General features: G+C 55.7%; 5 protein-coding genes across 13 annotated transcripts; 1 reads left to right on the forward strand and 4 right to left on the reverse strand.

The window, feature by feature from the left end:
* Positions 1-693: 693 nt before the first annotated feature.
* On the reverse strand, positions 694-28215 carry SLC43A2 (solute carrier family 43 member 2). 2 transcript variants are annotated; one of them, XM_028708941.2, is made up of 14 exons: positions 28132-28215; positions 24593-24825; positions 19799-20048; positions 18383-18438; positions 17410-17486; positions 14126-14218; positions 12904-13037; positions 11725-11927; positions 10791-10937; positions 8398-8542; positions 7251-7380; positions 6662-6735; positions 4577-4700; positions 694-1999 (listed from the first exon to the last, which is right to left on the reverse strand). In XM_028708941.2, exons 2-14 carry the CDS (start codon positions 24750-24752, stop codon positions 1838-1840), a joined length of 1755 nt encoding a protein of 584 aa, XP_028564774.2. In that variant the 5' UTR covers positions 24753-24825; positions 28132-28215; the 3' UTR covers positions 694-1837. The 2 variants fall into 2 exon arrangements, with proteins under 2 accessions (XP_028564774.2, XP_028564775.2); XM_028708942.2 differs by lacking the exon at positions 28132-28215 and adding an exon at positions 27655-27677.
* Positions 28216-31751: 3536 nt separating this feature from the next.
* On the reverse strand, positions 31752-60799 carry LOC114585817 (scavenger receptor class F member 1-like). The gene is made up of 19 exons (XM_028708704.2): positions 60256-60799; positions 59473-59596; positions 56672-56793; positions 56253-56450; positions 55864-56015; positions 54228-54350; positions 53107-53196; positions 51756-51924; positions 43450-43583; positions 41369-41430; positions 41174-41275; positions 39132-39657; positions 38151-38372; positions 37675-37803; positions 37469-37572; positions 36150-36267; positions 35201-35325; positions 34065-34205; positions 31752-33013 (listed from the first exon to the last, which is right to left on the reverse strand). Exons 1-19 carry the CDS (start codon positions 60529-60531, stop codon positions 32064-32066), a joined length of 3867 nt encoding a protein of 1288 aa, XP_028564537.2. The 5' UTR covers positions 60532-60799; the 3' UTR covers positions 31752-32063.
* Positions 60800-62435: 1636 nt separating this feature from the next.
* Positions 62436-87027, reverse strand: PRPF8 (pre-mRNA processing factor 8). Its single transcript, XM_028708346.2, has 43 exons — positions 86911-87027; positions 85378-85492; positions 85005-85173; positions 83782-83946; positions 83481-83699; positions 81820-82032; positions 81346-81471; positions 81136-81241; positions 80652-80842; positions 79953-80072; positions 79578-79767; positions 79161-79280; positions 78482-78616; positions 78224-78353; positions 77636-77832; positions 76335-76541; positions 76080-76243; positions 75354-75480; positions 75045-75237; positions 74411-74598; positions 74055-74293; positions 73498-73644; positions 73164-73374; positions 72448-72564; positions 72106-72353; positions 71833-72012; positions 71561-71696; positions 70930-71099; positions 70702-70831; positions 70386-70532; positions 69721-69881; positions 69391-69582; positions 67892-68129; positions 67608-67736; positions 67374-67487; positions 67053-67226; positions 66659-66852; positions 66078-66317; positions 65820-65961; positions 64796-64936; positions 64174-64313; positions 63770-63972; positions 62436-62862 (listed from the first exon to the last, which is right to left on the reverse strand). The coding sequence occupies exons 2-43, from the start codon at positions 85475-85477 to the stop codon at positions 62708-62710; spliced, it is 7008 nt and encodes a 2335-aa protein (XP_028564179.1). The 5' UTR covers positions 85478-85492; positions 86911-87027; the 3' UTR covers positions 62436-62707.
* A 110-nt stretch (positions 87028-87137) lies between these two features.
* Positions 87138-112348, forward strand: LOC114585564 (apoptosis-inducing factor 3-like). 8 transcript variants are annotated; one of them, XM_028708351.2, is made up of 20 exons: positions 87138-87227; positions 89006-89268; positions 101651-101720; positions 103713-103822; positions 103909-104018; positions 105165-105209; positions 105351-105432; positions 105523-105635; positions 106611-106697; positions 107120-107211; positions 107392-107522; positions 107734-107849; positions 108203-108274; positions 108390-108453; positions 109217-109293; positions 109370-109487; positions 109816-109914; positions 110550-110625; positions 111564-111668; positions 111770-112348. In XM_028708351.2, the coding sequence occupies exons 3-20, from the start codon at positions 101656-101658 to the stop codon at positions 111804-111806; spliced, it is 1599 nt and encodes a 532-aa protein (XP_028564184.2). In that variant the 5' UTR covers positions 87138-87227; positions 89006-89268; positions 101651-101655; the 3' UTR covers positions 111807-112348. The 8 variants fall into 8 exon arrangements, with proteins under 8 accessions (XP_028564184.2, XP_028564181.2, XP_028564185.2 ...); XM_028708348.2 differs by lacking the exon at positions 87138-87227 and adding an exon at positions 87236-87343; XM_028708352.2 differs by lacking the exon at positions 87138-87227 and adding an exon at positions 87261-87284.
* Positions 89288-96290, reverse strand: TLCD2 (TLC domain containing 2). Its single transcript, XM_077919496.1, has 3 exons — positions 95789-96290; positions 93833-93915; positions 89288-91308 (listed from the first exon to the last, which is right to left on the reverse strand). Exons 2-3 carry the CDS (start codon positions 93887-93889, stop codon positions 90940-90942), a joined length of 426 nt encoding a protein of 141 aa, XP_077775622.1. The 5' UTR covers positions 93890-93915; positions 95789-96290; the 3' UTR covers positions 89288-90939.
* Positions 112349-117054: the final 4706 nt, after the last annotated feature.

The raw sequence follows: 117054 nt of genomic DNA on the forward strand, positions 1-117054 counted from the left end.
GCATCAGAGCTGGAGGAAGAGGCCAGTTCTGCAGCTGACACCACTTCTAGAAGGCTCCAAGGTGCAGGGGGGGGAGTCTCTTGTAGGAGGGTCTTCTTCCCCCTGCCTCAGCATCCTGGCCTGGGAGGTTAAGCTTCCTGCCCATTTCCTTCCCCCCCTCCCCAGATGGGGAGAGAAGAGCCCCTGGAGTGACCTGGAAGGTTTCTGCAAGAAGAGGTTGGGGCAGAAGCAGCCCAAGAGAAAACTGCAGCCACTGCTTTTAAAATGATACCTCTCACCGCATGTTTGTGCTTGTGGGCTTACACTGGTGGTAGCCCCTTGCTCTTCAGGGTCAGAATCTCCCCTCGGTTAGCTCTGGTTTAACTCCCCCCACACCCCAGTGATGAGCCCCACTCCCCACCTCAATAATGGACCACAGCAGACTCCCTCTGCTGCCACCAGAGTTGCTCTTGGTTAAAGGTTTGCCTCTTCTCCTCCCCTTCCCTTCAGAAACAAAGAGGGAGGGAGCAAGCAGGGTATCACCCCCACCCATCCTTCTAATAAACGGGAGTGGGGGCGTTTCAATCCCAGGGAACGCAAGATGTGGATGACCCACATCCCTGTCCTGCCCCACCTGAGCAGCCCACCCTTCCCTGCCCTGGGAGGAAGGCTGTTTTGATGAGAGATTTGTGAAATCAGCACTCAAGCCATGTCTGGGTTTTTCTTCCTTTTTTTAAGAGACAAGACAGCAGGGGAGGAGGTTGTTCAGAACACACAAAACAGGCTGTGTCATCCTTGCCATTGTCACTACCTGTGAGTAAATGGCCCTCCCTGTGGAGTGACAGTCGGCCACCAGGGGGCGCAGCGGCTCCACCAGGCTGCCAGTAGAAGAGGATCAGGGTGAGCCCAAGTCCCTTCCGGGGCAAAGACATCCGCCACCCTGACCCCCCTTGGCCTGAGAGATCCCCAAATAGCTACGGATGGAGAGGGGTGGGCAAGCTTGTGGCATCCCTTTCAGGAAAGGGATAGGGGAACATTCATCAAGCTTGCCTCCCTGGAGCTCAGTCTAGGCCCCCCCCCCCCCGCCAGCCTATTTATTGCTTTGCAAAGCAGGAGCTGCTCCCTCCCCGGGCAGAGAGGAGAGCAAGCTCCGCACACACGCACACACCCAGCTCCCAGCAACCCTGCAAAATTCAGTGCCAGCTTCACATCAGACCAGCCCTTTAGTGGGCAGCAAGGGGGAGGGCCCCAGCTCCTCCGCCCCTAGATCCAGGCCAGCTGGATGTGCCCCCCCAATCTTCCTTGCCCCTTCAGTGGCCCAGAGGCAGCCCCTTGCCCTGCAGCGAGTAGCCAGGAGGCCTGTCCGGAGCAGAAGGAAGAGGTCCGTGGCTGTTGCCCAGGTCAGTCTGCAGAGTCCCATTGGGCTCCCCTCCTCTCCCCGCCCCGTCAGGCTGGAGGACGGACTGGCGCCTGGAGGCAGGGGGAAGAGGCTCCAGGAATGGCAGAGGGCAGAGGAGGGCGGCAGGAGAGCACCTGTGTCCTGCACTGGCGCAAGCTGCAGTTGGGGGCAGTGAAGGGGCTCTGCTTTTGCAGACCAGTCAGCGCCCCTGCGGCACCAGAGTCCCGTGAACAAGCAGCGAGGGAGCAGAAGAGGCGTGACGCTGTGTGTGGCAGCCGTTGAGGACTCAGGTGAGGCCCATGCTGGCCCAGCCGCTGCCTGTCTCTGGAGGCTGGGCAGAGGAGGACAAGGCAGGAGCTGCCAGGGGGGCACAAGCAGCACCACCAGGGAGTGGGAGGAGAGGCTGCCGCCTTTGCCCATGGAGGCTCCCAGCCCAGTCCGGCAAAGAAAAGCCACCTCCTAGACGAAGGCCTCCTGGCTGGGTGTGCCGTTGATCTTGAGGAAGAGCTTGGCGTCTTCGCTCTTCTGCTGCTTCTCGCGCTCCAGCCGCCGGCGGAAGAAGATCAGGTAGAGCGGGAGGCAGAAGCCCAGCATGCTCGCTCCCAGGAGACCCACGTTGACCTGCAGGAGGACAGAAGAGGCCGGCAGGGTCAGCAGGAGGAGGAGGGCAGAGGAAAGGCTGAAGCTCAGCCCAAGATGAAGAGCCTGGTGGCCAGCACAAGCCCTGCAGCAGGCGTGGGGGGGTGAGGGTAGGGGGTTCCAGCTGTCCAGCACCCCCCTTTGCACCAAGATCCTTGAGGGGCCTTTGTACAGGGAGCAGGAGGGTGTGGCGATGGCAGCAAAGGAGCTGCTGCAGGGCAGCAACAGAGTGTTGGTTCTTGCAGCTCAGCCTGCCTGGAGCCTGATCTGTTTGCACAGGGGCTTCGGAGGGGCGGTGGGAGAGCCCAGGCAGTGCTGGGAACAGGAATGGCCCCAAAGCCCTGCTGCCAGCCAGTGCTGGCAATTCTGAGCCAGAGGGCCAGCTTGGTTAGACTCTATAAGGCAGTAGCCCCCATGGTCGGATTCCCCAACACTCAGTGGTGAGGATGATGAGGGATGTCACCTTGAAGCACCCGCCTCCCCCAGCTTGAACTGGAGGGGAGAGCCTTCTGCAAGCAAAGCGTACTCTCCCTGCCCCCAGGATGGGGGGGAAGCAGCTGAGGGATGTGAGGCCCCCTCCCCGGGTGTTAATAAAATAAATTATTAATTATTATAATAATTTATAATTTATACCCCGCCCATCTGGCTGGATTTCCCCAGCCACTCTAGGCGGCTTCCAACAGAACACTAAAATACAATAACCTATTAAACATTAAAAGCTTCCCTAAACAGGGCTGCCTTCAGATGTCTTCTAAAAGTTTGGTAGTTATTTTTCTCTTTGACATCTGGTGGGAGGGCGTTCCACAGGGCGGGCGCCACTACCAAGAAGGCCCTCTGCCTGGTTCCCTGTAACTTGGCTTCTTGCAGTGAGGGAACCGCCAGAAGGCCCTTGGCGCTGGACCTCAGTGTCCGGGCTGGACGATGGAGGTGGAGATGCTCCTTCAGGTATACTGGACCGAGGCCATTTACCTGTGCAACCTGGGTATGTTTGTACAACAAGGCCAGGTGTTGGTTGGAGGGTAGGATCTGACCTCCTGCTCAGATCTGGGCTGGGGGGAAAAGAGCTGGAGGGAGATCCCATGTGGCCAGGATTTTGCCCCCACCCCACTTGGGATTATCTGCTTGGGTATCATTCGCTGGCCAACAAGCCAAGATCTTCTTGGGGGCAGAGCACTGCCCCTGCAGCAGCCTAGGAGCGTGGGGGCTCTGCTCTCTTGAAAACCCTTTTTTGTGGGGATGGGGTTTTTTAAGGCATTGTGTGGAAGTGGCTCCTCCCCAGGCTGGCTGGTTGCCACAAGAGCTCTGCAAACTCCTGCTGCAGGCCAGCAGCACTCACTGGGGTCTCCCCACAGCAGCTCCAGTTTTAAGGGAAGGAGGGAAGGGGTCTGCGCCAGCCCCAAACCCAGGAAAAAACAGAAGCTGGAAATGCCAAGCAGTTACTGAACTGTTTCTTCCTCCGGGAAGACACAGCGCCCACAGGAAGGAGTCCTCTGCTTCTGCCAGCCTCCCTCCGGTAGCACTGCTCTGCTGCGCTCCGCAACCCATGTGCCCCCATCATGATTTGGAAACAGACCAGTGGCTGCCAGCCAGCCCTCAGCTGCTCCCAGGCAGGTGTCAGGTGCTCTGCTGTCTAAACAGAAAACAACGTGGCCTCTGGGAGCCCAGCCAGAGGATCTCAGCAGCCTCCTCCACTTCCCAAACAGGCCCTGGAACACCTTCCAGAGCGGGAGCTGCAGCAAAGAGCCCAGGAGGCCATGGGGGAGCCTGCGTGGCAGAAGCGGCAGACTTGGTCCCAGAACCTTCTGCCCCAGAGGAGGAGGAGGAGGAGGCAGCCCCTGTCAAAGGCTCTGTCGTTCCTGCACTGTCAGAGGCAGTAAATGCTGGGTGCTGGCTGGGTGAATCCCAAGAGGGGAGAGTTGCTGCTGCCCTCCGAGCCCTGCCTGCTTGGGGGCTTCCTCTCTTGGGGGTACCTGGGTGCTAAGAATTACTGTGGCCACGGGTTTCCTGCTTTTACAAGAGCCCTGCCAACCAGAGGGAGACAGAGGCAGCCAGAATGGGCCGCCACAGAAAAGGCTTCACACACACACAGACCCCCGGCGCGGTTTTCTCCCAAACCAAGGGCAGCTTCTTGCTTCAAGTCTGTGCAGAGGAACGGCCAAGAGAGGGTCTGCTTTGCCTCCCCTCCAACTGCTTGTGCCCACTTAAAGATCAGCCCCACCAGCCCTGGCGTGAGGAGAGGGTGAGGAGTGCCTGTGGCTGAGAAAAGCACCTGGGTGGGGGAATCAGTGCTGAGCAGAGAAACAGCTGGAGGGGGAGCTCAGCCCTTTGCCTGCTCAGGAAAGCCCCCCAAGGCTGCTTTTGGAATTAAAGGGTTGTCTCCAACTCAGCTCTACTCCGACTAAACTCATCAAAAAGGATAGTGCCACAGAGGCCAGGTCTATTGATTTAAATGGGTCTCCTGAGTAAGATGCAGCCGACTGATTGTCCCTTGCCGTTTCCTCTGCACAAAAGCCAAGCGCTGGGAGCTCCCCTGCGCCAGCCGCCCAACCACTTACTTACCCAGAGAGGGTCTCCTTCCAAGGGCCCCATCATGGCCAGGAAGAGGGGCTGCTGCAGGAGGGCAAAGAGGGCGCTGACCAGAGACTGCAGCCCTGTCAAGCTGCCAAACTGCGTGGAGGGGTACCTGCAGGAGAGGGGGGGGGGAGAAAGGGGGCAGTCATGTTTCTGCACTCACAGCCTGGCCACGTGGGGCTCCTCCCTGAGCCCAGCCCCACAGCCCATTACTCTCTGGAAGCAAAGGCCCTTGGAGACTTTTCTAATGGCCCCTCAGAATCTGAGCAGGAGGCCCCGTCCATATCTGCATTCCAGTCCAGCGGCCAGCCAGGTGCTTCCAGCAAGCCCTGAAAGCAGGGTGTGAAGGCAGAAGCCCCCTTCCTGCCTTGTCATCTTCCTCCTCTGCTGGAGGCAGTAAATGGCCCCTGGGCGCCAGTCACCAGGAGTCACATGCTGCCCTCAGGCCCTGCCAGTGGGACCTTCCCTCTGGAGCATCTAGCTGCAAAACAGGGTGCTGGACTGGATGAGCCCCTGTGGCCGGATTCAGTGCCAGGGCTCTGCTTATGTTCTTCACCCCTGGCATTCAGGGGCACGGAGGCTCCAAACAGGAAGGCCCCACGTGGCAGACACAGCAAGCAGCCATAAAGCAGGATTTCCCCAAAGGACTGCCGCTCCCTGGCAATTCTTCATTCCAGCCTCTCCAGCAGCAGCTTGGGCCATTCTGCCCTGTGCAGAGCGCAGCTGGAGCAGCCACAGGGCAGGATGCAGGAGGGGAACTCTGCAGTTTCCCTCCTCTACCTTCAAAGTCTTCAGCAGAACATGGGCAGAGATTATTTTCCCCCTTGCCCAAGCAAAAATGAGGACTAGATGTTTGTGTTTGGAAGCAGGGAAAGCCTACAATCCTCTGGTTTCCACATCATCAAATCCCACAAAAGGCTAAATGCAGAAGCTTAGCTGATCAAATTTAGCTGTCCCGAAGGGATGCTTCTGGGTAACGTGTTCCAAGCTTCCCTAAAGTGGGTGGGAGAGGAAGCTAAAATATATTTGGCATTTGTGCCCTGAGTCCAGACCTTGGGCCAGATCACTTGCACCCCAAACTAGAGTGCCCTTGGCCAGAAACGACTGCTTTGGACCACAGGCCCCTGGATTTCAGCTCTCCACACACCCTGAGCTGGAATGTGGGGCACCTCTGAACAAACAGAGTCCAGGTTGGGCTACAAGCCTTGGCTCCCTTCCCACCGCCTGCCTGGGCACGAAGGAGCCCTAGAGGAGTGGCCCAGCCAAGCCAGGCAGATCAGCATAATTGATTGGAAAGTGTTGAAGGCTGGAGGTTGCCAGGAGAAAACAGGAGCCTGGGAAAGCAGGCCAGAGGGCTTCTCTTCCTCCTCCTCCTCCTCCTCCAGTTGAGCAATGTTGAAAAGCCAAGAACTGGAGCTGGACCAACAACTCCCCCATTGATCATCACGTTCATATACTTCTTTGATTAAAAAACAAACCCAAGGACAAAAACACCCAAGTCAGGTCTAGCTGAGCTGCAGCAGCTGAAACCGGATCTGGTTATGGGTTGAGCATTGCATGCCTGATAGGCAAGAGGCGGTTCAGAGGAGAGGACAGCATCCTTGGGCTCCCCCAGAGACCCTGGCCTAGATGGGGCTCACCAAAGGAAGGGGGTGTTGTGGTGGAGAGAAGCGTCTGGGTGGCCTAAGCAGAGGGCGGGATCCCTGGGCTGGGCCTGCGATTAGGAAACTGTTTTGCTCCCACCAGGAATGCTGCAACCAGAGCAGAGGGTGACATCAAATGGGTATCAGGTGCAGAGGATGAAAGCATGTGGGTCATGTTCAGCACACTCCCCTTGAGCAACACCCAGAGATGCAGGCCCACGGCCAGCAGCCACAGCTGCTCAGAAGCTCATCCAGGAAGGAGGAAAAACATGACCCAGAAACGGGCTGGAAGGCAGGGCAAGGTGGCCAGGGAAAAGGAGCATCCCCAGCCGGGAACTGGGTGCCTGTAAACAAAGTGGGCGGCAGCAAAGCCCAGGCGGGCGATTGGGCAAACAGACATGGTCAGAGGCCGGCTGAGGACTAGACTTACACGGCTGCGTAGAGGCCGCCCACGGCAGAATGGATGAACCCTCTCACGATGGTGTGCAAGATGAAGGAGAGGATCTGGAAAAGGGGGGAAGACACATGACCCTGAATTCTCACCCCAAGTCACCTTCTGAATGCCCAGCACACACATACTGCCCCCTGGGCAAGTGCCAACTACTTGCCCATCCCTCTTCCCTCTGGGGAGCTTGCAGGGCTGCCCCCCTCCCCTCCACGGGACCCCCTCCCATCCACAGAAACACTGAGAGCACACTTGAACCCAGAGACGTCCCACAAAGCTGACTGTCAGAAGAGAAAGGACATTTGCACACAACATGGCCTGATCCAACAGGTCCTTCTGATGGTCTTATGATCAAGCATCTTTCAACTCAGCACATGTTGTCTGCCTACTGGGAGCAGGTGGGGCTGGAGGGGCCCCTGGTTCAAACAGGCTGGGAAGTGGGGATCCTGCTTACAGGAGACGCTAAGCCAGCAAACAGGTGAGGCCTGGGCTGGCCCCCACAGCACCTCCCGGCCCAGTTCCTGCCTCTCCTGTGCTGAGCCTTTGACAACTGCTCTCCCTGCCAGCTACTCACCTGTAAAGGCAGGTTTGGAATGAGGCAGGTGATCCCAAAGCCCACCAGCAGCAGATTGGTGAAAGCGAAAGCACGGGTGGCGTTCTCCACCTTCTGGATCTGCCTGTCTCGGCGCTTCTTCTTGCCGCCCCTGCAGGGAGAGGGAGAGAGGAACGGAGGGGGTCAGAGGGGCTTGCAGGGGCCAGTGGGAGATCCGCAAGGGAGGAGGGAGGCCCAGCTCTCCAGCCTTCGCTGCAAAAGATGGTCTGAGATTCCCAACACCTTGGTACAAAAAGGATCAAATAGATCAGCAAATTAGAGGAAGAGCAGCTGCTTTGCATGCAGAAGGTCCCAGGCATCTGCAAGGGGGGGAATCCCTGGAGAGCCATGGCTGCCAAGTTAGTGTAGGCAGTACTGGGGTAAATGGACTGGGGGTCTGGCTGAGTCCAAGGCAGGTTCCTGTGCTCCTGTGTCATAGTAGCAGCAGTTGGGGTCTGGGCAATGCCCCTCAATCCTGCTGCCTGGTGGGGGTCCCTGCTGTGGAGTCTCAATTGCTTGGCCAAGAAAGAGGGGTCACAGGAGCCTGCCCACCATGCCACAAGTCCTCAGCCTTTTCAGGCCTGTGACCCACCTGAGTGTTTGGGGCAGTCGCATCTAAGTTGTTTTACCAGATACTTGCAGGGTGTTTTGTGCTGCTGTAGACCCACCTCAGACCCTTTGGAGGGGCCCAAAGGCCAGTGTTACACACACACACACACACACACACACACACACACACACACACAAGCCCTGGGGTCATGCCAGCAGTGGGCAGCAGCTGAGCCCCTCCTCCCGGACTGCTGGGAGCCCAGTTTCTGCTGGAGGAGCTCAGACGCTCCCCACTCCTGCCCTTTCCCCCAGGAGGGCAGCTGGTTGGGTGGCAAGCTGGGCAGAGGAGGCCTAGCCACAAGCCAACCGCTGGCTCCTGGCAAAAACGAAGGCGGAGGCATCTCTTTCTAGGTCAGCCGAGGGCTGGGGCAGACTGTGCTTCCAGCCTTGGCCTAGTGACCTCAGACTCCTCCCGTCTGGTTAGACTCCCCTGGGGAGGAAGCAGCTGGGGGTCCCCCTCCCCAGACGGAGGATCCACAGGGCAGTGAGTGCCCTCGCAGCCTGCCTTGGCGCTACTCACTGGCCGGGGGTGCTCCCCTCGTCCGCCTCCTCCGCAGCGCCGTCGTCACACTCCTTGAGCTTCCAGTCCATGATGTATCCGATGACAGGGGCCGTCATCAGGCAGAGGAGCTGCAGGACTCCGAAGATGGTGGTGTAAAGGTCCACTGGGAGGGAGAAAGGAAGGGCAGCGTCAGGGCAGGGCCAGGCGAAGGCCTGCGGGGTTTGGGTGGCTGGACAGGGGAGACTGAGGGGAGGGCAGCTGGCCAACAAGCAAAGGAGGGGCACTGTGTGTGGTGAGATGCAGGGCACACCTGTGGCCGTCCAGGTGCTGTGCTCCTCCAGCAGCCAGCAGAGGCAAGGAGATGATGGGAGTTGGAGTCCAGCAGCCTCTGCAGGGCCACAGACGGGCCCTTCTCTCCTTTGTATAACACTCCCAAGTCCTGAGCCTGGGCGCCTCCTTGGTGGAGGGCTGGTGAACAGCAAGACCCAGCCCCCTGAGGAGATGCAGCCGCAGCCCCCCAGACTGGGGGCAAAGGAGTTTGAGGACACCAGAGCAGAGTCAGGAGGGAAGTGGGGGTCTGGAAGTCCAGAGTGAAGGCCGAAAGGCTGCCCCCCCCTAGCAGAGCTTGCCAAGCAGAGAAGCCCCAAGAAGAGAGGAGGGGTGGGAGGGGGTCGGCCTGGCAGCCGCTCAGCTTCAAGCCCCCCCCCCCCCCAGCCGCCCGCCTGGCCACTTGCTCGCTCGGCTGCGCTTCCCCTCCCCTCAGCCTCCCTGTTGTTTTCATGAAAGCGCCTCTTGATTTATCTGCCTCGCAGATTCCAGATTTAACAAGCCCAAACTGGATCTCGGTGCGCAAGACACAAATGGTTTCGTCCTGTTGTGCAAAAGACAAACAACCAGCTCATGGAAATCGCTCCCCTTCCTGGCTGGCTCCCTTCCAGCCGCTATAAATACGGGCCTTGAGTCAGCGGCGCTGAAGCTCACAAGCACAACCCCCCCCCTCCTCCCCCAGTGACACCATGTCAGCTGCTGGGCTTCTCCCTTCGCTCTGGGGAGGGCGAGGAAGGGAAGCGAGAGCCAGGAAACTCCCCCCCCCCCCCAGCCAGCAGCAGCAGCAACACCACAAGCCGCAGCTGACCGATTTTTTCTCTCCCGCAAACCAGAAAGAGTTGTCGGGGCATTCTGAGGAACTGAACTCGGGTACCCCTGAGCCGCGAGACACCCATGGGTGTCACGGAAACAGGGCCGAAATTAGCCTGGCATTCAGCCTCTGCCAGCCTATGCTTGGAGGCACAGCCAGGCCAGCTGGACCCGGCCGGCAGCAGCAGGTGCCGGCAACACCTGAAGACCCAGCACAAAGAGGGGTCTGCAAGGAGCACCGCACAGTGTGGCTTCCTGAGCCCCCCCCCCCCCCCCGCCACAAAACGCCCTCATTTCACCCTGCGCAGGAACCACCCAGTGGCAAAGCCGTCCTGGGTGGCCAAGATGAGTAGCGCATGTGAGCGCCACACTCCGCAGTGGAATGGGTGGGATTCCTGACACTGAACTGAGAGTGCTGTGCCTTTGAATGATGGGGCTGTCCCCAAAGAACCCTAGGTGGGCAGAGCATGAATAAGAATTATCTTATTATTATACAGAATCTGTATTTTGTTGGCAGTGCTGGGAATCACAGTTGTGTGAGTAGCAAACTACAGTTCCCATGACTCTTTGGGGGAAGCCATGACTGTTAATGGGGCATAAATGTACTTTAAACATATACAGTGGTGCCCTGCAAGACGAATGCCTCGCAAGACGGAAAACCCGCTAGACGAAAGGGTTTTCCGTTTTGGAGGTGCTTCGCAAAACGAATTTCCTATGGGCTTGCTTCGCAAGACGAAAATGTCTTGCGAGTTCCTGCAGGGGTTTTTTTCCTCCCCCCCCCTTTTTCCCAAGCCGCTAAGCTGCTTATCAGCTGATCCGCTAAGCCGCTAAGTCGCTTAACAGCTGATCGCTAAGCCGCTTATCAGCTGATCCGCTAAGCCGCTTAACAGCTGATCGCTAAGCCGCTTATCAGCTGATCTGCTAAGCCCGCTAAGCCGCTAATAGCGCTAAGCCGCTAATGGGCTTGCTTCACAAGACGAAAAAACCGCAAGACGAAGAGACTCGCGGAACGGATTCTTTTCGTCTTGCGAGGCACCACTGTAGAAGGGAGGTGAGCCTAGGAACTGTTGGCTTCCAATGCTTCTAAAGGCCCAAGGACCTCTTGGGAGGCCACCGGCGAGTCAGGCGGCTTTTTATTCGAGAAAGGGGCTCAGAGAATATTTGAAGGCACAGTTCCGTTGGCGTGAGGCTGCCGGGCGGCTGACTCTGTGCAGGCAGGGCAAGCGCTGCTCTTCCCTTGCAAGCCACAGGGGAAGAGAGGGAGCTGCACCCACCTGTCTGCAGATCCCCGTCCACCAGGAACTCCAGGATGTTGTTCATGGCGCCCATGTAGAAGATGAGCCTCAGCTGCGTGACGCACATGGTGACCAGGCTGAGCAGCAGGATGGGGCTGAAGACGCTGTGCATGAAGGACGGAGAGGCTGCGGGGGGAGGGAGGAGGGAGGAAATAAGGAAGGGGCTCCTTGGGAGACGCCAGTTGCCCCCCCGGGCCATTTGGCCAGCACAGGGTCACCGAGGCAGCTCCTGCTGGCCAGGGCCGCCTGCTCATCCCAAAGAACACCCTGCATTCATTCTGCAAATGCACAGCCCCAGATCATTCACTGGGGCTGGGAGGAAACAGTCTGTGCAGACACGGCTGGCCAAAGTGTGTGGCCCACACAAGTGGAGGAAGCAACTTCCCCCTGTGCTGTGCGTTTCGTGATACTGCTTTTCATGTTGCTATAAGCTTTAAATTTGGCGCAGTTTTTACTAAGATTGTGCCTGTTTTATTTCTGGACACTCTGTTGGGGACCAAGTGGGGTTTGCTGAATATCCGCACAGACAAAGGAAGTGCTCCAGCATCAGTAAAGGTGCAGAAAACCCTCCACGTGTTTTTCATGGTTTGGTCAACTCCTGCCAACCCTCTGGAAGAGAGAGAGGGGCATGGCCCTGGGGCTGGGCAGGGGGCCATTTGCTCCCTGGGGGAGGAGGAGGAGGAGGAAGAGTAGACCTTCCCAGGACGCCCCCCACTCCTTCCTCTGAGGGAGAGCTGAGGGGGCAGCTCACACTGGACTCTGAATCACCAGAAACACACAGCAGTAAGACAAAGTTGCATTTCCACATGAGGGGGGTGGCAGCCCTGACAGCTCTCTCTCTCACACACACACACACACACACATGTGGGTCCAGGAAGAGACAACCATAGGACCATCTTGCTGGTTGCCCCACCTGCGCTGTCTGGCTCGCACTTGACTTCCAGGTCGACGGTGGAGAGGCAGAGATTCTTGCTCTCTTGCAGGGCAGCCTGCTCCTTTGGGTTCTTCATGGAGCCGCCCACACTCAGGCGTCGGCCCACCGTCGTCACCTGCTTGTAGAACTGCTTCCCGGTGATCTTGTGGTCGAATCCCAGCCAGCTGAACTTGATCTTCACCCTGTCCAGTGGGAAGAAAGAGGGCAGAGGAGGGTTGGGACGTCTGCCTGACCTGCTGCCCTACTTGCAGCATCTGGGCTGGGCTGCTAACGGGCACCCGGCTCAAGGGAAGAAGAAGAAGAGTTTGGATTTGATCTCCCGCTTTATCACTACCCGAAGGAGTCTCAAAGCGGCTAACATTCTCCTTTCCCTTCCTCCCCCACAACAAACACTCTGTGAGGTGAGTGGGGCTGAGAGACTTCAGAGAAGTGTGACTGGCCCAAGGTCACCCAGCAGCTGCAGGTGGAGGAGCGGGGAAGCAAACCCAGTTCACCAGATTACGAGACTACCGCTCTTAACCACTACACCACACTGGCTCTCAAAGGGAGCATCTGGCCCAGACTGCCTGCAGGGAGGCGAGGCGTCAGCCACTCCATGACCACCAACTTCTCATTTGCTGAATCCCACCCCAAAAGAGTGGCGGTCTGGAAATGCCCTGCCTGCGTCCCCAAACACCCACCCACCCCTGGCTGGCTGGCATGAAGCTCTGGAGAGGCCTTGCTCATGTGTGCAACACAAGACCCTCAGCATATTTGACTTGCCGTGTTTTTAGGGTTGTATCATGGAAGTAATGTGGAAATGGCAAGCTCCTGTTTTGCAGGGGGTGAGCTAGATGGGTCCCTTGCAATGCCACAATTCTATGATTCAATGCACTGTGGTGGACGAGGTGAAAAATTCCCAGGAAGGGCCACCACACATCCCAAGGAAAGCCTGAGGGGGGGGGGGTCTCAGCAGTGGCGTAGCGTGGGTTGTCAGCACCCGGGGCAAGGCAAGTAATTTGTGCCCCCTAACCCGTGGATTTTGCGCCCCCTAACCCGTGGAGCGCCCCCCCCCAGATGTTGCGCCCGGTGCGGCAGGCCCCCCCTGCACCCCCCACGCTACGCCACTGCTCAGAAGGGCAGCCAAGGGTCCCCCCAACACACACCAACAGGACTTACGTGTAGTCCATGTCCTCTGGGCCTGGGAAGGGCTCAAGGGGCCAGTTGAAGAAGCAGTTGAAGAAGACGAGGCCGGCACAGGAGGCCCAGACAAGCAGGATGAGGATGAAGGAGACGCCAAAGTCATAGATCACCTGGAGGGGCAAAGGGAGGAAAGGCGGCCATCACCAGCCAGGCCCTTGGGGGGGGTCACCAGAGGTAGCAGCAGCAGCAGCAGGACCCCCTCCTTCCCCACAGGCTGGGGGAGCATCTCAGGTCGAAGGCATTTGCCATGGAAGAGTCCGGATGTCAGAGCAGAAGCACAGAAGATGCTCCATCTATTTTTCTGCCATGTAACTCTGCACCTTCTTGCAATGAATTCCGCAAGTCATCACAGTCAACCTCAAAGGGGATGAGACAAACGTAGGGGGGGGGGGCTATCAAGAGGTGTTTGCCATGATGGCAAAACAGAGCAGCCCCACCAGCCAAGGGGCCCTTTCCCCATTGCCAGAGGAGCGAAAGGGGAGAGCGCTGGGCCTGTTCCCCTGACCTCCTGCCTGGGGGTTTCCTGCCCCATGTCAGGCCTTAAGGCCAATCGGCCAAGAAAAAGCGTCTTCCACAGCTGGCATTTGGGAGTCTGGGGATTTGGAACTGGATTCTGCACCCGCTGCCCCAAATGTCTTATTTCCGTCCTGCTTTTTCTGCCCATCAGTTTGCAATAAGAGGCCCCTGGTATAATGCCCTCTTTCCTGCAGATTCCTCCGTGGAAAGACAAGCTGGGCATGGCTGCCTATTCTGCCAGCCACAGGTGGGTTAAAAATATGAATTCTGCTTATTCTCCTCCAGTTTATTTGCGTATTTTAAGCAACCCCTTGGTTAAGGGGACCTTCACATTCTCATCGTGGGGCCAGCAGAATTCTAGGAAAGGTCATCTCACTTCATGGTGGCATTGAGGTTTTGGGGGGTCAGTAGCAGGAAGCTGGCAGAATGACTGAAATGCCAAGGCCAGTTACTGAGAATTCCCCCATTGCTCTCTCAACAGACGGCATCCCTTTTTTTTGGAGTGGAGGGGGGGCAGGCAGTCGCTGTAGAGAAGTTGGAGGAGCTTAAATACCTCCCCCAGAGAGTCCATCCCTGCATTTGGCAAGGGACCCCCCCCCCTGCAGCGTCACTCGCCTGCATCACTGGAAAAGGACCCCATCCGCCTCTGGCAGCAACAAGCTGGAGCTCCCAGCCAACATACCTTGACTCCTGGGAAGGTCACGGCCGACGAGGCGTAAGAGCCAATCATGAGGGCGATGAAGGTGGAGCGAAGGTCGCCAAACATGTTGGGCAGCTGAGAAGGAAGGAAGGAAGGAAGGCAGGAAGAAGGGGAGGGTTAGGGCAGGTGGGCTGTGTGGGGAGGAAAGGAGCCTGTTTACTCGGGAGGAGAAACCAGGGGGGCAGGAGGGCAGGGCAGTTGCTGCCAGGCTCATCAAGAGGCTTCCTAGGGTAGCTTTGGGAGGGAGGTCTCCATATCTTGCGGTATCCAATGCTGGAGGCAGATTTGCTTTCCCCCCTTTAAAGAGTTAAAAGCTGTCTGAGAGCCCCGCAACCCCCCTGGCGTCCCCACAGAGTTTGCAGGCTTTCTGGTACCATTTCAAATGCCTGCAAGGCATTGTCCAACCAGCAAGAGGAAGCCTCTCACAAGCCCTTTACAGCCCCCTCAGAGCTGGAAGAGGTTGCTTGCCAGGGAACAGGAAATTCATTCGTTTATTTAATTTGTACCCCGCATTTCACCTGGAGATCACAGGACGCTTCACAATGTGAAAATACGAAACGAGAGCATAGTGCCCCCCAAAAGCAGCCAGCCCTGCAGGGTCTGTCAGAAGCCACACCAGTTGCAGCCAGCAAGCTTGACGGCCATCTCCCACAACTGGGCCAGGAGGTGGCTCAGTGGACAAAGGGACCCTCCCTCTTCCGAGGCAAGAGACAAGGTGGGCTGCCAGACGGGGCTGGGGCTTTGCAAGGCTTGCTCTCTGCACGCACTCTGCTACCCTCCACAACCCACCCTGGGGCATCCTCCGGGGCCAGGGCTGTCCCTTGACACGCAAGCTCAGAATATCCACTCAGCACCCTGGCGACATGTGGGGCAAAGACTCTTCCGGGACATCAGGCTTTCTGTTTCAAAGCCTTTTCCCTCCAGGATCCAAGTGAGAAAATGCCACGGCTTGTTTGCCTGCAGAAGGCTCTGGGTTCAAAAAAGGCAGCTGCCGTCAGTCAGAGGAGAGAGCCCAGAACGAGTGGTGCAAATGCGCTGACTCAGCCCAAGGCAGTTTCCCAAGTGTCACAACAACTCTTGCCCTGGGCTCACCCTCGTGGGAAGAAGATTGCAAAGGCCAGGGCAAGTCTGTGTGGAGGCAGCCGAGGGCAGTGCTGACGAAGTCACCCTTCCAGGCTGCCTTGGCTGCCAACAAAACAAGACCTGGATGCGCACGTACCTCTCAGGTCTTGTCCTTCCCCAGCTGTGGCTAAATGTGCTCTGCTGGGTTAGGCTGTGTGCAAGAGGCCCAGCGAGAAGCCGGGGGGGGGGGTGGATATTGTCCAGCCAGCTGCCCAGACTAAGCCTCTGAGGAAATGGCTGGCCGGCCTGGCACTTGACCTCTGGAAGCACACACCAGCCTTGACTCAGAAACACAGTCCATCAGAATATTACGGTAAATGGGACAATTTCCTCCATGAACTCCGGTGGCCATTTTGTGCCTCTCTCAGCCCCACCCTCGGCCACCCTGCAGCTTCTGCACACCAAAGGCACCGGGCACACTCGCTCCCTCCAGCCCTGAGAGGCTGCAGTGGGACAAGCATCCCTACAAGGGGCCAACAGGAGAAGGAAGCACCACTTTGGAAACAGAAAAACAGCTCCTGCCCTTGCCCTGTCTGGGCAAGCAATGGCCAAGAGAGAAGATATCTTAGCCCTGCATGGAAAAGATAAACCAAGTTGTCAGTGGCGTAGCGTGGGTTGTCAGCACCTGGGGCAAGGCAAGTAATTTGCGCCCCCTAACCCGTGGATTTGCGCCCCCTAACCTGTGGATTTGCCCTAATCCCAGATGTTGTGCCCGGTGTGGCCGGCCCCCCCTGCACCCCCCACGCTACGCCACTGCAAGTTGTGAAAGGAGCTGGCCGGGGGGGGGGGGGGAGAGAAGTGGGAGACTCAGATCTTCCCTGCTCAGCCAGCCTTCCCCGGCTTCCAGACGTGTTGCACCATCATGACTGCCATCTGCCCCCACCAGCTGAAGAGACATTTCACTGGCCGCCCATCTGAAGGGGACACAGGCAGGCACCAGGGAAGGGGGCAGAGACTATGACCGTTCTCCACCCTCCCCCAGCTCAAGAGCCCCCCCCCCCCTCAACATGCCCAGAGAGCTCTGGCTGCTTTTTCCAAAGGCTGCCCGGGCTCCTGTTGCAGCTGCCTGTTTACAGGGCTGAGGATATTCCTGCTGTGAGGATCTCTCTAGCAGGAAGGGGGGGGGGGGTTGGCAGTGATGTGGGGGGGGGAGCTTCCACCTGGCTCCGTCCCTCCCCCCCCCCCCGCCTCTCTAGCTGCAGCGCTTTGGATGCAATGCAGCAGCCGGGTCCTTAAATAACCCCAGAGCAGAGGAGGCGAGCAGCTTACAGATTTGTTCTGCGTTCAGAGAGGGGAGGGGAAGAGGAAGCCGGCTGCAGCCGCATCCTGGACTGCACTGCAGTGCTGTACGCCACCCGTGGGGGGGGGGGGGAGGCTGAGGTCCAGCCCTGCAGGAGGAGAGGTGCTGGGGGGCTCAGGGCTGCCTGGAGGGAAAGCACCCCAGGTCAAATCTGTCAAACCTGCTTGAGCCCCTCCAGCTGCCAGAAGAGGGTCTCGGGGAGACCATCCTGGGAACCGGAAAGCAGGTTGCCTCCTGGGTTTAGGGACCCCCCCCCCAGGTCCCTTCCGCTCAGAGGAAGCCCTGGCTTGGAGGGAGCACACAGCCTGGGTCCAGGCAAAGCCCATTCAGGCTTGGAAAAACTGACAACTCCCCCCTCAAAAAATACCCCAATACCTGCTCTCCAGAATGTTTCACAGCCAGAGTCAATGGGTGCTGTGGGGGACCAGGAGATTTGGGAACACAGAACCACCCCCCCCCCTGGCAGCCCATTCTTGTTCTCAACCCAGTTTGGGGCAGGGGACTGCTTGGGGGTCTGTAACCACATCTTCATTGCCAAGAGACTTTGGTGCAACAAAACCACGGCTGGGAGGGGTGAAGGGAGCCTGAGAATGTGCGAGATTCGGGAGAAGGAAGTGAAGCCTTCAAGACAAGCGGAAAAAACAGCCCTTGGCATCAGAGGCCTCCACTTCCTCAATGAGGCCTCAGTCCCGGCAGATTCATTCACTCTTCCCATTTTGAGGTCCCTGAAAGGGCTGGAGGGGTGAAGGGGAGGGCCAGGCAGGGACTCTGGGGTGGGGGGCATCAGCTGCCAGGTACAGGGAGCCCCTCCCGTCCTCCCCGCGCACTCTCTCTCTGCACTCACCGTGAGCGAAGTAAAGGTCATGCACATCCCCCCAAAGCCGTTCAGTGCCAGGGACATGAAGATCAGCACCGACAGAGCTGAGGAGGGAAGGAGGGAGGGCAGAGGTCGTCAGTGGGGCAGCAGGCCCACCAGCAAAACCCCCAATGGCCTTCTAGCTCAGCTCCAGCTTTGCGAAACAGGGAGGGGGCCAGATCTGCCAGCCCCCCCAGCTCCATCCCACACAGAGTGCTGAGATTCCTTTTGCAACGGGACATTCTTCCAGGGACTGAGCGTGGGACCTTCTGCCCTGCCACTGAGCTGTGGTCCTTCCCCCAAAGGGAAGATTCCAGGAGTCCTTGTGGTTCTGAATGAGAACATGAGTGGTGCTGCTTTTTACTGCAGGTCCATGTAGCTGAGCATCTGCCCAGACCAGCAGCAGTTTCTCTGGGGTCTTCCTGATGCCAGCAGCTGCAGTGACCTGGTCCTTCTGCAACCGCAGAGGTGGCTGCCAGGGCTTGAACCGGGGACATTGTCTGCTGCAAAGCCCCCCACTTTGGGGAGGGCTCTCCCCACGGACCTATAGCTCCCTCACCACAAAGTAGCTTTCAGGCAGGGGCCTCTCGTGCCCCTTTCACTGGAGATGCCCAGGACTGGACTGGGAAGTGCTGTACCCCTGGGTAGATGTGCCCTTTCTCACATAGCTGGAGAATAAAAACCCCTCAACTCTCATGGCTGCTGCCAATGCCCAGGGAAGATGGGAGCTGTCATTTGGAAGTGTCAGGAGAACTGCAGGCTGCTCTCCCTTGATTCAGGCAGTGCTTTTAACCAACTTGGCTTCTCAAGTGCCCGGCCACCCAAAGACAGCCAAAGCCACAGAAGGTGGAGTCCAGGTTGGAGGCAGGACTGGGCACAAACCCCTGGCCCACAACAACCTCCCCTTCCCCTAGAGACACGGGTCCTGTCTTCTGCCCCCCCCAACCACTAGGTGACTTACAGTCCGGGTTGCTGGCTCCATAGGCGATCATGACGCAGGAAACAGAAAAACAGGCACTGGAATGGAGGAAAAGGCAACTGGTCACAGGCTGGCAGAGCTTATGAGAAAGACTGGTGAGGTGGGGGGGCATGTCTGCCTTGCCATGTCTGTCATCTGTCTTAGCACCTGAAGCCAGCAGATATGGTTTCTCTGCCTTCGTCACTTTTTCTGATTTCCTCCCAATTAATGGAGGCTGAAACAGGAAGACAGACTGATAGAGGCTTCCCTCTCTGCCCCTCGTCTCCACCTCCCCTTTTCCTCTCCGGTCTACTTTCCAAGACATCAGTGCTGGATCAGGGCAAATGCCAGACTTGCAGAGCATGGGGAGCCCCACAGGCCAAACACAAGACAAAGGGGGAGGGAGTGGTGGTGGTGCCAGCTGAGTCCAGCAACACCTGGAGGACACAAGGTTGGGGGAGGCTGGCCTGTTTGCAGGTCCACCCCCAGGAGAGAAGGACGCCCTCCCACTTCTGCTGCAGAGAAGGGCCAGCTTTTTACCACTGGTTTGCTCCTGTGCTTTTAAGAGCAGCCTGACCTGCAGACATCAGCAGGTGGAGCTTCCCAAGCTGCAATGGTGGTTCTCCCTCTCCACACCCACCCCAGGCTCTTTGCCTTTAATCCCACCCCCCAAAAATCTGGAGTCCCAGGCACTAGGCCAGGCAGTCCTGTTTCCAAATACCAATTGCTGGAAATCACAGGAGGGGAGAAGACTCTGGTGCACAACAAACGCTGTTTGTGGGACTCTCGCAGGCAGCGAGTTGGCCCCTGAGAGAGCAAGATGCTGGGCTGGGTGGGGCATGGGCCTGATCCTGCAGGTGGTCTTTATGTTCTCTTTATGAGTGACCCTTAGGCACTCATAAGAATGTCAGAAGTAGCTGGAACAGGCCAAAGGGGACCTGCCTGGTCACATCCTGTCCTCACAAGGACCATCCAGGCGCCCCCCAAGGGAAGCCCCAAAACAGGGCTTGAGCGCAACAGAGACTCCTAGCAACTGGTACTCAGAGGCAGACAGCCTCGCCCAGCGAAAGGCAGTGGAGCACAGCCACAGTGGCCACTGGCTAGAAGACATTCCTGCCCATATTTCCCTTATCCTCTTCTAAAGCCATCCCAGCTGCTGGCTGTCACCGCCTCCTGCAGTTGGGGGCAAAGCAAAGGCTCAGGCAAGGGAAAACACACACAAACACACAAACACAAACAAACACACAAATACCAAACACCCACAAATACCCACAAACACCCACCATGCGCTAAGGACCAGTTCTGCTTCAATTCAGGAAACCTCCAGCTTGGACCCAGCAGGCCTGGTCTGATGCCCGGGGGGGGGGGGACGACCCTGGCAAGACCCCTGCCCAGGAACCCAATAGCCCCCAGCCTCACCTTCCCAGCAGCCGCAGCTTGCGGGGGCCATACTTGTCCATGACGATGCCCAGGGGCAGGGTGATGGCGCTGAGCAGGAAGGAGCCCACGGTGAAGGCGAGGTTCAGCATCTCATCCTGCTCCTTGCAGATCAGCCAGCCGTTCATGCGCAGCTGGGGCTCTGGGGCCGCCAAGGCTGCTGCCACCGTCCGGTTGCCCATCGCCAGGGAGGAGTTGGCGGGACTGGTGTGCGCCGAGCTGGTGGAGTTCTCTGGAGGGAGATGAGGGAGGTCAGCCCAGGCAGCCGCAGCCGTCGCAAAAGGAAGCTCAGCCTCTCAGGACCCTTTGGGACTAACAGGGCGGCTGTAGCAGAAAACCTCCAGCGGCCAGAACTGGCTCCGTTAGGAGCAGAAAGCCATCCAGTGATCCACCTGGCTCAATATAATCTGCACGGACTGGCAGCAAAGGCTCTCCAGGCATGTATAGAGGGGCCAGAGCTCAGTGGTAGAACATCTGCTTGGCACAGGAACACGGAGCCAGAGGCCTTATACAAAGTCAGACCCTTGATCAGTCTAGCTCAGTGCTGCCTACACTGACTGGCAGCAGCTCTCCAGGGTTTCAGGCAGGGAATCTTCCCCAGCCCTACCTGGGGACTTCAGCGGGGATTGAACCCAGGACTGTCTGCTGCCCCTGAGCCACAGCCCTTCCCCGAGCAAGAGACCCTTCTCTGCCTGTAGCTGTGGGGAGCTGCTGCCAGCCAGTGTGGGAAATACTGAGCAATATGGACAGACTCTGTTCAATCACCCAATCTGGGAAGTGCTGCTGCTGCAGCTGTGAGCTCAGAGAAGCACAACACACACAGACACCCCCTTGCTCAGAAGCATTTCAAACCCAACAGCTGGCTAATGCCCACCCACCCCTTTCCCCCAACGAGGGAGGCCTCTATTGCCAATGGCTCTGTGCAAATATTAACTAAACTCGCAGACACGCTCCCTCACCTGGGCACCCGCAGAGCAGCTCAAGCACGCAGGGCGGGGGGGGGGGTCCTCCTGACTGAGAGGGAGAAGCAGGAAACAGGTGGAGGGGGGAGGACAGACTCTGCCAAAGGGGGGGGGGGGTGTTTCAGAGAAAACCAGAGCAGCCACTGGCAAGGGAGGGGGGCTGCCAGTTGGAGGCTGCCTGTGACCCGAGTTCCCTCGGCTGCAGCTCAGTCACGCCAGTTACCAGTTGAGCGCAGGACTGGCTTTGCAGGAGCAGCTGCCTCACCACAAACAGGGGACTGTTTGTAGTGGAAACACAGATTCCTGCAGGGGACACTTTGCCATGCCCTTGAGAAGCCCCGGCTCAGGTGACAGGCACTCCTACCTGGCATGGACCTGAGGGCATCGAGGGCACGGAGGATGGTCAGCCCAAGGACCTGCGGGCCAAGCTGGGGTGATGGGGACAGCTCTCTGGAGCCAAGGTGGGGGTCTGAACAGGAACACTCCCTCGCTGCAGGCCCCACTTGTGCAGGAGCTTGGCTGCCATTTTTAATCCCACCCAATCCAGTCTGGGCCCTTTGGTGGTCTTTCAATGGTGGTGCCACCTCCGTGCTCAGCCCTGGCTTGTTATCCCTCATTCGTTAGCCCCAGGCCCAACCAGGAATCTCCTTGGGGGTGTCTACTCCTGTCCTCTTCCCCTGCAACCCACTTATTTCATACTGACTGCATAGAAGCATAAGGAGAGCCCTGAGCAGCAGTTGGATCAGGCCCCAGGAGGCCCACAGCGCCCAGCCAGGTACCCCAAACAGCCACACTCATGGTTCCCAGCAACAGGCATTAGTGGGGTGCATTTACTGCTTCCAAGAGGGGAGGGGGTGCACAGCCATTGTGGCTTAACTGGCTCCCTGTCCACCAGAGAGGGGTTCCCTCTGCCCAAGCTCTCCCGGGAGTCCTGGGTGGGTGTGACTCAGGCTACATGCAAGTACAAACCACCACAGACTTCTTTTACATAATGACAACAACAGGTGGAGCAGTTAGAGCCAAGTTCCAGCGGGTGACTTCAATGAAAAATACACTGGTTGGGGGGAGGACACACCAGAGTGCCCCCCCCCATGAAGACTCTGCATTCTGAAGGCACCAGGATGTTCACTCTCCATCATCCTGCAGCTAAGAGGATCTCAGGTAGCAGGTGATGCCGAGGGCTTAGCGCTGAGACTCTAGAAGCCGGAGAAGGCAATAAACCTGAGCTGGCTGGATCAACAAACAGCCTGCCGAGAGTTCGGAGGCAGCTTCCTCCTTGCAACCAAAGCTTGTGCCGTTTTCCTCCCCACCCCACAAACAGAATGTCCCCCAGCCACAATCCAGGCAGGCCAGGCTTCAGCCTCCAGGCAGCCTCTTTGACATTCATTAACCCAGGAAACTGAAGGAGAACAGGGTGATCTCAGCCGCCTGCCCAGGGAGGGAAGGGCGGAGCGAGAGCAGACACAGGATTTGCACAGAGCAAGACCCTTCTCTCCCCCCCCCCCCCCCCCGCCTTCAGCTCCACTCTGGAAGGAAAACGCAGGCAGAAAAAGCAGCAGCAGCAGCAGCAGCAGCAGCAGCCCTAGACACCCAGATAAAAGCAGATAAGGGGAAGCAGAGTCAGCAGGGAGAAGATGCTGGCTCAACAGGTTACTAGGGCAACGGGTTAGTGGGGCAACCGATTAAGACTGGGGCAGAGTAGAAGGAGCGGGTGGGCCAGGTTGGGGGGGGAAGGGTCTCTCTCTCTAGGTGGAAGCTCCCCTCTGGAGGTGAGGGTGAGAGGCCAGGACCCATTCTGGAGGGTCCAGAGTCCCTCCTGGCGCAGAGGAGGCTGAAGGTCTCACAAGGAGCCAGGTGCCTTGCAGCACAGCCCCACACCAGAGTCCCAGCCGAGGAATGGGGCTCCCTTTGGCTGTGACCCCACACCTTGACCCTTGCCCTCTGGACTCCACCCTCCTGCCCCGTGCCTTGGCTGCGTTGACTCAGCAATCTCAGGTTCTCTTTTCTGGCAAAGGGGGCCTGTTTCCTGCCTCCGGGAGCCGAAGCAGAAGCAGCCACAGAGGGCAGGAAACCAGCCCGGAGAAGAGTCATCCCTTGAGGGACCGCCCTGGGCCTCTTGCTCTCCACCAGACCTCTGCCTGGCCCTGAATGGGGCATCTCTTCAGACCCAGTGAAAGACTGACTTGGCGTCCAAAGGGCAGTCCTGACCACGCCGGACGGAGCAACAAAGAGGACACACACACACACACACAATGCTGGGCACCCGCAAGAGCCCCAGGAGGCTGCCAGCTTGCAACAGACTTCTTCGGATGCTGCTTCTGCCTCCTCTTACAACTGTTGCTCCCAAGGACGGAGACCAAGGACAGCCCTGAGATAGCAAAGGCCAGTCTGTTTGCCTGCCTGCCCACCAACTCAACTCCTGGTCCAAAAGGCAGCAGTATTGCCCCACTAGCCCAGGACTGGCCTGCCAGATTCATCATCAGAGGCCACCTGCAGGAGTCGTGGCACCACCAGGGCCAGGCAGGGCTTGGGGGCAGGAGAGAGGCCAGGGCCTGAGCCCAGAAGGGGTGGGGAGGGGAGCAGGCACAGCAAGGTTGTCTTAGGCCTGCTGTTCCCTAGACAGGGAGGGGCACAAGACCACTAATTCCAGAGTCCAAAACTACTGAACTCCACCACCCTAAACCGGAAATGTCTCCTCGGTCATTACTGAGCAATAAATGGCAGCACCTTTTTCCAATTGCAACACAAGGCATTTTTTCTGCAGATTAGCAGAAGTCTTCTGATAAGCTTTAAGGCCGTCAGCAAATATGTAAGCAGCCAAGGTGGGGAGGGGGGAAGGAGAAGATGCTGTTTTAAATAAATCTCTCCTGGCCAGTAAGGTCTGCTCCAGCCTTAGCAGGAGGGGAGAAGCAACAGAGTCCACCTAGTTGCTCCAGTGTTTGCTTCACCCCCCCCCCTCTGCTCACAGCTGTTAATCTTTGGCAATCATCTAGATCCATTTACAAGCTAATCATTAGATGTTGCAAGGGAAGCGCCCAGAGCAGAGTCTGGGAAGCTAGGAAGGCAGCCAGCGAAAGGAGAGAGAGAGGAGATCCTGCTGTGCAACACTGGGGGCCACTCAGTCCTGGGGGTGGGGGTGTACGGGGGGGGGCAATTTCCTGGCAGTGACTGGCCCAGTGGGCAAGGGGGCATCACAGCCTACGAGAAGCCCAGGCCCAGGGCGCCCTCAAGGGCTTGAGAGGTGGGCTGTGGGAAACGCTGGTGAGTTGCAGCTCTCCTGGCCAGTGGCCACGTTTGCTGGGGCTGATGGGAGTTGTAGTTCAGCAGCCTCTGGAGAGCCACAGGCTTTCCCCGCTTCAGAGACTGTAAATCCCTTCAGGAAGGGGGGAAATATGTGGCATGTGGGGATGCTCAGGGGACACTCCTTCTGCTACTCTGACCCACCCACTCCTGCCTACCTGGGATGAAAGGAAATCCTTCCAAACTCAGTTTAGAGAGAGGGTCTGCTTCTCCCACCGGTCAGCCTGTGGCTCATTCTCCACCCCATCCAGCACAGAGCACGGCACTTGGACATGCACAGACACGACCCTTTCCCAGGCCAGCTTCCAGCCTGGCCTGCAAATGCAGTGTCCAGTTGAGCTGGTTCAGAAGCAGCTCAAGCTGGCCAGGAAGGGAAGTTTGTTCCCAAGGCCTGCCTGGCAAAAGCAGAGGGAGGCAGCAAGGTCAGCTCTGGCCAGAATCCCAACCTGGTGGCATAAGCGCCTCCCACAGCAGCACATGCACAGGAGAGCTGGGAAGCCATTTCTGCCCTTACCTGGCGGGGGGCACAAGTAGGAGTAGAAGCCCTCGGACTTGAGCATGATGAGGAGGGAGCCCCAGCCCAGGAGGACGGCAGAGAAGAAGAGGTTCTCCACCACGGCCGTGCAGGCCATCCACCAGCGCCGCCGGTGGGCCGTGGCCAGAGTGGGAGCCATGATGACGGTGAGGAGGGCGAAGGCGAGGACGGCGGGAGGCGAGCGGGGCCTTCTTCACGTGGGCTCCTCCAAACTGCAAGAAACAGAAAGCGGTAAATGCTTTGGCCCTCGGAGAGCTCCCAAGGGGTCTGGAGCCACAGGAGCAGGTCCCAGTCACACCTCTAAGTGGTGAGAGGAGGAAGACCAAGGAGACACAAGACCCTCAACACACACGCCTGCCCGGACACCATGAATAGTACTAGTAGCCGCTTACATTGAGGGGAGGATGAGAGAGAAGCACCACGTTACAATACATCACAGTGTTAAATGCTAGGTCAGGGAATGCAAACTTCTGTCAAGTTTTAATTGGGCTTTGAAAATTAAGCAGAATCCAGATTCAGCAGAAGGAAGCAACTTTTTGTGGGGTGCGAAATAAATTGAGTTATCCTCCAGCCCCCGTGGCAGAGAAGGGAAGCAAGACCCTGAAAAGTCCTGATCAACCCCCACTTGACTAAGCCATGTCTATGATGATAACTCCTGGGGTGGGGGAGGACTGACTGGGGAAGTGGATGGGGGGGGCTTCCAGGTAACCTCCCCCCCCCTCTCATCTCCCAGGCATATCAGACAGGTGGTTTCCTATCCTTCCTTCCACTCTGTCTCCTCTGGTGCCCTTTTCTGCTTCTTTAATATTTGTTTAACTGGATTTATTTTCAATCTGTGTTTTGTTGTGCTGTTGTGAATTCCCCACCTACACCCTCATAATTTGGAAGCATTTTAAAAGCAGGGTATACATAGCCAAAATAAAGATAAGAATAATTCATCCTCTCTCTTACTGGACTCACCCCCCTTGTAAAACCAGCCAGAAATGCTGCAAGAAGCAGCTCCTTGGAGCTCCCTGGGGGGCCACTGGGAGCAGCCCCCCAGCTCAATTAAGCTCCCAGAAGCCTTTTGGTGGAGGGGGGGCACTTGGTGGCAGACACAGGTGCCCCCCCACCCAGGACTGAGGACCAAGGATCTCCATGGGGCTCCGTGTCAGGCGATCTGTGGGTGGCTCAGTCCAAGGCCATGATCCATGTAAGTGACTCCTCACCCTCTACCTGTTGCCGTTTCCCCTTCTCTTGGCAACAGCCAAGGCAAGGCAGAGAGGACAGAAAATTCCAGTGGCAAGTTATGAATTAAGAAGCCAGACCGTGGGGTCAAAGGGCGTTCGCCCGGGACGGGTGAACTTTTAGCAAAGATATGCAGCGTATTGGAAAAGTGGAAGGGAGCCAAGGAAACTTTAAAAGAACTAGGAAATTGCAGGCCTGGAGAGCATTGCTGAAGCGTAGGAGGAGCAAGCCTCACCTGGCAGCTGCTGCAAAAGAGAGGCCAGGCGCTGGGTGTTCTCAAAGTGTCAACAAGCACATCGATAAGGGTCATCCAGCAAACATGATACCCCTGGACTTCCCAAAACATCTCCACAAAGTAAACTCAGCAGTGATAGGATTAAGAGGAAGGTTCCTCTTCCAAATAAACAACGGGAGGGAATAATAAATGGGGAGTTCTCACAATGGAAGGGGGAAGAAAGCCGGGGAGGGGGGGTCCCCACAAGGATCACTGTTATTTAATTATAATTAAAAAGTCAGTTGACTTTTACATGCATTTCAAGACAGTTTACAAACACATCACAGAAACAGGTAAAAATAAGTTTTGAAAGCGGTGCTAAACCAACTTCTGAATACAGGGGTAAAAACAATGGAAAAGGAGCCCCTGGAGGCAGGCAGAGATTTTCTTCCACCCAATACGGGGAGTTGTGCTTTTTAACATGCGACCAGGAGTTGGGGTGAACAGGGAGGTGGCCAAGTCTGCTGATGGTACCAACTTATCTAGGGTGGTTAAAAGCGAAAGAGGAATTTCCAAGGATTTCCAGAAGGATCTTTCCAAAATGGACTTTCAAAGACAAGTGTGGTTTTCTGTGGTGCACGTTTATTGGGTGGGGGGTGAAATTCTGACGGGCCACTATTTGAATGATAATCTTGGCCATTTTAATGCCTTTTTTATCCATTGTTGTCTTTTTAATTGTATATATTGCTTGTTTTATGTTGCTATGGCCGTTGGCTAATGCGAATAAAGTTTATCTATCTATCTTCTGATGGGGTATGAGCTGGCTGTGGTCATTTAAGAAATATCCAGAGCACCTCTCCACAGCTGATAGAAGCTTGTGGAGCAAAGGAGGTGGGTGGTTTAAAGTGTGGGAAGGGTTAATCAGTGGGGCACTGGGAACCCAAAGCCCAGTCAGCAGAATAGAGCCCCCATCCTAATTCTGAGGTAAGTGGTGCATGTTGCTTCCTAAATTGTGGGGGGGCTCCCATAAGACCATGAAGTTAGGAGTCTAAAATTACCCAATTGCACAGCTAGGGGTTAAACCCCACCACCACCACCACCCACACAGCCAAATGGCCCCAATCCAAACTGCACCCGGAGACAACTATTTAGGAGCAGAGGAAAAGAGCCCTCAGCATGCAGCTGCAGTTAAAAACGGGAAATTATTAGGCAAGGCAGAGAGAACTGGCCTTGACTCATGATGCCTTTGCATAAATCTGTGGTGCAGCCACACAGATTTGGAAGCTAGAAAGAAAGAAAGAAAGAAAGAGAAAGAAAGAAAAGAAATTGCAGAGTTGGAAAAGGTTCATAAGCGTGCCGCCCAACTGATCCAGGGAATGGGCAGACTCCCCTATGAAGCAAGGCTGCTTTTGGGTCTTTTTAGTTTAGAGAAAAGATAAGGAGAGAGATCACAGAGGTGTGCAAGATTATTCCTGGTGTGGAGAGATAAAAGTTTCCCCTCCCTCAGGGGCCACACAATGAAGGCAGAAGAGCAGGAGATTAGGACAACCCAAGAGAAGGGACTTCTTCACACACAGCATACAAAAACTCTGGAACTCACCATCGCAAGATGCGGCAATAGCTGCCAAGATAAGATGAATTCGACAGAAACTAGATGTATCGAGCGCAATCAGCCAGGATAACGAAGCAAAGCCTCCATGTGCGAAGGCAGTGGACCTCTGAAGACCAGGGGAAGCTGCTGCCTTCGCGTCCTGCTTGGGGGGCGCCCGGAAAGGACCCCGATGCCCCCCCTGCCCAAAGAGATGCTGGCTCGGCAAGGCTCCTCTCTCCTCCCCATTAGCAAACAAGGGGGCACCCCCTTTCCACCAGGACACCCCCAAGAGACGCTGCTTAGGGCAGGGCCACCCCCCCCCGGCGCCCCCCCGGGTCCCCAGCCTGGGAGTCGAGTCCGGGACGGGGGTCCCTCCTCATCCCTAAGCGAGATGGGGAGAGCGCGGCGAGGGGGCTCCGGGGTCCCGAGGGGGCGCCCGGCTCGGGGAGGGCCAGCCGGGCAGCGCCCCTCCCGCGGCTCGCTCACCTGCCCGGCGCGGCTCCTGCTGCTGCTGCTCCGCCGCTGCTTTCCTGGGCCGGGCCGGCAGCGGCTCGGCGCCTTTTATGCGGCCGGAGGAGCAAAACAAGGCGGGGCGCTGATTGGCGGCGGCGCAGCTAGAAACAGGCCGGGGACCAATCAGGCCGCGCCCGCCCGGCGACGGGGAGCTGGCTCCGCTACTCGCCGCCGGCGAACCCGCGGGACCAGGGTGCCTCTGGCCGGGCGCAGAGTGGCTCTCCCGGGGGGAGAAGCCGGCCTCCCTCGCCGCCAGGCCCCGGCCCTCCGCCCGCCCGCCCACCCGCCCGGGACTCACCTGGCTGCCGCGCGCGCCCGGCTTCTGCGAGGGGCGGCGAGTCGGGGGCGCGGGGTCCCCTCCCGCCCGCAGCAGGTGCCTGCCGGGGAGGAGGATGCCGCGAGAGCCGCGCACGTCGCGGAGGAGGAGGAAGGAAAGGCGAAGCGGCGCAGCCGCGGAGGGCCAGGACTGGAGGTTCGTCGCGCCGCCCGCGGGCGCCCCGGAGGCGACTCCCTCCGTCCCTCCCTCGGTCCGAAGGAAAGGGCGGCGGGGCTCCCGGGCAGCGTCTCCCCCTTGGCCGCCCTGCCTGGGGAAGCCCTGGCCCTCTCCTGCCCTGAGGAGCAGATGGGGGCAGCTGCCACGGCTCTCCCCCCCCCCCCCAGGCCACCCAGGGCGGGATTGTTTTCCTTATGGCTATTATTATTATTAGCAATCTCATTGCATTTATTACCCGCCCTCATTCAAGAGTGAAATCGTATTCCCACAACAGGAGTCGCAGGGGGCTGGACTGGATGACCCTTGGGGTCCCTTCCAACTCTATGAATGCAGGGGGCTGGAAACGCACCTCAGAGGCCAGGGGAAAGAGGGACGGCTTCAGCTGGATGATGGGGTGGGGTCCAGCACTTGGGGGCTGCCACAGAGAAGACCCCCCTCCCCAACGTCTGAGCCAGCCCTGCCTGACGTCCAGCGTCGTGTGACTGGGTTGCTCTGCTCCCAGGATCAGCCGGCCTTTCTTGCCGGAATGGAAAGCAAAGGATTCCTGCGCCTGGAGGCCAAGAAACAATGCTCTTTGGGTGTCCCCTGGAAAGGCTGCAAAGGTGCGGTCCCTCCTTGCCCCCCAACCATAGTTTGTGCTTATGCAAGGAGTGGGGGTGGGCCTCTGGGTTTGGTGTCCTCCCTGCCCACCTCCATGCCAAGCTCTGGTTGGCATGAGTCTGAAGGGGCTGTCCTCCAAGCTGCTGGGGTGGCCATTGGGGCTCACGAGGCAGAAAGAGCAGCTCAGCCCACAGACAAGGGGTCCTGCCTGCCGAAGAACTCTTGGTAGTTTTAGCAGAGATGGGCAGGCTGTTCAGCAGCCAGGAGGAAAAGTGGGAGGAAGTCTTTCAGAGTGGCTTGGACAACCCAGTCAGATGGGTGGCATATAAATTATTGCTTTACTTTTTCCCTTTGCATAAATGGGAAGAGTTGGGGGTGAAGGCCTTGCCTGACACTCGGAAGCATCCTTTGCAGTGACAGGTGAACCAACCTAATTGGCAAACTGTCCTCCACTCTTAGTCTCAGGGCACTGCGAGGAGTTTCTGGGGTGAAGCATCTCTGCACAGCCAACTTGCAGGCTGGCTCCATGCACAAGGTCTTGCCTTCAAGGCTCATGTATGATGCTCAGCTCCGTCCTGACATGTTAGCACTGCCATCTTTACTGTACACTTGTGAAACATGGACCACTTATAAATGCCATTTCCAACTCCTCAAAAGATTCCATCAACAGTGTCTCCAAAAAAGTTTACACATCACCTGGGAAGACAGATGATCTAATGTCAGTGTACTGGAAGAAGCAAAGATCACCCGTGTCAAAGCAATGATTCTTCAACATCAACTTCGTTGGACTGGTCATGTTGTTCGGATGCCTGATTATTGTCTTCCAAAGCAACTACGCTATTCCCAACTTAAGAATGGAAAGAGAAATACCGGTGGACAACAAAAGAGGTTTAAAGACTCTCTGGAGGCAAATCTTAAAAAATAGTATAAACACCAACAATTGGGAAACACTGGCCTGCAAACGCTCCAATTGGAGAACAGCCTCTACCAAAGGGGTCACGAGATTTGAAGACTCAAACTCAGGATGCCAGGGAGATACGTGCTAAGAGGAAGGCACACTTGGCAAATCCACACTGTGATCAGCTCCCGCCCGGAAACCACTGTCCCCGCTGTGGAAGGATGTGTGGATCCAGAATTGGCCTCCACAGTCACTTGCGGACTCATTGTTAAAACCGTGTTTATGGAAGTCAATCTTATTTGGCTATGAGGGATCGCCAAAGAAGGCACAGAAGTCAAGGCAGTGGTGCTGTGGGCAGGCGGTTCCTCTGGGATGGGAGGCGGTGTCCAGCATGATCTGGGTGGTGTCGCACTTCCCCAGATTAGCAGACTTTGTGGGGGTGGAGGGTGCGATTGGGTGCCTAATCCGGAGCACCCTGTGCCAGGTGAGGCTGGTCTGTTGCCAGTGGCAGCAGCACCCCCTTGTGGCCACAGCTATCCTTGCTCTGTAAATATTTTGGGAGAGTGCTTTGCAATCAGAGTTTTGTAACTGGGACTGGGACTGGGCATGACGGCATCTCTTTTACACAATTGTGCTGACTCTTGGACCAGTCAGGAGTGCAACTCAAAGCGCCGCTTTTGCATTTCAAAGCACCATCGGCATAGGTGGCCAGGATACTTAAATTGATCTTATTGTGCCTGAGACCCCACTCCCCACCCCCCAGGTTTAAGGCAGGCGGTGACTTAAGAAAGGGTCTTCTTATTCTTGCCCCCCCCCCCCCACTCCACTTTGCTTTTGCTCTTGGAACCAGCTGAAAATATGTCTGTCTGTTCACCTCAGTCTTTTAAAACTTGTTAGTTTTACATTTTTATGACTGAAATTCATCACTGCCCAGTTCTACAGTTGGGCTGCGTATTATACTATCCTGTTTTTACATTTGCTTTTGACTTCTTGTATGCTGCTGCCAGGGTTCCAGCTGCAGAGCAGCTAATAAATCTCTTTAAGTGGAAATAATATAATACTAATCAATAATAGTAATAATCTGGTTTTGATTCTAGGTACATCCCCTGCTCATCTTCCTCACAGTGGTCCCATCCAGGCCTGCGGAGCATCCACACCAAAACTGGCGTCATGACGCTCAGAATATTCTCTGTCAGGGAAGCGTAAACATTCCCCACCAGGGAGATCAGGAGAGATCCGGTATTCTCCGTGTATTAAGGACATGAGGAAACTTGGCTCAGCTTCATAGAGGTCAGTTCTGGGAGAATTCAGAGTTCAGGAGGACAAAGGATGTCTGTGCAGGGGCTCTTGGCAAAGGTAAGCATTTCCTGAGTGACTGAAGATACTGCAGGTGAGCCGGAGGGGCTTCCCAGCCACTTTAGGTGTGTGATAGTGGAGAGCAAGGTCCCAGGGGAGTTTCTAGCAGTTGTTAGCCTGTGAGGAACTCAGGATAAAAACCAGGGATTGGCGCAAAGGGAAGGGAAGGGTTTGTGCATGCACGTGCCACTCCTTTTATCTGTGTTGTTTTAAATCGGCCTTTCACCAAATTGACTGCAAGGCTGCTTACCAAGAAAGAAAGTTCAATATGATAAAACCTCACGGCAACCCAATACAACAAAGCCACACAAGGCCTGCAAATTAAAACAGACAAGTAGATATGCAGAAGTTCATTCGAAAGCCGGTACTTGAGAATCGGCTCCTTGGACTCGCCTGGCCCCTTGTTCAAGTTGCCATATGGCAGATTTCTGCCGGATGCAGGAAAGGAGCATCCGGTGGAGCCACGGGCCCCACCAATGGACATGGCCTTTGACATGGCTGGCTCTCCTCCAAGCGGCTTCCGTGAAGGTTCTTGGGGGTGGGGTAGGTTCTAGGTGCCTACGGAGAGCTAGACCACCCGGAGACATTCTCATACTTTGGCTCCTGCTCCTCCTTCTCCAGCAAGGGGCCTCCTCTCCCTCCTCCAGCCGCCACCTCAGCCTGGCTGTGGCTGCTGGGTGACTCACTGCTGCTGCCGCCGCCGCTCTCTCCCCCCGCGGGAGCTCCTGGCCCCCTGGGAAAGCCCTGGGCCTCAGCCTCCTCCTCCGGGGTGCTGGCTTCAGCACAGAGCATGGTGGCAGCCTCCTGGCCGGTCCCACCTTGGGGCAGCAGCCTCCCGGCGTCCCCCTCGGAGTCCAGCAGCCCTCTCCTCCGTGGCGGCTTCTGGAGGAGGCCCTCCAGGCTCCTTCTCCTTGGCCGCTGCTGCACCTCCTCCCTGGGCAGCTGCCTGGCCCTCTGCAGGCTCCCCAGGCGCTGCAGGACAGCTTGCACCGGCCCCTCGCCCCCCGCCTTGCCCACGGTCACGTAGATGGTGGTGACGCTGGGGCCCTTGGTCTGTGCTTTGGAGGCAGCCTCCAGGGCTTCCACTCTTTGGGCCACGTGCCGGGAGCTGTTCCCCCGCTTCCTGTGGCCCCCGGAGCTGCTCCTCTGCGTGGAGGAGGAGCAGGGTCTGTGGCTCCCTTCCTCCCTGCCACCGGCCTCCACGTTCTCGTAGCATCCCCCCGGAGAATCGCCCATGGCAGGGAGGCCCTCCTGCCCAGCAGGGTCCGCTGTGGGCTGCTGCAAGGAGGTGGCTCGGGCTGAGCCCCAGGGGGCCTTGGCCTTCCAGGTGGGGTTCAGGGCCTCCGTGGAGCCTCTGGGGCTCTGAGAGATGAAGCGGGTGCCTTCTGCGAAGGAGACGGAGGGGCGCTTGGCCTTGGCAATGCTGGAGGTGCGGGGGATGGTGAAGGGCTCTGAGTTCAAGGCTGGCTCCTCCGGGGGGAATCCTGGCTGGTGCTCAGCACCGGCCGCTGAAAGAAAGGGGCGTGGGAAGTTTATTTTTCTAGAAAAAGAGGTGCTGGAAATCACCGTGAGTGTCTCCCTTGTTCTCTTAGAATGCCCCCCGCTTGAGAGGAGCTGGGACTGAGTTCCGGTGAGTTCCAGCTGGAGAAAAGCCCTGAGGCAGAGGAGGGGGAGAAGGGCTCAGCTTTTAATAATAATAAATAATAATAAAATTTTGTTTATATCCCGCCCTCCCCAGCCGAAGTTGGGCTCAGAGTGGCTAACAACAGTAAAATAATACAGTGGTGCCTCGCAAGACGAAAATAATCCGTTCCGTGAGTCTCTTTGTCTAGTGGTTTTACGTCTTGCGAAGCAACCCTATTAGCGGCTTAGCGATTAGCGGTTTATCAGCTTAGCGGCTATTAAAGGCTTAGCAGCTTAGAAAAAGGGGGGGGGGGAGCGAAAAAAAATCGCAAGACTCGCAAGCCATTTTCGTCTTGCGAAGCAAGCCCATAGGGAAATTCGTCTTGCGAAGCAGCTCAGAAACAGAAAACCCTTTCGTCTAGCGGGTTTTTCGTCTTGCGAGGCATTCGTCTTATGGGGCAACACTGTACAACATTCTAAAATCATTTCATTATAAAATCAGTTCAAATCAGATTAATGGCAACCATTGGGCTAGAGTTCTGTGAGGATTACCATACCAAAGGAGGGGGTCAGGCTGTGCCTTGGCCAAAGGCCTGGGGGAACAGCTCTGTCTTGCAGGCCAATATCCAGATCCCTTGTAAGATCAATGTTTACGTTTGTGTGTGTGCCTTTGCTTTCTGCATTGGGGGGGGGCTGACCTGGGGGTCAGGGAGGCGATCTAGAAGGGTGGCCCCCTCCCTCAAAAATCCAAATGTCCCCTTCTGGGCCAGCAAAGGTTTCCCACCCACTGCTGGAGACCATTTCACTGTGGCTGAGCGTGTGACTCAGTAGCCGGGGTCTTGGCAACTGAACTGTGCCACCCTGTGCCCGCCCCCCCACCTCACCAGCCTTCTAGGGAGGCCAATGGGAAGAAGGGAGCAAGACCCACAGCCCTACCTTCCTGGGCAGGGGAGGCTGGGTCCTCGTGGTCGTCGTCTGTGTCGAAGGAGGAGGAGAAGGAGCTGTCCGAAGGCCAGGCAGCTGATGGGGGCTCAATGAAGCTGGGGTTGAAGGGGATCTCGGCGTCATGGTGGGAGACTGCCCAGAGCGAGGGGAGGGGGGGGAGAGAGGGAGAGAGAAAGAAACCCCAGGAAGGGGAGTGCAAGAGTTTTCATCTGCAGAACTGGCATCACTAACAGCTGCCACCCAACTTGGTCCTTTAGCATGGCAGCACCCGCACTCTGGAACTCCCTGCCTCTTGATGTACTGCTTCTGGCACCTGCTAAAAGCATTTTTGTTTAGGCAAAGCCTGTCCAGATGCTTAGAGATGCTGGTGCCATTTTTAACCTGTTTTTAGTCTATTGTTATTACAACTTTTTAGAAAGATTTGAATTCAAGTTGTGCATTGATAATTTTATTGTTTTATCCTTTTAGTAAACCGCTTTGAGGGTTTTCCCTTCTTACAATCAAGCGGGGTATAAATTTTATGAAATAAATAATAAATTAACGAGAGTTTAGAGCAAGGCACAAACAGGAAGGTTCCCAGATCCTGGATCTCTAAACCACAGGCCTTTGCTCAGCACCCATCCATTCTCCTTCCCAGGCTTTCTTGCCCCACAGATCTTGGGGGGGGTGCCATTGCTCTGCAGTAGCTCAGCTCAGGCCCACCTGCCCCTGCTCTTAGGACAGCAAGTTGGGGGGAGCTCTCCACTGTCAAGTTGCCTTCTACTAAGTATACACTTGGCTCAGTATTGCCTTCACCAGTGCTGTTCACCTTTGGTCCTCCATTGGGACTACAACTCCCATCATCCACAGGTAGCTTAGCCAAGGATGATGGGTTTTGTAGTCCAGCAGCTTCTTGAGACTCCAGATTGAAGAATGCTGGCTGGCAGCTGCTCTCCAGAGTTTCAGGCAGGGGACGTTCCCATCATCCTCACCTGGCTACACTGACAGGGATTGAACCCAGGACCTTCTGCATGCAAAGCAGCTGTCCTGTCCCGTATGATCCTTTCTTACTTCCAAGGGGCACCAGGAGGCCAAGAAGCTGGACGAAGCCGGTCACAAGGCAGCAGCCGCCCCCGGCTACATCTCACCTGTCACGCGTGGGAGCTTGTAGCCCCCCAAGGAGAAGCAGGGCAAGGCGGGGCTGAGGTTGGCCAACGTCCCCAGAACGTGGTGCTTCACGCGGGAGATGGGATCTCCCTCCGCAGCTGCCGACCTGGGGAGGGAGCAAAGAGGCGCCAGTTTCACACAAGGAGGGTGTTGGGCATTGTGCAAGGGACAATCAGGGGCAAAGGCCTTCCACACACCCACACACCCCATTTCCTGTGCACAGGTGGGGGCCCCTCTCCTGGTGCTGTGGGACAGGGAGCACAGCTGGAGAAAAGACACTCAGCAGCTCCTTTTCCAGCTCCAGGTGTGGTTTCTGACCCAGTTCTCAGTCTCCGAGGTGGTCAGCCTGTCCGTGGGCTCTGGCTCACAGGACCAGATGCTCACAGGACCAGATACCACCGGCACTTCAGAAATCAGTATGGCAGGTCTCCTCTGGATCTCTAATGAGAGCAGCGGCTCTCCAGGGATCATTCAACGGCATCTCTCAGCCCTGCTTGGAGGGGCCATTGGAACTGAACCTTCTGCATGCACAGCAGGCGCTCTGCCCCGCTGAACTGTGGGCCTTGTCTTAAAGCACAGACAGCTGCCTTGCACTCCTAGAAGACGAACATTGCCTGCTCTGACTGGCAGCTCTCCAGAATCCCTGGCAGAGAAGGGTCTTTTCGCCGGCCACCCGGACCTTCTAAGCTGCAGGTGCCACTGGGACCCTTTGCATAAGTGGCCTTCCTTTGAAAACAAAGCATGTTTCTAGTCCACATTATTCTAAGTCCAAGGCTGGCTTAACTGTTTCTCAAGACTGCCCCCCCACTCCACCCACCCCCACCCTGGCAATTTCCATTGCCAAACAGTCTCAGCGCCCCAGGCAGAGGCTGGCACATGGCTGTTGCTAAACAGAGTGTCTGGGTTCTCCCCACGGCCTTGTATCAGTACCTGGCGTCCATCGGGGTGGACTCAGAGCGGCAGCAGCAGCAGCAGCAACACATACAGAGGAGGACGAGGAGAACCAAAGGGGTCAGGATTCCTGCTAAGAGGGCTGCCTGGTTCTGTCCTTTTGGGGGAGATAGAGAGGTCAGAGAGAGCAAGGCAAGAAGCCCCCACCTCCTAGATGATGACAGAAGCAAGGCCTGGCCGTGCTGGAAAGCAGGGGTGGCATCTATAAAGCACTCCCCCTTTCCTGCAGGGAGCTCAAAGTGCCACACCTGGTTCTCCTCCACCCTCCCCCTTTTATTTCCACAACAACCCTGTGAGGTTGGCTGAGAGGGGTGGCAACTAGATCAAGGCCACCTCAGTGAGCATCCTGATGGCCGGGTGGGGATTTGAACCCTGGCCTCTCACAGGTCCAAGTCCAACACTCCAAGCCACCCCCACCCCCCACCTCTGGCTGCCTTGCTCAGTGGGTGCAGCTGCAGTCCTGCTTTTCTCAGAGCAAGGCCATCAGGGGCCATATCCTGCTGCACCATTTGCCAATCCTCTGCATGCAAAATAAATAAGCTAAGCATGGTCCTGTATAGCTCAGTTGTTAAGAGTGTGGGGCTGAAAAGGCCAAGGTTACAGGTTGGATCCCCGGATGGGACAGCTGCATAGTCCTGCACTGCAGGGGGTCGGACAAGGCGATTCTCAGGCTCCCTTCCAACCACAGTCCTCTGATTCTATGTTCTGTCTCCCCTATCAGAGGCCAGTTGCTTGTAACTGCAGGTGGGGAGAGTGCGTCCTGCCTTGGGGGCCTCTGATCGGCCCCTTTTGGCCTGGTTCCTCGAGATCCTGGCTCTCCCCATGTTCAGTGGCAGAGATATGTGACACTTGCATGCAAGGCAAAGCGTCAAATTGCCACTGGAAAAACCCAGAAGTCCCTTTATTATTAAGAGCAACTAAAACATCACCAATTAGTGAGCCCCCACCGGAACTCTTTCTCAAGCTGGATTATCAAGCGGGGTGAATTGGTACTGAGGCCGTAATGCCTGCATTGGTCTAAAGGTTGTTTTGGTTATACAGTCCTAGAAGGGGGGGTGGTTTAGTAAGGAAGAAGGTTCCCGTTTCTGCAAATTTAAACCCTTTCCAGGCTTGAGGCATCAGGCTGGCCATTGTGAGAAGAGGGTGCTCATGTTCTTGGGGGGCCTCCGGGTCCAGAGGTGGTCCACTTTGATTCCTGGGTTCTTTAGGGTATTTGGGGTATTTGATGGGGTCCCCCTTTGGCCTGACTCCGCTGCTGCTGCTGCTTCTGTGCTCCCTTTGTGCCCTTGGTGACTTACTCCACTGGCAGTCCCCGGTGACAGGGTGGCACAGGCGCCCCCCACACTGGCAGGGCTCCGAGCAGTTGGGGCCGTGAGACCCTTCAGGGCAGGTCCAGTTGCAGCTGCAAAGGGAGAGAGAGGAGCAGGAAGTGGCCAAGCTGCAGCAGCCGCTGGGAGGGGGAAGCCCACATCTCTTGTTCCACAAGCCCCCCCCCCCACTTTACCTGGTGCCCCAGAACCCAGCCTGGCACACGCAGGCCCCAGAGGCCGGGTCGCAGCTCCCGTTGAAGCAGTCTGGGCAGGCAAACTGGCATCCAACTCCAAATAAGCCCTCTGGGCAGGAGAGCTCACACCTGCAGGGGAGGAGGCAGCCAAGGGCAGCAGGACAGCTGACGTGGTGTGCAGAAGGTATGGGGTTGAGTTTCCAAGGGCATCTAAGGCACCCACCCACAAACTAGTGGCGGCTGATGCCCGTAGGGCGGGAGGCAGGGAGCCGAGCAGTAGGTGGCGCCAGAGCCTGTGAAGAAGGGGGGTCGCCCCTCTGAGCAGCTTCCACAGCTCTGGCTTGCCCTCCCCCCACGTGGTTGAGCAGGGCCTGCACCAGCCCCATGGAGCCCCTCTCCTTCCCCAGCTGCCCTCCCCACACTCCAGGCAGGTCAGGGCCACTTCCCACACCCAACCGGCCCCCGCATGCTCCCACCTGGCACCTGTGAGGCCTGCTCTGCAGCTCCGGCATTCGCCCGTCTCTGGGTGGCAGCTCTCTCCTTGCCGGCAGCCGGGAGGGCATAGCAGGGCACAGTTCTCCCCATGGTGCCCCGGTGGGCATGGCTGCTTGCAGTGGGTCCCGTTCCAGCCCGGGTCACAGGCTGGGCACGATCCGTCCACGGGAAAGCAGGCCTTGAGGTCCTGGCAGTGGCCGCAGCTGTGGGGAGAGGCAGGATGCGGAAGAGAGGAAGTGGGTGCCCAGGAGAAGGGCTTCCCCAATATAATAATAATAATAATAATAATAATAATAATAATAATAATAATAATAATTCATTATTTATGCCCCACCCATCTGGCTGGGTCTTCCCAGCCACCCTGGGCGGCTTCCAATAAAGTATTCCCAGAGCGATCTCGGCCCTGAATGGAAAGCCTGGACTTTGAAAGTCATCTAATCTTCCTTGCTGTACTATACTGTATTGTTTTAATTAGGGTTTTTATGGAGCAGTCAAGTAATTTCGTTGTCCCCGAGAGGGGGTAATGACAATAAAGATATAATTATTATTATTAAAATACAGTGGGCTGTTAAACATTAAAAGCTTCCCTAAACAGAGCTGCCTTCAGATGTCTTCTAAAAGTCTGTTAGTTGTTGTTCTCTTTGACATCTGGTGGGAGGGTGTTCCACAGGGCAGGCGCCACCACCGAGAAGGCCCTCTGCCTGGTTCCCTGTAACTTGGCTTCTCGCAGTGAGGGAACCGCCAGAAGGTCCTCGGCGCTGGACCTCAGTGTCTGGGCAGAATAATGGGGGTGGAGACACTCCTTCAGGTATACTGGACCCTGCCCCCCCCGCCGCCGTGGCTAGTGTCGTGTGGGGCCAGTCTCAGCCCTAGCCAGAAACCCCAAGTTGCACGTATTCATATAAATATTTATATACCGCCATCTCCCAGAAATATATCATGGCAGCTTTCCGCCAGCTTACCTTTGCATGCACTGAAGCCCGTATTTCCCAGCAGGGCAGGGGTCCTTGCAGCTGTCGCCCTGGTAGCCGGCGTGGCAGGTGCACCGCCCGTCCTGTGGGGCGCAGGTCCCGTGCAGGCACTGGCAGCTGGCCTGGCAGGCCGCCCCCCACTGTCCTGCGCGGCATTCGCACCGGCCGGTCTCCTGGGCACAGGGGGAGCCGTTGCAGCTGCAGCGCGAGGAGCACCTCCTGCCCCACCAGCCCCGGTGGCAGAGGCAGCGGCCCGTCACGGGGTCGCAGCGGGAGCCGGAGAGGTTGCAAGGGCACTGGCGCCTGCAGTCGGGCGCCCACCAGCCTGGCTCGCAATGGCAGACCCCGGTGAGGGGGTCGCAGCGGCCTCTGGGGCCACACGGGCACATGGACTGGCAGAGGGGGCCCCACCAGCCAGGGTGGCAGCGGCACTCTCCGTTGGCCGGGTCGCACTTCCCGTTGGGGTGGCAAGCGCAGCTCTCTTTGCAGTCCGGACCCCAGTACTGGTCTGGGCAGCCTGGAAGGGAAGGGCAGGTGGTGAAGAAGCTGCCTCGCTCAGCATTCCCTGCACTGACTGGCAGCAGCAGCAGCAGCAGGGTTTCAGGCCAGGACTCTTCCCTCTGCCATAGAACTGTGCTTCTCCCCATAAAAATAAAAGAGGGTTCTAGTCCTCATGCTTTGGAATCAAGGGTTGACATGGGAACTTGGAAGCTGCCATTGTTTTGTCTAGCTGTGGCTGGATGGTTTCGTGGGAGCCGATTGAAACTAAATCCTTCGAAGACAGAGGTCCTCTGGCTGGGTCAGGATGGCATGGGGATGAGGGACCAACTCCCTTCTCTTGTGGGGGCCAATTAGTGCCATTGCCTTCCGTTAAGTGTTTGGGTGTAATCCTTGACGCCTCCCTTTCCATGGAGGCACAAGTTACAGCAACAACCAAGGCGACATTTTTCCACCTTCGTCGCATCAAGCAGTTGGTCCCTTACCTTTCCCACCCTGAACTGGCCACAGTGATCCATGCGACGGTCATCTCCAGGCTTGACTACTGTAATTCGCTCTACGCGGGGCTGCCCTTGAAGCTGTCCCAGAAACTCCAGCGGGTACAGAATGCTGCAGCGAGGCTCCTCACGGGGTCTCTGCCATGGGAGCATATTCACCCAGTGCTTTTCCAGCTGCACTGGCTCCCAGTGGAGTACAGGGTCAGATTTAAGATGCTGCTTTTGACCTTTAAAGCCCTTCACAGCCTAGGACCCTCGTACCTACGGGACCGCCTCTCCTGGTATGCCCCCGGAGAGCCTCAAGGTCCATAAATAACAACACCCTAGAGGTCCCGGGCCCTAAGGAAGTTAGATTAGCCTCAACCAGAGCCAGGGCCTTTTCAACCCTGGCTCCGGCTTGGTGGGACGCTCTGCCTCATGAGACCAGGGCCCTGCAGGGTCTGATCTCTTTCTGCAGGGCCTGTAAGACAGAGTTGTTCCGCCTGGCCTTTGGCTTGGAGCCAATTTGATTCCCTCCCCCTCTTTCTTTTCCCTTTTTCCTTTTCTCCTCCTGTAATGAGGCTGCATTTTAATATTTTAATGTTTCAGTATTTTAATGTTGTATTTTAATCTTGTTTTTAAGTTGTATTCATTCAACTTGTTTTTATTATTGCTTGTTAGCCGCCCTGAGTCTGACCTTGGCTGGGGAGGGCTGGGTATAAATAAAAATTATATTATTATTATTATTATTATTATTATTATTATTATTATTATTTAGTACTGTCTGCACTTGTCCACTGTGTGGGAGCCCCAGTGGGCAGAAGGCAGGGAGCCTAGCAGTAGGTGGCGCCAGAGAGCCAATGAGAGGCAGAGCCCACCCCTGGGTTGGTTGCCATTCAGAAGGCCGGCAGGTGGGGGTTGGCTGAGGTGGTTGGGGCAGAGCCCCATTTGCCCTCGCGGACCAGATGGTCCATCTGTCTGTCCCTTAAGAATCTCCCAGCCCCCTCCCACTCTGTCCACCTATGCCCGCCCCCACCTCACCCTGAAGCCAGTACTCACGTGCAATGCAGTTGGCCCCAAAGAATCCAGGCCGGCAGCGGCAAACCCCCGGGCGGACACAGACTTCCCCCTCCCGGCAGGCGTCTGCTCCCGTGCAGAGTGCTGGCCGCGGCAGGAAGGAGACAGAAGGAGACGTTCAGACAAGCCCTCGTTCTCGGGCAATGAGAACCGAAAGGGGAAGGTGGGCATGCTCACCAGCTGGGCACTCCTGGCCCTCCTGTTTCCATCCTGGGCAGCAGGTGAAGACTGGCGGGGGGCTGGTGGGGGGGGACAGAAAGACAGACAAACGGCAAACGAAAAGGCTGGGCTGCAGTTGGGAGAGTCATAGAATTGTAGAGTTGGGAGGTGCCCAAAGGGGCATCTAGTCCAACCCCCTACAATGAAGGGGGCTCCCACTCTCTGGTCACCCCCCCCCCAGCAGCACCACCCTCCGCTGGCAAAAGTACCCAGGAAGAGCCACAGTTTGATGGCGCCATCTATTACGCGAAGGAGCGTCTCCACCCCCATCGTTCAGCCTGGACACTGAGATTCAGCTCCAAGGGCTTCTCGGTGGTGGCTCCCACCCTGTGGGACGCCCTCCCTTCAGATGTCAAGGAGACTTTTGTAACCATTAGAAGGCAGCCCTGCTTAGGTGTGATGTTTTATTATGTTTTCATATGAACGGGAAGCTGCCCAGAGTAGCTGGGGCAATCCAGGCAGATGGGCAGGGTACAAATATTATATTATTATTATTATTATTATTATTATTATTATTATTAACTTCCACAGCCAATAAGAACAGGCCTGCCTCTCCCCCCACACCTTTTTTTTAGAGGGGGTGTCTTTGAAGTTCACTTTTCAGCTTTCTCTGTTTCCAGACTGGTCACTTTGGCCTACTGAGCCCAGTAAGGAAACGGATCCCATATTGCAGCGGGTGGGACTAGATGACCCTTGGGTGTCCCTCCCATCTCTACAGTTCCATTATTCTTTATTACCCAAGGGAGCTCCACTTTGAGTTTAGTTATCGATCGGCAGGGGAAACTTTGCAAGAGGTCCCTTGCTGGCTCTGTGGGTGACCCTAAATGCAGGGGGGGCGGCGGCTGTTGTTGACTTCCAGCTCAGTCCCAGCAGGTCAGCAGGGTTAATGGTCAGGGATGAGGATGGGAGCAGAAGCCTCAGCATCATCTGGGGAAGGCTCACGGCCCCTGAACGAATGTGCCCCTAGAGAAGTGGTTTTGTTTCTTCCTCCTTGCGCTTTGAACAGAGCAGTCCCAAACTTAAATAGACTTCAGTATGAATGGCAGGAAACTGAAAACACAATAGTGGAGGTGGGGGAGATACTCAGAAGTGGAAAATGCGCCTCAAGCAGAGGGCACGGCATGGGGCCCACACACTCTGCCCCCACCCCACAGCTCAGTGACACAGAGCATCTGTTCCGCATGCAGAACGCCCCAGGCTCAGTCCTGGGAAGCCTCTCCAGGAAAGGATGGGAGACCCTGTCCGAAACACCAGAGAGCAGCTGCCAGTCAGGGTAGGCAATAGCAAGCTGGGTCAGCCCAAGGCCACATCCTGTGTTCCTTTTTAAATCCAGTCCCTTTACGAAGAACCACAAGGAACAGAATCTCATATACAAGGGAAGGGTTGTAACTCAGCGGCAGAAGGACGCAGGTCTGAACCCTTAAGGCAGGGGTTGTCAGCCTGGTCCCTACCGCCCACTAGTGGGCGTTTCAGGATTCTAGGTGGGCGGTGGGGGGGTTCTACGGCACCAGCTGAATCCTCCTTCCATCGAGCACTGGTGGGTGGTAAGGAAATTTTACCACCAAGAAAGATGCATTAGTGGAGCAGTAGGTATAAAAAGGTTGACTGCCCCTGCCTTAAGGCACCCTGCTTTTAAAAGGGGACCAGGGGGCCAGTGATGGGGGAAAGCCAGCGAGTAGCCTGAGACCCTGAGGAGCTGCTGCCAGTCAGAGCTGCCAGTACTAGGCTAGATGGAGCAAAGGTCCAACTTGGTAGATGGCAACTCCCTATACTATGGAGGCAAGGAAAGAACCCTTGCTTTGCATGCAGAAGGTCAGTCCCAGGTTCAGGCACCCCCGTGGCACCTCCAGTTCAAAAGGATCCCAGGTGGGCAGTGGTGGAGGGGGGGGAGGCCCTTCTCTGCCTGCATCCTAGAGAGCCTAGAGAGCCACAGCCACTCAGAGAAAGCCATGCTAAGCAAGTTGGACTTGGACTCGCCTGACTTTCCCAGCCTGGAAGCGAGGGACCCTCCTCCACCCTCCACTGGGGGGGTCTCCTACCTGCTGGACCTGCAGACGTTTCTCCCACTGGGGTCCAGGTCAGGGCTGCTTCTCCCGTCCCCCAAGCCCAGCGCCTGGAGGCAGAGGAAGAGCGGCAGGGCCCAGCGCTCCATCACCCTCCTTAGGGAGTCCCACTAGACTGACTGCCCGGTCGGCTGCTGTGGCCACCACTCCTGGGCCGCCTCCTTCCTGCGCTGCTTCTCCCGCCCATTTCCTCCTTGGGTTTTCCTGAGGAAGCAAACTGGGAGGTGGGTGGAGGGGCGCAGAGGGCAAGGCCAAGAGAGGGACAGACACACATGTGCCCCTGGCTATCTTTAGTCGAATGCGAGAGGAAGAGCAGGGGAAGCTGTGGTTGCGGAGGGCGCCTCTTGGGGTCGAGGGAAGGGAGTCGTCTCCTTCCCCCAGTGTGTCTGGTGGTCCAGAAACCTTCTCAGTGATGGCTGCGATTTTCAGTGGTGACTCCAGAACGGTGCCTCTTTGATAAAGGCCTTCAGAAGGTCCCAGCCCTCAGGACAGGCTCCAGGAGGGAGCCCCATGGTGGCAGCTAAGGAACTGGCACAACCAAAAGTCCCACAGTGAAGAGGGGAGTCAAGGGCCTTGTAGGGTCTTTCCTGTTCGCTCCCTCGCCTTTAGCAGAGCTTCGTGTCAGCAGATTAACAGGAAACACCTTTTTCCTGCTCCGATGGATGCTTTGCGCAGAGACAGTCCCCCTGTCGCCGCCACCTTTGCTGCTCGAGGACTCGTGTCCGGCCGGAGGCTGTGTCCCGGGCTTTTCTGCGTTGCAGAGCTAAATCAGCCCCCCCCCCCCCCCCCCATAATCAACACCTCTTTCCAGGAAAATCTGTGAATTGTAGGTGTTTGGGTTTCTTTAATTTCATGCATTTGTTTATTAAAATTGTATACCACTCTTCATCCGAAGATCACAGGGCAGTTTACAATAGAAAAACTCAAAAATGCACCCCAGCACAGAGTTTCATAGGTTGTTTAATTAGTCAAAGGCCTGGGAAGAAGAGGAATGTTTTCACTGGGCACCTGAAGATCTGTAATGAAGGCAGCAGGTGAACCTCCCTGGGGAGAGCATCCCACAAGTGGGGAGCCCCCCCCCCGACCTCTCGCAGAGGTGGCACATATAGGGCCTCAGATGGTGACAGCAGCATCTGGATTGCTTCTTACAGGGAAAGGCGGTCCTTGAGGTACAGTATTGTGGTCCTGAGGGCTTTATAGCTCAAAAGCAGTGCTTTGAATTGGGCCTGGAAACTGGCTGGCAGCCATCCACCAGGCAGGAATGGCAGATGAAGGTGATGGACTATATGGAACTGGCGGAAATGACTGGCAGAATCCGAGACCAGGGAGAAGAGTCGGTGGAAGAAGATTGGAAAAAATTTAAAGCATATTTACAAAAATACAGTAAAATTAGTGAATGTTAGAAGGATGCTGGAATGAAGTTACATGGTTTTAGCAGAAATGTTATAAAGAATTAAGTAAAAATGGATTGCTAATGGGCCAAAGTGTAAAATTTAAGGTCAGATTGAGTTAAGGTAAATTATAGAACAAAAATTGAGAAAGATGGAAAGGATCTGCTGAAATAGCTAAATTGAATTAGAATACAAAAAAGGGAGGTGTGAGGAGGTCGATGAAATAAGTAAATGAAAGACAAAGATATGAAAATACTGGACGTGTTTTTAAATGTTTTTGTTCTTAAATGCTTTTTTAATGGTTGGGCTGTATTGTTTTTTATTGTGCTTTTTATTTTTTGTTGTATTGTAACTCTTTATTGTCTTTTCTTCTCTTTTTTTGTAATTGTTAAACTCTTAATATATATATATATATATATATATATATATATATATATATATATATGCTTTCGTAGATTTTCACGGGTACAGGAATGCAGGTTTTGGTGTCCTCGGGTGTCTTCCCGTGTAAAAGATGGGGTGTCTAGGCGACGTTTCGACGAGGTCTCACTCGTCATCTTCAGGCTGGTGCTTTCGGCTTCTTGTTACTGGAACAGAGCAGGATCTCAGTGTTTGAGTTCCTATAAATACTGTTGAGGAGGTGTGGTGTATAGCCTCCAATGTTCTGGGCAGAGAGGAAGTTCCTAGGCTAGTGTGTCTTTTCTTCTTTTGTTCCTTAATTACTTGAGGGATATCTTGAGTGATTTCTTGAGTGATATCCTGGTTACCACTTAGGTGGGTCATTAGGTGTGGATTAGTTGCTAAGGCTTTTGTGTCTTGACCTCTTGAACTTTGTGAAGAGTTTTTCTGAGAAGATGGCTGTACTGCACTTAGTTGTGCTCTGGCTTGGCTTCGTGTATAGGGGCGAGCTGTGGTTTTGTGGCCTGTGTTTTTTTCCGGTAGATAGTGTGTCACTATCTACCGGAAGAAAAAAAAAACACACACCAACCGCTACTTACATGCACAATCACACCACCACCCTGCACAAATAAACTCCGTAGCCAAGACTCTCATCTCCAGAACCAAACGCCTGGCTGACAAAGACCACCTGACAACTGAGTTACAGAATCTCTCAAATGTGTTAATTGCCAATGGATACCAGCAAAACAGGGTTATGAAGCTAATCCAAAAAGAAACACCCCCCAAAAAGCAAGACACAGAAGAAAACAATGGCATGGCCCTCCTTCCTTATATCAAGGGCACTACAGATAAAATTAGCAAAATCCTCCATAAACACAATATCAAAACAGCCTTTTGCACCAACCAAAAAATAGCCAATATCCTCAGAAACCCCAAGGATAAAATCCAGTTGGAAAACCAAGGGGTCTATGAAATACCCTGCAAAGTCTGCCCAGCCACGTACATTGGACAAACAAACAGACGAATAAATGCACGTATTGCAGAACACAAGAATGCCGTCAAAAAAGAAGAAAAAACTTCCTCTCTTTTCCAACACATGAAAGAAACAGGACACGAAATTAATTTTGCAGATTCCAAATTGCTCTTTAACATGGAACATCACCACAAGAGAATAATCATGGAAGCCATCGAGATAGAGAAACACCCTCACAACATGAACAAGCGTGACAACACATCCCGCTTGCCAGACATCTGGAAATTAGCCCTCCCCACAAAAACTGACACCAGATCCAGAGGCACACAGAACGCCATCACCAATCAACCACACCAGACCCAAACCCAGACCCTCTCCACAGATAAATTACAGACACCATCCAGTAGCCAAACCATGGTGGCACCTCCGGATGCTGCACCCCCCTGCAATCCCTACACAGATCTGGCTGGCACAGGCCACAAAACCACAGCTCGCCCCTATACACGAAGCCAAGCCAGAGCACAACTAAGTGCAGTACAGCCATCTTCTCAGAAAAACTCTTCACAAAGTTCAAGAGGTCAAGACACAAAGGCTTTAGCAACTAATCCACACCTAATGACCCACCTAAGTGGTACTCAGGATATCACTCAAGAAATCACTCAAGATATCCCTCAAGCAATTAAGGAACAAAAGAAGAAAAGGCACACTAGCCTGGGAACTTCCTCTCTGCCCAGAACATTGGAGGCTATACACCACACCTCCTCAACAGTATTTATAGGAACTCAAACACTGAGATCCTGCTCTGTTCCAGTAACAAGAAGCCGAAAGCACCAGCCTGAAGATGACGAGTGAGACCTCGTCGAAACGTCGCCTAGACACCCCAACTTTTACACGGGAAGACACCCGAGGACACCAAAACCTGCATATATATATATGCTTTCGTAGATTTTCACGGGTACAGGAATGCAGGTTTTGGTGTCCTCGGGTGTCTTCCCGTGTAAAAGTTGGGGTGTCTAGGCGACGTTTCGACGAGGTCAAAGTTCAAGAGGTCAAGACACAAAGGCTTTAGCAACTAATCCACACCTAATGACCCACCTAAGTGGTACTCAGGATATCACTCAAGAAATCACTCAAGATATCCCTCAAGCAATTAAGGAACAAAAGAAGAAAAGGCACACTAGCCTGGGAACTTCCTCTCTGCCCAGAACATTGGAGGCTATACACCACACCTCCTCAACAGTATTTATAGGAACTCAAACACTGAGATCCTGCTCTGTTCCAGTAACAAGAAGCCGAAAGCACCAGCCTGAAGATGACGAGTGAGACCTCGTCGAAACGTCGCCTAGACACCCCAACTTTTACACGGGAAGACACCCGAGGACACCAAAACCTGCATATATATATATGCTTTCGTAGATTTTCACGGGTACAGGAATGCAGGTTTTGGTGTCCTCGGGTGTCTTCCCGTGTAAAAGTTGGGGTGTCTAGGCGACGTTTCGACGAGGTCAAAGTTCAAGAGGTCAAGACACAAAGGCTTTAGCAACTAATCCACACCTAATGACCCACCTAAGTGGTACTCAGGATATCACTCAAGAAATCACTCAAGATATCCCTCAAGCAATTAAGGAACAAAAGAAGAAAAGGCACACTAGCCTGGGAACTTCCTCTCTGCCCAGAACATTGGAGGCTATACACCACACCTCCTCAACAGTATTTATAGGAACTCAAACACTGAGATCCTGCTCTGTTCCAGTAACAAGAAGCCGAAAGCACCAGCCTGAAGATGACGAGTGAGACCTCGTCGAAACGTCGCCTAGACACCCCAACTTTTACACGGGAAGACACCCGAGGACACCAAAACCTGCATATATATATATATATATATATATATATATATATATATATATATGCTTTCGTAGATTTTCACGGGTACAGGAATGCAGGTTTTGGTGTCCTCGGGTGTCTTCCCGTGTAAAAGTTGGGGTGTCTAGGCGACGTTTCGACGAGGTCTCACTCGTCATCTTCAGGCTGGTGCTTTCGGCTTCTTGTTACTGGAACAGAGCAGGATCTCAGTGTTTGAGTTCCTATAAATACTGTTGAGGAGGTGTGGTGTATAGCCTCCAATGTTCTGGGCAGAGAGGAAGTTCCCAGGCTAGTGTGCCTTTTCTTCTTTTGTTCCTTAATTGCTTGAGGGATATCTTGAGTGATTTCTTGAGTGATATCCTGAGTACCACTTAGGTGGGTCATTAGGTGTGGATTAGTTGCTAAAGCCTTTGTGTCTTGACCTCTTGAACTTTGTGAAGAGTTTTTCTGAGAAGATGGCTGTACTGCATTTAGTTGTGCTCTGGCTTGGCTTCGTGTATAGGGGCGAGCTGTGGTTTTGTGGCCTGTGCCAGCTAGATCTGTGTAGGGATTGCAGGGGGGTGCAGCATCCGGAGGTGCCACCATGGTTTGGCTACTGGATGGTGTCTGTAATTTATCTGTGGAGAGGGTCTGGGTTTGGGTCTGGTGTGGTTGATTGGTGATGGCGTTCTGTGTGCCTCTGGATCTGGTGTCAGTTTTTGTGGGGAGGGCTAATTTCCAGATGTCTGGCAAGCGGGATGTGTCGTCACGCTTGTTCATGTTGTGAGGGTGTATATATATGAAACTGGTTGGCAGCCAATGCAGTCAGGCCAGGTTTGGCACCGTATGCCCAAACCCTCTTGCAACCTAGCCGTTGAATTCTGCACCAGCCAAAGTCTCCAAGCCATTTTCAGAGGCAGCCGCATGTATAAGGAGGTGCAGCATTCTAACCTAGAGGATACCAGACCACAGACCAGAAGTTAGTCTGTCCCTGTCCAGATAGGGGCACGGCTGGGCCACCAGTCGAAGCTGATGGAAGGCATTCCTCACCACCACGGCTACCTGAGCCTCAAGCAGCAGCAATGACTCTAAAAGGACCCGCAGGGACTTAGGATGGCAGGGTTAAGTGTGCAAGAATGGCAGAAGGCTCTAAGACTCCGGATTCTGTGTGTTGTACTGCGCAAACTACCTGGGGGGTTTGGAGCCCCACTGTAGAATTCAGCTTAGAAAATTGACTTTAATCTTGTTTTAAGATAAAGGATGTCTCTAATCCTCGGGGAAGTCCTCTAGTCTCGGGGAAGTTTAGTTCTCTTTGGAAGTCCCGAATCCTTCTGAAGGGAGTCAAGGGTGGGTTCCAGGAGAATGGCGTGAGGTGCTTATTCTATGAATGGTTTAAGCTGCTCTCAAATCCCAGCCTTTCTTAGAAAATGGGGAAACGGCCAGCTATAGCAATCCACGAATGCTGCTATGTTCTGCTCCACGCTCATTGATTCAACCAGCAGCAGCTGTCAAACTAAATTGGTTTTATTGTATGCACAAAGCCAAAAACACAAGCATTTCACAGCTGGTTTCATAATCACTCGGCAACCTTACCCTGCTTTGGTAAGGTGTGTTGTGCCACCATTAATAGGTAACATTAGATTGGTCAAGAGAAGGCATTGCAGCCACGCACACACTCCCTTGCAACGAGGGTTTCCCTCCAGACAGTCAGTGAGGCAGATCAAAGCACAAAGGCAGGCTTACACAATTACCAGGTATGAAAGCACTCTGCTGCAGCTGACACTTTTGCTGTTGTTTAAATTGACTTCTTGCAATTAGGAAATCAATAGAGAATCATGATGTGGGATGAACAAATGATTAACAGGCGATACCCGCCAGGCAGATCAGGAGGGAGGCTCACTGTCGAATCCCCGCCCCACAAACAAATCAGAATTAATTAATCAGAATTCAGCTGCAATTCCTGCACTGCAGGGAGCGGGAATTGAGGACCTTTTGGATCCCTTCCAACTCTACAGTGAAATGATTCTAATGGTTAAATAAAGAGTAGGCAGAATGCGTTCTCCATATAAGTTTGGGGCAAGGAAATCAGAAAGGACACTCTATAAATAAGTCATTTGGAGGGGCCCTAAATTTGGAGGGAATCTTGGAGACAGTGTGAAGACCCCCCCAAAAAAAACACACACACTTTCTGCAATGCCCCCACCAGCCCTTCACTCATCTTCTGCATTTCACCAATGGACTGAGCTAGATGTAGTCTAAGGCAACTTCCTATATGATGCAATTAATTAATTAATTAATTAATTAATTGACCTGCCCATCATCCTAAGGTCCCAAGGCAGGCTGCAACAATTAAAACACAATATATATTTATATATTTAAAAATACAGTTTAAAACAACTTTCCATCACAGAAATAAGGTGGGTCCTAAAAATATACATCTCCAAAATGTCCAAAGAATCCAAGGGTGAAGAAAGGCACCTGCCGCCCTGTCCAGGGAAGGTGCCAAGCGCACCTCTGCTGGGAGGGAGCCCCACAGCTCAGGGGTCGCTACCCCTGGCAGCCACCACCACCACCACAAACTCTGAGGGCCAATCATTGCCCATTCCTAATGCATAGACCAGTTTCTTGACTAATCGAAAACCCAGGTCACCCCTTGTAAAAATATCTGCACGGACTTCCGGCCCACCTCCGGGTTATCACCCTTTGTACCTCCGTCCCCTTCATTCAGATTTGGGTCAGAGGGCAGGCTTTGGGTGGCAAATGGAGAGGAGCAGGCCCTTTTTTCTGGGGGTGCAGGTGGCACCCCAGTTGGCCAAGAATAAATCCCCCCATTGGGGCTGGCACAGATTTAATAGTTTCTCAGTGCTGGAACGACACCATGGGATTCTCCTGACCTTTAACGGGACGATGCGGCCCCACTCCGCCTGCTGCACGTCTCAGTCTTTTACTGGCTCCTGCTTTAGTCGCTTTCAAAGGTTGACATTTTAATTGCAATGTTTGTTAACTACCTTGGGGGTCTTCCTGTGCAATATAAGCACATCTCTCACAAAAACAAATCACATTCCCCAAACGTGTGCAAATTATAGGGAGGAAAGTGCTTTAGGTTTCAAACTGTGCTTCACGGAGTCAGGAAGATTTTGAGGCATGGCTCTTTCCTACATGAGATTCCAGGTTCAAGGGTGTTCAAAGCAGCGCTTCCGCCTGCCGTTCACACATCAGTGGCGGTGTGGGGGGGGGGGCAATGGGGAAGACACACTGAAAAGTCCTTGAAGGAGCCCAGGCGAAATCAGCCCCCCAGCAAAGCTGACGGGAAAAGCAGCTTCACGTTCCCCCAGCTCTGCAAGTCAGCTATATCAGTGCACACACATCTCAAAACGGGGAGCTTGCTTCCCCTGCCAAGCAGAGCACACTATGCAGGAATAAAAACCTCTGCGCCTCTCCCCTCCGCACCAGCAGACAACGGCCAGAGACACCTCCGAGCAGCTGTGCTGCAGGCCTGGGTTCAAGCAGGACTCTGCAGAGTCCCACGAGAGGAGCCTTCTGCAAGGCTGCCTCCCTCCTCTCCAAGGCTGGAGCTGTTCCCGCAGGCCAGGCAGCGGCCTCTGTGAGCCTGCCGTCTTTGTGGGGTCAGCCCGGACAGGGCGCTGTTGTGGGTTCAGCCAGCAGCATCTGGCTCAAGGGAAGGGCGAGGGTCCACTTGGGGGGCTGAAGCTGCAGGAGGCCTCCCTCCCTCCCTGCTCCTCCTCCTCCTCAGGACCCACATCTTGAGAGTCAACTATCTCCCAGGCTCCAGGGCAGTCTTCTGGCGAGCTGCTTTTGCTCCTCCCGCGGTACCAGAGGCCAAAACTGCAGGCAGAGAGAGAGAGAGAAGAATGTGAAAGAGAAAGAGAAGTGGAGTTTGGCAGAGGTCGAGAAATGCCCCACAGAAGAACCAGAACTTTTGAGTGGAGTTTTTGCATCTTCGATTTGATTTCACTGCTACCATTTACTGGATTATTAGAGTTTGCGATTGCTGGCTGAAATTTTGTGGGTTTTTGTGTTTCTTTTTTGTGTACATGTCAATTTCTATTTTGATGCTGTGAAACCACTCCAAGTTCTCATGCAGAAAAAGAAACATGATATAAATAATAGACTGATTGGTTGGGGGAGAGTTTGGAGGCAGAAATGCCGGGTGTAAAGCCCATTCCCCCAGCTGAGGTCATATGGGAAGGAGGACGCCTCTCACCCCCTAAGAACCATCCCAGCAGCCCCACAGCAGCCGGGTGAGGCCAGAGGGCACCCAACTAGTCCGGCCTCCTCTGCTTGCAAGCAGGACCTGAAGGCAACAGCTACTCTCCCCGCTTGCAATTCCCAGCCACTGGTATTCAGAGGCACTGACTGCTTGTGCTGCCCATTACGACCAGCAGCCACTGAGAGCCTCACCCTCCAGGGTTACTGTGGGAATCAATGGGGAGCGGACAACCATGCATTCCTCATTGTGCTCCCGGGAGCATATATAGGAGGATAAATGTGGGATATAAAAATAATCTTTTTTTAAAAAAAGCAGGTATAAAACTGCTAAGGTTTTAGCATGATTAAGCCATCCCTGAGAACTCAGAACAGCTTTCCCTAACCAGATTCCCTCCAGATGTTTTGGGCTGCATCTACCAGGCAGCATAGCCCCACAGCTGGGGTCCAAAACATCTGGAAGGCACCAGGCTTGACAGGTTTGTAAATGCAAAGCCAGCCTTTGCAGGCTCCTGCCTCCTCTCCAGCCGCTGTGATCCTGCTCCACTCAGGCTGATTAAACTGGAGGCTGCCTTCAAATTAAACCTGTTTAATTCTGAATTTAAGATCGCCATCTGCCGCCCAGCGGCTCTCCTCCTGGTCCTCCTCCTGAAGGCTCTGCAGGCTTGGACTGGCTGGGGCCGGTTCGCTCTCCGTGTGCAAGCTGTCCTGCTGCCCGGGTGCTCTTCCGGAGACGGGTGCCCCTGCCTCTCACTCCAGCCAAAGCAGCCACCCCTCTGCTGCCAAGGGGGCTCCACTTACAAGCTCCGGATCTTGGACTCAGGGAGGCGGCCGTCCACGCAGTCCGAGCCCGTGGGGGACGCCAGCCACACGCCCTCCTCCTCTTCGTCGCTAGGAAGAGAAAGGTCAGGCCGTCAGGTCTTTTGCCAGTGGGGTCCGAGCACAAAGTGGAACTGGAGGTTTGCACAGCCAAAGCAGGTTGAAGAAGCGCTCTGTCGCCTGAGCACAACCGATTCCTGCACTAAAGGGGGTTGGGCTAGATGACCCCTTGGGTCCCCTCCCAACTCTGCATTTTGGTGAAACCAGCAGAAGGACCTCCAGCGTGCCCAGAGTGACCCAGGCACCTCCTGCTTTCAGCCGGGGCAACGGGGTTGTTTTGTAGAGAAGGGTGGGATATAAATTTAATTGACGACAATAATAATGTGTACCAATTTGATTCCCTTCCCCTCTTTATTCTTTCCTTTCTCCTCCTGTGATGGAACTCCTATTTGGGGACTTCCCTGGCTTTTTTCTGGCCCACGTAGGGCCAGTCTGGATAGTTAGCCTTGGTGAAGACTTGACGTTTTTATCCCCCAAAAAGTTTTTGATTGAGTTTCCACTGAAATGAGGCTGCATTTTAATGTTTTAAAGTTGTATTTTAATCTTGTTTTTTAAGCTGTATTTCAATAAATTGTTTTTATATTTGGTGTTAGCCTCCCTGAGCCTGGTCTTGGCTGGGGAGGGTGGGATATAAATAAAATATTATTATTATTATTATTATTATTATTATTATTATTATTATTATTATTACTACTACTACTACTACTACTACCACAGAGGCTGGGAGCTTGTGTTACTCTGGTTGACGCTGGACTACAACTCCCATCATCCCTGACCACTGAGCTGCTGGGAGTTGGAGTTCAACAGAAACCGGAGGACCACAGGTGAGCCACCTGTGAGGAAGTGTAGGATAGACTGCCCTGCTCAGCAAGACATTCTCAGTCCCCAAAAGTCACTCCCAGCCAGGCCTGTCCCAGTGCATCCACAGCAACCCAGTGCCAGGAGCTCCCTCAGCCACCGGCTCTTCCTGCCAGAGTCCCAGGTGGGCCAGACAGACGCCGGCCCTGCAGGTATTCCTCAGGCGGAGGCAGCGGGAGACTCACCTGCTCAGGGGCTCCTCTGCTGTGCCCAGCATCTTGGCCCGGATCTTCCTGCGCTGCTTCTTGATGGTGGATTTCACGGCGTCCAGGAGGAGGCTGGGAATCCGCTCATCATTCAGCAACTCCCTGCGAGGGTGAAGAGAGGCAGGTGAATCTCAGGAGAGCCTTGGAAGGAAGGAAAGGGACTCTTCCCACCAAAGGGAGGCAGAAGGGCCTGCGCCTCCCTCCCACCCAGGGATCTCCAGGGCTCGGGAGCACAGGATTTGGGACAGGGAAAAGGAAGGACTGCTTTGCATGGCTCATTGTGAAACTGTGGAACTCCCTTCTGCAGGAGGCAGTGATGGCCACCAACCTAGATGACTTTAAAAGGGGATTAGACAAGTTCACAGAGTCTCAGGCCATCCATGGCTACTATCTGCAATGACTGACATTATTGATTGTACTGGTTTAGCATTCCTGTCGAATTTGTAAGTCGCTTTGAGTCATTTTTACTGCATCTAACAACGTTCCAAACACCTGTGACCTTCCAGATCAGCCTTTCTCAACCTGTGGGTCCCCAGATGTTGTTGGACTACAACTCCCATCACCCCTAGCTAGCAAAGCCAGAGCACGGGGATGATGGGAGTTGTAGTCCAACAACATCCGGGGACCCACAGGTTGAGAACAGCTGTTCCAGATGATCCTGAGCTCCCACAGCCAACAGTCAGGGTTGGTGGGAGTCAAGAAGAGCCCACAGCTGGATCGGGCCAAAGAGAGTCCATCTAGCCCAGCCTCCTCTCCTCACAGTGGCCAACCAGATGCCCCCATGGGGAGCCCAGCAGCCAGCAGGACCTGAGGGCAACAACACTCTCCCCACTTTGGGTTCCCAGCCACTGGTACCCCAGAGACATTGACTGCCTCTGCCCTGGAGGGAGAACAGAGCCCTGGTGTTTAGAAGCCTTCAATAGCCCTCTCCTGCTCCTCCTCTTTTAAAGGCACCCAAATCAGTGGCCATCCTTACATCTTTGAAGCCACTTAACTCGGGAGGAAGTTGTGGTTGCACAAGACCTGGACGGCCACAGGTTCCCCACTTCTTAACTTAAGGTAAAGGTAAAGGGACCCCTGACCATTAGGTCCAATCGTGGCCGACTCTGGGGTTGCGGCGCTCATCTCGCTTTAATGGCCAAGGGAGCCGGCGTACAGCTTCCAGGTCATGTGGCCAGCATGACGAAGCCACTTCTGGCAAACCAGAGCAGCGTATGGAAATGCCGTTTACCTTCCCACCGGAGCGGTACCTATTTATCTACTTGCACGAGGTGCTTTCGAACTGCTAGGTTGGCAGGAGCAGGGACCGAGCAACGGGAGCTCACCCCATGGTGGGGATTCGAACCGCTGACCTTCTGATCGGCAAGTCCTAGGCTCTGTGGTTTAACCCACAGCGCCACCCGCGTCCCTTACTTCTTAACTTACAGGAACCCAACTCTTGGATAACACTGCACATCCCTCTGCTTAGGGATTTGGTCCTCTAAGAGCAACTGGCCAGTAGGACCACCTGGCTTCCCCCTCCCTACACCCAACATAGGATCATAGACATGGAGAGTTGGGAGGGACCCAAGGGGTCATCCAGTCCAACCCCCTGCAAAGGCAGGAATAAACTGACCGCTGGTAATAGGCCAACTCCTCTTGCACCAGGAACAGGCTGGTCTTGAGCTCGTTGCGCTCCTGCAGGATCTGCTGCAGCTCTTCCTTCGAGTAGGACCTCCTGCCCTGGCCGCTGCCAGGAAGCGCCTCACCAGGCACCACCTCCTGGTCCTGCGAGAAGGTGGGGAGAGGTCAGGACCCCCATCCCACTAGCCTGGCCTCCCGCCTCCCACAGACCACCCTCCCGCAGCCATCACCAACTTAGTGCCACCCAGATATTTTGGACATCTGGGCTGATGGAGAGCACCAGGTTTCCACAGACGGGCACAACACAAGGCTATTACTGTAAACTGCGGCATGCCAGTATTTTCGCAAGTCGATACGTAGTTCTGGGTTACATCCTCTCACCGTGGCGCTAGTCCTCAAGGCCTCTTGTGCTGCCCCCGCAGCCTTGCTCAGCCTCTCCACCTCTTGGCGGGCCTCCAGCAGGGCGCTCTCCAGCTCCTCCTTCCTCTGCAGGGCGCTCTGCAGCTGGGCCTGGACGATGGCCAGCTTGCGGCGAATCTCCTCGTTGACCGTCATGAAGCGGTTCAGCTGCTCCTGCAGCTGAGGACACAGGCACTGCGTTGCCGGGGGTTGGGCTAGATGACCCCAGGGTACCTTCCAACTCCAGGGTGCCGTGGCCCATAGTGCCAGCCCCACACTGGGGAGGGGAAGAGGGGCCCTCGCATGCAGGACAGAGCGCTGCTCTCATGTGCCGCAGGAATGGCGCCTGCCGGTCCCCTCCAGGCCAGCCCCTGTGCCTGCCCACCCTCACGTCCCCTTACCGCCTCGGTGTCCCGGGCCTTGCAGAGGATCTCGTGGGCCTGGGCACGGATCTCATCCCGCTGCTTGTCCACCACCTCCTTGAGGCGCAGCATCACCTCCTTCTCTCTGCGCTGGGTGCTCTCTGGACAAGGGCGAGAGAGCTGAGTGGCGCCCCTGGGCGGACAGACACAGCACCCACCACCCCCAGCTCTGACAGGGTCCTTGGTTGCCCTCACACTTCCTGACCTGGCATTTGCCATGGACTAAGAAAAGGGCCTCCCCCAAAGATCTCAGAACCCAGGTAGGTTCATATGAGGGAAGAGAGGCTTTCAGGTGTCCCTGCCGTCATCCTAGGAAGCTGCCTTAGACCAAGTCAGGCCATCAAGGGAGGCAGCTTCACCAACCTCAGCTGGCCCCTCCATCCACCCCCCACCCAGCTACTGAACAACCAGCCCAGGGCGTGGTCTTGCCTGTCAGCTCCCTCCCCTCCATCCTCAGTCTCCGTGTCTTGGCTCGGCCTCTCTTTGGGCTTGATAAGAACACCAGAAAATCCTCCTGCATCAGGCCAGCTTCCTGTGCTCACAGTGGCTGACCAGGTGCTTCCAATGGGAAACCTGCAGTCAGGATTGGAGCACAAGAGCCCTTTTCTGTGGCTTCCAGCAACTCTCTCTGACTGCAGAGGCAGAGTAGAGCCATAGTAGCTGTCAATAGCCCTTTCCTCCTCCTCCTCCTCCATGGATTTTTCTAATCCTCTTTCAAACCATTCAGGTTGGTGGTTGGTCCTCACTGCCTCCTGTGGGAAGGAGTTCCACAGTGTAACTCTGCACTGTCCTTTCATCCTGTCCTGAACGTTCCCTGAATCTCCCTTCTCCTCGGTCTTGGGTGGGGGGGCAGGGACAAAACTGGACTGAGTTGCTTGATAAGAACATTGTGGGGTGGAGTGTGCCTGCCTCTCCCCAGAGATGCAATGCAGGGCAGTGGATTTGGCCGCAGGCCGGAGTGTTGAGACTGTGCCTCCGTCACTACAAAACCTGCCCTGTTTGTAGATCCATCCAGCTGTTACAAAACACCCTAAGCCTCCGTTGACCTCCTTCCAGAGGAAGCTGGGTGTGGGGAAACGCTGCTCCTGTTGAACTCCGCACCGCTTGGGGGACTGGGGGGGACCGTGGACGGTAAGCGGTTGAACAAGTGCACAACTCTCCCTGCTGCGCTGACACACAGCCCAAGTTGCTGCTCAAAGTACCCAGTCCAGCAGCAGCCAAGCCAACGCCTTTTTGTGGACCAGCTGAATGTCAAGGGTTTTCTCTTTTTCAAAAACAAGGCAAGGAGAGAGGGAGGGAGGGAGAAAGTGCAGGCTGCGAAGGAGAAGACAGAAGCGCCACTGTGTGAAGAGGGGCAGCCCTGTTCCTCTCCTCTGCACCCACCCACTCATCTGGGACTTGGCTTCAAGTTCCCTGCAGGGACTTCCAGGCTCATTTACCCGGAGGGGAGAGAGCGCCCAGCCTCTGAGTCTAGAGGAAGCTTTTTCAGCCTGGGGACCACATTCCTTCACAGACAAGCTTCCAGGGTCCACAGGCCAGTGGTAGGCGGAGCCAGGAGCAAAAGTGGGCGGAGCAACACAGATGCAACTCCCACTTCTTTGCACAGGCTGCATTCCAGCCACACACAGGGCAAAGACATCAACTCATCCTCTCCAACCAGTCAAGCAAGAGAGATGTCACAGCTCAAGGAGACATTCCTTGGGGACAGTGGGGATGAGGCCAGGTGAGGCCCATGGCCTGAGGGCCAGAGGCAAAGGCCTGGGAAGCTGCATTCGGCACTTGGGCCTAAAATTCCCCTCCCTTGTTCTAAACCCAAAGCAACAGTTTAAAAACTCAGAAGAGTGGTGAGGCACAAGAGTCAGAAGTCCTGTTCCTCCTTAGCAACGTCACAGGCACTAGCCAATAGCCACCCACACCCAGAGATGTAGAGGTCCAGGGTTGCAAATTATAAGATTATTGCATTATCTTAGAATGTTGTATAATCATACAAGGGGGCAGGACCCTGCACTTCTGAATTTACCACTACACTACTGCCCACAACTGGCCGGCTAAAGCAGGTGAGGGCAGCCAGCGGGTCTCAAACCTCCATTGTGTCTCAAGACAGACAGATGCCAGCCAGACTGCCCACAACATTCAGACAACTGCATTTCACACATTAAGTAAAGCAGGCCAGATTAAGGGAGGGAGGGAGGAAATCGTCATGTAAGAAATGCAACTGAATGCTGAAGAAATGACTCCCTTTGTCACGGAAAAGTGTGGCATTCCTAGAATCACAGAATCATAAAGGTGGAAAGCACCCCAGGGGTCATCTAGTCCAACCTGCTGCAGTGCAGGAGAGGAAAAACCAGGTCTCTCCATCGTCTGCAACCTGTGAATGCGACCTGCCCAGTTATTTGCACTATAGTTATTTGCACTCTTGCTCGGGGAGGCGCCTCCAGCCTGTCTCCTCGCTCTGGCTTCCTCCACGCCCTGGCAAGCCAAAGGAGCAGAAAGCAAAAGAGAAACAAGGTGCACACGAGGAAGCCCTTAAAGAGGACAAGGGCTTGGGCGGTCCCGGGCAGGCAGCACGCAGCAAGTCATTAACCAGCTGGCAGCACCTCTCCCACAGCCACGTGGGTTGCATTTACACCAGTCACGAGGCAGGCGAGTTTCTGCCCCACCCTGGGAGATTCCCCCAGGCCAGGCACAACAACCCCACATGCCAGTCCAAGGGCCTCCTAAGGCACCTGAGCATGGCTGGTGCAGTCCGTCCCCCCAATCCCGCCTCCCTTGCATCTCACCTTCCTGGGACTGGGTGCCGGCCAGCTGGGCCAAGAGGCGCTGGTTCTCTGCTTCAGCTTGGGCCAGACGGCTCTGCAGGAGGCACGCTCTCTCCTGGGCCTCAGCCAGCCGCAGCTCCAGAGCCTGAGGAAGAGGAGGGAGAGGAAGGTGGAGCAGGGAAAGCTCAGGGGCACGTGTGGAGAGATGGAGGCAAAAGCTCACAGCAGCTCATCCTGGGGGCTGTTTGAGGGCAGCCCTCTAGACACTGTGAACTGCACCTCCCATCAGGCACTGCCAGCCGGCAGGTTGGCAAAGGTTGTCCTATTAGGAAACCTCTTGGCAACTGGACTCAGGCAGAGCCACTTCAGGCAGAGGACAAGGAGGCAGCTGTGGCCTAGCAATCGCCCCCCTCCCTGCTTCCCAGGGGCACAAAACCAGCCTTGGCCTTGTGCGGATCTAAAACTGGGCGCACACAGAGAGGCCCACGTGGAAAGTCCTGCACACAGCTGCTGAACCGACCTGGGAAGGGAGGGAGCAGGGGCCCCCAAGGAACACCCAAAGGTGCCTTTTCAGACGGAGTCTGCCCGCTGGTGCACCCAGCGCAGGAGGGTCTAGGGAAGGTTGGCTATTCCCAGCCGGCGCCCCCCCCCCCCGGCCTCCCCAAGGGGCGCTTTGGCGCCCAGCTAGGCTCTCTCCCTCCCTCCCGTTTCCACTCGGACCGTGCCAGGATCCAGCCCTCGAGCGCGCCCGTCCGCCGGGCCTCTGAGCGCGTGCAGAGAGCCCCCCTCGGCCTCGCCGCCCACCTGCGCCAAGTCCCGCGCCGGGCCCGGCGAGGGCTCGCCGGCCTCCTGCAGCTGCCGGGCCCGGCCCGGCCCCTCGTCCCGCTCCGGCCCGCGGCAAGCCAGCGCCTCGAGGAGCTCCAGCAGACGCACCACCTGCGGCACCAGCCCGGCCACGGCGCCCGGCCCGAAGAGGCCCGAGAGCCGCTGCAGTTCCGAGCCCAGCGCCCCCGCCAGCCGGTACACGGGCTCGGCGGCGGCCACCGGCCCAGGCGCCCTCCGCTCCGGCGGAGACTCCATGGAGCCAGCCAGCCGCGCGGGGCGCCGTCCCCGGAGTCCCAGCCGCGCGCCTCGCCTCCTCTCCGGGGCAGCCGCGGCCAACGGGGAGGCGCCGCGCCGCTCCGCCTCCTGCCCGCCTCTCGGCCGGGGCGACTCGGGAGCGCAGAGAGCGGCGGGCCAAGGCGGCCTGGCTGGCCCGGGACCTGCCAGCGGACTTTGGGCTACTGTGACGGCGGCAGTGACGCAGCTGGGTCCCCGGGACTCCCTGCTGAGCCGAGGGAGGGAGGAGCACCCAGGGGGGCTGCTTCGGGGGGCTTTTTCCTTCGAGGGAAAAGCAGCGCGGGAAGGAACGGCTAAGGGAGCTGGGCATGTTTAGCCTGGAGAAGAGGAGGTTAAGGGGTGATATGATAGCCATGTTCAAATATATAAAAGGATGTCATATAGAGGAGGGAGAAAGGTTGTTTTCTGCTGCTCCAGAGAAGCGGAGACGGAGCAATGGATCCAAACTACAAGAAAGAAGATTCCACCTAAACATTAGGAAGAACTTCCTGACAGTAAGAGCTGTTCGACAGTGGAATTGGCTGCCAAGGAGTGTGGTGGAGTCTCCTTCCTTGGAGGTCTTTAAGCAGAGGCTTGACAGCCATATGTCAGGAGTGCTCTGATGGTGTTTCCTGCTTGGCAGGGGGTTGGACTCCATGGCCCTTGGGGTCTCTTCCAACTCTATGATTCTATGATTCTGGTGGTGCCAAAATAACGCCGTCCGTTTTTCCCCTGTGAAAGGGAGGCGTAGGTGGCAGAAATGCCATGGCATCGTTCTTGCGTCACTCCGCAAACTTTCCCTCCGAGGAGTTGAAAGGGGCCCCATCCCCTTTATCCTCACAAGCGGCGACCTGCTCAAGGTTACCCCGTGAACTTGACGGCTCAGCAGGGGTTTCCAATGCCCTCGCCTGACACTCTAACCATTGCACTGCACTGCTGGGGATTTCCTGGCAAGCTTATCCTAGCCCAATTGGTGGCAGCTAAGGGTAGGAGGCCAGTGTTTCTTTCAGAAGGCAAAAAGCCTGGATGAGGCCCACCTCCCTCAGCCAGTGTCCTGTTTCCCACAGCTGCCAGACTCCCCAAAGGGAAGCTTGCAAGCAGGACTCAGCGCAACAGCCACATTATTCCTGATTGCAGCTTCCAGAAACTTGTGGTGGCGGCTGCCTTAAGAGTCTTGGCTTGTGGCCAGTTTCATTGCCCAGGGGAGGGTCCGGGCAGCAGGTGGCTTCTTGGCAGCCCTGAGCAAAGGAGGACCTACAAGAAGTTTCTGTGTGGCAGCAGCACTCTTCGACCATCTAACCCTGTTCAACATGCTCTGACTGGCAGCAGCTCTCTAGAGGAGTCTTTCGTATCAGCAGGTGGCTTTTAAGTGGAGTTGCTGTTGGGGATTGAACCTTCTGCCTACCAGAGCCCCAATGCTGAGCCTGGGCCACTCCGTATCTGAGCCTAGGAAGCTGCCTTATAAGGAACCAGTCCTTGAGCGACTTGGCTCAGTACTGCCAACACTGGCTGGCAGTGGCTCTTGAGGGTTTCAGGTGGGCCAGAGGGACGGTCTCTCAAAGCACTACCAAGACATGCCACTGGGAGACTGACTTTGGGGCCTCCTGCATGTAACACCATCACAGAAATTAGGGCTTCCCCGGCTTGGAGGGCAAAATTTAATCTCCTTGAAAACCTTTCTGGCAATGGGATGTGACTTACATTGCTGCCAACCCCCTTGTGGAAGCAGGGAGGCTATTGAGCTGTCTTTGTTTTTATATTGTGTTTTTATATTGTAATTTGTATGTTGTGAACTGTTCTGAGGTCTATGTGTATAGGGCAGAATACAAATGTGATTAACAACACCCTCTGCTGTTCCCCACCTGCTGAGAGAGACCACACAAAGCTCCCATTTATACAAAATTTTTATTAAACAACCGTGGAACTACACTCAGAAGCAGGCACTATACACACACACATACCAACCAATACACACACTTTACACAAGTGTTGTAAAGTGACTTGACTCTGAAACCTTAAAAGGGGCGGGGGAGGGAGATGCTGAACATTAACTGGGCAGGTGAGAAAGGGGAGAAGGTAAAACATGGCAGGCACTGTTGAATGTCAACAGTTCTCAGTCTTGGCCAGCGAGCCTCTAGTTCCCTCGGCCACCCTGGACCTAGGAGTAGAGGTCCTCTCGGTCAGCAGAGTACACCTCCCCTTCCTGCAGGAGGGCGAAGTTGAGGAAGTGAGAGGGGCGGTGGACCTCGTGGTAGAACTCTTTGGGGTTCGCCAACTGCAGCTCGTACTTCATGTTGGGATCGTGACGGACACCTGCAGGGGGGGGGGAGACACAAACACCACCATCAGTCCCATCTGGTCCAGCCTCCTCTTCTCGTAGGGGCCACCCAGATGCCCCTGTTGGAAGCCAGCAATCAGGATTCAAACACAAGAGCAACTCTCCCCCCCCCCCCCGGGGTTTCTAGCAACTGGTGTCTGGAGGCAGAGAACAGCCACTGTGGCTTCGTGGCCATCGATAGCCCCTGCCCCCCACATCCTCGATTGCCCTCTAATCCTCTTTTAAAGCCATCCAAGTGGGTGGCGATCCCTGCCTCCTGTGGGGGTGAGTTCCACAGTCTGCGCTGCATGAAGAAGTCCTTCCTTTTACCAGCTTCAATGGCTCCTGCTTTGGTGCCAGGAATGGATGGTGAGAAAACATCAAGGCGGGGCTGAGGCTAGGCCGACATGGGGAGTTCTGTGGCGCCTCCAGGTGCTTTATGGACTCCCAGCAGCCAGGGCTGGTCGGAGCAGGGAGTCCAACAACATATCAAGTGCCACAGATCTCTTGCCCCCGCCCCCAATCCCTGGCCTAGGCTGATTCTGCTGCTCAGCAGGAAGGGCAGAAGTAAGACTGCCCTCCTCCCCTCCGTTTCCTTTCTGAGCAGAACGGCTACATCCTGCCTGGCAGGAAGCGAAGGCGCAGGTGGGGTGGTGGGCACAGCTGGCTGGTTTGCTCAGCAGCCTCATCTCTGCCACCAGAACAAGCTGCGGGCGACACAAAAGCTCAGAGCTCAGTCTGGGGGGAAAGATCCTGGGGAGGGAAGGGGGCGGGTCTTGACCAGAGAGAAGGCTAACCAGGAAGAGCTGCTTCTAGGTCACAGGCCCATCAGCCTGGAGAGAAGAGGAAGAGGCTCATTATGGGATGGGCCATCGCAGCAGAAACCCCTCCGCCTCAACTCACCCATGAAGTTGTAGTTCCAAGAGCCTTGCGCTGGCACCATGAAGAAGCCCAAGAAGCGGTCGGAGAGCAGCATCTGCACCCTCTCGTAGTGAGAGGGCAGGTAGCCCTTGGGGTTGTTCCCTTTGTCGGTGTTCTGCCTGCCCCACTCGTAGCCGCTGGGGGTCAGCTTGTAGGCCGTCAAGGTGCAGGAGCCGGGGGTGAAGCTGGGCAGGGGAGAAACCCGGGGTGAAGACAAGGAACAGGGCAAGTTCTGTTCTGCCCCCCTCCTCAGCAGAGCCCAGTTCCCACTTGTGCCCTCCAAGGGGATCCAAGACGCCCAGCGCCCAAGCACACTGCCCAGGTGCGATAGTGATTGCTCCAGCCTCCAAGCAGGGCCCACAGCCTCTCCTGCCTCTGGGACTCACCTGCAGGTGATGATGATGGTCTTTTCGCCATCCCAAGAGGGGTTCTCGGCCATGACTTTGGCATGGGTTGTGACGTCCTGTGGGGAGAGCTGGGGCGACTCATTCGGCTGCGTGTGGATCCACCCCAGGGGCTCCATCTCCTGAAAAATTGAGAGAAAGTCATCGCTGACTCCTTCCAGGGCTGACGGCAGGGGGAGGCTTCCCAAAGGGGGTGGGGTGGGGCGCCGTTGGCTAACGGACAGAGTGAGGCAGACATCTCCACAAGGAACACAGGCAGGCCCAAGCCGCTGTGCCCTGCCGTGGGGCTCTGTTGTTCCTCTGCCCCCTCCAGCCCACTGGTGGGTGACCAGAAGCAGCACAAAGCAAGAAGGAGCAGCAAATCTCTGCTGGGATGCGACTAACACCCAAGGCCTGTGTTTTCTAAAAAAAGACCACAGACCTTATTATTTAGTCATGTTCCTAAATCACCTTGGAATGATTCAAAAATTCAAGGATAGAACTGTGTTGCTGCTGCATTAACCACTCCTGACTTCCTCCCCCAGAGGCACAAGATAAAGGCCCATCACCAAGACACCCAGAGCCGCCTCCCCTGCTGCGTTTGGGGTGCCCAGGCCAGACGCACCTTGAGATACTCGTGTTGGGGCAGCTGGCCAGGAAGGTGGACGGTCTGGTGAGTGCCCCACTGAGGCACCATCACGATGCACCGGATCTCCTTCACCTGGGGGTTGTCTGGAGGGCTCACCCCATACAGGTATCCTGCAATCTGGGAGGGGGAAGAAAGAAAAGGCACACCAGCCTCAGTGAAAGGCTTTGGCAAAGCAGCCCCCAGGAGGCAAAAGGCCCAGGAAGCCCCACAGAACCAAGTTGGATGTAATAGGTCAGTGGACAGGAAGGGAACGAGGGTTCAAGGTACACGCAGGGAAACATCAGATCCAGTGAAACAGGCGGGGGAATGACTGGCCCTCCAGTGGTTGCTGACCTACAACTCCCATCATCATCACCACCCCTGGTCCCTGGCCTTGCTGGCTGCTGGGAGTTGGGAGTCCGGCATCATCTGGAGGCCTGCAGATGATCCCCACAATGACAGCAAGAAGACCCAAGGGGTAGAGAAGGTTGAGCTGGAATTCAGGGGGCAGCAAAGCTTCACAGTATATGACAAAAACATCAGAGCCGTGCCGTCTACGTTGCACTGACATTGTACACAAAACACAACAGGAAGAACAGTTGTGATGTTCTGGAGTGTTAGTTTTCATGAGGAAAAGAGAACTGAAAGTTGTGTCAATTTTATGACCAACTTCTGGCCTAGTTATAAAGCCTCCTCCCTCTCTAATTAACTATTTGTCTTTGTCACACACAATTTTACTGGCTGACACTGTGTTATTCTGGACTCCTCCCTATCCCCAAAGAGAAAATTCCTAGCATTTAAAACATTTCTGCTGTGGAATAATACTGGCAGCGGGTATCAGTGAGATCAGGAGGGGAACAGAATGTGGGCAAGAACGCAGCCAGCCAGTTAGTTGGGAGGAGGGGAAAAGAGCCATGGGGCACAGAGAGAGAGAGCAAAGACTCCCCCCCCCCCCAGGGCCCAAGTCCGTTACTCCCTCAACCACCACCACCCCCGCCTTCACCACCACCGGCCAGGGCACCTGAGCACGCAGGTCCGATATGCAGATGAACTTTTTCAGAACATTCTTGGGAAGGATGTAAGTGTAGCCTGTCTCCTTGATGTCATCCGACGAGACGTAGATGTGGTTTGTCCGCAGGTGGAGGTTGGCAGCGGAGATGGCCCTGTTTGGGGGGAGACGAGGAGGAAGAGGAAGGGGGTTACTGGAGGACCCAGACACACCCCCGCCTCACCCAAGGCCACATCTGCTGCTGCCACCGCCAGCCCCTCGGCTGCCCACCTGACGCGCCACTCTGTCTTGGAGGAGAAGGTCTGGGTCTCGTAGTTGCTGGTGGTGGAGGTGATGATCTCATCGCCGTGCTTGTTCACGGTCCGTGTCTGGGTGGCCGTCAGCTGCGACTGCTCCTTGGTCTGCTTCTCGATCTCGGCGATCTGCTGGCGCTGCTGTGAAGGGGCAGAGATCTCCATGCCCAGGATGATGTCCCGGATCTCAGACTGCGTCAGGGAGGCCACGTTCACGCTGGCGAGAGAGGAGCCAGGAAAGGTGAGATCGGGCAGGCAGAGGCCGGGAGACACTCTCCTACCATGGCACCTGCTAAGGCAGCAGGACAAACCTCCCTCCTTCCCTCTGCTTCTTAAAAACTGCGGCTGGTGCCAAGATGGGGGAGAAGGGGGTCAGCTCAGGGAGGTCCAAAGAGTGCAATGCCTCAAGGACTGCCTCTCTCCACAAGAACCGACATGGACCCTGCGCACATCTTCTGCATCCATTCCTCGTATGCCCCTCCACGAGAGGCATGTGCTTGCCCCCGCCCCAAAGAAGGAACGTGTCCCTCTGGCTGAAAAGGCTAGGGAGCCTCTTACTTGTTCTTCTTCCCATAGTCGGCCAAGATCAAGTCCTTCAGCTGCACCTCCACTTTGATCCACTCCTCGTCCGTCAGGGTGGGCCAGATGTGGTGAGGCTCCGTGATGGTGGTCTTGTCTGGCTTCAGGATGACCTTGGCCCGGTCGTTGTTCACATGCAGAGCCCGGAGGATGAGGATCAGGCGGGAGAAGGCCTGCAGGCAGAGAGAGGGGGAGATGGGTGAACAGGGATGCAAGTACGCCTCAAAGGGTGAGCATCTGCGGCTGGATCTTGCTGGGGAGGGACTCCTTCTCTGGGAAGCCTCCAGAGCTCGGCCAGAGGAGGTGCCACCATGCTCCAAGCCCCCGGCAGACGCCAGTTTCTGCTGGAGGGGCTCTCCCACCCCAGCCTCACCGTGTAGGAGGAAATGGTCTTCAGCCAGTCGTCGTAGAGGTTGAAGAGCACCATCTGGGGCTCTGTAGCCTTCAGGATGAGGTCCCCAAACTTCTCCACTTTCAGGCAGGCCTGGAAGGGCAACTGGAGCTCCGAGCCTTTGATGACGATGTTGGGGAAATCCAGCAAGTGCACCTGGGAGGAGGGAGAGAGAGAGAAGAGAAGAGAGGTGGGTCAGGAGAGCAGGGTGGGGCCAGAGGTCTCCAGCGCCACCTGGAGGAGAGCAGACTCTGCAGGTGCCAAGGGAGTCACCCCCACCCCAAGACAAAGACCCCAGCCCACCTCCAGAGGGTCCAACATGCCCTTCCGAGTGACGATGATCTGCTTCGGCTGCTCCTCAACGGGAAGGGAGCGGATCAGGGCCGCCACTTCCTCAGCCGTCTTCCACTTGGCCAGCTGGAAAAGGGATGGGGAGGGAGAAAAGGAAGAGAAGGCGCTGAGTAAAGAACCAGCCCTGCCATTGGCCCAATGGCTCCTTTTAAAACTCTGGCGCATGCACAGGCCCCGCCTCCTCACCTGGCCCAACCGCTTCTGCCCCGCCCACACGGAGGTGTGGATGATCTTCAGGAAGAGCTGCCCCGTCCGGGGGTTGAAGATGAAGATGGCCCCGTTGATGGGCTTGGTCGTCAGGTTCCCTTCAAAGGTCTGGAAGGGGAAAGAACAAGCCCTTGAGTGTCTAGACCCTCCGTTGCCCTCCCTCCCCCCTCCGGTTCAAGGAAGGTTACAGCAGCACTGGCAGATTTCTCAGGCCGCGGACAGGCCGCCTCCTCCCAGCCCGCAGGGTCAGTGGTGGCTCTCACTTTGTGGATGGTGACCCTGTAGACGTTGGTGTCGTCGACAAACCAGATGATCTGGTTGGAGAAGAGCTCCCCGTAGTTCTGGGAGGACAGGTAGGGCTCGGTGGGCTCGGAGGAGTAGAGCTGCAGCCCCTTCCGGATCCGCTCCCGCAGGACGTACAGAGCCGGGTTCGCCTTCATGATCTTGGCCATGGCCTGCTGGATCAGGGGCTTGCTCCCGGGGAACCAGTTCCCGTAGGCGCTGGGGAAGCCAAGCAGGGGGAAGGTCAGGGTCACAGGTCAGGGCCAGCCCCTCCCCTCCCTTCCACACAGCTGGCTGCACAGACACTCCCGTTCCTCCAGGGCGGTCGCAGTCACCTATATGGGGACCCATTCTGTGGACCAAAGAAAGCTCGGGGTCTGGTATGGTTGACTTGCTTATCTACTTTTTGGTAGTCACAGGAGAAGCTTATGGGTGGGGTGCAGGTAACTATAGCTATGCTCGACCTCTGAGTAACAGCAGCTGAAGGGAATCGCAAGAAGGGAGCATGCTGTTGCCCAGGGTCCTGCTCATGGGCTTCCGATGATAGCATCTGGCTGGCTATTGTGCAAAGATGGAGGAGATGGGCCCCTCTGGGCCTGATCCAGCAGCCAGGCTCTTCCTCTAAAGGATTGCTCAAATTCACGGAAGGGGACAAGGCTACCACTGATTGCTGGCAGCAGCAGACTCCCTCCGCTGCCGGGGGAGGTCTGCTTCTGAATCCCGGTCGCTGGAGGACAAGGTGCAGACTGTGCGGAGATGCTCAGACCTTGTTTGTGAGCTTCTCCCTAGGGCATCAAGGTGCTGGGCTGTTTATTTTTGCTTTATCTAAACTTCTATCCTGCCCTTTCTCTCAGAGGGCCATATATGAAGCCAAATGTCAGTTTAGTTTTGTCAACTTTAGCGAAAACGAATCCGCCTCCTTTGTCTTTTAGCACTGTTGTGGCTTTTAGTGTTTGATATTTTACTATGTTTTATATATGCTGTAAGCCACCTAGAGCGTCTGGGGAAACCCAGCCAGATGGGTGGGGTATAAATAAAATAATAATTAAAAATTCAAGTCTCTGAGTACTATGGCTACTCCATGAGCTTTTCCTGATCTGAGTGCTACCCACTGTTGACTGAAGCAGGTTTCGCTCAGGAGTTTGATTCATTTGGGTGAGTTGTGAACTTCTTGTAAGAAGGCCGTGTGGGGTTTCATGGTGTTTATGTATGAGGTGATGTGTTTTCTTTTGACAGGGTTTCCCAGCCCCCTCACCTTTAGCATAATTGCTTTTAAGCCAGGCATTCTGCGTGTCTACAGGGCGATTCCCTGCCAACCCACCTGGGCTACCCTGTGTTTCTCCCAAAGGAGATTAGACGGGACCAGTCTGATCCAGCAGACAGGCTCTTCTTAGGTTCCTATTAAGAGGCGAGCCCCCAAAACCTGCTGGGACCCCAACCTACTTTGCATCCCCTGGAAAACACCCTCCCACCCCCTCACCTGTGCAGGTTGTAGGCCAGGTCGATGGCGATGAGGACGCCGGTGGGAGACGGGTAGATGCTCATGTTGTCTGTGGTGTAGTCCAGGAACTTTGCCCGGGCGTAACGCTCAATGTCGTGGGAGTCGTAGTCGCCCCAGCGCAATTGGATGTCGATCCAGTACTTCTGGGTGGTGGTGCTGTCCATCACGTCCCTGCACAGGAAGCAGGCAGCCGTTGGCATGGCACTTGGCAAGCCCAGGAGCCTTGCTGCCACCCCAAGGGGGGGTCCCTCCTCCTCCCCCCCCCTCCATCCCCGCTTGCCCTCAGTGGGAAGAAGCAGATGGACTCACTTGGAGTCTGCCAACAGGGAGGGACGGGAGACGTTCCACTTGTAGGAAGCGAAGAGGAGGATGTCTGCGCAGGAGGAGTTCATCTTGTAGGACTTCCTGGGGTGGATCGTCTCCTTCTGCACTGTCTCAATCTCCAGGGCGTCCAGCTCTTGGTCAAACACCTGGGGAGAAGTGGACCACTCAGAACAGCCCCGTGGGCCCAGAAGTCACCACCACTCCCCCAAGAAGGCAGCAGCAACAGAAGGATCCCCCTGAGTCCTGTCTCACCCAGAGGTTTAAGAGGTTTCTGCAAAGCCTAGAGACTCATTCGCTGTGCCGGAAGGTTTGCTAAACAAACCCTCTTACAGCCTCTGCCCCCCCCCCCCATTTGGTGCCTTCCCATTTTCCTTTTGGGGGGCAGAACAGAAGCCAGAGAACCCCCTTAAGAGCAGCTTGGAACTGGCTGGAGCAGAGGAGGTGGTTTTCCCTCCACTTGGGGCTCCGAATGTCCCAGGTTCACCCCGAGAGCATCTCCAAGGAGGGCAGTGGTGGTGGAGAAAATCCACTAGCCTGCAACCCCGGAGAGACGCTGCTGCCAGTCAGAGGGGGCAGCCTGAGCTAGACTGACCAAGGCCAGAGACTAAGCATAGGGCTGCTCCTTCCGCCCCGCTTGGCCGCCTCCTCACCTGGCACAAGTCCATGACGATGCTCTCATGGATCTTCTGCCACAAATGGGCCCGGAAGATCTGGATGAGGGAGATCTTCAGCGTGGGGATCTTGCCGTGCATGAAGATGCCTGTCAGGTCCAGCTGCACCTGGAAGCCCACGTATACCTGCAAGGAGAAGGGCAGATGTTCAGGAAAAGGGAGGAAGTGCCACAAAACCTCAGAAGTGGAAAGCTGGGAGGTGCGGAGGAGAGACAGAGTTGATGTCCTCACCAGCTGCCCCTCAAGAGATGACTCAGGAGTAGCCGCCCGCCCCCCAAGCCAGTAGGAGACTCACGTTGGCCCTGTTGATGGTGGGAGACCACCAGAGGGTGAACCTTCTGTTGGGGATCTGGTTGAGACCTGAGCGCTGGGCGTTGGTCAGCTTCTTCCACTTCATGGACTCCTCAAACCCGGAAGCCTTTTCCCTAGAAGCAAAACACAGGCAGGGTGAGGCCTGAGCTCAGGGCTGGAGTCGCGCAAGGGTCTTCTGACCTCTCTCTTCCACACTCCTGATCCTCCTTACCAAAAGAGACCCTCCCAGGTTGGGAAGTAGGTGCCCTTGAAGAGGGTGTGCTCCAGGATGCCCTCCACCCCGCCCAGCGCCTGGATCATGTCTGTACGGTAGTTGTTCAGGTTCCAGAGCTTCCCGTCGTGGCGCTGGTGGGTCCACCAGAACGGGTTCTGCTTCAGGACCTGGAAGGGGCAGGGGGAGAACGTTAGAGAAGGAGTAGCGTCAGGCGGAGAGGAACAAGAGCAGAGGGCTCAGCACCCCTGGGCAGTTTAGGGGGGAGGGAAGGTTTTGTCACTTGCCAAGCCACCAGCCCTTGTAAGAGAAAGAGGGAAGGGTTGGTCATGGGCCCCCAGTTCCCCCCTAGCCCAGTGGGGCAGGGGAGTTCCCTACAGGAGGTGAAAATAACTGCCAGACTCTGAAAAGCTGGGCTCACCAGATGACATTTATCAGTTTTGTTGAATTAATTAAGCTTAGTAATTTCAATTTTGTTTTGAACAAATGTACAATTAATTGTTACTGAATTCTGATGTGTTACCACCGTCCTTGGCTGGGTTGTGCAGACTGCTCTTCTGAACGATGCTTTTTACAGGGCAGGGTGAGAGGGCACTGGGGACAGGTTTGTGGAAGCCAGGGACCCTCCTACCTGGTACTGCTTGAAATCCGTCCTGACCCTCCAGCCCTTGTCGTAGGCCAGGGTGTGGCGGTCCTTCTGGAAGAGGGTGTTGATGCGAGGGATGCCCCTGTCCCACGAGTCCTCCAAATCCTCCAGAGTCAGGCGCCTGGGAAGGAGAGGGGGAGAGACAAGGCTGCAGCTGGCTCCTCACTCTTCTTCTCCTGCCCCACCAGGGAGGGAGGAGGAGGAGGAGGAGGAGGAGGAGGAGGAGAAAGAGGCGCCCTCCTGCCTCTCGAGCGCACCTGTTCTGAGCGATGGCCTCCTGCCTCTTGAGGGCATACTCGGCCCACACCCGCTGGGAGTCAATGAACTCGCTCTCCCATGGCTGGATGTAGCGGTACAAGTTGGGGATCAGCTGGTCCTCTTCGTGGCTCATCCCCGAGCGGAAGTGGGTGATGCCCACGTCCGTCTGCTTGGACCACCTGTGGGGAAGAGGGGAGAAGGTGTGGGTGGAGAGAAGTCCCTGCCGGAAGGTCTTTCCGCTCCCTCCCTCCCCACCCGGCCTCCCAGCTCACCTGAGGTCAGACTGGGGGATGAGGACGTGCCCCATGGACAGCATCCCCAGGCCCCCCAGCTCCTTGGGGGTGTAGAAGACGACCGGCGGAAAGCGGCTGGGCATCTTGGAGTTCAGGCCAATCTTGATCCGAGTCTGGATCTTGTTCTCGCACTTCACCAGCAGGTCCAGCAGCTCCTGGGTGTTCACCACGGCCTCCCGGAAGTAGGTCATCAGCCCAATCAGGGCCGTGTTCCACTTGTTCACGATCTGGAAAGCAGAGAGGGGAGAGCCAGCCCTCAGAGGCTCTGCACTGAGACCACACAAACGCACCCCAGGCCCAAAGACATGCTCCTCTCCTGACCTTGGTGAAGGTGGTGGAGCCGGAGGCCATCAGGATCTGCCTGACCCGGTTGTGGAACCTCTGCATGGATTCATCGTCCACCCGCAGGAAGCACTGAGCCGTCCGCTCCTTGGTCACCTGAAAGAGTAGCCAGAGCAAGGACTTCAGGAGGGCCCTGCAGTGCTGGGTCAGGCCAAAGGACTAAACCTCAGGAAGAACTTTCTGACAGTGGACTTTCCTTCCTTGGAAGTTTGGGGCCACCAGCCAGGGATTCTTTAGCCGTGCCGGCATCACAGGGGTCAGATTAGGGAGTCCTTTCCAACTCCATAATGATTCTGCCTAGCACAGCATCCTATTCTCTCACTGACCAACTAGGCACCCTCAAAGGAAAGCCCACAAGCAGCATTCCCTGCACTGGTGATTCACTCCCTGCCCTTCTGTCTCCAGCAGTGGAGAAAGAACACAGCCCTGTCTGTGAACTTGTCTAATTCTCTTTGAAAGTCATCAGAAGAGGCCTGCAGCAGGTGGATTAGGCCAAGGGGGCCCCATCATTGCCCAAACTTCCACACAGTGGTGAACCAGATGCCTCAAAGTGAAGCCCAAAAGGGGAACATGGATGTGATTTCCATCGACCAGCATGCAAAAGTAAGCACCACCTCCCATGGACTGACTTGGCCGTGGCCTCTCTGAACCCAAAGGGGACTGTTCCCCAAACACAGTCCGCCCTCTGCCCCCACCTCGTTCTGCAGATTCCAGACGCCGTCCTTGTGTGTGAACTCCTCGTAGCTCGTGCGGCACTTGGGCAGGATGCGGCACTCGAACCCGCACATGTTGAAGAGCAGGTTGGGGTTGTCCTTGCTGTAGACGGAGACGAAGCTGTTCTCCCACTGCACCGTGGTGACCGAGCGCGGCAGGCGGTTCTTGATGTCCCAGAAGACGGCCCGGCCCCTGGCAGGAGGGAAGAGGTGTCAATCCCCTGGCCCAGGCAGGCCCCACAACCCACCCACTTTCTGGCCACAGAGCCAGGAGGGCAACCGGCCCGTCCACTTGACCCCGGAGCCAGCCACTCACAGGTTGACGTCGTGCTTCATCAGCCGCATCCGGGCATCTCGGGGCCAACACTTCTTGTTGTTGTAGCCGACGATGTTCTCATTGTTGGGGTCCGGGTGCTCCGTCAGGTAGCGCTGGATCAGGTCCCTTGCCTCGTCGGCAGTGAACCTGAGGAAGCAGCAGAGGGCAAAGTCAGGAGGGTCAGAACTCCACACCACCAGGACACATCACCCTTCAGGGCAAAGCTGGACATGGGCAGGCCGTGTGCGGAGGGGGGTCTTTCCAGTTCAGCAATGGGGTCGTAGGAAGCTGCCTTGCGCCGCCCCATCAGTCCATCCAGATCAGTGTTGCCAACACTGGCTGGTAGCATCTCTACAGGATTTTAGGCAGGGAGGTTTTCCCAGCCCTTCCTGGAGGCGCCACTAGGAACGGGACCCAGTGCCTTCTGCATGCCAAGCAGGGGCTCTGTGCCACGCAGCTACGAGGGCCCCTCCTCATCTCATTGGCGTTCCTCCTGGAGCCACCTATCTGCAGGAGCTCCCCCCCCCTTCTCCTGCTCCCTCCACGGCCCCCAGTACCTGAAGAAGATGTGGATGCGGTCAATGTATCTGCAGAAGAGGCGGATGGGGTGGGCCACCTCGGTGGCAATGTCCTGGAAGCTGAGGAAGTCATTGGGCATCTGCGGGGGGCCGGCCATCTCACTGGCGCGATGCAGGCCAAGCACCAGCAGGTCCATCACCAGGCCGTAGTACTGGACGATGAAGGAGGCAAACTGCAGGCCGCGGATGATGCCATAGGAGTTGGTGTGGTTCATGTCCTGGGGGAGGAAAGAGAGAGGTCAGCCGGGGGGCACAAGCCCCAGCCAGCCAAGCTCAGGCTCCGCCTGCGTGAAGGAGGCCCTGGGCCCTCAGAGGAAGACGCCCCCAGGCCCCACCTTGTAGTTGATGACCACGTTGTTCTTGGCTGTCATGTAGTCGGCAATGTTGTGGTCAACAATGAGGCGCAGGAGCCTGTTGAGGAGCGTCAGGTCAATCTTTTCGTACATCTTCTCAAAGCGAGACTCCAGCATGACGTTGCACTCGCCCTCGCTGGTCTCCCACACGTCCTGCAGGTTGTTGATGCCTGGAAGGGAAGGGAGGGCGGGAAGAGAAGGAGCCCAGCTCAATCCAGTTCCATCCTGCTAAGGAAGGAAGGGAAGGAAGGAACCCCCGAGGCCAGCTGTGCCCTGCTCAAAGCCCCCCTGGCGGAACTGGAGTCAAGGAATAGGCTCAGGGGCTGACAGTTCAACAGCCAAGGCCTTCCTCAGCCCTCTCTCAAAGGAGACAGAGGCTGCTCAGAGGGCTGGATCCATGGATGCTTCCCACGGACAAGAGCACCTGTGATGGCATCTACAGGTATGACTGGGAAAGGCAACCCCCCCACACTTGAACCCCTGGAGTGCCTCTGCCAGTCATTGCCGACAAAGAAGAGCCAGATGGACCCACAGCCTGATTTAGTACCAGGCAACTTCCTACACAGCACAACCAAGAAGCCCCCCGCCCCAGGCCCCCTCTCCCCAGAGGGCTCACCCTGGCACCACTTGTAGACGAGCAGCGGAGGGGGCTCCGTGTCTGCCGGCTTGATCCAGGGCGGGAAGAGGCGCCTCTTGTCGGCCTCGTACCACAGGTACTGGTCCAGGTAGGCGTCTGTGATCTTCTCCAGGGGCTCCACATCATAGACCGGGACGAGGTGGCTGTAGAGGTCCATGAACTCAATGCCCACCTGGCCAAAGAGGATGAAGAGGAGTCAGCCAGCAGGGGGCGAGGGAAGGGCGCCCCAAGGACGCCACGCTGGGGATGCTGAGGCCCTCTAGGCGCTCCCCCCTCCAACAGCCTCACCTCCTTGAAGGCTCGCTGGGTCAGCAAGTGTCGCTTGATGCGGGACAAGGCCTCGTGGGGGTTGTCGTAAGCCTGCTCAATGAGGCCCAGCTCCTCCCGCTGGGACTGGTTCAGCCGAGACTTCACACTGCATGGGAGGGAGGAAAGGAAGTCACATTTCATGGAAGGGCAGGCATTCCTCAACGGCCACAATTCCTCAGAAAGCAGGGTTCCCCAAGGCCACCATAAGAACTTGAGAAGAGCCTGGCTGCTGGATCAGGCTCAACATCCCATTCTCACAGCAGCCCCCCAGGTGCCCCAAAGGGAAGCCCCCAAGCAGGACCGCAAGAAGAAGTAGTAGAGTTTGGATTTGATACCCCGCTTTATCACTCCCCTTCAGGAGTCTCAAAGCGGCTAACATTCTCCTTTCCCTTCCTCCCCCACAACAAACACTCTGTGAGGTGAGTGGGGCTGAGAGACTTCAGAGAAGTGTGACTGGCCCAAGGTCACCCAGCAGCTGCGTATGGAGGAGCGGGGAATCGAACCCAGTTCACCAGATTACGAGTCCACCGCTCTTAACCACTACACCACACTGGCAAGAGCCCCCCTCTCCCCTCCTGCAGCTTCCACCAGCAGCTATTCAGCAGTGATGCATAGCCCTTGTGGCTGGTAGCCACCAGCATTGGACCAGAGCGCTGTCTGGGCCCCGCAATGTGGCCTATGCCCTCCCGCCTCCCCTTGGCTCACCTGTAGGCCTCCTTGAGCCTCTCCAGGGCCAGGATGAGCAGCTTGGTGTCGTGCTTGTAGGAGAGCGGGGGGAAGGGGATGGGCGAGAAGCGCCGGCTCTCCAGCCAGTGGACGGTGGTGGTGTAGACGGCCACGGCCTCCTCTGCCGTGATGTAGGGGCCATCCTGTGGGGGAGGCACAGCAGGCACACAGTCAGGCAGGGGTCTCTCCGCCACCCCGCCCCACAGCCCCCCGCCCCACTCCACCCGGCCCCACCTTCAGGTAGTTGTGCTGCCGCTCCTGCTCTGCCTTCAGGTACAGCCGCGTCAGGCGGCCCAAGTTCTTCTTGCAGACTGTCTTGTCCACGGTGGCTCCGCGCCGGATGCGCTCGCGGTTGTAGTGCGCCGTGTTGGTCCACCAGTCGGCCTTGGCCTTCACGTAGCGCAGGATCATGTTCTCAATGGGGGTCGGCAGCCCTGGCACCTGGCAGGGGGAGGGAGGGAGAGGTCACCGGGTGGGACAGGACCTTTCCTATGCTGCATAAGGTCAAAGATACAGTGGTACCTCGCAAGACGAATGCCTCACAAGACGAAAAACTCGCAAAACGAAAGGGTTTTTGGTTTTTTGAGTTGCTTTGCAAGACAAATTTCCCTATGGGCTTGCTTCGCAAGAGAAAAACTTGCAAGTTTGTTTCATTTTTCTTAAAACCGTTAATACCCAGGGTGCATTGCTTGAAGAGGTGCAGTTGCGACTTGACTTCGAGGATGTTTTCTGGATGGCCAGAAACTTAATCTGGATTCCAGAGTGGCTCTCATGGGACAGCTCAATTGGTAGAGCAGCAATGATGCCATCACTATTTTTCCTATGGGAAACCGTGCTTTGCAAGACGAAAAATTCGCAAGACGAAAAAACTCGCAGAACGAATTAATTTCGTCTTGCGAGGCACCACTGTACATGTACTCCAAGTTCTGGTTTTGTCTATGCTTTTTATTATTCTGTGAAGTTCAATAAAATACAGATTTCTAAGACAGGAAGGACAGAGGGCAGGCTGCCTGGAGGAGTTGGCATCAGGTGGAAGGAGGACAGGATCATTGATCCTGGGTTCAATCCCCAGCAAGTCCTGATACAACCTGGGGAGTTGGGGATGTTTAGCCTGGAGAAGGGGCGACTGAGAGCCCAAATATCTCAAGGGCCGTCGCAGGGAAGGTGGAGCAAGCTTGTTCTCTGCTGCTCTGGAGGGCAGGACCCAAGCCAATGGATTCAAGTTCTGAGAAAGGCGCATACTCCCTGGAAAGGTGGAGGACTCTCCTTTCTTGGAGGTTTTTAAAGAGAGGTTAGGTGGCCACCTGCTGAGGGATTCGTTAGCTGAGATTTCTGCGTTGCAGGGTGTGGGGTCCCTTCCAACTCTTTCATTCTCTAACTGGGAGAGAGGCCTGCCTGAAACCCTGGGGAGCCTCTGCCAGTCAGTGTGGACAACAGTGGGCCAGGTAGACCAAGGGTCAGACTCCATAAGGCAGCTCCCAATGTCCTATATGGGTGTTTGGTTGGGGGGCAGCCAGGGGCCACGAGGGACTTGCCTTCCAGGGGATGTTGGCTTTCCAGCACCGCCAGGCTTCGCTCAGGTGCTGCAAGATGGTCCTGGCCTTGTTCTGCTTGATCCCCTCGGGCATCATGTCCAGGATGTCGTGCATGACGGCTGCGCGCAGCTCCAGGTCAAAGTGGGACTCCACACGCTGCTTGGTGACAGTCTTGGCCACCCCCTTGGAGTGACGGCCTAAGAAGGGAGGGAGGAAAGGTTGGTCAGGGAAGGAAAGACGAGGCCAGCCAAACAGCTATGCAGCCGGGGGGGGGGGGGGGAGAGAGAACTCTGGAAACAGCCCCCAAAGACTCCCACCCAGATGGCTCAGGAAACCCCAGACAAACCAAGAACCTTATAAGGCAGAGATGCTACTCAGGTGTCCTCGTTGTCTCTTAACATTTTTGCAGGGAACGCTCTTTTTCTAGCACAAACACAGGTGTGCTTGGATTTCAATATTGCTGGTATGCTTTGAATTTCTGCCATTTGTAGTTGCGTTATTTGGCACCTTCTTAATCTTGGGAGCCTCCTTGGCTGAAAGGCGGCACAAAACGGACATAAACCCCCCCTTCCCTCCCCATCTGCTCACCTTCGAACTGCCTGGCCAGGAGGTTGCCCAGCCAGCGCTCCAGCAGGGGAGTGATGCCTCGCATGAAGAAGAGCCAGACGCGCCAGCCGGGCGCCCAGAAGCCGCAGCCAGGACCCTTCCCCACCGGCCCCTAGAAGGGGGCAGGAAAAGCATGTTAAAAAACTGAAGTGGGGGAATCCAGCAGATCAGCGTTCCTCCCCCCGCTTCCACCTTCCAGCTCAGCTGCAACCCCCCATCCGGGCTCCCTGCTGGACTCACCGTGTTGAAGCGGTAATAGATGAGGTGCTTCAGGTCTTTGCACATCCGGATCTGCCTCATCAGCTTGTACTTATACCTGTACATCCCCGTCAGCTGCCCCACGTGGGCAAAGATGTACTGGAGGCCGTCTGAAAGCTGCGGGCAGAGGGGGGCAGTTGGGGATTAGAGAGAGAGGAGGCCAATATGTTACAATGGGGGGGCACTTGCACAGCCTCTGCAAGTGACATGCATCTCCTTTCAGGACTGAAGAGTCACACTGGGGGGGGGGCATATCTAGTTGAGCATCCTCTTATGCCCCGAAGGGGGGGGGGACCCCTGAGGGCAACCCTGAACCCAGCTGTGATGGCCGCTAACCTAGATAGGCTGTCAAAGACGACCGGAAAAATTCATGGGGGATAATGGCAATCAATGGCTCCTAGCCAGCATGGCCATGCTCTGCCCGCCCCCCGTCAGAGGCAGCAATGCTTCCGAATGCCAGTTGCTGGGAAACGCTGAAGGGGAGGGGACTCTGGTGCTAGGATCCTGCTTGTGGATTAAGGGGCAGCTGGCTGGCTGCTACAAAGACAGGAAGCTGGACTATTACGGGGCCCCTCTGAACTGATCCCGAAGGCTCTCCTTGCGTTCTTCTGCTACATTCCTTCTCGGCAGCAGAAAAAGGGCTGGGCTGGCAATGACCTACCTGGAAGGCGTCCACATTGCCCAGCCTGTACTGGACGTGGCTGTCCACCACCAGCTTGGTCAGGCGCAGCACCTCCCGGCAAAGGTGGAAAGCATTGCCAAAGCGGGACTTTTTCCTCTCCTGCAGACAAAGAGGGAGAGGTGTGCTGTGCAGAACCCCCCAACAGCAACTGCGCTGAAGAAGCTGCCCAAGGGTCCCGCAGCAGCTGCCAAGCCCCCTCCCCAAATCAGGCTAGGAGCAGGAGCTGGCTGACAGGGAAGGCCAGCTCCATCTTCCCATGACTCGACTGGCAGCGGCTACCCACAATCCCGTTCACGGATGAAGTGTGACCAGAATGGGACTCGGGAAGGGGCTGTGTTGTGGCCCCTCACTGACTGGAGAAGGTCGTCAGCCCCTGTTGGGGAAGAGAGCCGGCACCTTGGTGGTGAGGGTCTTGACGGGCTTCAGGTTGAAGTTGTAGTCCAGGTGGAGATAATTGAGGTTCTTGCGGTGAATCAAGAGGTTGAGCATGTTGTAGCCCTGGCGGCAGACCTGCAGCCCCACCTCCACCCAGTCCAGCTTGGTCGACTGGAAGAACTTGGTGGCCTTGAAGGAGCGGAAGAGGTACCTGGAGGGGAGAGAGGAGGGGCAGGCAGGCTGTGTGTCACATCAAGGTGCAGGAAGCTGCCTGGTCCACTAGGCCCAGTTCCCATCACCTCCTGACACCCTGGGGCTTGAACAAGGACCCCTATGCCTGCAAAGCAGACCCTCTGTCACTGAGCTACGGACTCCCCTCCAGGGAGGGCCACTCACCTCTTCTTCTGGGCCTTGGGGGGTCGGTGCTTGAGAGCATTCAGGACGTAGTACTTGAGCAGCTTCTGGTAAGAGACGCGGACTTTGACGGGCTGCCCGGCAGGGCAATGCTCTCGGTACCTGGGAGTCAAAGGCAAAAAGTTTTGGAACTCCCTGCCTACTGATATCAGGCTGGCACCTGCTAAAAACATTCCTATTTAAAGAAGCCTACCCAGATATTTAGAAGGATGTTCTCACTTTTCGAATGTCTATTGCTTTTAATTTTTCTTAATGATTATTTCATTGTTTACCTTTTCTGTAAATCACTTTGAGTGTGTTTTTAAAATCAAGCAGTGTATAAATCTTACAAAGTAAAATAAGATACAGTAACGTGTTTTACTTCTCCAGCGAGAGCTCCAGGAAGTTTACCACCACTAAGTTAGCACTTCAAGGATTTACAACGGAACAACTGAAAAAACACCCTCAGTTGTATCTCACCAAGTCCTGCTCAAAGGCATGTTGAATTTAAGGGACCCAAGTTAGTCATGTCCACTAAAAGAAACACAGGAAGCTGCATTATATTGAGTCAGACCCTTGGTCCACCTAGCTCAGTACTGTCTACACTGACTGGTAGCAGCTCCGCTGGATTTCAGGCAGGAGTCTCTCCCAGTTCCACCTACAAAATGCCCTTGGGAAATGTGTTTCTAAGAGTCCCCTTACCAGTTCTTGACGAGGGGGATGTCGAGGGCCCTGCGGGTCCTGCCAGAGCGCAGGTTGAAGGGCCGAGGGGCCCAGAGGAGGGCGATGCCATTGGCTGTGTTGTCGGTGTAGAGGGGTGTCTCCTTCAGGAAGGGCTCCACAAACTCCGGGAGCTCAAACTCCTCATCGTCATCAGGGAGCGGCTCCTGGCTCTGGAAGGAGAAACCGGAGCACACAAAAACCCTCCAGAAACTGCCAGCAAACATTTAGGGAGTTGTTTAAGTGAGCCTCCCTGCCTGCCTTCCTTTGTAAGTGCTGTGGGGAAGCTCAGGCCCTTCTGCCCTTCTGATGCCTCTTCCTTGCTGGACGGAGGATAGATGGGGGGACAAGTGTGTAGGAAATTTCCATTCTTTGCTCTACCCACTTTCAAGGCAGAAAGGCAGGGTGGCCTCACCCTCCCACTAATGAATAAATGTCCCCCTCCTCACTGGATCCATGAGCCCACCTTAACAGAGTGCCTGTGCGAAATGGGGTTGATGAGGGGGTCGAAGTAGAAAGCTGGCAGGTCTGGATCCTCCGTCTTGATGAAGACGACGTTCGGGGTGTGATACCTGCGTGGAACAGGTGACGTCAGGCAGAGCTGTGCCCTCCACCACTTCCTCCTTCCCTCCCGTCCCCACCCTGCAACTGGCCCCACCCACCCTCAAAATCTCACCAGGTGAGGTGGACGTGGTGGGGAAGGTTGTTGTACAGGTAGGGGAAGGCGATCTTGTACTCTGTCCGGATGGGCTGCCGGATGATGATCTTGTTGATGTCGTTGAACTCGTTCCAGTCCTCATCCCTGTTTGGACCAGAAGGGAGGCGGGTGGTCAGGTCCAGGGCTTTATGGGGCAGGGGAACAAGCCTGGCAGCCCGCTCCTTCCCTGCCGCAAGCTGGCCTTGGAGAGATCTCCCTGGAAACAGCAGCCTGCTACCTCTCCTTTGAGCCCACTCAAAGCCTGCTTTCACTGCCACACAGGTCAAGCGACTGTCCCCCAGTGGTTCTCAGCACCCCACCTCTGTGCCCCGTCAAAAGACACCTGAAACGGTCCAAGGGCAGTGAACCCAAGATCGGCTTCCTCCAAAAGCAGTCTTGGTCCTAAAACACCAAATCTCCCTCCCACCCCCAGGGAAAAAGGCTCCCACTTACTGCAGGTTAATGTCTCGGACCAGGGGCTCAAACTTGGGCCCCCCTGGGATGGCCATGTTGAGGGCCTTGGAGGTGAAAAAGGCCTTCAGGTCAAACAGGTAGAAGTAGTTGTCGTCCACAAGGTCCGTGAGGAGCTGGTTGGCCAGGCGGTAGAGGGTGGACATCATGGGGAGGGTGAACTGCCAGCGCTGGTAGGTGGAACCATTGACGTATCTGCAGGCCCAGAGCAGAAAGCCAACTTTCAAACCCATTCTCCTTCCTCTCCCCACAGCAGAAACCAGGCCTTGCACACAGAACCTGGCGTGGTATTTTTGCAGGTCAAACTGGCAGTGCTTAGCAACAGAGGCAAGGAACGCTTCAGTCACCAAAAGCAGGATATTCTCAGAGGTCCCAGCTGGAACTGATGGGGAGCCTACATCTGGGGAAGGCACAGATCTAGTCCTGAGTTCCACACAGCTTCCCAAAGGAGGGCTTTGAAGGTACCTACTGGGCCCAGCTGAAAGTCAACCCATGTGTACCTTCAGAGCTCTCCCTTCTCCAGCCGAAGACACAAAGGTACAGCCTTGGAGAAAGGGACTGTTGAGAGTGCAGGCTGTTCTCCCAAGCCAAAATAGCAAGTGCATCACCTCTCAGCCACCCTGACTGACACTTCCCAAAGCTCTCCAGCAGCACCTTTTTCAAGCCCTAGTGAAGCTTCCCCCCCCCCCCAGTAATTTCATTTTTAACAAACATGATGAAACAAAAAGCATAATTCAACAAACACAATCCTGGTACGTTTCTGCAGAAAAATCAAAGAAGGGATTAAAAAACGGATGTACCGTGCTATATTAGAAGCAATGAATTGGATGAATTGGAAGAGCTGCAAAAAGATTCCATTGAGCACATGGATTGATAATATGAACAGATTAGCTACATATGAGCGAATTGCATGATGACGCAAAATAAGAATGGATAAATATGAAGACTCTGGAACGAGTATTTAAGCGATAAGGCAGATAGTGGTGGGAAGTAGAAGGAGGAGAGAGAGGTGGGAAAATATTGTTTAAAAAGGTGTAGTCATAGGTATATCAGTGTATCCAAATCTGAATTGTCAAATTGTGTTATTACTGGTATTATGGTTTTTGTTGTATGTGTGTTTTGCGGTTGATGTTTGTATCAAAAAATTGATTAAATATTTTTTTTAAGAAAGGGATTAGGATCCAGAATCCAGGGTAGGGAGGAGAGTGGAGAGTTACCAGAAGGAGATAGTACATGATGACACATTCAGTCTTTAAGGTAGACTTTTAGGATCCAGGTTATTTGGAAAACTCACGCTGAGGGCTCAAAGTGTTTGCGAATAATGGAGGACCACAAAGAATTATGAGAATCGGGAGAGAGGTTCCTTGCTGCCATGATGCAAATTCCATAAATGGAAACTGATACAGAAATTAGCAACTTGCCTTTAAGCCCCCTAATTTGTCTTCTGCCTATTCTGCAGGTTTCTCAATCACTGCCAGTCGCCATGCCTTGTTTGGGGTAGCATAATTCGATGCCCATAAAGACCCCCTTCTGGTTGACTCCCTCTCTACCTGGTCCCACTCTCTCCATCCCTGCCTTCTGTACAGAGCCTGACATAGAGGATTTTCTGCTTTAGCCATGAGCCCAGGCAAGATGGTACCCACTTGCGGTTGTCCTTCAGAGGCTGGTGGTCGTAGAACCAGTCCAGGACTGGGGCGTCCTCCTCGGGATCCAGCTCCAGCTGGATGGCCTCCAGGGGCTCCACGTCCAGGATGTTGTCAGCGTAGTCAAGAGGTGGCTCCTCATCATCAAAGGGCGGGAAGCGCATGCGCTTGAAATGCCGCCGGTCCCTCTTCTCCCGCCTCATCATGATCCACATGGACCTGGAGCAGATCGTGAGGGTCAGGGGCTGAGATGCACATTGCAAGACCAAGCCCCTGGAGCCAGATGGGAGACCTTACTTACCCCCACTGGGCAATGTAGACTGGTTCGATCACCCACGGGATCTCGTTGACAAAGGAGATGGCCCCCGTGATGTGGTACAGGACAGGGACGTCGCGAATCTGCTCCCAGGGCATCGGCATGTTCTCCAGAAGCTTCAGGACTGCATGGGGCATGTATTTGAGGGCACTAAGAGGGAGGAAAAGCAAAGCTAAAACAGGCTCTAAAGGTTGGGCCAGTCCTTACAAATGTCATACAAACATCAGAAAAGGCCTGCCATGCTGGATCAGGCCAAAGGGGGCCTGTCTAGTCCAGCACCCTGTCCTCACAGTGGTCAACCAGACGCCCCAAAGGGAAGAAGACCACAAGCAGCCCAGAGTGGCTGAGGAAACCCAGCCAGATGGGCGGGATACAAATAATAAATTATTATTATTATTATTAAGCAGGAAGTGAGCACAAAATCTCCCTTCCTGCCATTTTCAGCAACTGGCAGTCAGAAGCTTTATTATCATCAGGGTTAGCTGACTTGCTGTTAGCAGCCAACACACAACCACAAAGCTCTGCAGGTACATTTTCCAGGAAAAAAATTGTAGTACTTTTAATTTTCTGTGGGTTGTTTCATGAATGGGTAACAGTGAATGGATGTCAATTGCATGTATTGCATCTGGCAACCTTGACGGTTTCAATGCCTTAAGCTTTGCTTGCAAAATATAAGACTTTGGGGAGGGGGAATTGGATCAAGTTAAGAGGGCCAGATCCAGGAGTGGCCAACCCTCTGCTGGCCACTTCTGACAGATGGATGGGGCTGCCCACCTGTCAATCAGCTGACTTCAGGTCACTGAAAGTTCAAGGCAGAGCTGTAAAGCACTTGCAGTGAACAGGCAGCCACTGAATAGGGTGAAATAAGTAAAGCTATCAATGGCTGCTAGTCCTAATGGCTAAATTAAATCTCCACATTCAGAGGCAGTCTGCCTCTTAGGACCAGTTGTTGAGAAGCCAAAGAAGGTCAGTGCCTCCACATGTGGGAAAACAGGTTGCTGGGCCTTCTGTCCAATTCAGTTCAGGGCTTCTTCGAAGTTCTTAACTTGGAGATCCTCCCAGTAAAAAGCATAAAGGATTCTGCCAAAAGCTCCCAGAATCAATTCAGCCTCCCACCCCTTCAAAGGCCTGGCTGTTCCCCAACATAAGCAACGCCAGAAACACCCCACACCCCCAAACTGCCCGAGGTCACCATCTCCCCTTCTCACCCCAAATAGACCCGCTTGTCATGCCGGAACTTCCTGTTGGTCATGTCCCCATGGTCCCGGATGATCTTCCGCACGTGCTCTGGCGGCATGTCCTCCTTCTGCGCATCCACAAAGCCAAACTTCCGCTTCTCGGCATAGCGCTTGGCCTGCAGCTGCTGCCACTTGCGAGCTGGAAGGGGAGCAGGCCAGGTCTCAGCATCAATCCTTGCCCTCTCCAGGGAGAGTTGGGGAAGGTGCTCTTACTGAAACCCTGGAGAGCTATTTGCAACGAATGCCTTTCCGTCCAAGAGGGCAACCCCCCCAGGGTCTAAGCGGAAGAAAGACAGGCCTCCCTCCCTCTCAAATAGGCACACAGATCCTGCCACAGCCATACCTTTTTCCTGCAGCTTTTCTTCAGACATGTAGTCAGGCAGTGGGGTCAAGGGAGCAGGCATTGGGGGGCAGGGCCCCCGGAAAGGGAACACGCCTGCCATGTTGAGGAGTTAGGGCTGCGAAGAGAAAGCAAATCAGGGAGAGAGAAGTGGGTGCTCCTCCTTCCAAGGGGTGTGAATTCCACTGCACTGCACTTCCCACGCTCCAACCTCCACTCCCCAAACACACCACCTCTGCGGAGAGACAGAAAAGCATTAAAAAATCCCAGAAATCCGTCATGAGGAAGAATATCCTACAAAGCTGTGGAATATGTTCTGCAGGAAGATTTACACTACAAGAAAATCAGTGTTTCCCATGTTTTACTTTTCATCTGAGGAGGCCTGGCAAAGCCTCAGGCTAAGAGGCCAAGGCAGTATCACACCCCTGGTCCGTCCATCTGATGAGGTTGATCAGCGGGAGCCATCCGGGTGCCCTCCAGAGGCTGCAGGACTACAGCTCCCTCACCAGTTCCTTTAAATATAAATATCAAAGCACATCCAAAACACGCCCACAAAAATGGCACATGCAAACAAATGAGGGCACATTTCAACATTTAGAAATGTGTGTGTGTATGTGAGTTGCGCCAAGGTCAGCCCTACTCAGAGGAGACCTCCTGAAAGACCCAAAGGGCGTGACTCACTGGGGGGGGGGTGTCCTCCTCCAAGTAAAGCTTAGTTGCATGCAGACTCTCGTGTGCTGGAGTGTGGGTGTCTTACAAATAGAATTACATCAGCCGTACAAATACGTATACATATAAAGGTAAAGGTAAAGGTACCCCTGCCCGTACGGGCCAGTCGTGTCCGACTCTAGGGTTGTGCGCCCATCTCACTTAAGAGGCCGGGGGCCAGCGCTGTCCGGAGACACTTCCGGGTCACGTGGCCAGCGTGACGAAGCTGCTCTGGCGAGCCAGAGCCACACACGGAAACGCCGTTTACCTTCCCGCTAGTAAGCGGTCCCTATTTATCTACTTGCACTTAGGGGTGCTTTCAAACTGCTAGGTGGGCAGGAGCTGGGACCGAAAGACGGGAGCTCACCCCGCCGCGGGGATTCGAACCGCCGACCATGCAATCAGCAAGCCCTAGGCGCTGAGGTTTTACCCACAGCGCCACCCGCGTCCCTACGTATACATATATATATACATATATGTGTGTGTGTGTGTGTGTGTGTGCGCGCGCGTGTGTGTGTGTAGGTACACAAAAGTGACGTGTGTATGTCTATACATTATATATATATATATACACACACACACACACACACACATATGCATACTTATACATACTGTACGTGTATACAAACATATATACACACACGTATGCATACACACACACGCTCCACGCATAAATTAGTCGTGCCGTATTTTGCACGCACATTTAAAACGTCCCTCAGGGCGCTTCTCCCGGGGAGGTGCGGCCCTTAATCCGGATTGGCGCATGTGGAGCCGTTAATCCGAATCGGCCACTCCGGTTTCCCCCAAGGCCCGCCTCTCTCTGCATACCTGTCCCCTCCGCGAGGGGGGCTGCCCGGCTCTTCCTCTCCGGGTCCCGCTTTCTCTCTCGCTGCCGCCGCTTCTCTCCCAGCGCCTCGGGAAACTCTAATGGCCGCCACCAACGCCACCCTCGGGACGCAGATCGCAGCCACTGCGCAGGCGCGGCGCCGCGGAACCGGATGTGGCGGAGCGCGGTGTGCGCAAACGGCCGCTGAAGCCAATCAACCGTCGGCAGCGGGAGACGGACGCGGAATGGGTCCAATCGGCGGCGCCGAGTGGAAATGTCTTCTCCGCCGTCGCTCCGGAAGGCACGAGCAGAACTTCCGGTTAGTGAGAGCGGGAGAGAGAAAGGCCGCGCGCGAGCCTGTCGGTTACGCGCCCCAGTTATTATTATTATTTCATTTACGTAGAAACCCCCCCTCTTCCCCCCCCCCGAAAATAGGTGAGGGGGGGCGGGGAGAACTAAATGCGCCAAGCAGGGCCGGGGGGGGGGGCGAATATAGGCGCCCCCAGGAAAGTCCTGAGAGGAATCTTCCCTCAGAGTCGCTCTCCTGACAAGAAACATTCGCGTTGCCTGGAGGTTCTCAATGGCTGCCGGCCTGTGTTTATGTAACATACACAGCCATTCAGAACCTTAATAGTAAGAATTCACCCGCGTAATAATAATAATATTAAGTTGAAATAGGCAGTAGCATTTTTATATATTTATATATATCAGCCATTATTAACCTTAACAGTAGTAATGACTCATCCCTTGACACGTTTAAAATTAAAAATTAGAAAAACAATAAAAAAGGTAAAGGGACCCCTGACCATTAGGTCCAGTCGTGGCCGACTCTGGGGTTGCGGCGCTCATCTCGCTTTATTGGCCGAGGGAGCCGGCGTACAGCTTCCGGGCACTTACTAACCTAAACAGTACAGTAATAATTATAACAGCAGTTCGAAAGCGCATCAAAGTGCAAGTAGATAAATAGGTACCGCTCCGGCGGGAAGGTAAACAGCGTTTCCGTGCGCTGCTCTGGTTCTCCAGAAGCGGCTTCGTCATGCTGGTCAAATGACCTGGAAGCTGTACGCCGGCTCCCTTGGCCAATAAAGCAAGATGAGCGCCGCAACCCCAGAGTCGGTCACGACTGGACCTAATGGTCAGGGGTCCCTTTACCTTCACTTTTAAAAAATACGGCAGCCACTATTAGCCTTACCAGTACTATAGTAATGATTCTCCCTCATAATAACAATTTCAATTTAAGATATTTCAAATGTATCTATGTATGGGGAGCCACTATGGCTTCTCTATCCTGTGAGCCCTGGGTGTCTCCTACAATTGCTGAGGCTGGTCTGCCTGAGGCTGCCACCCTGTTTCCCTGGGGCTACAGGAACGTGTATGTTGGTGGTGGCCTTCCAGGTGCTGCAGGGCCCCTCCTGCTTTCACCCCCCCCCGGTCTGGCTACTGGCCATACTTGAGGGGGAGGGGTGCCCATTTTTAGCCCATTTCCCCCTCCCCCAAGAATCCTAGGAACTGTAGTTCAAGGGTGCTGGGAATTGTAGCTGTGAGAGGTAAATGGTTTCCAGGGTTCTCGAAAGGGTCAAATAATGTGCTTTACATGTTTGGTGTGTAAGCGGCTGATGTATTAAGTATGTCCTCCTGCCTGTCCGAAATCTACTGCCCTTCAGTTTTACTCTAGCAGGAGAATAGGGAGCCTGTGGCCCTTCAGATGCAGCTGGACTCCAGTCCCTATAATCCCTAGCCATGGTTCTTACTGGGCGATGCTGATGGGATGTGGGAGTCCTGCACCGGTTCCCTAGTCCTGGTGTAGACACACTTACCTGGGGCTAAGCTCCATCGAAACCTGTTCAGGAGACGCACACAAGGTTGTTGTCTCCAGAGGAAAGGCCCCAACACTTCGTGCAGAGGACCAGCCTTACCTGCAGAAGGTGCCTTCTCTGTTCCGTTTCAATAATTGTTACAAATTTCTGGGGCAACATCATTATGCTCCACTTTTGGGGAACAGGCGGGCCTTTCTGAATCCTCCATCCCAGCCCAATGAAGGGTTCAGAAACACTCAAAAGCTTGCTCTTCCGTGACATTTCATGGGTTTCCCCACAGCCATTGCCGTGTTGGAAGGCCTCTGAATTCAGAAAGCTATCTTTCGGAGTGTGACTACTTCGTGGGGTCTGCCATCTTGTCCATCTGTAAACCTGATCAAACTCCTGAGGACAGTGGCATAGCCATCCTGTAAGGTCAGTGTTACAGGACGACCATGACACTGGCCTGAGCAGCAACACAGCTTTGGGTTCCCCCAGCCCCACCTTCGGGACCACTTGGAGCCTCCTTCCCCACTGGATGCCAAGGAACCTCCCTCCTGCCAGGTAAGACCAAGCACCAGCATTCACTTTATCCTTTTATTTCTGTTACTTTTGTGCAAACATATCCATACAAATTGTTAGAATAAGATTCTTGTAAGTGCTTTCTCCCTTATTGTCAACACCAGTGATGGCGAACTTTTTAGAGACCGAGTGCCCAAACCTCAACCCAAAACCCACTTATTTATCGCAAAGTGCCAACACGGCAATTTAACCTGAATACTGAGGTTTTAGTTTAGAAAAAACAACTCATACATTAACATCTTTTGTCTTAAAAAACCCCACAATAACAGTGCTTTCAATGATACAAACAACTTTTTTTCTTGAAAGGTAAAAGTTTGCATTTGACATGCTTTTGAACAATTAATGTGATTTTTGCTGTTGTACGCATGCTGATAATTTGTCTAACCTTGCTGAACTCAAGGCGGCTTACTCCCGAGTAGGAACAACAAACTGGCGGGAGGCCCTGGCGCATCAAAACCCGAGGCCTGGACAGACCGGCCGTTTTCCAGCACGAGCCCTCCTCTCCTCCTCCCCTCAGCGCGGCCCCGAGGGTGAAAATGGTGCCCTAGCAGCGCTGGGACCATGCTGGAAGCGTCCACGAGCCCCCTGCAGTGCTGGAGCACCAGTTTCACCCCCTAGCTATGGCACTGCTGGGACAATGGCGCACATGCCCACAGAGAGGGCCCTGAGTGCGCCCTCTGGCACGCATGCCATAGGTTCGCCACCACTGGTCTACACAATATTGAGGCCTCAGAGGAAGCCGTTTGGCTCTTAGCAGGGTTAAAAGATCCTGGCCCTCAGCATCCAGTACAACCAGGTGGTGCTGTCCCCTGACACAGGGATGCCTTGGGTTAATCTAGGTGGCCAGCAGGGGCAGAACGTGGCCATGGCAGCATCCCTGGCTTAGCCTGGAGAGAGGTGAGGAGAGTGGGATTTGCTTGCAACTCTTCAAAAGAGAGAATAGTAAGAGGACAATTGCCACCTGACACTCCCCCACGCCTGCATGCAGAGAATGCACCTACAGACTGTTAGTTACTGAGAGGCTCAGCTGAGCATGGCATAGAAGGGCAGATGACATACAGGCTCTTCAAGGAGAGAGAAAGAGAGGCCAGGGCAACCCTGCTTTCATGTGCAGGCAGAGAAGGGCCAGGAGGCAACAAGACAGAGGGGTGAGGGAGAAGGGAGGGATCCTGGCACCCTGCCACTTGCTCTGGCCTGGATCTCAGGTGTTGGTGTTCGGAAAGGGGTCTTGCCTTCTGGAGCTCTGATGCAATGAAACTCCCACCCTGCAAGGGGGGGGGGGCAGGCAGAGCACAGACAGTTGTGAGGGCCAAGTCATTTCAACCAGCTCCCTCCCTGCAGGGAGACCTTACATCCTTGGCTATTTCTCCCGCTAGCCCACATTCCTTGACTGCTGCCAAGACCCCTCCCCAGCTAACCAGAGGGCCCCCAAACACTGTCCCAAGAGACTCTCCAGGAGCAGCTTCCTCCTGCCATGTGGTTGCAGCTGTGGCTGTGCTGGCCTTTCCATGATCCAGCTGGAGGGGCAGTTGCAACCTGGAAAGCAGATGTTGAAGACCACCCTCTGGCTCTCCTCTCCTGTCCCGCTGACTTGCTCTCCCCCTTCCTGTGGCCTGTACAGCCAGCTGTTAGGGAGGGAGGAGCCAGGGGTGATCACTTCTCCTTCTCACGCCGGCTGGAGGTGAGGAAGTCGTTGCGGAGCAGGCGGTAGAAAAGGACGATGTTCATGGGAGTCATGACGGCCATGCCCACCGTGCTGAGGGTGTAGGTGTTGGGCGGTATGTTCTCCCGGTTGAGCACCAGCCAGCGGGTCATCCAAGCCAGGGTGGTGATGCGGAAGACCACGTAAGTGCCCAGGTTGAGCAGGCTGGTCAAGCGGTAGGAGGTGGTGTGGGCCAAGCCAGCCATCAACAGGATCGTCCGCAGGTGCAGGAAGATGGAGTTGATCTCCACCAGCAGGGCCACCATGGCAAAGCCCACAAAGCGGTGGACCAGGAAGGCGAAGCCGAAGCAGAGGATCACCTGGGAGAGAGGCAGGAAGGGAGCAACGGCCGTTAGGAAGCCAGCACCATCTCTGAAGGGTCTCTGGCTGAGGAAAAGGTCTCTCCCACTCCAGCTGTTAACTGGAGAGACTGCCATTGGAGAGTGCATCCTCCATGCAAAGCAGACAGTCTACGCCCTTTCCTTCACACTCTCTGTCCACCTAGCCCAGGATTGCCTGCTCAGACTGGCAGCGGGTCACCAGACTCTCAGGCAGAGAGCCTCTTCGCCAGCTTCCTGACCATTGTAAACTGGAGAGGCTGCCATTGGGGATTGAACCTGGGGCCTTCTGCATGTAAGACAGGTGTCCACGCAGTTATGCCCCTTCCTCTCCAGCTGCAGCAACTGAAGATGGCCAGCCTGGAGAGCCTGAGGGCAGATCAGCCCCGGCCAATTTCATGTCACATCGTTTTCCTACAACGAAGACTTTGGGGAGCAGCTTCGAGGTTGAGGCTGAATCCACTGGGTGAGGAAGGAAGGCATGGCACTTCTGGCTGGGGGAGAGGGTGAGTGCCTGTGACTGGGTCAATGCCAGTCAAGGGTGCTGCGGTGGATTTATTTAATTTACAGGATTTGTATCAGGCAAAAGGGCACCCACAGCAGCTTACCTACAGTCAATTAAAGTAAGACAGTCTCTGCCCATAGGCTTCCAATCTGAAAAGTACGACACATGAGGCCAAAGGGGCAGGGAGTGGGAAGAGCAAAGCCAGGCACCAACTAAAACAGTTTGAATCTTCAGGTTTTTTATAAGGAGGTTTTAACAGCTGCAAGCAAAGCAAAGCAAAAACATGGCTTTCCCCTTGCATGGAGATGTGGCAGTGGTGCCTACATCACCTGTTGAATTTCTACCTGTCTTGCAGCTGTTAAAAGCAGTGGGGCCTTGTCCAATAAAATTCTAGTGGCCAGCAAGAGGAGAAGCAGCCAGACAGCTCAGCACCTGAGGGAGGCAGGGAGAGGGAGGAGGATCTTGGGCTCACACAGCAGACAGACTCCTCCTCCTCTGTAAACCTCAGTGGAAGGGGGAGCTGCCAAGGTCCCCCTCTCTTAATGGGGGGGGGGGTTAGGAGATCCATTCTTTGTGTGGGGGAGGGGTCTTCTAGCTCTTCCCAGCAATGCTGTCCTCAGCACAGGCCCTAATGGGATTAGCTGCCCCCTGGGGATTAAGCTTTGTCTCTGCCTGAATTAGATGTATTATTTAAATGGCCTTTTGACCCATCTGGCAGCAGCTTCTAATGGGCTGGAAAGCCACCAGAAGGAGGGAAGCCCAGTGAGGAGAGGTGCCTGCCTGGAGGGTGTGCACACTGCCCCCCAACATACTCCAGACAGGCAGCTTAATCAGCGTGGGTCGAAAGGTTGTCTGCATGTGCAGAGACACTCCTGCCTTCACCACCACTTTACCGGCTGTGAGGCTGAACTGCCTTGGGACTGAAAACGGGGGCAAAGCCTTACGAAGGCTCCTTTCCTTGCCTTCTCTACCCCCTGCCCCCCCATCTGCTCCTAGATTACTTACCATGCGCTCATCCCTCCCCCCACTTCAAACTTCGCCCACTTGCAAAGGGACCGGGAGGAGCAGGAAGCACGTTTTCCTAGTAAGAGGGTCTGAATGGGGAATGAGACCCCCCAGCACACGCAGTCAAGCCCTGCACGTATCAGCTTGCCTGACCCCGCAGCCCCTGGCCCTTGTCGAGTGGCCTGAGCCAAGGGCTGCGCCAAGAAGCTGAGCTGCCAGAGACCATTGTTGGAGAGCCGCCAAGCATGGCACGCCCTGCCCTGCCCAGCTCCAAGGAGGCACAGGTCAGCTTCTCTTTATGTAAGCTGCACAGCCATCATTATAAAACACGCTCAGGGACGGGGCGGTTTCTGACAATCCTCGCCTAGCATCAGAGCCAAAGTGCCTGCTGGTTCAGGATGCCTGCTAGCAGCACTCAAGCACAAGAGCAACTCGCCCTTCCTGTGGTTTCCAGCAACTGGCATTCAGGAATGCTCTGAATGTGGAAGGCAGAGCACAGCCATCGACAGCCCTCTCCCATTCCATGAATTTCTCTAATCTTCTTTTAAAGCCATCCAAGTTGGCCATCCCTGCCTGCTGTAGGAGTGAGTGTGGTTCGTGAGGAAGGCTTTTCTTTATCCTTTCGGAATCTTTCAACATTCAGCTTCACGGGATGGCCAGGAGTTCTGGTGTTATGAGACGGAGAAGGGAGGAAACTTCTCTTATCTTCTTTTCTACAGGCCATGCATGATTTTATAAACTTCTGCCATCTGGGGATTTGCCTGCCTGAAATCCCGGAGAGCCCTATCCCTGAATTCATTTGAGGCACCTTCGTTTCTCCTAGCCAGTCAGCTGATGCCTGGGAAGTGTGGTGCAGGGGTGAGAGAGTTGCACTGGGACCCAGGAGAGACCACTGGGTGTGATCTCTGCCAGCCTCACAGGGTTGCTGTGCAGATAAAGCGAGGAGGAAGAATCCCTTCCCACTGCATGTGGGGGAGAGGTGCTCCCAGAACTCACCACAGAGTGATGGAAGAGCAGTTCCCAGCACTGCTGGATCTTCTGGTGATACATCATGTCGAAGAAGTCCTGCACGAAATAGCCTGAGGGAGGAACAGAAAAGAAAGCGTTAGCAGCCAGGCCCCTTCACACACACACCAGACCAAAGAGGAGGGGTGTGCGCAGAGCTTGGCCTCATGCTCCTCCGAGGACTGGTGTGTGTTAAACTTTCCACAGATTAAATTATGAAGATGCTGAAGAGGCTGGAAAAAAGTCTCCAAATTCCTGGCTCCAGACTCCTTCCACCCTACCCCACCTCTGACTGCTTAGTTTGCAGCGGTCAGATTCAGCCCATGCTAAGAACATGCATACAGGGAGGGGAAGATGGCCCTGCCTGTCTCTCCAGCTCCCCAGGCAAGCAGATGCCTGGGCGTTTCCCCCTCTAACCCGATAGATAAAGATCCCCCCTCCTAGTTCTAACGTCTCCATTCAGGGCCAGAGGCAGGGAACGGGGCTGGCAAGGGCTGTTTGCCCACGTTTCCCTGACAATGCCGTTTCCTCAAAAGCTCCCGGCCTTGCCCTTTGCCCCCCTTGTAAAAAAAACAACAACAGGGCCTCTTCGGGACAAGCCTAGAGAAGGCCTCTCGCTTCCCCTTCTCCTCTCCAAGGTGACAGCCTCCAAGGTGAATGTCAAGATGTCTTAACATTCATCAGCCCCGCCACACTGGCAAACGCCGCCCTGATGAGCAGGGTCAACTGGCAGTTGCACCGTGCCTCCTGAATACTGACTCAGCACCTGCACAGGTTCAGAGGCACTCTTGCCTGTATTCTGTGACTGAGTCCTGGGATTTAAGCTCATGATCCAGGTTGAAGCCATAGCTGCCCCAGCCCTCTCACAGCTCAAGGACAAACCCCACCAGCGGAGCCTGCAGGATCACTCACACAAGGGATCCACTCTGATAGATTGGACTTGCCTGCTCTTACGGCCTTTAGTTATAATTTACGAAAACGGAGTCTCTGGTTGTGGCATAATTTTAACTGCCGGCTGCTGTGCTTATATGTTGCTTTAAAGGTGATCTTCCTAAGCTGCTTTGGGCATGTTTTAAGACAGAATCCCATGCATCAAATAAATGATCTATGGAAACACAGGATTCTCCACCCACTTCTGCCAAATGCTAAGAAGATGAAACCCCTCCAGGCCCCCAAATTGTTCACTGGGACATCCTCCTCTCCGTCGACATGGGCACGAGTGCCAAGAGCCCAGTCCTGAGTGCCACCAGAGGGATCAAGGCAGGTGAAGACACACAGCCAAAAAATAAAATGAGTTTTTTTGCCAATAGGGAAAGGCAGCAGTCTCAGCAAGGCTGGCAACCGCAAGGCATTTCCATGTCCCTTTGGCTAGGACTCTGGGACTTGGAATAACAACCACCATCACCCCCGCCAGCTATTTTAAAAGTCACATGAGAAGTGTTCCTGTTCCTCCTCGTGGCATCCCCTGCCTCAAGAGTATCTGGCAAAAAAATCTCATAGTGCTGGGTGGGGCATCTCCACTTCCAGGAATCTCATTCCCCCAGGCGGGTGCCCTGCTCTCTCCTGATCCGGAAGAATGTCTGTTGGAGCAAAAGACCGGAGTGTGGGGAGAGAAAGAGGCCATGTGGCCCAGCTCTGGAAGACCTCCCCCCCCAAGGGCCACTCATATCTCTCCCAGGCCCCATCCTCAGGGACCTGCGGTCAGGTGTGGTGCTGGAGCCTGACTTGAAGAGGAGGAGTGAGAAGTCACTCACTGGTTATGCGCTCAAGAGTGTTGCACGGAACCTCCAGGGTCAGAGGCAGTCTACCACTGAACCGCTGGGGAGAAACAGCAGGCGAGGCTTGCCACCTCTGTGCCTTGCTTTGCAGGCTTCCGTTGTGGGAAGTAAACCAAAGCAACTGTCCCAGTGACTTTCCCCGTTTCCCTGCTATCTAGAGGAAGCTTACCATGCTATATCCTGTCAGTGGTGGGGAGACATAGCCAGACATAGCCCTGAAACGGATCTGCTGCATGGGCTGAGGCTGGGGAGTGGCCCAAGGGGGGCTTTGCACGCGCTTCAATGACTCTCTGTCTCTTGGGGGTGGGCAGCGAGGCTGAACTCTGCGGAGAGGAATTTGCTGTGGCGGCAGCAGCGAGGGATGAGAATGGGCTCGTTTGTTTGCCCCCAGGTCACGTGCCTGCCAGAGGGAAGTGGCGAGAGGCGCACCCAGGAGATAGCCTGGCACCAGCCGCTTCCCGCCCCGTGGGTCAGCTGCTGAGGCTGCAGCCCCAGGGGACAAAGGCAGGCAAGCAGAGCAGCCATTGGAAGGGAAGGCTCTGGGGGCACCGAGGCAATCTTTCCCACACACGTCCTTCTGTCGCTTCCTTGGGTCCAGAGCGCTGTGTTCAGCTTCCAGGGCCCATTTTCAATCCCACTTCAGCTCTGGGACCGGGGAATCGTGGGCAAAGTGCCTCTGGGTGCGCACAGAGTGCGGCTTCACACCCTCCCTCCCGCCCGTCTTTTATGGTCAGCGCCTCGGAGGAGCGGAGGTCGGCTACAGGCGGGGACCCCTCCTCCTGCGTTTGCTCCTTCTGGCGGCCACTCACCCACGGAGATCCCGAGCAGGTGGTGGGCGGCGGGCAAGTGGGTGTCGATGAGGTCCTCCGCCATCTGCGGGTGGAAGTAGAAGCTGGAAAAGGAGAGAGAGAGCCGTGAGACCCCTGAGCGCGCGCTGTCCGCTTCCCCCCCCCCAACTCCGCCCAGTCTCTCTCGGCCCCCCGACTCACCCGAGCAGAGCCCACGAGCCGCTAAGCAGACTGTGCGCCAGCGAGGTCCAAATGTTCCGCCACTTCCAGCGGTTGCGCTGCGCCGAGGGCGGCGGCGGCACGAGGCGCTCCAGGCCGGCGTTGAGCAGCCGGAAGGCGACCACTGACCCCCCCAGGACCAGCAGATCCATCGAGGGGCTGCCCGCGGGCCGCGAGCCCCGCCGATCTCGCCCGGCCGCGCCCCAGAGAACTGCCCCCGACGGCGGCGCCTCCAGCTCCCTTTGCGCCCGGGCGCAGCAGCAGGAGCAGGAGCCGCCGGACGAAGCGGGCCCCCGGGCGCGCCTCCCATTGGCTCCTCGGCCAGCCCGTCTCCATGGCGACGGGCACGCCCCGACGGGACGGGAGGGGGCGCTGCGGGCGGGATCAGCGGCGGCAGAAGTGACGCGGCCGGAGCGCCTTGGTCCTGTAGGGTCCGGTTCCCGGCAGAGAGCAACGGGAGGGCTCGCCGCCCACAAGAAGCAAAGCGCAGCTGGGCAGCGGCAGGACTACACGGGGATCCCTTTCCAGCGGGGAAACGGGGGCAGGGAGGCGCGCCCTGGAGCAGCAGCGCCAGCCGCGTTGGATGCCGTGGTGGGGTACTCCGACGTCCCCTTCCTCGCCAGCAAGGACCCAACCGGTCAGGAATGGGCAGGGTCAGCGAGGCGCTCCTCCGGCGCGCGCACAGAGCGCCACCGCTAGGGGGGCTCCGGAAAAGTGGACCCGGGGAGGGGAGGGGTCTGCCCACCTAGTCATTTTGAAAATGCTTAACAACCTACCAACATAATAATATTCATCTCTAATTTGTAGATATGGCTCGTTCTCTCCATCTAAAAGTGTTGTTTAGTCGTTTGGTCGTGTCCGCCTCTTTGTGACCCCCTGGACCAGAGCACGCCAGGCACTCCTGTCTTCCACTGCCTCCCGCAGTTTGGTCAAACTCATGTTCGTAGCTTCGAGAACATTGTCCAACCATCTTGTCCTCTGTCGTCCCCTTCTCCTTGTGCCCTCCATCTTTCCCAACATCAGGGTCTTTTCCAGGGAGTCTTCTCTTCTCATGAGGTGGCCAAAGTCTTGGAGCCTCAGCTTCAGGATCTGTCCTTCCAGTGAGCACTCAGGACTGATTTCCTTCAGAATGGATCGGTTTGATCTTCTTGCAGTCCATGGGACTCTCCAGAGTCTCCTCCAGCACCAGAATTCAAAAGCATCAATTCTTCGGCGATCAGCCTTCTTTATGGTACAGCTCTCACTTCCATACATCAATACTGAGAAAACCATAGCTTTAACTATACGGACCTTTGTTGGCAAGGTGATGTCTCTGCTTTTTAAGATGCTGTCTAGGTTTGTCATTGCTTTCCTCCCAAAAAGCAGGTGTCTTTTAATTTCGTGACTGCTGTCACCATCTGCAGTGATCATGGAGCCCAAGAAAGTAAAATCTCTCACTCGCATCTAAGAGTAGATACCTTGAAATTAACGGACCTCAGGAGATAATGCCCATTCATTACTTTGACATTGGGTACAGCCTGTAACAGATTGAGAAAAATCTGTGTTGTTTTGACTGAGCAAAGGCGCATGTAAATTCCCTCAGGCACCAAACTGCGTGGGAAGCGTTGCTAAAGCGGACACCATGCCAGCCTGTGCCAATCTGGTGCCAATCCCCCACATGCTTTGGACCACAACTCCCAGCCAGTGCAAAACGCTCTGTTTGGGGGCAAAAGGGAGGGGAAAACAGGCAAATTTGTCTGCCCTCTCCCAGACTTAGACAATGTTGGTGGCAGAAGAAAAGGTGAAAAAGAAGAAATAAAATCAGCACAAAGCTTGGGGTGAGGGAGCCCAGTGCTCTTAAGAGGATTCAGACCTCTCTCCAGTCATCAAATAGTGGGGAAGCCACCAGCCTGTGTGTGCATATGAGAAAGTGGGAGGGCACACTTTGAGTATGCGCTCTTCCCCACAGGCTTGGCCAAGGGTCAGAGGGCCAGAGCTTAGTGACAGAGCACCTGCTTTGCATGCAGAAGTTCCCTCTCAGAGAGCATCTCCAGGAAGGGCTGGGGAAGGAATCCCTGTCTGAGGCCCTGGAGAGCCACTGCTGCCTGTGAGTGTGTAGACAGTACAGAGCTAGATGAGTCAATGTTCTGAGGTAGAAAGCATCTTCCTACGTTCCTAAGGCTAACAGCCCTCCAGAGAATGCCTGCCTAATCTTTGTCCACTGACACAGCAAACTCATTCTGTAGTCTTGGGTGCCATCCTTTGCTATTGCTTTGCCCCATGGCCATGCTTTCCCTTGGGTTCCCCCCTCCCCATCGCTTACTCTGCAACTTGTAGGGGAGGCCGTGCCAGAAATTTTCTGCCAATGTTTATTAAGCTATGCCTTTCTTTCTAAATTGACACCTAACCTCTGGCAACGCTAATTTTATGCACACTCTCGTGCTTCTCCAAGCGATACCAGAGCCAGTCAAGTCACTCTCGGGTCCCTGTTGCAACATCAGACTTGCAGACTTTGCTCTGCACTCTTTCCGAGTCCTAATAAAGGACTCAGTCAATAAAGGACTCGTCATTCATTAGAGAACCAACCTGTTGCATCTTTGCTCCTCTGCCCAGGACTTGCCTGTCCCTTTTTCCTGCTGACTCAGAGGCTGTTCTCACCAGAGAGCAGGATCTTGCCCCTCTCCCTATCTGCCTGCTGGGTCCCCTCCGCATCCTCCATCAGGCAGGCCCGTCCACCTTCTTCACATCTGCTGGTCTATACAAATGAAAGTTTTGCTGGTTGTTTCATAAAATTTATCTGCCACTCGATTATAAAAAAAAAAAACACCTCAAAGCTGGTTTACAGAAGAGATAAAACAATGAAATTATTACTAAGAAAATATAGCAGCAATAAGTTAAGAAATTTGAAAAGCTAAAGTAACAAGGGATTAAAAACGGATCAAAACTCACATCAACTTTCCAAACATCTGGGTAGGCTTGTCGAAGCAAAAACATTTCTAGCAGGTGCCGAAAAGAGTGCAGCGAAGGCACCTGCCCGGTTTCAATAGGCAGGGAGTTCCAAAGCTTGTAGGGGCAGCGGAGAGATGGTTTGCAGTTAGGCCCCAACTGCCTGGGCTCGAGTATTACTGTTTGCCTCCCCCAACTTGGAGAGGAAGAAGATTGAGACTGCAAGTCCAAGGAGAAGTGTCCTTGGCTGGGCTGGCTTTGGGAAGGGTCCTTGTAGCTCAGGGGCAGAGCACCTGCTTGGCATGCAGAAGGCCTGGGCTCAGTCCCCAGTGTCATCTCCTGGGAGGGCTAGGAATGGCTCTCTTTCTGTCAGCGTAGACAGTCCTGAAATGGATGGAGCAACTCCTGCCTCATTGCATGTGACGTAGGAGTTGCCAAGCCTCTGCCACACCCAGGCCCAGCTGCTCATTACCCCATGGGCAGTCTGCACACTCCCTTTCTGACACCTTGATTAAGGAGCTCCAGAAGCTCCTCTCCAGGTCTCAGCCCTCCGGAGCAACAGGGGTGCCCCTGGGGGCTCCTGTTTCCAGCAGAGCAACAGCCGTGGAGGAGCTGTGCATTGGAGGCAGGAGCTGAGAGGAGGAACTGGTTGAAGCAGGCGGCTGCCTCTCTTCACACCCACCTTCTCTCCCAGGAGAAGCCAGGAGGGAAGGAGCCACAGGCGGATCAGCTGAGCTCCAGGGAAACCGAATCCAAGGCCGTGAGTACTTGCTTTTCCTCGCTGGCACTACCACAGGCCACCTCCCTGGCAGCACAGGCTGAAGGAGGTACAAGGGATGGGGCTTCCCTCCAAGTTTGAAGGGTGGCCAGCATCTGATTCCCCCCCCCCCCGGGACAGAGAACCCATCTTGCCTTTGGGAGGCTGCTGCTTCCTCCCTGGCCTTGCCTGCTGGGCTCTCCGCAGCCAGCCTGGGCTCATAGCTAGGGGCGAGGAGGATGCTATGCCATGCTTATTTCATGAAAAGTATGCTCCTTGCTTGTAAGAAGAAGCCAACCTCAAAGCGGATTTATGGGAGAGGGCTGTGAGGTCACATCATATTCTGTTTGTTAACTGTTCTGAGGTTTGTTTGTTTTTTACAAAGTCGTGTATACATTTTATAAAATTAAATGGTTCTGCCCCTGAGAACAAAGGCCCTTAGCTGAGAAGGTGCTGGGAGGCTCCTCTGCCCTCTCTGTCTCTCCCATGCCATAGCTGCCTGTCTCTTGCACCTGACTCTGATTGGTAGAGCTTGGGGGTCCTAGTCAGAGGGCACAAAGTAGGTCCCACAAGAGTGAGGTTCTGCCCAGCCCTCATCTCAGCTTGGCCTGCCTCCCTCTGCCAGGCAGCCTGCCTCTCTGTCTCTGGTCCCAGGCAAAGGAGGACTGGGCCTGCCTCGCCATCACCAGCTGCTGAGTCATTTCTCAGCAGGAGACACTTCCAGGGGCTGGCCTGGGGTCTTCTGCATGCAGAACAGTGAGCTCTGCCACGGAGCTGAGCCCCCCCCCTCAACTCAGGGCTGTCAGCTGGGTGTTATCAGAAACTGCTGAGGGCTGAGCCACCACATGGGGCTTGGCAGCTGAAAGGATAGTGTGTTCTAATAAAGAAGAGAGTGCCTCTGAGAGTGTGCGGAGTGCTTTCTCTGCATTGCCAGCCGATTACTAGCAAGGAATTAGGTGTTGATTCGCCCTGGGCTCTCTTCTTTTACAAACGCAACATAAGGGAATCTGGTGTCATCATTGTCAGAGATAATGTTTCACGTAATGTCTTTGATGTCAGAAAAAAGCAAGCTTCGCTCCCTTTCCTTCTGACTGAGTCCTGCCTTGTGGAACTCACTCCCTGGTCTGCCTGGAGTGTGCAGCTGGGCAATGTTAATCCAGACTTAATCCAGACTGGGGTGTGGCCCAGGTGGATTCGGGTGCTTCCAGCCACTCATCTCGCTGCTCATTCTGCTGAGAGAGGTCCCAGGGTGGGGGGCAGACAAGAGAGGCTGCTCAGGGAGGGAGGGAGGGTCTGCCCTTGTGTTCTCTGCCTGAGCTTGTTTCTTCTGGGCCTCCTGCAGGAGCCATGGAAGGGGGAGACACGGTCGTCACACAGCAGGTCTGCCAGGTGGACGACATGCATGACGGAGAGTGAGTATAGATGGCAGGGAAGCGGTAAAAGCATTGCTGCGTTTGTTTTGGCTGTAAGAACAGAAGCAGTGCCACCATGGAAGACCACCAAGCAAGACACGGAGGGAACAGCCCTTTCCTGCCGCTTCTCCCCAGCTGCTGAGGGATAGACTGCCTCTGTCCCTGGAGGTTCCACATGGAGCTCCTGAGGCTAATAGCCAATGATTGACTTCTCCTTCCTGCATGGATCTGTCTAGTCTTTGAAAGCTGTGGGCTGATCCAGATATATATAGATACAGATATAGATACACACACAGGAAAGCGTTCTCTCTCTGTCTCTGTCTCTCTCTCTCACTGTCTCTCTCTCCCCCTCTCCCGAAGGAAGACTTCCTTCCTTCCTTCCTTCCTTCCTTCCTTCCTTCCTTCCTTCCTTCCTTCCTTCCTTCCTTCCTTCCCCGCTCCCCCCACCCAGCCCTCCTGCTACCAACTTCTGCCTCCTCTTCCTCCTGTTTCTGCTTGGCTACCCAGCCCCTCCCAGTTCTGCCCTTTTATAGTCCTGCAGACTGTCTGGATTGGGGGGGGGGGGGGGAAGGACACATTTTTAAGGCTGCCAAGTTCCCCTCCTCCCTCCCCACTTTTACAATATATGTATCCTGGCCTTGTGCATGGGCTGCTTTCTTTTCCATTACGGTTTCTTAAGCCATCGGGCTGCCCAGAACAGGAGCTGAGCCAGGCGGCATGTTATGAGCCTGCATGTTATGCAAAGGCCTTTGCATAATTCCTGCTCGGGTCTTATACAAGCTTCCCCACCCATCTGCACATGTCTCCAAGGCCTTGCAGAGTTGTCTGGCAGCTCAGGTTCAGCAAAGGCTTCTTTTCCTGCTTTCACATTGTTACCGGAAAAATCCGAGGGCTCCCTTGGACAAAAAGTAAAGACACCAACCAGAGTAAATTGAAGCAAATCAGCAGCCTGTAGGCTTGGTCTTTATTGAAGAAAGACTGTCGCGACAGGGTGCTCCCCTCACTTGCAGGTGAGAGGAAAGACCCAGAAAAATAGTGTGCAAGGTCTTATAAAAACTTTTGAAAATTTCCCTCCTCTAGGTCAAGCCCACCCCCAGAAACATCATGCATACATTACAGAAAGGAGGGGTTGAGGGAGGAGTTGGTGGTAACCTGAGTATCTTGTCACCTGGCTGGTTCCTCCTTTCCCCCCTACCCCTTGAGTCACTTCCAGGAGACAAAGGGGAGTTTGCAGTTTCCTGCCCCCTGAGGGAAGATCTGATCGTCTTTTGTTTCAGTCCATGCTGAATCCACTCCCATATGCAAGTTCTTTGTGATCTTGATTGTCTTCTGTCTGGGATCATCAGGGTCGGCACAGCCACTGGGCAGGGCTCCTGCAGATGTGCTGAGACGGTGAAGGGATTATGGCTGACCAGGACTAAGCCACCCCCCTTTGTTAGTTCTTGTCATATGGAGTAAAATAAAAATGGAACAGTGCAAATCCGATGTATGGTTGATTTTCTATGAATTTATAACAGAAATGTGGCGTATGTAGTGTGTGAGTGTGTGTGTGTGTGAAGTTTGTACAAACAGAATGATTGGGGTGAGGGGGGTTCCTGCTACAACATTAGCTCGTTTCACAGTGAGCTAGACATGTTGTCATTTGCAAACGGTGCAGAATCATCCACCTTGCAGACCTGGTGCATTTGGACCTCTGAGTCAACAAAGAGATTGGAGCATCTGTCTTGGTCCTCTGGCCTTCGCTGTTGTGGAGGCAGGAGATTGGACAAGGGGGGGGGGGCAACTGGCAGCAGGACAATCCCTGCCTGCCTGCAGGACTCCTTTGGACCCTAAGCCCTTGAGTCCCTGGCTCCCTTGGATGTGTGGGGTGGGGGAGTCCAGTTCCTAGGAAACTCCTCTGGAGAGCATCACCGAACCCTCCCAAAAATAGGCTTCTGGAGGGAGAAGGAGCCTCTGCTTCTCAAGGGCCACCTGTCTCCCTTCCACTTGCAGGATGCGAGAGGTGGAGGTGGCTGGGCACCCGGTGTTGCTCGTGAGGGACCACCTGCAGTTCAGCGCTCTGGGGAGCAGGTGCACCCATGCCGGAGCCCCCCTCAGCAAAGGTAAGGGAGTGCCTCTCTCCCATCTCTCTTCCTCCCTGCCTGTTCCTCTCTCTCCTGCTCAGCTGGTCTCTCCTTCTGAATTCCAGGCTACTTGGGTCAGGGACGGATCCGCTGCCCCTGGCACGGGGCTTGCTTCAGCCTCAAGACGGGGGACATTGAGGAATACCCCACCCTGGACTGCCTCACATCCTTCAAGGTGCGCTCTGATTCTGACTGCCCCATCTGCTGGGGCTTCCTTGCACAGAGAGCCAAGGGGCCTTTTTCGTCCTGAGAGGGAGGGGGAGGCCTCCGCTGTGGCCCTGCTGCGCAGCTTCCCTGCCTGGGTGGAAGGGGCTGCTAAGAGTGCCTGTGCTTCACTGCATGCCCAATTGAGGCCCAGGATCTTGGAAGGACAGCCTCCCCCCCCCCCCCGGCCTTGCACCTTATCTTGTTGCCCCTTCGGACGGATGGCGGGGCCTTTTCGCCTGTGGCACCTGAGCTTGTGGTGCTCCCTTTCGAGAGCGGCTGGCTTGCCTTCTTCTCTCAAGGCCCTTAGGCAGGCTGTGGAAGGGATGACTTCTTCAGGCCCGTTCAACCCCAGGAGAGGTTTGGATTCCTTGCCAGAAATCCCAGAGAGCCATTGCTGCAGGTCAGAGTAGAGGATACTAAGCTCAATAGACCAAGGCTCTGACTCAGTTGTGCCATGTGAATTATTACGGCTATAAGCTGCCTTTGGTGGCCACAACCAAAGTCAGCCTCAACTGAGTCAGCTGTGAAGGCCCCAAAATGAGCATATTAATCAGTGTGTGTTTTAATGCCTGTGGCAGCCGGAATCCTGGCCTTTGGTCAGCCTCAGTAGAGGGAGGCCAGTCCACAAATGCTGCAGTGGGAAAGAGGATGGCTCCACGTGGCCCCACTTACTTCCCTTGGGGGTGAGAAGTCCCACAAACGCAGGACTCCCCTGGGCTTTGATTTCCTCTGGAAGGAAAAGTCACAGGAGACTTACGAGCATTTTGTAGCAATTGCATTCACTTACCAGTATACAGGCTGAGCGCAGGTGGAGTCGGCAGGCACAGCTTCACACACCCAAAAAGCACTGCTCCCCATCAGATCCCCGGAGACCCAGAAACCTCGTCTCTCTCTGGGTCTCCCTTGAAAAGTTCCTGCTCTCCTCCTGGCTTCCTGCCCCAGAGACACCCCACGCCCTCAGTTACCTCCTATTTTCCTCGGTGCAGGGTGGGGGGAGTTAGAGAGCCACCAAAAGATGTCTGTGCCCACTTCCTACAGAGCATCAAGGGGTATTTGCAGCCCCATTAACCCTCTGCTGTCCAAGCTCCAGTCAGTATCCTTTGGGTCTCCGCAGGTGACTGTGGACGGTGGGCATGTGTACGTCACGGCCAAGATTAAGGTAAGGAACTCTGACTCCCCTCCCCTTCTCAAGGCTGGATGTCAGGGGGGCCATGGTGTTGGCTACCTGTCCTTCCTCCTGCCCAACCACAGCCCAGGCTCACACCCTTCTTCTCCCCTCCTGCCCCCCACTTTCTGGCAGGACCTGGAGAGCAGCCACAGGGTGAAGCCCATGAGCAAACGGAACCCGCTCAACAGCCAGACGGCGCTGCTCCTGGGGGCAGGTGAGTCCAGGAGGGCCAAGGCTGGGGGGGGGCATCACCCAGAGTGCCAAAGAGTCATCACTGCTCACCTGGCTGCCCTCTCCTTCCTAGGCCCCGCAGCCCTGACCTGCGCTGAGATCCTTCGCCAGGAGGGCTTTACTGGCAGAATTGTCATGGTGACCCGGGAGAACCACCTGCCCTACGACAAGACGAAGCTGAGCAAGGTCTCTGGGGGGCCTGGGGCCTGAGCAGGGGGGCTCATAATACCTGAAAACGCCGAGGGTGGGAAGTCTCTTTGCCCCTCATTCATTACACCAGGGATCACCCAAGGTCTTCAGGGGGCCCAGACTTTCAGCTTTTGTTTTTTACAATGAGGATGTCTCTAGCTTCCGCAGAAGGAAAGTTACGGGGCAAGAGGTGGAGGCACTTTGGAAGTGATTTCTGAGAGCTGAGAGGGTGGTGTGGCTGCCTTGCCCATTTTGCCTGGCACAGAGGATCAGTATGGTGGGATCTGCCCACCCAGGACCAACAGGAAGCACTGGCCTTCTCTGGGCAGGCATAAGGTTGCCCGGGTGCAGGGTAGGCATGACAGTCGTTTAACGGTGTACGATGCCACATTCTGCATGGCAGCCGTTTTGTGGCTGGTGCCCAAGGCACTACCTGTGCCCACTTGACCAAAAGGATGGGCACCCCCTGTGCCACATGATGGCATTTTTATACTGCCCTTTAGCAGGAACCCCACCACTTTTTCAATCCCCTGCTTTAGAAGACTGCTGGGCTGGGGAGAGATGAGCTGGGTGCTCCCAGTCTTCCACAGTGTCTTCTCCCAGGCAGCTTTGGAACTCCCTGCCTATTGAAGCCAGACAGGCTCCCTCTTCGCAGTCTTTCCACCAGCAGGTGAAGTCCTTTGGTTGCTTTTTAATGAAAGGCCTGGCGCTGTGAAGTTTTTATTGCAGGAATTTGTATCTTTTAATAGGTTATATAGATCCATCGATAGGTATAGTTTTAATTCTATAGTTTAGAATCAATTAAATGAAAAAAACTAAAATTAAGTGTTTTTAAATTATTGTTTTCTCCAGTGTTTTTAGCTGTAAGCTGCCTTGATTCCATGTCAGGGGGGAAAGGCAGAGTATAAATAAATATAAAACAACAAAAATAACACTGGTATAAAACAGGTCTCCTTCCTTTGCTGTTCATAGGCTTTGGGTACCAAAGCAACAGACATCTACCTGCGGTCTCAGAGCTTCCTGGATGCTCACAGCATCGAAGTCTGGATGGAGAAAGAGGTGAGTGGTGTTGCCACCTGTGAGGGGAGGGGGGAGATTAGGACACTGAAAGGAGACCCCCCCCCCCCACTAACATGGATGATGCCACACAAACCCCTGCACCTTTGCATAAGGAGGGGGTCTCATGCCATGCAAAATGGGGTGCCCCAATTCAGAACAATGGAAAGGACAAACAGAAAGGCAGGATGAGGAGGAGCTAGCAGTGTTGACCCTTGTCCTGCAGGATGAGGCTTTTCTTAAAGCCCAAGCTCTTCCCCAGGCCATTTAAGGACTGTGGTCAAAGGGTCAACGGAGGATGATGTTAAGGGCAGATTTAGTTCATGGGGGTGGACTAGATGACTCTTGGGGTCCCTTCCAACTCTACTATCCCCCATCCCTCCATCGCAGTCCCACTTTGAGTCCTCTCTTTGGCCCGGCTGCAGGTGGCGTCTCTGGACCTGGATGGCAAAAAGGCAGAGTTCAGTGACGGGACCTGGCAGACCTACGACCACCTGCTGATTGCCACGGGCAGCAGGTAGGCACTGCCCCCTCCCAGGCACAAGGGTACAGTATTGCGCCCAGAGCTCAGAAACTGCTCGCGCTACTGAAATTCCCCATCGCAAAACGTGCCTAGAACAATGGGAGTTTTGAACGCTGCCCCTACCATAAGCCAAGCCATCCTGCTCAGCCCCCTCTCCTCTTGGCCCCGTTTCAGCCCCAGGCGTCTCCAGTGCCCAGGCGCCAACCTCCAGAACGTCTGCGTCCTCCTCACCCCTGAAGATTCCAGCCGGATCCTGCGCTTGGCAACGGGCAAGAGGGTGGCGATTGTGGGAGCGTCCTTCATCGGTATGGAAACCAGGCGCGCTCAGTTTGGGTGGGCCCGGCAAGCGGCGGGGGGGGGGGGGAGGCAGGGACAGAGCAGCTGCAGGAGCCTGGCTCCAAGGAACCTTCTGCGAAGCAGGTGCCTAGGAGCAAAGAGACGCAGCTGGCCTCTCCCCCCTGCACCCCCCTCCCCAAAAAGGCCCCCCGAGTGAGGCACCTCCTCTCCTCCTTGCAGGCATGGAAGTGGCCGCCAGCCTCGTGGGCAAAGCCGCTTGCATCGAGGTGATTGAGAGGGCAGAGTGCCCATACCAAGCAGCCCTGGGCTGCCAGGTGGGCCAGGTGGCCATGAAGGTGAGCAGCCCAGGCATGGAGCCAGAGGGATTTCTAGAGAGGGAAGAGGGGGGAGCTCAGGGCCAGAGTGCCTGCTTGGCATGCTCTGATGGTGGATTGGACCTTCCTCCCCCCACCCCCCTGAGGCTGGGCTAGTTGGTGGTCTTGGATCAGCTCCAGGCTGGGTTATGGGGCGACCTCTTGGAAAGAGAAGTAGAAGGTGGAGGGTAATTTCTTGTGGACATTTTCTGGCACCTGTGACGCCCACCCCAGACCCTCCCAGTGTAGTAGCTGCATCCCAGGAGAAGGTGCAGGCTGCCTGCCCTCCCCGGGTGCTCCAAGGCCAACACCTGTGTCTCCTTCCACCTCTGCAGATGCTTCAGGTGCAGGGAGTGAAGTTCCACCTGCAGGCAGAGGTGACAGAGCTGCAAGGCGAAGGAGGAAAGGTCGGTGAGGGGGGGGAGCAGGGGCTGAGCTCAGCCACCACAAAAGCGGGAGGCTGAGGGCTTGGCAGGTCCTCAAATCACAGCTGCCTTCCTCCTCTTCCTTCCCTCCCCCCAGGTCACGCAGGTCCTTCTGAGCAGCGGGCAGGTGATCCTCACAGATGTGGTGGTGGTGGGAATAGGTGAGTTGAAGGGTTGGGCTGTATGGAGGGAGTGCTGTCCCCCATGAGCAGCAGGGCAGGCAGCCCAGGCTCTGTACCCCACATACAGGGATGGTGGTTTTTTTCTCCTCCCCCCACACCCAAAAAAGCTGGAAGCCCTTTGCACACTCTGGCAACAAGGTACAGTGCTCTTGCCACCCACCCATTGCAGAACTGGAATGATTTCTTTCTTTCTCTGTATGTTTCTATTTATTTTTCAACAACAACATCTAGGCACAGAATAATAAAAATATCTTCAGCGGTACAGCAGATGTCAAGGCAATAAGCAACTATTTTACTTTTAAAAGACAACTGAAGGTGGCTCTGTCTAGGGAAGTTTTTAATTTTTGATGCTGTGTTGTTTTTAATATTTGGTTGGAAGCCGCCCAGAGTAGCTGCGGAAACCCAGCTAGATGGGCGGGGTATAAATAATAAGTTATTATTATTATTATTACATATCCTTTGCTATTTTAGCTACAATGATTTCTAGCATGTCATGCCAGTTGTTCAGAGCCCAGCAGGGTCACAATCTTGGTCTGAAAGGGGGAGCTTAGTGTTCCCCTCAAACAAGCAAATCAATAAGGACACACACAGAGAAAGAGAGAGAAAGTAATTTGTAAGTCACATGGCTTGGCAAGGAGGGATCAGGCCAGGGCTTCAGCAATGCCAGGCTAGAGGCCAGGGCAAAGCACTTGGGTGCCAGCTGGGCATGTCCACCACCTCACTCCCCCCTCTCACCCCCCAGGAGTGACCCCCAATTCCAGCTTCCTTCAGGACAGCTCCATTGTGCTGGACCGCAGAGGTGCCGTCGTCGTGGATTTGGTAGGTGGAAGATGCAGAGGACCCCCCCCCTCTGTCCCCTCCCCATCTCTGACCACCATCTCCTTTGCCCCCTCAGTACATGCAGACCAGTGCCCCCTCTGTCTTCGCTGCTGGGGACGTGGCCTCCTTCCCCGTGGCTCTGCTCGGAGGGAAAAACATTGACATCTGCCACTGGCAAATCGCCCAAGCCCACGGTAGGCACTGCAGGAGTGGGGAAGGAATGTGCACACCCCTCGGGGCACTCCCCTCAGCCCAAGTACAGCGTTTGCAGAATTAATCGCCCAGAGCCTAGAGCTTGCATGTGTTTCTTCTTAAAGAAACATCAGGTTTCTAGTCCTTATTGACCGCAGAGAATAGAGGGTTGCTTTCTTGAGGAAGGGGCAGGCGGGTGGAGCGTAAGAAAAGCCAGAAAGGGGTGGGGGCAGCTGTCCCTGCTCAGTCGCTGTGTCCTCAGAGTGATCCCTAGACTAGAGGACTGACCACGGCCCCCCCTCCATCTCCCCCCTTCTCTCCCCCCCCCAGGCCGCGTGGCTGCCCTCAACATGCTGCAGAGGCAGGAGAAGCTGCACACGGTGCCTTTCTTCTGGACCAAGCTGCAGACCAAGAGCATCCGTTACGCAGGTAGGCGAGGGGGTGGGACACACACCAGCCTCCTGCCCCAAAGCCAGCCAGGGAGGCAGAGGAGCCAACCAACTGGCGGTGCCCCATAATCCCAGCCCTTCATCTGTAAGAACCCAGTCATTTAGTGTGGCAGCGCCTACACCTTGGAACTCCCTGCCTGTTGATCTCAAGCGGGAGCCTTCGCTGTACTCATTTTGGCACCTGCTAAAAGCATTCTCGTTTAGGCAAGCTTGTCCAGGTGCTTAGAGAGTTGAGGTGATTTTTTAACCTGTTTTAACATTTTAACTTTTGTATGTTTTAAAGTACTGCCGCATTTTTTTTCTTCATTTCCTCATTTTTATCTTTTAGTAAATCCACTTGGCAGTTTGTCTGGGTTTTTTTCGTCTAGCGCTGTATGAATTTTATGAAATATAATAATAGTTTTCTTATTTATACCCCACCCATCTGGCTGGGTTTCCCCAGCCACTCTGGGCGGATTCCAGCAAAATATAAAAACATCATATCTGCATAAACCACCTAGAGAATGCCATGCTAGAGCTTTGAGCCTCGTGTCCAGAAGGGGTCTCAGTCCTCTGCCAGCTCCCTGCCAACTATCCTGTCGGATCCCAAAACTTTGCTGCCCTCTTGCCTGACAGGCTGCGGGATCGGCTACACCGAGACGGTGCTCAAGGGAGATCTAAGCCAGGAGAAGTTCCTCATCTTCTACATCAGGTGAGTCAAGAGCTCTGCTTGGTCATGGGGGGAGCCGAGCTGGGGCCCCAGTTGCCAGCACAGAAGCCCCCATGCCCAGCGCTGCAGAGAAGCAACTGCCGTGCTTTGGATTGGATTGGTTGCATTTCTGTGCTGCTTTCCATTCAGATGAAACCCAAAGCGGCTCACAAAACAATGAACAACAATAACAGAACAGAACAAGTACAGCACAAACCATTTAATTAACCATCAGTAAAACAACTGCAATTTATGACATTCGGTCAGCAAAACGGAACCTAAAAAGTAAGCTGAACATCAGAATTACAGCATAAGGCATATCGTATGATTTCTAAATCGACAATATAGCATTTTTCTGATCGATAAAACAGTATTTTCTTTGGGTGGGGGTTAAGGATAGAGCGTTAATGCTGGTGATGCTCCAAACTGTCTTAAGGCAGGGGCAGATAGATCCCTTTTCTCCCCACCCCCACCTCTCAGGCTGATGTGCATTCTAACTCCTATTGCATGGAAGGGGAGACAGCAGGGGGGGTTCCCCTATATGCTGTTGGTCAGTGGTCAGGGATGATGGGAGTCCATTGCCACCTTGCGGGGGAGGGGTGTTCTCCAATCCTGCCCTCTTACGTTGGGCCTGACAGTTTCAGAAAGAGCACCTCTGCCAATAGAAACCTAGAACTGGAAAGATCCCAAGAGTCATCTCTGCCAACCCCCTGCGATGCAGGAATCATGCAGGACTCATTCTGCTCTGGGTGGGGCGGGGCAGAGGCTTGTCAGAGTGGCACCCGTCATTGGGGGCGGGGGGACATTGCTGCTGGCAAGTCCCAGGTTCATTCCTCAGAATCTCGCCTTAAAGACGGGTCAGGCAGCAGGGGCTGATGGGAAAGATCCTGAGGGGGGGGGGGACGACCATCCTGACCCAGCCCTCCCTCTTCCTTGCGCAGGGATGGCATTGTGACTGCAGTGGCCAGCCTGAACTTTGACCCCATGGTGGCCATGGTGGCTGAGGTCCTGTACTCGGGGAAGATCATCACCAAGGATGAGGCAGAGTAAGTTGCGTCAGGGGTACCCCCCCCAACACAGGTGCTGACCCCCACCAGGGCCACGCTTCCTCTGTTTGGGTGACCCCAGCCATCTTGTTTCCTTTCAGGGCGATGAATGAAGAAGCCCCACCAGAGAAGGCCTAACCTCTCTCCCCACCCCATGCCAGGATCGGGGCCAGGGAGAGGCCATGAGGCTCCTAGCCCTGCTGAGAAAAAAGAGGCTGGATTTGATCCTAACAGGCACTGAAGCTTCTAATTTTTGCCTAAAAGAATTCCTAAAACTCACGTTAGCTTTAGGTTTCTCACAAACTTTTGAAATTCCGATCTAAGCTGTCCTCTCTGCTAGTGTTGAAGGCTAAGAAAAAGTGCCTGAGCTGAGCTGCCTCCAGATGTCCCACCCTCCTTCCAAGCAGGGCCCCCATACCATGTTTTTTTGGGGGAGGGGGAGAGAAGGGGCTGCAGCAGCTTACGGGTGGAGCATCAGCGTCATCTCCAGGGAGGGGCTCTGCTGAGACCCCTGAAGAACATCTGCCGGCCTGTGCAGACAACACTAGATTCTGTGGAGAGGAGGCAGCTGCCTAGTTGGTCTTGCAAAATGTAATATTTGTTCTGATATGATTAAGGGCTTTGCCACTTTTGTTCTGAATTAACTGTAGCAGCGTTCATAAACAGTTTGTCCAAAAGAACTCCAGGTGAGAGCCTTTAATGTAATAGGATTTTTGCAGGTGGATCCCCCTTGAGGAGATTTGACAGACACCCCCACTAAGCCCACACCTGCTCAGATGGCGAGAGGCAGGGAGTTCCACTCTTGGCCAGCAGAGGGTGCCCTTGCCCCAGCTCTGGCCGCACTCTGGCCGGCTCACTTCCTCATTGACTGGAGGTTCCCTGGGACCAGGGCAGAGGGGAAAGCGGCCCAAGGCAGACCCTGCCCCCCCTCGGCTCCCCAATTTCTCAGCTGCATCACGGGTCAGGCAAGTGTCAGGCAGGGTTGGGCCATCCCAGGCAGAAAGACTTGAGGGAAGGTGAGATTTTGTTGCATTGCAGAGGATTGGACTAGGTGACCCTCGGGGATCCCTTCCAACTCTATGATTCCACGACTACTTTGGGGGTGGGGAAGCCTCTGCTACAGAACCATCTGAAGGAGGGAGGAGAGGAAAGACACCTCGCAAAGAGCAGCTCGGCATCCGTATTGCACAGGAGGGGTGCCCCCATGTGCCCTGGAAGGAGCTGGGGGGGGGCACTCTGGGGGGGGGCAAAGGCTGAATCCCTGCCAGGCAGCTTCCAAGGAGAGAACCCTGGGCTCAGAGACAGAACATCTGCTTTGCATGCAATGAAGGTCCCAGGTATAAACTCCAGGGAGTTCTTCCTAGGACAGACCTTTGAGGGCCAGGCAGGAGGGAAGGAGGGAGGGGTGTTCCCCTGCTTCTGCAGCAAGAGAGAGAGTCTCTCTTTTAGCTGTAGGAAGGACCCTGCCCCCCCCACAATAACCATTTCTAAAAACACCGACCAAGTTCATTTAGCTGAAGCAGGCAAGAGATCCCCTTAGAAGAGGCTCCCAGCAGGAAAGCAGAACTGGACCAAATAAGCTGACACAGGATCCTGGCTGAGAAGCGGGGGGGGGGGGGGGGAAGGCTAGCCTGTCCTGTCACCTGTTCCCCTGCCAGAGACACCCCTCACGCCAAATATCCCCCCCCCTTATGTCTCAGCTGCCAAGGGTAGCCATGGGAGATACACTGGGCCCCTTCACTAGATAGTGGGAAGGCCAGCCCCCCCCCCCAAGCTGTGGTGGCGGGGCTCCCATTCTGCTACTGCTGGGCCCCCCGGGGCCTCCACCCAGAAAGTATCTGTGAGGGTCTCAGGTGGAGATGGCTGGATGCCCACCTGTCCTCGCTTGGCAACCCTCTGTGGCCCTCTGCTCCACAGAGGAATTCCCCAACAGACTAGAGGCCCCAACCAGGGTCTCCTTTCCTGGGGAGGGAGAGGAGTTGAGCTCCTCCCTTATCCCTCCTGGAGCTGCCATTTTTCTCTCTCCCCAGCACACACCCTTTCATCCTGTGGCTGTCTGTCTCTACGGTGGTGGGAGCACCAGCAGGGCTGGAACCGAAGAGGGTGGGGAAAACGGCTATGCAGAGCTGCTGAGAAAGTCCCCTGTCTGGCTGCCCACCAACACCAGCTCCCAGCTGGGGCTGCCATGTTGTCCGCGGACCCCCCGGCCAAGGCCAGAGCCCGCGGAAGAGACGTCCGACTTACCCGGAGGCCGCAGCGAGGCGCGTCCACACCCATCCGGAGGCGCCGTCGGGGCAGGAGAGGAGCAGCCACGGCCAACAGTTCTTCAACTGGCAGCTTTAGTTGCGAGAGGGGAGACGTAAAGCATGCCACTGAAGAACTGCTGCGCGGTAGCCAGGCGGGCCCACCAGGCGCAGAGCCTGCGGAGCGAGCGGGGACACGTTAGACGGCGCGCACGGACCCCGGGCGGGCAGACACGGGCGCGCAGCCGCCGCCTCCCTCCCAGTCGCCGCCGCTCTGGCCCGGCGAAGGAAAGCCCTGCGCAGCCTCCCCGCCTGCCTTCTCCCCAGGCGGCGGCGGCGGCGCCCTCTGGCCTCCGGCTGGATGCCGAAGGAACCAGCAGCTTCCGCCAGAGCAGCTCTGACTCATCCCCGCTGGAGCGCCGCTCGGCCAAAGGGCTCCGCTCGCCCCCCTCGGGGCCCCGGCGCGGCACGCCCCCTCGGCAGCACCTCCACCGCGGGGACCCTCGCCGGCTCCGGGGCCGCCACTTACCCCGCCGAGGGGCGCGACGCGCATTCCGCGCGCGTTTGCTCCGGATGCTCCGCATTCCAGCCCGTCTGCCGCGCTGAACTTCGGCCCGAGGGCGGCCCGGCCGGACTCCACCCCCTCCTGCCGGGGGCTCCGAGGCATGAATCAGCAGCCGGCGCGGCGGAGGAAGGGACCCCGTGCCGCCCGTGGGGTGCTGTCCGGACGCCTCCCCGGCAGGGCGCGCCAAACTTTCGCGGAGTGGGAAGAGGAGTTGGCCGCCCGGGGAAGAAGGCGGCTGGTCTCGGGACTCCCCCTCGGGGTCGGGGGACAGCCACACCAGACACCCCCAGCCGGGTCTCCGCACAGGTCGGGCGCGGGACAGCGAGCCGCCCCTCCCCGCCCGGGCACAAGGGAAGGTGACCTCCGGCGGGGGCGGCGGCGGCGGGGCGGGTGCCACCCACTGGAAACCCTATAACCGGCCTCTGGTTGCATAAGCGGCGCCGGCCGCAGCCCCGTCGCGGCAGCCCCGCCGAGTAACCCTTTCGCCCCCACCCCGACGGAGGGCAGGGACCCCGCTTGGCCCGGGAGGGGGGCAGCAGCAGGGGGGCGAGGGGGAGTCAGCCGGACCCCTGGGCGGCCACCTCCGTCGAGGGAGGAACCCCCCGCCACCTCTGTCATTCCGGGGTAGGAACCCCGCAGCTGGCCGAAGGGACCCCGGCTCAAGGGGCGGGGCCGGGGCTCGCGGCTGGGCGCCCCTTCCCCTCTCCCTCTCCGCCGGCCGCCCGCCCCGCCGCACTCACCGGCTCCCGCTGCCTCTGATCAGCTGGCGGCCTCGCCTGCCGCCCAGTCGCCGCCGCCCCCCGATTGGCAAGCGGCACCAGCCAATCAGCGCCGGCGGCGGCCTCCCTCGGCCCCGAGCCCCGCCCCGCCCCGCTGCAACGTGCGAGCCAAGCCGGCCGTGATTGACAGGGGCCGGGGAGGGGAGGGGAGGGGAGAGGGGGCCCGGGCTGGCTGGCCCAGGGAGACCCCGCGGCCGCGCCAGGGCTTGCCGGGAAATGTAGTTTGGGGAGCACCGGCATGCCCGGCGCCGCCGCCGCCGCTGTGAGTTGGCATTTTCGAGGGGAGTACAAGCTGCGGCGGGGCGAGCCCGTCCGGGGAGGCCGGGAAAGAGGCTCTCTAGGCTCGGAGGGGGCCCACTAATAGGAATGCAATGGGGAGGGGGCGGGTCATTCCTGGCAATTGATGCCATTCATGCTGATTGCAAGACTTTCTGTCGGGCTCGCTTTGCAAGCCAGCTCCCCCCCCCCCCTCGCCCGCCCGCCCCCGTTCCTTTGCTCCCGGGGTCGCGCGCACTGCAGCTTTAACGAGAGCTCCAGCTCAATGACGCAGGCCAAGATTCCGAGATGTTGCAAACTGCGGGAGCCAATCGGAAGCGCCTCTCTCGTCCTTCGCCGCCGCCCGCCAATCGGAGCCCGCCGAGGGGGCGTGGCCCGGGGAACTCAGTTGAACCCGGTGACTTGGCAATCCGGGCAGGGCGGACGATGACTGCGCAAATTCTTTAAAGGGACAGGCGCCCGATCTGCCCCGCTGCGCCTCCCGCCGTGGGAAGGCGCGGGTGGGGGTGGGGAGCTCCGCGGGAGAGAAGTGCCGGGAATCGGGGCGAAGCAAGAGCGCCCCGGAGCATGTGCAGAGGACTCCTCTCGGAGCCTATTTCAAAGCCCTGATAGTAGCGCAGGCCCCTCGCATCCACGTCTGGGGCTTAGGCGAGAGTGGGGCGCCTCGGGGGGTGGAGGGGATGCGTCATTGGCGGGAGGACGGAGAGGCTTCTGGACAGAGGCGCCGTGTGAACGCACCACGTTGGAGGGCTCTTGCCTTTAAGGGCTCCCGAGCGCGGCCAATGTGAGGATGAGTCTGGGGGATTCACCGGCTCCCCACCTGCCCAGATGCGCTCGCCTTACACGTGCGAACCAGTTCCCCCTGGCAAAACCGTGCTAGCTACTCAGCTGGTGGGGGCGGGGGAATTGTGATTCGCGCTAAGCGGGAGGCAGTCTCTGAGCACATGCAGAGTGCTCCCCCATTCCCTATAGCCGCAGAGGCCCGTCTCTGCCCTCCGGAGGAGAGTTTTCAGAACGAGGGCGGAGCTCTCGCGAGAGCCCTGACCTCCAGGACCTATTCCAACTGCCGCCCCACTTCCTGGCCAGAAGCCTAGGAACCAATGCATTGCATTCACACGAACACCCTCAGCGAAGCTTCTGCCGCTTTAAGAAAGTTTGGCCGCCCTTCGCCCCAGTAACAGCTGATGGATGCAAAGCAGCAACCGGGACCTCAGGGGGCCAATCAGCTGTTTCCACATCCCGCCCACGTGATGACCACGCGCCTGAGGAGCCGCAGCGGCGACCGAGGACTCAACCGGGGGGGGGGGGGCAGCCCACGTGCGCCACTTCCCCGAAACTGGATCTTAAAGGGGCCGCCGCCTGCATACTCCCGCCCCACACTCCGAAGGAAGCCCCCTTGCTCTCAGCGGTGGAAAAGCGCGGAGTTGCGAGTTGCGATTTTTTGCACGTGTAGACAGCATTGGCGAAGTTTCCTCCTTTGGAGCAAGGGCTCATCATAAGGACAAGGCGAGCCCTGCTGGCTC

The sequence above is a fragment of the Podarcis muralis genome, chromosome 15 (assembly GCF_964188315.1).
Source record: "Podarcis muralis chromosome 15, rPodMur119.hap1.1, whole genome shotgun sequence".
In the NCBI taxonomy this organism is placed as follows: Eukaryota; Metazoa; Chordata; class Lepidosauria; order Squamata; family Lacertidae; genus Podarcis; species Podarcis muralis.

Excerpts from the sequence above, each read along its gene's own strand:
- SLC43A2 (XM_028708941.2), bottom strand. The coding sequence starts at position 24,752 with ATGGCTCCCACTCTGGCCACGGCCCACCGGCGGCGCTGGTGGATGGCC. Across the intron at positions 18,439-19,798 it reads AAGCTGCGGCTGCTGGGAAG|TGCCTGTTTTTCTGTTTCCT; the intron begins GTGAGGCTGGGG and ends CCTCCATTCCAG. Across the intron at positions 14,219-17,409 it reads TGACCTTTACTTCGCTCACG|CTGCCCAACATGTTTGGCGA; the intron begins GTGAGTGCAGAG and ends CTTCCTTCTCAG.
- LOC114585817 (XM_028708704.2), bottom strand. The coding sequence starts at position 60,531 with ATGGAGTCTCCGCCGGAGCGGAGGGCGCCTGGGCCGGTGGCCGCCGCC. Across the intron at positions 51,925-53,106 it reads GAGTCCAAGATCCGGAGCTT|TTTTGGCCTCTGGTACCGCG; the intron begins GTAAGTGGAGCC and ends CTCTGCCTGCAG. Across the intron at positions 34,206-35,200 it reads CAAGCTCCCACGCGTGACAG|TCTCCCACCATGACGCCGAG; the intron begins GTGAGATGTAGC and ends CGCTCTGGGCAG.
- PRPF8 (XM_028708346.2), bottom strand. The coding sequence starts at position 85,477 with ATGGCAGGCGTGTTCCCTTTCCGGGGGCCCTGCCCCCCAATGCCTGCT. Across the intron at positions 71,100-71,560 it reads CGGATTTCAAGCAGTACCAG|GTCCTGAAGCAGAACCCGTT; the intron begins GTAGGAGGGTCC and ends TGCCCCTTCCAG. Across the intron at positions 69,583-69,720 it reads TCCCTGTTGGCAGACTCCAA|GGACGTGATGGACAGCACCA; the intron begins GTGAGTCCATCT and ends CTTCCTGTGCAG.
- TLCD2 (XM_077919496.1), bottom strand. The coding sequence starts at position 93,889 with ATGATGTATCACCAGAAGATCCAGCAGTGCTGGGAACTGCTCTTCCAT. Across the intron at positions 91,309-93,832 it reads TGCTCTTCCATCACTCTGTG|GTGATCCTCTGCTTCGGCTT; the intron begins GTGAGTTCTGGG and ends CCTCTCTCCCAG.
- LOC114585564 (XM_028708350.2), top strand. The coding sequence starts at position 96,660 with ATGTTCCGCCACTTCCAGCGGTTGCGCTGCGCCGAGGGCGGCGGCGGC. Across the intron at positions 105,636-106,610 it reads ACAAGACGAAGCTGAGCAAG|GCTTTGGGTACCAAAGCAAC; the intron begins GTCTCTGGGGGG and ends TGCTGTTCATAG. Across the intron at positions 107,850-108,202 it reads TGGGCCAGGTGGCCATGAAG|ATGCTTCAGGTGCAGGGAGT; the intron begins GTGAGCAGCCCA and ends CCACCTCTGCAG.